Source organism: Ixodes scapularis, unplaced genomic scaffold (genome assembly GCF_016920785.2).
Source record: "Ixodes scapularis isolate PalLabHiFi unplaced genomic scaffold, ASM1692078v2 PGA_scaffold3__209_contigs__length_174095766, whole genome shotgun sequence".
NCBI classification, from domain to species: Eukaryota; Metazoa; Arthropoda; class Arachnida; order Ixodida; family Ixodidae; genus Ixodes; species Ixodes scapularis.
The window spans coordinates 151151429-151295607 of record NW_024609868.1 but is presented as its reverse complement, the minus strand read 5'-3'; the positions used below and the strand labels follow the sequence as shown (position 1 = coordinate 151295607).

General features: G+C 46.8%; 3 protein-coding genes and 1 pseudogene across 3 annotated transcripts in view; 2 read left to right on the top strand and 2 right to left on the bottom strand.

Annotated features, from left to right (window-relative positions):
* Nucleotides 1-46448: 46448 nt before the first annotated feature.
* LOC121837143 (mitochondrial-processing peptidase subunit alpha-like) lies at nucleotides 46449-128222 on the bottom strand. The gene is made up of 13 exons (XM_042292646.1): nucleotides 128134-128222; nucleotides 124393-124634; nucleotides 120600-120679; nucleotides 117558-117640; nucleotides 113638-113740; nucleotides 110428-110520; nucleotides 106981-107153; nucleotides 76491-76599; nucleotides 63288-63499; nucleotides 61574-61664; nucleotides 55912-55974; nucleotides 54824-54968; nucleotides 46449-47057 (listed from the first exon to the last, which is right to left on the bottom strand). Exons 1-13 carry the CDS (start codon nucleotides 128187-128189, stop codon nucleotides 46882-46884), a joined length of 1626 nt encoding a protein of 541 aa, XP_042148580.1. The 5' UTR covers nucleotides 128190-128222; the 3' UTR covers nucleotides 46449-46881.
* Nucleotides 80932-81518, top strand: LOC121837144 (annotated as a pseudogene).
* Nucleotides 128223-135720: 7498 nt separating the features above from the next.
* LOC115327060 lies at nucleotides 135721-142834 on the top strand. The gene is made up of 3 exons (XM_029987967.4): nucleotides 135721-136050; nucleotides 138912-139112; nucleotides 142365-142834. Exons 1-3 carry the CDS (start codon nucleotides 135780-135782, stop codon nucleotides 142769-142771), a joined length of 879 nt encoding a protein of 292 aa, XP_029843827.2. The 5' UTR covers nucleotides 135721-135779; the 3' UTR covers nucleotides 142772-142834.
* The window catches only part of LOC121837328 (putative nuclease HARBI1), a gene marked incomplete at its 5' end in the record, with an annotated part of 3819 nt that continues 1926 nt past the window's right edge, over nucleotides 142287-144179 (bottom strand). The window contains one exon of the mRNA XM_042292925.1: nucleotides 142287-144179. This exon is cut by the window's right edge and continues 272 nt beyond it. Within this exon, the coding sequence (XP_042148859.1) occupies nucleotides 144148-144179 (32 nt within the window).

The window sequence follows — 144179 nt, the reverse complement described above, 5'->3', positions numbered from 1 at the left end:
AGGGCGGCAACAAAAACTTAGGGCTAGGAAGATGTGGTGTGGGGTGTGAACAGTCGAGCACAAAACGTGATGCGGTCGCTGACTTGGGAACAAGTTGTATGGGGGACAAGTACGCGCCTCGCACTGTGGGCTCTAATATGCCGGCCGCGAGCATGGACTGAACTGCGTCCCGCAGGGGCGCTAGCTGGGAGGAGGGAGGCGGGCGAGCATTGAACACAGAGTTAGCACGGGCAAAGAAGTTCAGTGCCGCCGGGTCAAAAGGGGGCGCGTAGCCAAACAAGGTCTGGACTAAGTCCCAGTTCACTTTGGGTGGAGGTTCACTGGGTCGCACTGGCATATGGGGAGGACCGGGCGGGAAAGCCGCCGTGCAACGCAGGAACTGATTACGAACCGTTTTGTCTGGCCCAAAGTCTAGGCCGACGTTCGTCAATGGGTACGTTCCTGTCTTGCCTGCCAACGTTGCAAAGTGCACGAACACCGCTCGGAACGTTTCCACTTCCGTCACTACGTTTTGAGCAGGTGCACGTGGACATCGTCGGACCCTTGCCCCCATCACGCGGTTTCACCTATTTATTGACGTGCGTCGACCGTTTCTCCCGATGACTTGAAGTTTACCCGCTCGAGAACTGTGCTGTCTGTTTCTCGCCTCTTTGTCCCTGTTTTTTGAGCGCTAAAATGTATTCCAAATTCCAAAACCAACTAGCCCAGCAATCGACTCTACTGATAACGGCCGAGACGGTCGCCAGAGCTTTTCTATTTACCTGGGTAAGCCGTTTCGGAGTACCTTCGACGGTGACGACCAGGACGCCAATTTGAGTCCGCTCTATTTCGTCAAATCACGTCCCCTCTCGGCTGCTCCCGTACGCGCACAACAGCTTACCATCCTGCAGCAAATGGCCTCGTTGAAAGCCTCCATAGGCAACTAAAATCAGCACTTCGCACGCAGTCGTCTCCCGATGCCTGGGTCGACAACTTGCCCATTGTGCTGCTTGGGTTGCGTTCAACGCTCAAACCTGACCTAGGGGGTACGGTGGCTAAGCTCGTCTACGGTGCTCCGCTACGCCTACCTGCGGACATGATCGAGCCGCCTACCATATCAGACAGCGTGGATCCCGCATCCTATGTCCACAAGTTAAGGCAACCATTGGCAACGCTTCACCCAGTTCCATCACGCCAACAAACGCAACCGAAGGTTTTCCAACATCCTGCACTGGCTGAGGCTACACGTTTTCGTCAGGAAGGATGCACCGCGGAAGCCTCTGCAAAACCTTTACGATGGACCATTTCCTGTCCTGGAAAAATCACCAAAATACTATACCCTGTTGCTTCGAGGTAAACGCGAAACCGTCACAATTCACAGACTCAAACCGGCTTTCTTCTCCCCCTTCGATTCACCAACGTCCAAGCATCAGGATAACACACCAATACCCGCAGAGCACCAAACAAACTCCACTCAAGTGGCCACAGCCACTTGTCCAAGGGGCGGGGGGGGGGGGGGGGGGGGGGGGGGGGGCGGGCACTTGTGGCCCTGAGCTACAAGGACAACAGGAATAGCGAGAACGGTGTGTTTCGGCGTCACGCGCTTCGTGACGGGTGCCACGAGACACTGAGATTCGGGGTGACGTGGTGCACGGACGTTCTAAGATGGCCGGATTCTGCATGGCAACTAACAACCATTTGTAAATATTGTAAATTTAAATCTAGTTACATAAACCGAACTCGCTATAAATCCAAGTTCTGTACGACCATTATTACATCTTCATAGTAAACCTAAAAAAGTAATACTCTGGTGCGTATCTAAAACTCAGAGGCCCGACTCTGTCCCCGCCTCCTCTCGTGGTCAAGGCGCCGACCTGCCTGAGGCCGAATGGACTACGTGAAGCGCTGAGGACAACTGCAGCGAGTGGGTTCATTGACATCTCCGGGAACCAGACGCTCCAGGCACACAAGAACTGCCGCCGAGCCCATGAACGACGAACCCTCCACCATCCTCTTTCAGCGCCACCCCTCAATGTGATTAGAACAAAACTGTGAGAAAGACAACTCGTAGAATAACATCCTCTAAAATAGCCGCAGTGTAAATATTTGTTTTTTTCTTTCTGATATCTATATGGCAGTAGTGAAATATTCCATGCGCATCATGTGTCTTCCGTATTTTTATTAACACCTTAAACAGACGAACGGTGCCATCAACATCACAATTTGGCGTCCGCGACAGGATGGAAGACACATTGGATCGTTCGGAGATAATTACTACACTATGGGTCTGAAATAAATTATAGAGCTAGGCAAGCGGCTAGGCCTACAAGGTGTTGAGCTTAAAGCATGGAGGAAGAGAAAGTTGCCTACGAACGCGAAGGGAAGGCGCGGGAGAGGGAGGAAAGGGCTGCGGACAGAATCGCAACCCGACAGAAGGCTGAAATAGAAGAACGGACATTACAGTTAAGCATAAGGCTAGCTGAGACAGGAGCGACAACTACTGCCGAGATCACAACAGAGGGGAGCAGTAACGAAAGAAAAAATTCCAGTCACCTCTGTCCCCGGAAATTTATCCCCCCGTTCGATGAAAGGCGAGACGATTTGGACGCCTACTTGAAGCGTTTTGAATGCATTGCTAAGTGGGAAGACTGGCCAGAACCTAAATGGGCTACCGCTCTAAGCATGAGCCTGACGGGAGAGGCGTTGAAAGCCTACGACAGACTATCATCTCGGGATTCTACGAGTTATGAGGCGACCAAACGAGGTCTCCTGGATAGATACGGATTTACAACTGAGGGGTATCGAGAGAAACTCGGAAAATCGAAACTCGAAGAACGGGAGACAGCTAGCCAGGACATCGCCCGGCTTCAATACTACTTTGATAGGTTGATTGAGGCAGGGGAGACACCTTCAACGTACGAAGCGCTGAGAGTTGAGATTCTAGAAGAACACTTCCTGTCTCAGTGCCACACAAAACTTGCCTATTTTTTTTTTTTTAGGCGTTAGGCGCTAGCATGAATGGTTGAGGCCGCCGATCGATTTCTAGAGGCGCAATAACAAAAGAACCTTTTCCTTTAGAGACGGCACAAGAGCCACGTCAACCTATAAAGCTAACCTCGATGCGCCGGTGTTTGCGAAACCTCAATGTTTCTTCTGTGGCAAGCTTCGTCACAAAGCACGAAAGTGCCGAAGTAGTTTCAAGCAAAAAATTCCATCCTGTTCGTTTTTTGTTTTTTTTTTTTTTCAAAGAAAAGGGCGTGATTTAAAATATTGCCCCAACGAAAGAAAAAAATTCGCGAATCCTGTGTATGGTGGAGCCAGAACCAGTAGAAAGCACACAAACTCCGCTTTGAAGCTTTGTAGAGGGATGAGATCTTGTATTCACAAAGGATTGTGAGACAGGTGTAGTGGACGTGGTTCACAAGAAGAACGAGGTATTCGACGTACATAAGATGCCTGTTTTACGGGGGTTGCTCATTTACAACCAGTCAGCGTGCTACGTGACACGGGTAGCAATACAGTGATAGTTCAACGCGACATGGTAAAAGACTCGTGTCTCACGGGAACGACAGACAAGGTTTTTCTCGTAGATGGTACATGCTTGCAGCTGCCCGAGGCAAAAGTAAAGCTGCGCTTTTCATGCTTTGTTGGAGAATTGATCGTAAAGTGCATGGACAAACCTCTGTATGATGTGATTGTTGAGAATATTCAGGGTGCACGAGGTATCGATGAGCCTGACTTCGAATGGAAAAACAAAATGGTGCATTAAAACTTGTGTTTGGGCGAGTTGGTTCATACTGATTTAAAAGGTTAAAAAGCGCAACACAACAAGGACAATAAAGACACGAAGACGACAGGACGGGCGCTAACTCACAACTGATTTTATTAGAAACAACACTGTCACTTTTATACACAAGATCGTATGCCAAACCCACACTGCAAACAATCACCACTCTCACAAGCAGCTATCTAAGAAACATTACTTCTTTCTGAAGCAAAAAGAGAGAAGGCGTGCTAACGCAAAGATAAGACCGAGAGAGAGATTATAGAGGCGTTTTATATAAAAAGAAAGATGAGATGACAAATGCGTTAGCACGCCTTCTCTCTTTTTACTTCAGAAAGAAGTAATGTTTCTAGATAGCTGCTTGTGAGAGTGGTGATTGGTTGCAGTGTGGGTTTGGCATACGATCTTGTGTATAAAAGTGACAGTGTTGTTTCTAATAAAATCAGTTGTGAGTTAGCGCCCGTCCTGTCGTCTTCGTGTCTTTATTGTCCTTGTTGTGTTGCGCTTTTTAACCTTTTAAATCAAAATGGTGCAGCAAGCCTCACAAGAACATGAGAATGAAGATGCCTCGATAGACACTGCAGCAACGACTGACGTGTCAGCGGCAAATCAACTGAAGTCCTCGAAGGAAAAGGGCATCTCTATGGAAGTGAAAAGGGGGGAAATCACCACCGAACTCCTAAAGGAATATCAACGATGCGACGGCACGTTGGAGAACTGTCGAAACAAAAATCGGATAGATACACCGCGCTCAGGATGGATTGACATACAGCTTTTATATGTCCAAGGGTGCTTAAATACTTTACCTTCTTATGTTATGAACAGAAAGAAGGTAAAGTATTTAAGCAAGTAGTGGTTGCAGCCGCCCCGAGAACGTACGTCGTGGAGGTATCACATGACAGTGTAATGGCTGGTCACCAGGGAATGAAACGTACCACTGACAGGGTACTAGAGGAATTATGTTGGCCAAGAGTGCAGGCCGACATTAAAAAATAAGTGAAATCATGTGATGCACGTCAGAGGGCCACTCCTAAGGAGATGGTCAAGAGGGCGCCCTTAAGCCGAACGCCAAATATTGATATTCCATTTGAAAGGGTGGCCATAAACCTGGTAGGTCCCCTTCCTACGAGCTCCGAAAATAAGAACCGCTATATTCTAACTATGGCAGATTTCGCGACGAGATACCCTGATGCGGTTGCGCTGTCATCCTGCGACTCTCACACAGTAGCGGAAGACCTATTGGAGATCTTTTCGCAGGTGTGCCTCCCCAGACAGATTTTGTCTGATCGCGGGACAAGCTTCACATCGCGGATCATGCAGGAGCTCACTCCACTGATGTCCATTTAGCAGCTGCTGACGACTCCGTACCGGTGGAGTGGTACAACGGTGCTTTGAAGCAGATGTTGTGCAAGATGTGCCAGGAGAAGCCCCGATCATGGGATAAGTATCTCGCTCCGCTGCTGTTTCCCAATCGAGAAGTCCCACAAAGCAAGCCTAGGCTTTTCCCCATTTTAATTGATCTATGGGAGACATGTTCGGGGACCATGGACGATACTAAAGAAATTTGGACGAATGAAAAATTAGGACGATATCTAAAAACAACATACTCGTACGTTTTGGACCTACGGGATTGTCTTGAAGAAACCAGTGAACTGGCACATCAAAGCTTGGCAGCCGCCAGCAGGTACCAGAAGAAGACATATGACAAAAAGGCGGGAAGACGACTTTAATAATAATTGGCGTTGTGTGGATATTTAGACAGCGTGTAGTTGGTCAGCCATTTCAAAGTTGCGACGAGTCACTCGCTGCAGATAAGAAATTTAGCCAGGGCAGTACAACCGCTAGCCTGGGGTCTTTAACATGCACCACTAAGTAGTGGTACACGACCGCACGCCTGTACGATGCTCATCCAGATGAAAACGGGCAAGGGTAGGGATTGAACCCAGGATCTAGGGCTCTGTAGTGCAAGCTTTCGCTCCACGTGCTCCGAGGTGGTGTGCGCTAGCCGATCCCCCTGTTCTGTCGTAGTACTACCGCAGGTAGTACCACGACAGAAGACTCCGAGCGTTGTATTACAAACGTTCCGAAGCTGGGTTGTAACCGGCCTGAACCGAGCTTACATCCGCGGCATTATCGACGGAGGGAGCCAAAAGACTTTCATCGGGGAAGACTTGGCTAGGAAGCTTAATTGGAAGGTTGTCGGAGAACGGATCATGCAACTCAACACCTTTGCTTGCAGTGACTCAAACAGGTGTAGGCAGAAGTTCACCGTAGTTAGAATCCGAATTAGGGGCGAATATAAGACAACAGATCATGTCTTAGAAGCAGTGGTCGTGCCTTTCATCTGCCAAACATCATAGAAACTCCAGTAGAGCACACATTTCTCAAGACTATTCCAGGAGACATCGCCGACAAGTTGATGTTTCCATCAACTCAAGTGGAAGCGGGCATAAGCCTTCTAGTTGGAGCGGACCAGATGTGGAAATTGTTGACCGGCGAGACACGCCGCTCATCTTGCAACACCGGGCTAGTAGCCCGGTGTTGCAAGCCTTTGGGCTTGCAACACCGACTTTGGGATGGACCTTTCAGGGTCCGACGAGCATAGTGAGTGTCTTATCAAATAATACCGCAAATTTGATGGTGTGCGTGTTGAATGTGGGAGGAGCTGACGAAGAAGATGATGCAGCGTTAAAACATTTCTGGGAACTAGAGAGCATTGGAATCGTGGATGAACTTATGGATAAGAAAGAAAAGGTGTTTGAGCAATTCAAGGAAGACATCAGACAAAAGAACGGTCGATACGATGTCGCGTTGCCATGGAAGGAGACAAAATTGACCCTTGGAGATAATTACATGATTACCAACACCAGACTCCGAAGTCTAGTACGCCGTCTCACACAAGATGGCTCTATCACCCAGTATGACAAAGCAATACGTAGTTACTTTAAAGATGGACGCTCCGAAGAGATAGAAGAAAATGCATCAATCTACAGGCACGTATATTAAATACTTCATCGAGCAGTGATTCGAGTTAATTTGCAATGGAGTCAACTAGACTTAGAGTAGCATTCGACGCATCTTCCCATGCAGCAAACACCAGATGACTCAATGATCACCTTGAAAAGGGTCCAACGATCAACACGGAGCTTTTACCCGTCCTATTTAGATTTCGAATGCAGAAGGTGGCCATCACAGCAGACATACAGAAAGCGTTTTTACAAATAGTAATCTCGGAGCGTGACAGGGACGCTCTCCGATTTCTTAGGTTTGAAAGTACTCTCAAACCCAACGAAGGAGTGGCGCATGACGAGGGTTTCTTTTGGAACAACTGCCAGTCCCTTCCTACATGGGGCTAGGCTACGATACAGCACCACCTACAAAACGTGAGTGGGCCCAACAATGACATCGCAACTATTTTACTCCTATCCTTTTACGTGGACGACCTGCTAACTGGAGCAGCGAACATTAAGGAGGCGCAGCGACTCGCTGACGGAGCACTGACTTTACTCAGGGAAGCAGGCATGTAACTGCAAAAGTGGAACACCAATTCTTCTCAACTCCAGAAATTCTTTGATCAAAGAGCGGATAACGTCGATCATTCATCCGAGAATAAGCCAACTAAGTCCCCCGAGGTCACCAAGATATTGGGATTGGTGTGAGATAAAAATGCGGATGCCTTCAAGTTTTCTGCTGATCATCTCTTGGAGATACTTTCTACAAATTTGAACACAAAGCACTCCGTACTCAAGGCCTCGTCTAGGATCTTCGATCCCCTCGGTTTCCTATCGCCGTATGTTATAAGAGTAAAAATTTTATTCCAACGTATATGGCGATGCGGACTTGGATGGGATGACGTTCTGACAGAGGCTCTATTGCAAGAATGAAAATCCTGGTGCTCCGATTTAACGGATTTACCACAAATCACGACGCCGAGATATCTGCTGGGTGTCGAAGGTGAAAGCGAGCTGGAGATTCACATCTTCACCGACGCTAGCCCTCTGGCGTATGGTACCTGCGCATATCTCCGTGCAATGAACAGGAAAGGAGAAGTCAGCGTGAATCTGATATTTTCCAAGGCTAGAGTTGCTCCACTGAAGACGCTAACCCTTCCACAACTAGAACCGATGGGAGCGCTATTGGGAGCACGCATTGCTACATATCTTCGTAGCTCATTATTAGGTCACACCGTTACAATGTGGTGCTGAACAGTTCTACGATAACACTAGGCTGGATTAAGGGATTGGCAACCGAGTGGCAACCCTTTGTGTGCAATAAAGTGAGAGAAACACAGGCACTCAGTAATCCGTCTAGTTGGCACCACTGCCCAGGTTACGAAAACCCAGCCGACGCTCTCACTAGAGCGAAGATTGTAGTGCAGCTAGGGACTCAACAAGTTTGGTGATCAGGGCCGGAATGGCTTGCCCTCGAACAGCGAAACTGGCCAGTTAGTACACCCTTAGAGAACCTTGACGACATCGATGGGGAGAGACAGCAGCGAACCGGAAACGCTGCTGACTGTTGTACGTGTGCAAACTGTGCTTTTGACGCTTGAAAAGTTCAGCAGCTACACCAAGATGTTGCGGGTAACTGCTTGGATTAAAAGATTCCTGCACAATTGCCACCAGAAGAATGAGTCAGCTGAACTACCATTGACTACACAAGAGATTACGGATGCGGAACTTTTCATGATTAAACATGCTCAAAAGGAATGCTTCGATAAGGAGATGCAATTAAGAGGTAATACAAAGTGGGAGAATCGCTACAAGATCTAAAATAAGTGATCTACAGCCGTCTCTCGATGAAACCGGAATCATGCACATACAAGGCAGACTTCATCAGGCTACCTTGACGAAAGACGTAAGACGCCCTATCCTTTTATCGGGAGGCCACCCGTACACTAAGCTGCTAGTCACTGCAACACACCTTAGAACAGTACACGAAGGCCTGCAGGCCACATTGACAGAACTACGTGAAAGACTTTGGCTGCCAGGAGCACGAAGAATCGTGAAGTCCTCGCTCAATGCCGGACCTGTCGGCGGTTCAGCGCAAAGCCAGCCACGGCTCCAGTAGCTCCACTACCACGGGACAGGGTGGAAGAGGGACACCCATTTGAGGTTGTAGGAGTCGACTTCGCGGGGCCGTTATTCGCCAGCTCAAAGGGACAATGAGCTAAAACATATATTGCTCTCTTCACTTGTGCGACTACCCGTGCACTACACCTCGAGCTAGTATCCTGTACGACCACTGCATCGTTTCTCTTGGCTTTGAGGAGATTCGTGGCTAGAAGAGGCATTCCGACCACAATTTATAGCGACAACGCATTAACATTTAAAAGAACAACGAAGGATCTGAAAGCCCTTTCGCAGTACCGGATCCCAAGACTTCTGCAGCACCCACCGAATAACCTGGAAGTTCATTGTAGAGCGGGCCGCCTGGTGGGGCGGCTGGTGGGAAAGAATAGGGAGTTTCGTAGACCGCGTTGCCCCCTCCGCTAAGCGTTCCGCAACGAAGAGGTTGCTACTGCACCTGCGCGCCGATAGCCTTGGCTGTGGAGTTCCCGCTATCGTAGCGGGTTGCGAAGGGCCTTGCGGGACGGCGAAAACGATCTACGAAAACTCCCTAATGGTGCGATCGGTGATAACGTGCATGAGGAAAGTTCTTGGAAAACAAAGTTTGTCTTTTGGAGAGTTAACTACCGTACTGACCAACATCGAAGCAGCGATCAACTCCAGAGCTTTGACCAACTTGCACGCAGATAACAGCGAACCAACAGCCTTAACTCCGGCTCACTTACTCATCGGAAGACGATTGACAACAACCCAGTCGTGTCATCGAGAGATACGCTTTCACGACGGTGGCAATATCGACAGAAGCTCATGAACAATTTCTGGGTACGCTGGAAGAAAGAATACCTTCTAGAGCTTCGATCAGCACACCTAGCATCGCCTCTTAACAGCCGACCGCCGAAAATTGGAGACGTGGCACTCCTGCACGACGACATTGCCCCCAGACATCTGTGGACCTTGGTTCGTGTCATTGATGCATTATCTGGAAGAGATGGAAATGTGAGGGCATGTACCATAAAGCTGCCATCCGGTTCCGTAACACGAAGACCAGTACAACTGCTGTGCCCATTGGAAGCCATTTGAACTTCAATGTATTTTCCTCGCGTTGTGGGGGCGGGGAGGATATATGTAAAATAATTCTAACTAAACAGAGACTGACATAAGACTATTGTCGGTATACAAAGAAGAAGAATATGAAAGGGCAGGGGCTCGCGCGAGGGGAGCCATTGAGTCAGTAAAAAGAAGGTTCCCAACCAAGTCGGTGGTCCTGTCTTTCACAAATCGACCTCACAAGGTCACCGGCAAAGTCATCAGTCGACGAATAGAGCGCTTCAACACTCTTAAAAAAAAGGGTACTGTAGTACCCTCCTTGATGGGGTAAAAGGACGAGCACACAGGGCAACCCCTTTTGGAGGTAACGTTACCGCCTGCAACGAGGGTGCAAACTTACCTCCTTGGTTAGGGTGCAACATTGCCTCCTTTTGGAGGTAACCTTAGTTCCTTTTGGTGTTAAAAGTGCATCCTTTCAGGGTCAGCCTTTGCCTCCTTTAGGGGGTAATTTCAACCTTTTTGAGAGGTAAGACGACGTAATTGAGGGCGCTGCTTTTACCTCCTTTTGGGGGGAACTATGATCCACTTTGGGGTTAAATGTACACGACGAGGAAAACTGCTCAGAAAACGCGCACTACGAGGAACAAACACGACAGGACAGTGCTATCCTGTCGTGTTTGTTCTTCGTAGTCCGCGATTTCCGAGCTGTTTTTCCCATCATGTATAACAGCGACCAACTGGCCCAGTTCACCCCCTAATACAGGTTAAATGTACACTTGATGGAATCACTTTTGCCCCCCAGAACAAGGTACTATGGCCCTCTGTGGGGGTGATAGTACATGTTTCAATGGTGGGCGTTACAATAGATGAAGACGGCCTAGTTCTGAAAGTAAATGACAATGTTTTATTGTGGCTGTCACAAACAAAATGGCATAAAAATCAATGGCATGACTATACATCTTATAAAAGTTCTAAGATGAAACCGCTAAGCGCAATAAAGGCATCTGGAACAACACTTTCGGGGCTCTAGTTCGCGACAGTCAATAAAATTATCACAAAAAGTACATAAACAATCGGTGTCTACCCGGAAAATAACAGTGAATGCTTGGAACACTGCTTGGAATAGCGAAGCTTCACTGGGGTAAACTCAAATGACTGAGTCTTGTACAAACCAGAATCAAAATAAACGCACTGTGATATAAAATAGATTCTTTATCACATATATTGGAAACAGCAATACAAACCAATACACGACTAGCAATGACTAGTGCGTTGCAATTCAAGGAGAGCAGTACACTATGCCCGTCCTATCCACAGTAGTGGAAAGAACGCTGGAGTAGAGGAAAGCAGACTCCGGGATTTGCTCTTCCAATGTGGAAGGAAGAAAGGGCTTGTATCTCCTGCTGCTAATGAGCTGTATTTAAACCTTGCAAGCACAAATCAGTGTGAACATGGAACCACAACCCTCGAATGCTTTCAGGCACAAAGTATGAAGTACAGTGAAATAAATTAAGCATGCCAATATTGCACAAAGCAAAAAGCCGTGAGTTCGGAAATTACAAAAATGTGACTCTAAAGCAATATCATTGACCTTCTGTAACTCTCAGAATAAACCATCCTGCCTTATATCAGACAAAAAAAAAAGCATTAAACAAGTGACATAAAAAATTCCTAAACCTGCATAAAAAGGCATTAAAAAAAGAAACTACTTTTTGGCATTTCTTTTAGGTTCGAAAGCAATTCGTTGCACGTGACTCCACATTTGAGTGTTTCAGATCAATCAAGTACTCTAGTGCAATGAATCTGCGCCTGAACTGGTGATGGTACTCGTAGTCAAAGATGAAGTAGAGGCAGAATGCAACTAGGACTGCCTCAGCAGGCGACGCGGTTTCGAGGTCTCCCTCCACTGCCACATCGCTGGGCGCCTCGGGATTACTTAGCCTTGAGCTGACAGCCACCGGGTAGATTGCACTGCCTGCCTGGAACCAAAAAAATGTGGAAATCATGTGATATGAAGTTGAAACATATCATCCCCAATTTAAATAAACTGTGAAGAAATATTAGATTTTTCTAAGACGCATTTGGAGCATTTGATGGGCCACTGATTCTAGCATTACAAAGCATCAACCATACTTACCAGACGTGACTAGTTTAACTGTTGACTAACCACCACTTACTAAAATTATCACATGGCTGGTAATAATCGTAGATTAGTGAGCACTTTGTATTCGCCGGTCATGTTTAAATTTGTCACCCCGATTTACTTAGAAGACTAACAAATCTTAGTCAAAGGGGTACAACTACTGTAGCAGGTTAGTATATACAAGCGCTGATTGTTGGGCGAGTTGGTAGTGTACGTGAAAAAACATGAGTGCACTTTAAGACATGGACAGAGGAAGAACGTTCACCGCAGAGCGCTACACCACATTAGCTACCCAGCACCACAGCAGACCCACATGACCGCCAACCCTAACTGCCGAACTTCGGCAAATATACAAATATTTTTGCCGAAGTGCTCTGCCAGATTAAAATAGAATGTATGTTTTATTTAAACATGAGAAGAACAGTACACAAGGACGAAAATACAGAAAAAGAACATACCCAAAAAGAACACATCAAAAAAGACACACTCAAGCGCCTTGTGTGTCTTACCCTAATTTATTTACTCGAAGTATACCCTCAATTTTCTCTGGAAAATGAACGAACACCACACACACACAAAGAAAATATTAAAATCAAGAACCTCATTTCAAGTGCCCAAATGGGAACAAGAACATCAAAATAATATATCTGACTACGCTTACCTGCAGTTGCGTCCAAGGTAGCAGGCATCCAGTACCCTCGACGAAATCACCCCACAACGTTGACGCAGTAGGAAAGAAATATATTCAATCAATTTCAAATAATGCAAACTTGAGCCATCTGACTCGCCTACTGAATGATCAGATTTTAAAAATGCCTGACCAGACGCAAAAAAGAAAAATGCCAAGACAACAATATACTTGCTAGTCTCTCTGCCGACAATAACTTAATGACCTTATTCAGTAATATACTACTATCAATGTTTGCGAAGCGCACGAATAATTTCTAACTGCCGAATGTTGAACTTCGACAAATATGTAAATTTTGTTGCCGAAGAAATTTGCCAGATTAAAATTTAAAATTGAATGTATGTTTTATTAAGGCATGAGAAGAACAGCACACAAGGACGAAAACACAAAAAAGAACACCGAAAAAGACGCACTCAAGCGCATTGTGTGTCCTACCCTAATTTATTTACTCGAAGTATATACCCTTAATTTTCTCTCGGAAATGAACAAACAGCACACACACAAAATAAACATAAAGATCAAGAGCCCCATTTCAAGTGCACAAATGGGAACAAGAAAATCAAAATAAAATATCGAACTACGCTTACCTGCAGTCAACAGTGTTAAGAACTGTCACGAGATGAGTCCAAGGTAGCAGGCATCCAGTACCCTCGACGAAATCACCCTACAACGTTGCCGCAGGACGAAAGAAATATATTCAATCAACTTCAAATAATGCAAACTTGAGTTATATCTAACTCGCCTACTGAATGATCAGTTTTAGAAATGCCTGATCACACGCAAAGAAAATGCCAAGACAATATAATTGCTAGTCTCGCTGCCGGTAACACCTTCATGACCTCATTCCGTAATATACTACTGTTAATGTTTGTGAAGCGCACGAATAATTAGCTCAGACATTTATATTCGGTATTTCAAGGTAACGTGACATTTTGCCAAACTATTTATTAAACCTCGTTAAATTAAAAACAAACAAAAACGTTACTATTAAAAATCAGTGTTCAACCCTGACTTTTACAAATATCAACGACGTTGAGAAGTAATCGCGCCGGTTGGCCGGTGCCGCCAATGAATGCCTGATCAACTACTGCTCTGCGAAAAAAAAAAAAGACACCAACCACCTTATGAGATTTCAAATATTTGATTAGATCCTCAATTTAACGTCCGACGCGACACACCAACGGCCCCAAAAAGAGAAAACCTCCTACCCCCTCACGCCTTAAACCTAGGCGACCCCCGATTCAAAAGGCGTCTTGTCGCCCGGCTGCCCGGCTCGCCGAACCGCCGCTCTCCCCCTTCCTCCACCCGCACACACATACACCGGGAAAAGCTGCTGGTTACGCCACTGGTTAGCGTATGTCAACCTTCTAAATATGCGCTAGTGCAAGCGACAGTCATTCCTGTTCTTGCTCTTTATGAATTTCGATGGTCTAAACCGTGTCTGCGTTAGCGCCACACTAATCTTACCGAACGCTCGACGCCTTCAAACGTGCCAACATGTCCGCCAAGCCTTTGTCTAAGGAAGACGGAGGTCGCCTTCCCGGGCGGTCATAAGCGACGCCAACTGCCGCCCGCGCAGAATATTTCCTTACCTGCATACAGTGCACACGACTTGGATCTTCGACTGAAGTCAATGCAGTGCTCTCAGTGACCTCGTAAGAAGAGAATGAGCCGAACAGAACAATAAAGAACGTTCCTGCGCTGGGACGCCTCCCTCGAACGTTCGAGAAGAAAGACCGTTATGCCGTTATGACCGGGAGCGTCGGCGGGGAAGGCGCCGGCGCTTCAGGTCGGCCGGGCGAGAGCTCTCCCGCGCATGCGCGAAGAATGACGTGCCATACGAGGAGACCAATTAGCGAACTCGTTTGCGCCTTTCCACAGCCAATCGCAGCCCCCAGGCTTTGGCAGTGCTCAAACAAGTGCACCCTCTGGGAGGTAATATTTACCTCCTTGGTGCCCCTTCGAGGCGAACTTCACCTTGTAGCACCGCATTCCTAGTGTCTGCTGCGCTTGAGGAGGTAACAAGCGGAGCGCTTCCCCCCTGGCCGCGAGGAGGGTGGTAAAGGTGGTCTGTTACCGCCTTTTGGTCCCCTTTTTTCTAAGAGTGAATGTACAACAGCCGTCTCCGGTTCCGCGACCCCGTCAACCACACCGGATTCCGAGGCGTCGCCTGATCACGTGCTCGGGCGTCGCCAAATAAAGGCCGGTTCACACATACAGCGAAGCGCTAAGTTAGCGCTACGTGAGCGCTCCAAGGAGCGCTCATGTGGCGCTTCCTAGCGCGTGATGTAGCGCTCTGTTAGCGCTTGAGAAGCGCTTTGTTAGCGCTCTGTTAGCGCTACAGAAGCGCTTTGTTAGCGCTCTCATGCTCCTTGTGCCGTGCTTGCTGCAGAGGAACAGCGCGTGCACGACGATTCCTTTGTTGTTGTTTTCCCTTTGGCATTGAAAGAAGAGCAAGTAAAACAGCCGCTCTCCAAGCAAAGGGTCGCGGACAGGCGATCCAGAGTCATGGACTCTGAGCGACTAATTGATTGGGTACGAGCTCATCACCTTCTATTCGATATGCGTGATTCTGGTTTCAAAGACACGCTGTTAAAAATAATCTCCTTCAAAAAAGCTCTTTGTCTTGCTCCCTCAGCTTGGGAACAAGGTTCGCCGGGTACCCGTCGGTACCTCGGTGGCGAAAGATTTCGCGCACCCAGAAGGCTCTTCTGGGCGTTAAGCCGTCCACACACATATGCACTAATCGCGTACGTAAGAGCATTTGTCGCATTTCTATTTCAGCATCGCACATGTCTGCCATGGTGCTTCTAATGCACACCCAACCACAGGAACCGGAACCGCGGTGCACGCGCTAATCCGCAGCACCGCGGCACAAGAAGCGCTACTGATGCGCTAACACGGCGCACTGAAGCGCTAACAAGGCGCTACTGGAGCGGTAACAAGGCGCTACTGGAGCGCTAACAAAGCGCTACTGGAGCGCTAATAAAGCGCTACAGAAGTGCTAATCGCGCGCTGTGTTAGAACTAAGTCACGCGCCAGGAAGCGCCACATGAGCGCTCCTTGGAGCGCTCACGTGGCGTTAACTTGGCGCTCCGCTGTATGTGTGAACAGGCCTTAAATCGCTCCACCAGGGGAGTATTCGGCGCGGCCGTCATTCCGTCTACTGCAAATTATGAGAGTCCTCTGTTCCCCATAGTAAAGTGTTAGATGGGTGTACATAGAATGAGAGAGCGTTCAACTGAATATGATGATCCCGTTGTTTATGGGCACCATGGTGTAACCAACTTCACCAATGTTGCCTGGTCGCCAAACGAAAATGATCAACATTCGTAAATTGATTCTTGCAATTACCTGAGATCTAAAAAATCGCAAAACTTGGTGCACACTACACATACTAAGTAACCGATGATCATTCTATATAAAAAATAATCTACCTGTTTAATTTTCATGTCCAAACCCCTTTAACTCGGTCGCCAAATATTAGCCGGGACTGTCATTCTGGAACAAAGCAACATGAACTCCGAGGCAGAAAATAATGACATAGCGAGTACAAGCGTCGTGCAATCCTCAATCAGGAAACGGAACTGTTTCTAAAACCCTTATCTGGAAACCAGCTTTCAGCTATCTACAAATGGCTAGAAACTGCAGACGGCTTTCAGATGGGGCGCTGCTCGTGCCCATCATTGCAGCGTTGCATGCCAGGTTCTAAAGTCTCTGTCGTCTTGAAATAAAAGAAAATTTAAGCAATTACCAGGCTCTGAGATGCGAGCCACCCTCCCCATCTCCCTTTTCCCCCCCTTTATTTCAACGGGACAGCGGAATGCCCGAAGGGAACCACAAGTCCTTCGCGGTTCGCAAGACAAAGCGTTGCGGAGGCGCCCTTTGTTAGCCACACAAAGAGAACGCGCCGCATTCTGGACACTCATACAAAAGGGCGACAGGGAAATTGAGTTGGATACTTCTTGCTCCGAATCGGAGCCACCGCCGCGTACGGACGTAATGAAAGCGGTCAAAGAAGCGGCCTCGCGGCTTTGACAGCCAACACGGAGGCTGTTGGGACCGGCAGCGAAAGGGCTTTTTCTGACGCATGACAGCGGCGTTGAAAGGATTCCTCGCCGCCGGTTATGGACGGCCTAATGAGATTGTGGCAGGCGCGGCTACTACGACAGCTTACTTTAAAGGCTTCTTTTTTCTTTTTCTTTTAGCGGCGCCTGGAGGCTTGCCATTCCTGAACTGGACTCATCAACTAACTTCGTAAAAGAAAAAAAAAAAAAAACAGTCTTCTGTAATTAAGGAATGCCTTGCTTTAGGGATGGTTTCATTTGAAATTGAACACGCGTATTTTGATATTGGTATACTGCACTTGAATTTACTTTAAAAAATATATATATATTATAGCCCCCAAATCCGCAACGAGCAAACCCCCTTTCTAATTTATTTTTTTAGAAAAATCATTTTTCTTCGCAAACATTTTGAAGTGAAGCAAGGTGAATGGTTACATTCAGGCTGCTTGATATTTGTACCCAGGTCTGTCGGTGGTTAATCATATGTTCAAACGAAAACACGCACACTACATTTTTTTTATCTAAATCTGCGATGCATGGCCTAATTTTTACTTTAAATTAAATCGCTTTGTCACATTTCATGCCGGAAACAAAAAAGCAAATTACAAACATCGCATTTTTGACGTTTTGGTGACGCATTTGTAGCCTTGTACCTTAGGATTCGTCATAAATTTTTCTCATTAAATACATGCGCATGTAGGTCAATGTCCTATCGACTGGTACCGCTTTAGTTTAATTTATTAGCAAGAAATACTTTATATGAATTTTTATATATCGCCAAAAAGTAAATTTAGCCACAATTTGAACCCGCTTTATTATAAAAGTCCATTTTTTATTTCTTAATTTTTTTCCTATTGTTCCCGATGATGTTAACTTTCTGTGGGCATAGCAAAACTTCCCCCTTTTTTGTTGTATTTTTGTAGAAGTGCACAAACACAGATGCATGCACCTGAGTCGGAAAAAGGGTAGTTTCGAAAGTTGGCTTTACTGCAGGGTTTTTTAGCCTTTAAATGTTGTGTTGGGGGGGACGAGGCGACCGAAAAGAGCGGTGGATGTTGGGAGGGGAGACTGTGTGGCATGCCCCCATTAGACAAATATGTCTGTCCCTACCCTTTCGCTGTTCCAACACCACAAGCGAGGCATGTTTCTTTTTTGTTTGGGGGGGGGGGGGGGGGGGGGGGGATTTTAGTTAGCACACTCGAGCCAGGCTGCATATTTTCCTTTATATCAGTTAGCATAGTACTATTTATTTAACTTTCATCTCCTCTCTATTCATCTGCTGTTAAAAACCATAAGACGAGATCTATAGCCGGCAGTCTTTGCGTTGTATCTGTAGTTCCAGTCCTCTGCTCGAGTTCTTTACATTCGAAGTTGCTTGCGCCCGGTTTTATCAATGGCAGCCATTCACAGATTTTATAAACTCTCCATACGATTGTCGACATAGAAAGAAGATATATCAAAATGAACGCTTTCGCTCTGAAAAAGAGCCTTGACGTGGATCTGCTGAGGTCAGCCTTGCCCCTCTCAGCGCTGCTGCGACGAGGTTGCAAAAGTGCATTGGCCAAAATAGCTTTGTACGCCTTGATAAAAGCTCTGCGTGACGTGCCGTTAAGTTGAGCTCAAGTTTGCATCCAGTGGGCATGGAAACAGCCTGAGGATGCAGTCTTCTAATCCGTTCTGCTTCATTGTACAGATCCTGCTTTGCCTGTGTTCAGCGCCTGTCTGGGCATCGCCGTTCTCTCAAGTCATCGTCACAACAACGCTGGCCACGGAAGGATTTCCAGTTTTTCAAGATAAATCCGACGTACGTTTTGGCGTACTCGCGTACTGGCCGCAGTATGCTTTTACCCGGCACAAGGAAGCTACCCCATCGACATCGACACTAATCAACGAGGCTTCAAAACCGTGGAACGTCGCCAGTTCTGTCAGTGGGCATGGAAACAGCCTGAGGATGCAGTCTTCTAATCCGTTCTGCTTCATTGTACAGATCCTGCTTTGCCTGTGTTCAGCGCCTGTCTGGGCATCGCCGTTCTCTCAAGTCATCGTCACAACAACGCTGGCCACGGAAGGATTTCCAGTTTTTCAAGATAAATCCGACGTACGTTTTGGCGTACTCGCGTACTGGCCGCAGTATGCTTTTACCCGGCACAAGGAAGCTACCCCATCGACATCGACACTAATCAACGAGGCTTCAAAACCGTGGAACGTCGCCAGTTCTGTCAGTGGGCATGGAAACAGCCTGAGGATGCAGTCTTCTAATCCGTTCTGCTTCATTGTACAAATCCTGCTTTGCCTGTGTTCAGCGCCTGTCTGGGCATCGCCGTCCTCTCAAGTCATCGTCACAACAACGCTGGCCACGGAAGGATTTCCAGTTTTTCAAGATAAATCCGACGTACGTTTTGGCGTACTCGCGTACTGGCCGCAGTATGCTTTTACCCGGCACAAGGAAGCTACCCCATCGACATCGACACTAATCAACGAGGCTTCAAAACCGTGGAACGTCGCCAGTTCTGTCAGCGGGCATGGAAACAGCCTGAGGATGCAGTCTTCTAATCCGTTCTGCTTCATTGTACAAGTGGGTTCCTCTCCGTCGTTACATACTAGACGAACGAATAACGTCGTTCTTCTGCTGTTTCCATGCCCAAGTGTTATTTGTGTTACGGTCATTGAGTGTTATGATGTGGTAAAATCGTTACTAGCACTTTCGGGCGACATTGAACTTAATCCCGGCCCCATGAGCGACGTTCAAGCGAAACAATTCGCGGATTTGATGCAGCTGGTGAGGGATATGAATGAACGATCTTTGAAATCTGAAGTTGGGCAGAACAGTTTACTAGACAGTGTGAAAGAAATAAGAGAAAGTCAGAGTTCAATCGAAAGAAAAATTAACGACATCGGTAATCGACTTACGCTTGTCGAGAATAAAGTATCTGCGCTTGAATTGGTTGACCAAGATTTCAACACAGTGAAATGTCTCGCTGAAAAATTAAATTATGACAACGCCACTTTGAATGACCGTCTAAACGACCTTGAAGATCGATCACGTAGGGATAATCTAATTATTTATGGTTTGGCGGATTCTCCGTCCGAAACTTGGTCCGTTACTGAAAGAAAAGTTCTCGAGCTTGCTTCTGGCTCTCTTGAGTTACAGGTGCCCCCAGACTGCATTGAGCGCTCACACCGCATCGGTGCTTTTAGTGCCAATCGTTGTCGACCAACAATAGTGAAATTCTCCTCCAATAAAGTCAAGAATTATGTATTTTCGTCGCGTTTTAAGTTGAAAGGTAGTGACATTTACATCTGTGAAGATTTCTCGCCAGCAACCCGCCAAGCTAGGAAAAAACTGAGTTTGGAAAAGCCTCTAAAAATGTGTTTCAACTACGCTACAATAAACTGTTTATTAACAAGAGGTGTTATATGTATAACTCAGTGTCTGACGAAGTGTTTGATCTCGGTGCTGGTCCTGATAGGAGTGAAGGTGATAACGTCAACAGGCCTCCCCTTAACTTGCATCAAACGCCCTTATCTGATAGGCGCGAAGGAGATAACGTTAACATGCTTCGTAACACACATCAAGCGTCTTCTTCACCATAAAGGCTCGTTCACACTCTTGCAACCGAGTACGACTGAGAGAGACAGAGACCGGTTTTTAATCCTCTTGCGACTTCTTAGGACGGGGCGCGCTGCTGCGGAGCTGGTTCTAAGACGTCGTAAGAGGATTAAAAACCGGTCTGGTCTCTCTCTCTCGTACTCGGTTGCAAGAGTGTGAACGGACCTTAACATGTGGCAAGGGGCGTGGGTGCTATTCCTTTTTCCAAAAATGTGTCAGCACTTTTTAGCAATATAAGGAGTATTTTACGTCATCGTGATGAATTGTGTTCAGTTATTGATTCTTGCAGCGCTGACGTAGTAGCTTTAACCGAAACGTGGCTGTCATCGAATGTTCGGAATTGTGAATTATTTAGTTGTGATAAGCGTTTTAACGTCTACCGTTGTGATAGGGGTGCACGCAATGGAGGTGGCGTTTTATTGGCAGTTGCCGATCACATTGATTCTTTCTGTGTGCGTTTGAATAGTGATTTAGAAATAGTTTGCTGTTGCTTGTGTTTGAACTTCCAAAAAGTTATCTTAGCCGTGTGTTATCGTCCGCCATCAGCTAATCCTTCTTTTGTTTCGAATCTTCATGATGTTTTGAACTCAATAATAGTGCGCTTTCCTTCATCTCCTATACTCCTCCTTGGTGATTTCAATTATCCTCAAATAAAATGGTCTCACCCGCATATTTTCTCTAACCCTTTCTCATCAGATGCGGAAGATTTTATAAAGTTATGTGATGACTTCAGTTTTTCGCAGCTGGTGTCTCTTCCTACTCGAATCACTGCTACAACTGCAAACGTATTAGATCTCATTTTGTCAACTTCACCTGAACTTATTTCTTCTGTTACTTTCATGCCGGCTCTCGGCGACCATTCGCTACTACATTTTTCACTTGATGTGCCAGCCAAAACAGCACAGCGAACTCTTAAAAAAATACGAGACTATAGTAGAGGTGACTATGACTCTATTAACGGTGCCCTTGGCCTTTTTCTTAACGATTACTTAGACCACTTTTCTGACCGTTCTTTAGAATTAAATTGGACATTGTTTAAGACGCAGGTTGAGCTCCTAACCAATAAACATATACCGCTACGTAACATCCCAATTGTTTCGAATTCCCCTTGGTTTAATAACACTCTAAAAAGACTTTCCAATAAAAAGAAGCGCAAATTTCGTGCAGCAAAGTTAACAATTTCGGAGGTTAAATGGCTCGAGTATCATGAGGCTGCCAATGCTTATAAAAGTGCAATGGCGGATGCAAAGTCAGTTTATTTTTCTATCACCCTGCCATCGCTACTAAGCAACAACGTCAAACAGTTTTGGAAGGCGATTAACGGCAATAAAAACACCACACTGTCTCTGTTTACTTTATCAGGTGAACCTGTTTCCACCGATGACTGTGCAAATGTTTTCAATTCTACTTTTGTTGAATAATTTTCAAACTGTATTTCTTCAACTTTACCTCAACTTCAACAACGCGCTTTTCTGCCCATGTATCCCATCTTAATTCAAACAAGTGGAATTATAAAGATAATTGAACAGCTAAAAATATCCTGCTCCGCGGGAGTTGACGGAATTAATTCTAAATTTTTGCTAAGAACAAAAGAGTATTCTTCTATAACACTGTCTAAATTATTTGAGCAATCACTTACTCTAGGCTGTTTACCTGACGATTGGAAGGTGGGTAAAGTGGTGCCCGTGCATAAAACCGGTGATCATCATTCTCCTCTCAATTACCGTCCCATTTCCATAACAAGCATTCCGTGTAAAATTCTTGAGCATATTATTTTTTCTCATCTCGTTCAACACCTAGAATCCAATTCATTCTTTGCTCCTGCACAACATGGCTTCCGTAAATCATTTTCGTGTGAAACTCAGCTACTAACCTTCACTCATGACCTTCACCTTATTCTTGATCATGGTTCCCAGGTGGATTGTATTTTCCTTGATTTCGCCAAAGCTTTCGATAAGGTGTCACATAGTCTACTACTCCATAAGCTTAGCAAACTTAACATTGATCAGGATGTACTTTCATGGATTCGCGCTTTCCTTAATAACCGATCTCAATTTGTGTCTGTGAATAATACCTCTTCAAGTCCAGCTCCCGTGACATCAGGCGTACCTCAAGGCTCAGTGTTAGGTCCCCTGCTCTTTCTTATTTTTATCAACGACTTACCTTCCTGCGTTTCGTCCTCTATTAGCCTATTTGCAGATGATTGCGTTCTTTACCGAGAAATAACTGACACCTCTGATGTTGCTATCCTTCAGTCTGACCTTGATTGTGTTTCTAATTGGTGTAACAAATGGAACATGCAGCTCAACACTAACAAATGTAAAGTAATGACTGTTTCTCGTCTTAACTCGCACTCTAATTTCTACTATCTAAACAGTGTTTTGTTGGAAGGTGTATCATCGTATAAGTACTTCGGGATCCATATTTCATCGAACCTATCTTGGGAGCCTCATATTCGCTATATAACTAACAATGCTAACCGCATGCTTGGCTTTCTCAAACGTAATTTTCCATCTGTCCCTGTGTCTCTCAAGCTACTACTATACAAAACCCTTGTCCGCTCAAAATTGGAATACGCCTCCCCTTTATGGGATCCCGGTACTGACTTACTTAAAACAGCAGTCGAAGCTATTCAAAATAGATCTGTTCGCTTCATTCTTACTAACTATCGCCGTTGTGCAAGCGTAACATCCATGAAAACGTTTTTAAACCTACCTAACCTTTCTTCACGTCGTGAGTTATCCCGTCTTTGTCTGTTTCATAAAATTTATCATCACAATTCTTCCTTGCATCAAAAATTACTAACCCCTCCCTCATATGTCTCGCCACGCGTCGATCATCAACACAAAATCGGTCTACCTGTTTGTAAAACCACTACTTTTTATAATTCATTCATCCCCAAAACAACAATCACGTGGAACCACCTTCCATCGTCAGTTGTGTCTGTAACAGATGCCATCATGTTTAAGCGTTGTTTAACCACTTTTCTAAGTTAAAATTTCTTATGTTCGTGTTTCTATTCTTAGGTTGTCATTTTGTTTTTTAGTGATTTTACTCTGTAACCCACTCCCCTCTGTAATGCCCTCGGGCCCTGAGGGTACAATAAATAAATAAATAAATAAATAAGTGTAGTTTCCAATCATGATATGCTCAGGGACGTTAAAGTCCGTGGCGGCAGACTCAATGCTGGAAAGTACTTCAACTACATTGTACTTAAAGTACTACTTCAAGTAGGTTTAGAAAACTTGTACTTTACTTGAAGTAAATTCTCTGACTATGTACTTGTACTTAAAGTATTTTTTCTGGCACTCTTCGAGGAAAGTACAATTCCCGACTTCAAATTACATTCTCCAAATTTGGTTTTGTTAAATTTTTATCACGAAATGATGCTTTTTCAACTCCGAAGAAATACAGAGATAGTCTACCCCTTACCAGAAACGTGAGCAGACGACGCATTGCCCCATTTGCTCTGGGGGCGGCTTTCCCGCAGCTTTTTTAACTCTCGCTACTTCTCGGTCGGTCAGAGCAAGCGAGGAGATTTAGAATACTTATCAGCTGCAGGAGAGCAAAATTAATCATAATGTAGCACCTGAGACTCTGGTGCGGAAAAATTATACTTTCAGGTCGAGGAAAAAGACAAAAGAGAAGAATGTCACAATGTTTTGAGACATTCTCTTTTGTCAATTGCCTCCGACTTGAAAATTCCTTAATTTTTTCGCGCCCCAATCTCAGGTGTCACATTATGATTAATTAAGACCAGCTTGCTTGCACACTCACTGTTTGTTTCATTAAGGAGAAGACACTCCTTTATGAGAAGATTGCTTGCGGAAGCTACAGGGCTGACGTCATGCTCACTCCTAGTACATTTAACCCCCTTGGGTGCAACAACCCAGTGCAAGTGGCGCTAAATTCAGAAGAGGGACTTCTGAATTTGGCTTCATTCCTAAAAATAACTACTCTGTGGCCACTTGACTTTATCAAGTATTCGCCGCTTTTTTTTTTTTTGGCAATAGGTTATGCACCCCTGATTACCCCTAGGCAATGCATATTAGTTAAAAAAATCAGTTTAGTGGAATGAAAGGGCATCATGAAAGATTCTGTTAAAATACTTGTACTTTACTTTGAAAGTACATTGTATTTATCGTACTTTATTTCAACTACATTGCACCCAGTGTACTTACTACTTTACTTTTTTCAACTAGTACATTGCACCCAGTGCACTTACTACTTTACTTGAAGTACATCATATCTCATTTACTTTGTACTTTAAGTACTTTTTAAATGTACTTTACCGAACACTGGGCAGACTAAACACGACGCCACGGAAATTTCTGTTGGCGTATGACACAAAATTCAAACAGTCAGAGCTGAGAAGAAAGGAAGTCGCATCCCGTTGAAATATTTTTAGGAAATTATCAACTTCCTATTAGACAAAACCAAACAGCTAAGATTTCCGAGCTTCATGCTCCTGCTTCACGTGTGGTGAGTTGTGGCTCAGTGTGCTTTAAGATTTTGTCAAATCGTTGCTCAGTTGGGGGAGATGACAACTTCTGGCACTCACTTCTCTCAGCGTTACGGTAATTCCTGATTAATTCCCGAAGCATATAAATACGTGCTGTGAAATTAGACACAACCGTAAACGCATTTTGGAGCGTGAAAACTGTGACATTTTTTACCATATGGGGAAGGTTAGCGTCTAGGTATTGAAGTTGGCCCATAAGCACTGCACAAGGACGACCTTTCTGTTTTAATTCCAACCATGAAACATGAAAGTAAATGATTGCAAGAAGTCTTAATCAAAATATACGGGGTAAGGTTTGTCTGGGAGACCTACATTATGTTTTTTGAAAGTAAAACGGAGATTAAAGCATTTTATTTACTCCGTGACAAAAACAAAGACAGAAATGGGTACAGCACACGTAGGCACATACGGTTTTGCTTTTACCTGATCTTCATTATTTTAGACGAAGTCTCCGCCTGAAATTAATAAAGATCAATTCAAAGTAATCCGTCCGTGCCTACGTGTGCTGTACCGATTTCTGCCTTTGTTTTCGAATTCACTCAAAGATAAAATTGCGAAACGAGAACTAATCTCCCTGAGCTTTTTGCAAAGCTGACCTCAGCAGAGGCATGTTGAGGTGTTTCATAACGAGAAAGGTTCATTCTGGTATACTTTCTTTTTAGAAATTCAATCAAATCTGTGAACATCAGTCACTACTAAGACCGTACACAAGTTCGAGTGTAAAATGGTGGAGCAGCTAGGAGACTGAAAAACAAGCGACAACACCAGGTCTGTCGTTTGTAGAAATCCCCTTGTTTGAACAGCGTTAGTACTGAGTCGGTGCACCCTTCGGGAGGAAAATAACACGAGAAACCGAAGAACACAGAGGATAAAATTGTATATATTAAACTGAGATAAACACCAATATGCAGCCCGACTCAAATGTCCTAACTTAAAGGGATCGTCCGTTCAAATTTTGTATTCGAGAAAACAATTGAATATCATTGTTAATGCCTCGAGACCCATCGTACGTGCAATATCTAATTTTATATGCCCCTCTGCATGCACGCTGCTTTCGTTGGCAACATTGGAGCTCTGACGTCACACAACACAAAGCGAGCATTTCTGTCTCCTCGTTTACCTGCGAGTGAACGCCTCAGCGTGCTTCGTTTTTGTTGTTGTGCTCTACTTGTTTCGTGGTTCGGTGAGATTTTTGTTGCGCGGTTGGGTGCCACAACCACCGAGCAGCACGTGCGAGCCAAGACATGACGTTCCACACTTGTCCGCGAGACGTGCAGTGACGAGCAAAATGGACCGTCGCCGTGCGTAGGGACTGGGTTCCCGTCAAGATCGAGATCCCGCTTATGCAGCAATCATCTCACAGAAGAGAGCTACGAGCTGAGCTCTAAGCGGACAGAAGGCTCGTAAGCTGAGGTGTGATGCTGTGCCAACGATATTAAACTACGTCCATCATTCCTCGCCCAAATCGGATCAATCAATTTGATTATTCAGCGAAACTGAAACCAGCAGCTCAACCACCTGGAAACGATACCAGTTGTATTTAGCACGCGTGCAGTCAAATTCTGTTTGACCCGTAGTGAAAATAGAGAGTGGCTACGATTCACCAAGCTGTGGCGACATGCAGTTGAACGATTCGCCGTTTGCCTTCACCCCGCGGACATCGCCTCTGAGGGAACGACCCGCAGCCTCATCACCGATCCAGTGGATCCGCACAAGTGCGTACCCAGTTGCCGCTTCGTGTATGTACCTAGTTGCCGCTTCAGAGGCGAAATCTGCATCCTTCGCTTTGCAAGCGCTCCTATTTTGATCGGCGGCCGTCGCAGTTGTGTTTGCGCAAAACGGCATACGTTTGCTCGAAGCTTATGGCTGTTTTCGAGTAATATCCTGCTAAAAGGCGTGACGTTTTTTGCACACGTTTGGGAACTGCATTAAAAGAACCGTATTTCAGTAGGGTACAGCCTAGGAGACTATATAATTCGAAACAAAATACAAGACACCTATCGACCAACGCTTGTTCCCGACCATCCGACAAACCTTTGCGTTTTGTGACGTCACGCAGCAGCTACGGATGTCAGCCATTGACACTGGCGAAATTCGGGGTGCAATTTCGTACATAGGCTCATGAAAGGTTTAAAGGGACACTGACAGGGTATTTATGCTCGCCGAGGTTTTTAGTTGTACGTGACATATGAGAGCTCAACTACCCAGAACAGAATTTGCGGCTCGAAATTCGGTTTCTTTCCGCCCGAAAACCGCCGATCAAGAATTGGCCGGTTCGAGTCTCGCTCACTCTCTTTTTCGCGGTCACGGGCCGTTTTCTAATAGCGAGTTCGTTTCACACGCACTGGCACCGTTCGAGTTCTCTCCCAGAATGCATCGCACTCTCAGAGTGTTGCACGGAAAACTGGACTCAAACGAACTTGCCAAATGCACCGAGTGCAGAAGACTGATGCTGCCGCCATCTATGTTGTAGAAAAGGTACCGACTTCAAACCGAAACTAGCGCCTTTCTCATCGGCGTGATGCGTGGGAATGCGAGAATGCAGTCGCTACCAACGTTTATCTACAAACGTTGGTCGCTGCAACCTGTAGTTTATAGTTGCGATGACTTCAAGCAGCTCGGCTGCCGTAGAGATAGTTACAGACGGCGTAAATTTCCGCAACCAGCTGTCTACAAAGCAGCTGGTTCCGATCTTTCAATTCTTATAACCGTTTACACTGAAGAAAACTGATGATGCTGTCCGAGCACAAGCATGATCCGTTTGAGCATGGTATTATGCGTGAACCTCTGAAAGGGTGCGGCTTAAAACTAGCCTGTTGGAATATCCAGCAAAACTGGGACTTTCGATTTGGATCGTCATTATAGGTGGATCAGATGATCCACCTATAATGCCTCGGTGAGGGCGTCGAGAACGAGAGCATTCTCGAACAAAATACGACGGGGCAAGTTAACTGACGTAGGTAAATGTTAAACATGATGATGTTGCCCAATCCTCGGGTAAAGTTACCATCTTTAGCTTTCTCTGATGCTTATTGGGCAGTCAGAGGTTTCTGCCGAGAGAGTTTTGTCGACAAATGTTAAATTTTTCACCCGCACACGGATGGTGATAGATATCTCGGGGGCCGCTTTTACGTTTGTTCTGAGCATTCCTTTACACATTGGTATATTTCAGCGTCTGTGCGGCAACAGAGCGATTTACCTGCAAATAAATCACGGGTTGTCAATTGCTTCCTTCGGGAAATAGCAGACGCTCACAATTCAAGCTCGCGTTTGATTTCGTGGCCCGTGGGACGCGATTTCTATCAGAAAATCTACTTTTTTTTCCGTTCGGTTCCGCGACACATCGTAGCAGACGAACCCTCGTCGTCTGCTCCCACTCCTCGCCGGCCCCGCCGGAGCGAGGCATGACGGGATTGCATTTTGGCGCACTCCCGATGTTCTCGGTGCAGCGAGTGCATGCACGCGTGGGGTGTCAGCGCTGAAACGAACTCGGAGAGTGCAACCACTCGTGGAGTGCCGGCCGAAACGAACCCGTTCCACGCTGCGAGTGGGCACGCGTGGGCACGAGTGCTGTGAAACGAACTCGCTATAAGGTATCGATGCGACCACCAAATTTAATCAAAGTCGTGGGTCACTGAAGGCACACACTCAATATTAAAAAAAGAAAAAAATATGAAACCCATTTTTTGTGGCTTCTAAAAAGCTGTAATTACGTTGATTGAAAAAAAAAGTTCCACTGACAACCGGAAGCATTCTGTGCGTTCGTCGTTTCGCGTATCGTGGGACTCGGACGGCGATGGCAGCGGACGACGGGCGTGGGACCTCTATTTCAGAACTGTCGTTCGCGGTACCGGCGAATTCTGTTTACCGTTAAAAGAGAAATTTAGGACTGATCAAAAGAATTGGTATTCATCCCGTACGACACGCCCGGCCACCAAGCCGATTTGCACGAAGACGTCGCCGAGCCGTCGCTCCCTTCTCGTGGCTGAAGACAACGCTCGCGCAAACGTCAAGCAGGACGTGTCTACTTCGAGTTGAATATGCACGCGTACGATTTCTTTACTAGGTGCGAATGTCCCCAAAGCGTGGTGCTTCCCGACTTCGACCCGGAAATCGACAGCAAACTTTCCAACTTACAGTTTACTGGCGGAATTATTACTAAGGAAAGAGACCCACCAGAAACGAGATGCCGCCTCAGTGGAGTTCTTCCTGGTCCACTTCTCTTGGGAATACCTACTTGCTGCCAGCCGCAAGACGCTGTACTGGGACACACTCGCCATCGTGCTCCCAGTTCCCCTCTACAGAATGGAGACGGTTCCCCTTTGCGCAGCCGGGCTCTTCAAGCGGGTGCGGAGGTTCCCTGTCCCGGCATCCACTAAGGACTTCTTCGTCCGACTCCACCTCGAGGTGCTGCCTGTGAAGGTGTGGTTGGCCGCGAGGGGTGTTTTCGTCCCCTGGTCAACAAACTGCGACCTGTGTGGCGCGAGTGAGACGATACAGCACGTCTTCGTCGAGTGCTCAAATGCGTATCTCTTCTGGGACGAACTCAGGGTGGCATTTGGGCAGCATTTTGAAATTGAGTGGCCAGTCTTTAAGTATTTGAACCTCGGAGGTACCGACACGTCGGACGTAGCCCCGGCAATTGTCCTGCTGGGTCTGCAGTCCATTTGGTTGGCGCGTACTGCCATGGTGGAATGTCACACCGACGCCAGGCCGACGTGGGACTACTTCACGTCAAGGCTGAGGTGGCTCCTCTCCATTGCCGCGGGGGAGGAATATCACGAAGGAAAGGAATGGCAGCACATAAAAAATAGACTGGAGGCAAAACGACTGAAGGACCAGCGCGCCTGGCAACGGAGGGACAGGAGCGGGGCTAACTAGGGTGCCCACACTTCGTGGCCCGTTCGGGGGCTGACTGCGGCCAGGCAACGAGATTCTTAAAAGGGAAAAAAAAGGGGGAAGGGGAAGGGAAGGGAAAAAACAACTTTTATTTTATTATTAGTCTGTTAACCGGGACTGACTGTTTGACTGACTGTTTTGTGTTATCTTGCGGTCTGTAGACCAGGACTGACTTTTTCCTCCTCTTTTTTTTCCTCTTTATCTTGATAATAGAATGACTAAACATATGAAAGTGTCCACTCATGTTACGTGTAACTGCAATATGTAAATAAACTTGTTTTTGTTGGAAAAAAAAAAAAAAAAAGCCCCAGTAGCTCAGTGGGAAAGACGTCCGCTTCTCACGCGGTAGGACCGGGTTCGATCCCCCGTGAATTTTTTTTTTTTTTTTCAAACATTTTCCGATGTTTACATATCTTTTTCTTTTTTTTACAATCATCACTGAAGAAACGAACAAAAAAATAACAAACAAATGTTGTGGACGATACTTCGCTGAATTAAACGTATGGGATTTCCGTTTTGACACCTGCGAACTCAATGTAATCACTTTCCACAAAATGCAAGGAGCATATAAATCAGGTAGCGTCCGCTTTCCGAGGTGCCCGTAAATGTTCTACAGGAATTGCAGCCAGCCATTGGTCCCGATCCCGTTGATCTTTCGGAAACTGTCGCACAATGCCACTTTTTTTCGGATGCAGGACATGTGAGCCAGCTCTTCACGCAACATTTTGGGTTTATTCTTTTCGGAGCCGATCATGGAAATTCACCACGGGCACTCACTACTCATCTCGAACTCCTCAATGTACAAAACAACTCATCTTGGAGTACAGAACAACGAGCCGAACAAACAAAACTGCAAAAGAATCGCACGGCAAGCAGTTCCCGCACGCCGCATCGCACGCCGCATGTCGTGTCGTCTGCTACCGGAGAGGAGGAAAAAAAAAACAAAAAAACCCGCACGGTCGGGTGTAGCCACGTGACTTCCGCTAGTCGCTCTCTTCTCTCCACTTCGCCGACCTCCGTCGGGTTTCGGTTTCGGTTTCGAGCAGTTGCGTCTTTTGGCTTTATTAAAGAAATACGCTACTCTGTTGCAAAATATTAATTGGGTAGTCCTCCGACACCATAATAAAACGCCCGGCAAAAAATGAAAAAAAATTTTTGGGGGGTGTCAGTGTCTCTTTAATCAATAACGGTAAATCATATATCAAAATAAAAATGACGTTTGTGTACATGAAGGCTCCCTCGACGTAACGAGTGCAAAAACTTAAGTACTTCCGGTTTCAACCGGACAATCCCTTTAAAGGGCCCATGAAACGGCTTTTGGGCTCGTATAAATCACTTTAGATTGGGATTTGACTAAGAGCACATCGTTCAGTGGGCCAAAAGAAAAAAGGTAGAAAGTCAAAAGCCTGACTTTCAGTGTGAAAATCCAAAAACACAGCGGATTTTTTCTGACCTCGTCCCCTTCGTAAGCTCTCTGCCTTTTCACTGTGATACATCCGCGATTCTCAAAGCGCGTCACCGGGTCCAAACGCACGTTCACACGATGCCGGACCTCCCTTATTTCCTTCACCCCTAAGCTGACATTGTGGTGGAAGCTACGCGCTTGCTCGACCAATCAGCCACCTCCCTTTGATCATCTGACCTCATTTTCTGCGCGTGGGTACGCGCGAGAGAGCGTGATCACGTGGCAAAAGTGTGGCTGGCCCAACAAGCACGTAGCTTCCACAGCACTGTCAGCTTCGGGGTGAACGGGGTGGGGAAAGCAACTTCTGTATGAATTTTGAGCGACGGGCCAATCTTCTAGGGGGAGCAAGAGGGGACTCCCGCTGTCCGTCTTCTTGAACTGTTTGGTAGAATGCGCAATTTATGAGTTGAGGAGGAAAGCTAAACAGGAAAAAGTTAGAAAAGCGTTTCATGACCCCGTTAACCACGGCAGTAAGGAGGGGGGGATACGGTACGCGTTCTGATCGACTTCAGCGCTTCTGACCAATACGAGCGTCGCACAGCTGGCGCGGAGCCAGAGACAAGCAGGCACAGCGCCGCTTTGCAGTGCTGCACAGCACAGTTTCCGCTCGGGCGACGGATATGGTTCTTTCCACGAGTGATATGGCTGACCGTATCGAATAGCAACGACTGAAGAAAGCCGATGCCACGCGTCGATGACGTCAGGTGGAGACAGAGGAAGAACGTAAGCGTCATTTGGCTGCTGTCGCAGCGGCAAAGCGACAGAAGCGTGCAGCGGAAAACGAAGAGGAAAGGCATTAATAAACGACAGGTAAGCGGTCATAAACGAATGGCAAAGGGTTCTAAACGAATAGAAAGGAGTGAGAAAGAACCACTGATAACACATTTCCATCGGATGAATCCCTATTTTTTAATGCGTTATAATTAATACCAACCCGACAGAGAAAGCTGACGCCACACGTCTGCGGACAAAACAGTAGAAGGGGAAGCGCGCCGTGTAGAAAGGCGAGTAGTGAAGGACAAAGGCGGAGAGAGAGGCTATGTCACGGGAGGGAAGCCAATGTGCGCGCGAGAAACCGGGGAATGGCGAAAGCAGCGTCACGCAGCGGATGCTGCTGCTGAGTGTGCAAGGTAAGCGAACGAGAGGGAAGAGCGGAAGCAGGGCCTGGCTCGGGCCGGCCGAAATGAGGTGCAAGGAGCGGCAAGGCGACGCGGGTCTGCGTGCGACAGAGGCTGGGGCGAAGCGGGTTCGCAACTTCGGCGGAAAACAAAAATGAAACGAAGATCATTGGTGGATCCTTAGGGAATCCGTTTTCATGACTCTTGGGAAACGCTAACAGTGACCCCGTAACCAAGCCAAAAATAGGCAGCAAAAAATAGAGGAAGCAAAAGACAAAGCCAAAAGGGAACGCCAAAACAGAAAAGTAAATGAATCAGCATTAGCGTTTCCCAAAGGGGGACGTGTGTGGCGTTTCCTCCATTAATTAGAGCTTAAATAGATCCTCGTTTAATTTTTATCAGTCCCTTCGTTCTTACTTACGGTTTGTGCGCGACGTTGTGGGTTACATTTCGCTGGCCTGCCTTCGTTCTAATGAACTAAAATGGAGACTCTCTCATATGCCTGAAAGCTATAGCACCATATGCTACAGGCTTGAAGTGTTCGGCCTGTCTAAACTTCTATCATTTGAAGGAATCTTCCGGAGCTACAAAAAATGCAATGAAGTCGATGACGTCTGAAGCCATTTGTTCATGGTAATGAATACTTGCAAGGCACAATCACAACGACATCCTGGGTCTTCCGAGATGCTTGGGGCGTCACAACTGAACCCCAGGGGGACAGGCTAGACAAGCTGATGGAGCAAAATAAGCCTATGTTTAGATTTATTTTGCTTTTTACGTTTACCCTCCAAGTTCAACTTTTTAGGTTCAACGCTGAAGTTAGAGTCTAAAGGAGTCAGCGCGAGCGTTTCCCTTTGGGAAACGCTCGCGCTGACTCCTAGCTTTTCTCTTTTTATTTTGTTTCCTCTATTTTTTGCTGCCTTCTAGCCTTGTTACGGGGTCATGTTAGCATATCCCAAAGGCGGGCGTGTGTGGCGTTTCCCAAGGGTCATGCTAACGGATTCCCTAAAAATCCGCCAATGGATTTTCCAGTAATTTTTTCACCGCTTTTCTATTGTGAGGACTACGGCCGGGCGTTGGCCAGGCGAGGCGTTGAGGCGAGGGCGGGGCCAAACAATCGAATAAAGGTTTATTAACTGGCAATAATTAAGAAAAGGTACGAGGCGCTGACGCGCCACATGGCTTGGTCGCGCCAAAACAGAGAGCAGGCCGGAACACTTGTTCGGCCAGGCTTGACGGTAAGGGTTAAAAGAGCGGGCCGTGGTAGGTGGCGCTAGTAGCTCGCTCACATCCGGCCCTTCTTTAACAAGACCAAGTCCCTTTGGTCTGCACAGCACAAAAATCTTCACTCTGATAAGTAATAGTCCGCCAGGTAGTCGGGTGGTCGTCTTGCTCGTTCGGGTCTAGAAGGGCCAAGTCCAGGGGATGGAAGCTCGGGGTCAGCACTGGCTGTTGGACAGGCAGGCCCAAGGGCATCTGGAGAACTGGCAGCTTCAGGGACGGAGGCGGTCTGGTCGTTCATGAGGTAGGGTTCGACATATGGAGGGATGTATGGCTTCAGTTGGGAGACATGGACCAACCGTTCACGGATCCGATTGTGGGGCCCCTGTCCTGTGATATGGGACACCACGAATGTCACCGGGGTCTTCTGGTCAATGATCTGGTAGACTCCTTTGAACTTAGGGGCTAGCTTCGTTGTGCCGTCAGTAATGGGCTCCTGGCGTCGAACCCATACGAACTGACCGACGCGGAAGGAATGATGTCTGTGGGCTTGGTCGTAGGCTGCCTTGCGTTTTTCTTGAGCCTCTTCGGTGTTGCTGGCAGCGGTACTGCGGTGCTCTGACAGAGTTAGGAGGCGATCTTGAAGAGTTTTGGCTTCAATGGGACGATGACATTGGCGAGGGAGCTTTGGAACATACCCAAAAAGTAGTTCAAACGGGGAAAAACGAGTGCTTGCACTATAGGTGCAGTTGACAGCAAACGCAGCTTCTTCGAGCTTCTTGTCCCAAGATGACGGGTCCTTTGTGCACAGCTTACGAAGCACTGCAACTAAAGTCCCATTACTTCTTTCAACGAGGCCATTACTGGCTGCTCGGTATGCAACCGAGTAGTGAATCCTCACACCATGTAAATTCATGAACTGTGTGAACTGGTGGGATTCAAAGGCTGAACCATGGTCGCAGAGGCAGTCATCGGGACATCCAAACTTGAGGAACACGGACTGCAAGTGCGTCAGAACGTCCTTGGTTGAGGTCGAAGACACAGCTGCTGGAACAATAAAACGGGTTCCAAAGTCAATCACGTTTAGTAAGTACTTTTTGGTGGGCGTTGCTGGCATCGAGACGTGGTCGATAGCGATCATCGCGAATGGAACATCCGAAATGGGCATCAGTCCCATTTTGCCCACTCCTTTAGACACAGGGCGATTGCTGCTCTGGCAGATCTGGCAGGCTGTCACATAACGGGCTACTGCGGCAGAGAGGTCTGGCCACCAGTACCGTTCTCGTGCTTTGGCCAGTGTTCGAGCGATGTCCATGTGGCCTGCACCGTCGTGAACCAGTTCTAGTACTGCCTGACGCATCTTGGCAGGAACAACGATGGTTCATACTCCTGTGGCCTCGTCGGTATAGAAGAGGACATCATCAATGACCGCAAGGTGTGTGTGCCGCTGTTTTGAAGACGAAAGGCTACGACGCAGAGCTTGGCACTGTGGGTCTTCCGCTTGCATCAATGCCAATGTCTGTGGCTGATTGAGAACTGCTGCAGACAGCCCGGAGAGCATGTCAGCAACCACGTTTTGCCGACCAGGGTGATGCTTTACTGTAAATTCAAACTCGGTGAGATCCATCAACATGGTGGTGAAACGGCGAGAGGGTCGAATGTTTGTGGTGAGGCATGCAACAGTCCAGTTGTCAGTAAGTAGAGAGAATTTCTTCCCAAGTAAATAGTGGCGAAACTTGATGGTGACTGCCCAGTGCACGCCGATACACTCCCAAACGTTGCTGTGCAACTTCTTTTCGTCGGCAGTGAGTGCTCGACTTGCGTACTCAATGACAGTTTCCTTGCCTTGCTGTTTCTGGGAAAGCACAGCACCAACTGCTGTTCCCGATGCATCTGTTGTCACAGTGGTTGGGGCGTCTGGATCGAAGTGACCAAGAAGAGGTGCTTCTGTCAGTGCCTTGCGGATCTTCTCAAAGGCGTCATCACAAGCGTCAGTCCATGTGAACTCTTGAGATCGAATGATACTTTGGAGTGGTGCTGCAATTTTTGAGAAATCCTTGACAAAGCGACGGTAGAAGTTGGCCGTCTGGAGCCAGGACAAAACAGCTTTGCTGTTCGTAGGGCGGGGGATGCCCAGAATCGCATCAACTTTGGCTGGGTCTGGGTACTTTCCATTCTTGCTTAGGATAAAACCAACAAACTTGATGGCTTGCAGGGCAAACCTGCACTTTTCCAGCGACACTTTGAATCCACTGGTGCGAAGGAGGCGAAGGACGTCGTCAAGGAGTTTCAGGAACTCATCAAAAGTGGGAGCGAAGATCAGGACGTCGTCCAGGTAGACTCGCACGCCACACTGTGAGCAATGTGGCTTCAAATCGGACAAGATGAAGTGCATGGCACGTTGAAACGTCGATGGCGCATTCTTAAGTCCGAAAGGCATATGGGTCCACATGAATGTTCCATGATGAGTCACAAAGGCCGTCTTCTCACGATCTTCCGAGCGGACACGAACCTGCCAGTATGCAAACTTCAGGTCAAGACAAGCGAAGTACGAAGAGCCTGCGATATCGTCCATGATATCGTCAGCGTGGGGGAGAGGTTGGATGACACTGATAGTCATCTTGTTGAGGGGCACATAGTTGACACAGAGACGTTTCTTTGTACCTCTGGTGACAACCACAACTGGGAAGGCCCATGGGCCCGTTGCTGGGAGGATGATGCCCTGGCGAAGGAGCGATTTTGTCTGTTCTTCGAGGAAACGACGGTCTTCAGCAGCATAGCGGTACGGAGACCGGCTATAGGGAGCTGCATCTGGAAGCAGATCTATCGCATGTTCCACGCCCTCGTACAAGCCAACATCGTCTTCCCCATGGGCGAACACATCTGCATGCTTGGACAACAAGGTTGAGAGCTTCGTCTTCTGTGGGTCTAACAGATGGCTCCCTACTTGCGCTGCAGGCAGGGCTGGGTCAATGCAGACGTCCACTGTTGGGGGCACTGTGTGCTTAGGCTGTGGCTCGGCTGTCAACGCGGCCCACAAAGGCTGGTCTGGGCCTGGTAAAGGAAGCTGCTGTAGCCCCGCTGGGCTGTGGTGTCCATGGACACAGTGACGGAAAGCTGAAGCTTGCAGCATTACAGCATTTGCCATCCGAGGAAGCAATCGTTCATGGCACTGAATGCTGGTTCCAGTTGGGGCATGGTAAATTTCGGTGGGGCTCGGTGGCTGGAAGATTAACTGTGCTTGGCTGGAGAAAAACCAGTCTTCACCCAAGATCACTGGGAGGGCGTTGTGGTCAAGGGCTGCGGCTTCGACAACTCCAGTGACTGGGCCAACGGAAATTTTCAGACAGATGGCACCAGCTGGGATAACTGACGTTCCTCCAACTACAACAAGGGGTGCTCGAGTCCAAGGTAGAAGGGGCACAGAGCTGACGAGCTCACGGGACACTAGTGTCACCTTGGATCCACTATCAGGGAACGCATCAACTTGGCCAATACCTGCGATGGTGGCAGTCACAAGAGCACATTGCACTTGCAAACCATCAAGCGTCTCAGCAGGGCTGCTATGAAGTGCTGGCGCTTTGGGCAAAGTGGTTGTCGCAGCAGATGACTTGGATGGGCATTTGGACGCGAGATGTCCCTTTTGGCGACAGTGGAAACACACGGCTTCTTCCAAATTCTGCCCAGGACGAAAGGCTGCGACACCATACTTCTGTGATATGGCATCGTATCGAGCATTCTGCTCTTCTGCAGAGAGGGATCTGGAGCGCTGCTGTCTTGATGTATAGTTGGGACGGGGTTGCAGCGGTGCACTCTTCTCGGAGGTTGACGGTGTCGAAGGTGCGCGGGGGCTTTGGTCTGTCTGGAATCCAGGTATCTTGTCTGGTCGAGCTCGCTTGATGTGCAATGCAGCGTTGTCTAGGTCGGTAGCGATTGCGATAAACTCGTCGACCGTTGCGGGTCTCTGGGCGGCGATGGCGGAGACGAGGTGATCGTCACGAAGTCCTTGTAGAAGGTATTCAATCCGTTGCTTGTCTGTCAGTTGGACGGGACTTCGAGCAAGGATTTGCAGTTTGGCGAATGTATACGCATGCAGAGTCTGGTTCTTTGACTGTAGACACTCGCTCAGCTTCACTTGCCATTCGATGAGCGTTAGGTCGTCGTTGAACTGTCTCAGAAATGCTGCACGCCATGACGGCCATGTAGGGAAAGCGTCGCCGCATGCGAGGTGCCAGTTTTTGGGGGTTCCGCGCAGTTTACCTTGGGCGATAGCGCGCAGGGCGTCGTCGTTCCAGGATGCGAGCTTTTGGGCTCGCTCCAATTCCTCAATCCAACGACGTGAGGACAGCTGTTTTGAGTCGTCAAACACTGGGAGGGTTTGCGACAAGTCGGGTAGCGTTGTCAATTGGGTCGGTCTCAGGGCGAAGGACTCTTGCATTCGAGCCAAAATCCTAGTGTTCTGCTCAAGGCAGGTTGCCAAGGTCGCAACAAGATCGCTGGGGACTTGTGACGGAGGAGATGTAGCTTGCTGCGCAACTTGTAAGGTGCCAATGTCGTCGGCAGATAGAACAACTTCGGGTTCCTTCGGACTTTCGCGGACGCGGATGTCCAGGATGATTCGATCAATTAACTCGGACTTGGTTCCAGAGGCGTCCAAGCCTCGGCGTTCGGCCTCGGAGCGTAAAAACGTACTTGTAAACGTCTCCAGGTCCTCTGGCGTCGCTTGCTCCCATGAGATGAGCGGCATGGCGGTTTCGATGAGGTAATGGCGGAGGCAGGCTTGAGGTTCCAGGCGGGCAGGTAGCGACGTCGACTGCGCCAATTGTGAGGACTACGGCCGGGCGTTGGCCAGGCGAGGCGTTGAGGCGAGGGCGGGGCCAAACAATCGAATAAAGGTTTATTAACTGGCAATAATTAAGAAAAGGTACGAGGCGCTGACGCGCCACATGGCTTGGTCGCGCCAAAACAGAGAGCAGGCCGGGAACACTTGTTCGGCCAGGCTTGACGGTAAGGGTTAAAAGAGCGGGCCGTGGTAGGTGGCGCTAGTAGCTCGCTCACACCAGAGCCGTGTATTGGGAGAGTTTGGCCAATAGGCGGAGCAAAGGCCGCCGCCAGCGCCGAATATTCCCCCCGCGCTTAGAGCGTAAACTAAATTTGTGACACAGCGTCGACCAATCAGGAGACCGCGACGTCACAATATTGCAAACGGCATTCAAAGCGTGAAATAGAGGCGTTCAATCTCGGCCTCTCTGCTTTATCTCACAAATGTCGGCAGTGAAGACAAAGGTACAGGCGCGTGAACCTAGCTCAGCAAAACGCTTTTGTTTGTACGAGAACTCGTGCATAGGAGCCACTTTCCAAAGCCACGCGCTCGTGCTCATGCCTTTCTCTGCACTGCTGATGTTGGCTTGTTAGAACAGCGTCCTGTGACTGGCGGAAGGAAAACAGCGCGAAGGGTGGGGAGCGCGAGCGTCTCGAGACGCGGAGTCCCGCTCGGCTCGTGCGCTGGCTTTGGCAGTGCTTTCTTTCACCGTCTCAGCTGAGACGCTGTTTCTAGCAAGTTGGTCCTGGTTTGGAGCGCACGTTCGTTTATTCTACACTTGAATATTGGCGTGACGAAAACCTCGCACGCACAAGTTTTCAGTCACTGAGAGTTACACCTTTTAACTCTAGAGACGCTAAAACGGCTTGAATTAGTCGTGTCACAAATTTAGAACTCACGACCACCGCTAGGGGCTGTTTCGCGGCCTGTGGTTGGCCCCGAGATGCTCGCCTATTCAAACCAATGTATGGCCAAACTCTCTCGATAAACGGCTCTGGCTCACACTATACTCTGCCTGTCGGAGTACGTCGACGCCCTTGGATACGGTCATCCATATCACTCGTGGTATCACATCTATACCACTCGTGAAAGGAATCGCATCCATATTACTCGCGGAGGAAACCGCATCTATTGTTCTAACTACACACGGAAACCCAGAGAGAACAACCGGCGACGGCAGAGCGGCAGCCGAGCACGCCCGCATTCCACCGCGCCGCGGCGCAACACCTCCTCATAACAAAACCGCAGTGCTCAATGAGATGGCGTCATCGGAGAAGGCCAACGCTGGGCAGAGATTGGACACGATTGCGTCAACGTTCGGCTCAAACTTGACTCAAACCCGAGCGCTGACGCAGCACACGTTTCCTGTGTCCAGCATTGGCCTTCTCTGATGACGCCATACCATTCAGCAGTATAGGCTTTGTTATCTAGGAGGTGCTGCGCGGCGCCTCCTCCTTTCTTTGGCTCCGCGCTAGCTGTGCGCGTGGCTTTGCCGAAAACGAAAGGGCTCGCTTTGACAAAAACCCGGCGGTGTCTCTCAGTTTGTCAGCGCCGAGGAGAGAGATAGAGGTTGACGGGTGCCGACGTCAGCGCTCCGGACAAAAGGAAGCGTCGTACGCGTCACTTTCTCCCTCCCTCCCCGGCGCTGAGAAAACGAATGACACCGCAGGGTTTTCGTCAAAACGATCATTCTAACGCTAACGCATTAAAACCTGTTTTATCTATGCACAGGGGGGGGGGGGGGGGGGGAGGGGGGGGGGAGGCAAAAACCATCTGGTTGACGCAAGGGTTGGACAGTATCGCGATTGTATTTTAGAAATATTGCCGCGCGCCAAGTAGGCAGCGCGGGCGTAGCCTAACGGTTATCGCGCTTGCTTCCCACGCGAAGGGCCAGGGTTCGATTCCTGGCCGCGACTACGCATTTTTGTTTACACTGTGATGTGATGTTCTGGTTTAAAGTAATCAGTTAAATCAGTTAAAACTGATTTAGGTCCCTGGAATTTGGTCTCAGAAGGATAAGAACTGCCGGAACAAAACAGCGCTCGAGCCATAATTAAATAATAGTTTGCTGCCCTATACTTCGCAAAATGCAATATGTTAATGCTCCAATAAATTTAATTCAAGCAAAAAAAAAAGAAAAGAACGTGAACATACAAATTTAGGTTCAATCTTACAAAAAGTACTCATTCGCTAGTTAAAAAAAAAAGATTTCGTATCCTAGGTCATGCTTCTTGTTCATCGTACACACTATGTGTATCAGTGTTTGCCTTTCTGCCCCACCAGAATGTATTCCTGTATTTGTATTTTCAAATACTTTTTTACTTTTCAAAGGTGTAGATCTTTATGCCGTGGCACATTCTTGTAAATTTAAATTAGTAGTATCAGTATTTTATGTTTTCGTGATGTATTCCAGTATTTGTTTTTTCACATACTTTTGAGAGCAGGAGTGGAACTCGTGAAATGTACTTGGGAGCAGCCACGGGAGCGGCTGAAACAGCTGTTTAGGAGCAGGTTGGGAGCAGCTAAAACTACATTCTGGAGCAGGCTAGGAGCAGCTCAGATCAGTTTTCATTGCACTTCAGCTTGTGTCTTAGACAAGCACGGAAGCAATTTCGATTATGCTTAGCAGCACAGACGAACATGAGCGGTTAGGGACCTAGGTAGATGGGAAAACAGTGTAACAGATGCGAAAACTAGAAACTTTGTGAGCTGACACACCCCAACATTTATTTTTTCCGAGGCGATTCATTATAATGCCAGAAGACTACCTAAGCAATGTTTTGCTACAGCGTCACGTATATTTCTAATAAAGTAAAAAAGAAAAACGCAACTGCTCGAAACCTTAACTGAACTGGGGAGGTGAGATGGCGGAAGTCACGTGGCTGTGATACTTTTTCCCCCCAAACAACACATCTACAGTCTTTTAGAAGCCACAATAAATGGATATCATATTTCTTTTCTATTTTTAATATTGTGTTCGTCCCTTCTATGACCTACGACTTTGATTATATTTTGTGGTTGTGTCTAACTAAACCATAAAAAAACTGCACGTGGCCAGGAGAAGAGGGTGAGCACGACTCAAACCGGACAGTTCTCGATTGGCTGCTTTCGGAAAGACAGATTTCAAGCCGTGAATTGTTTTGTGGGTTGTAGGAAATCGCGTACCGCCGCCGATTCGCCATTTCCCACGTGGTCCGTCAACAACCCGAGTCCAGCCTGGTTCTTTCACGGGAGCGGGATTCCGCTCCCAGTTTATTGGTACAATAACACACAACGCTACAAAACACTCAATATAAACTACAAATACAAGCTACATTACACAAATATTTACAAACGCACGTTAAGCCCAACCCTAAACACAAAGAAGGCCCTTAGGCCTCGCTTCCCGCGATATCCTAGATCCGGTCGCCACCCACTTGCCTGCCTGCGTCTCGTCCGGAGTTCCTAAGAGGCCTCTCGCCCCCAAAAAATTGGCTTGCTCTTTATGTTTATACAGCCTTGATGGAGATGCGCCTCAACGGGTAATCGGTCTCTTAGCTGTAGATGAGAAATTTAGCCAGTGCGGTACAACCGCTAACCTGGGATTTTTAACGTGCATCACGCAGTAGTGATCACACGAACGCGTGCCGGTACGAAACTCATCCAGATCGAAACGGGCGGGGGCGGCGGGGATCGAACCCAGGAGGTTCCCAGCGCAAGCTTTCGCTCCACGCTCCGAGCTGAGACGCGTTAGCCCACTCGGCCACTTCCTCCCCCCGCCTCTCGCCCCCTGCCCCACCGAGTATCAGAGGTCGGCATTTTAGGTCGCCCTCACTCACCCTCACCCTCACAGCCACTCATTTAAGCCCCTCACTCACCCTCACCCTCACAGCTACACTCACCTTCAGCCCCTCACTCACCCTCACACTCACTCTCACCTTCAGCCCTTCACTCACCCTCATTGAACCTCACGGCCCTCATGCCACTCACCGCCCTCACGCCACTCACCGCCCTCACGCCACTCACGGCCCTCACAGCCCTCACGGCCCTCACGCACTCATAGCCCTCACGCCACTCACCGCCCTCACGCCACTCACCGCCCTCACGCCCCTCACCGCCCTCACGGCCCTCACGCCACTCACCGCCCTCACGCCACTCACCGCCCTCACGCCACTCACCGCCCTCACGGCCCTCACGCCACTCACCGCCCTCACGCCACTCACCGCCCTCACGCCACTCACCGCCCTCACGCCCCTCACCGCCTTTGCGGCCCTCACACGTACCCCTCATGACCCTCACGCAGCAACCAATTGCTGCAATTTGCCACCGTCATCATAAAATTTTATTTTTCTTGCACTATTTAGACACAATTACGAGTTATAAACGTGTTTTTATGCATTTAAACCTCGTTAAGAATGCTAATGCACCTTTCTGAAACAGTTTATTTCCAAAAAACGATCGATTTCAAACCAGAACCAAGTCTTTCGGTGTCATAATCACCGGCACGAGGTATCACGTGAAAATTTTGCGTCCCTGATTGGATGCAGCCGCTTCAAACGTATTCGAATTGCTCCGAGTTGCTTGCTTATTTTGAGCCGGTCCCGATCTCAGCAATTCGTGTCGATCTAGGGAAAGCTGGAGAACAACCCGCCATCAACACCAAAATTGCTGAGAAAGATGCTCGATCTGAAGGGGGCCTCACGCACTCACCGCCCTCATGGCCCTCATTGCCCTCACCGCCCTCACGGCCTTCACCGCCCTCACCGCCCTCACGGCCCTCACGCACTCATAGCCCTCACGCCACTCACGGCCCTCACGGCCCTCACAGCCCTCACGGCCCTCACTCACCCTCACACTCATGAATTTTCCTGGTTCAGAAACTCACTCACCCTCACCTCACCTGTGAGGATGAGGGTGAGTGAGGGCCCTCATGAGTGAGGTTTGCCGAGGTATGCCGAGTATATATCCATCGATGGGCGAGGTTTCTCGTCATTCGCCGCGGGGGCGCCTGTAGCGCCCTCCAGTGGCTAGGAGAGAAAGCGGCGCGTCGGGAGCCTAACTCGAGATCCCGATCGACCCCACGGCGACACGACCATGTGATCGTGTCTGAGGCAAGGCAGCTACGCAGCTACCTGGCGGCCAGAGATTGGCGAATGGTTTGATGGGCGCCCTCGTGAATTCATGTGTAATATAAAAAGAAAAGCCTTGGCGAGCATAAATACCGCCAGTGTCTCTCTAATGAGAACTGGATGAGTTTCGTACCGGCACGCGTTCGTGTGATCACTACTGCGTGATGCACGTTAAAAATCCCAGGTTAGCGGTTGTACCGCACCGGCTAAATTTCTCATCTACAGAGAGACCGATTACCCGTTGAGGCACATCTCCATCAAGGCTGTATAAACATAAAGAGCAAGCCAATTTTTTTCTAATGAGAACCAAAAAGCAAGTACCATATGTTTCTAAAGATAGTGTCCTTGATATTTTCTGACAGGCTTTCAGCTGCTCAAAATGCAAACCAGCACTGCTTAGCTCACAACCCACACGTGCTCAACATAGTAATTATGTGTGCGAACGACATGACGTGCGCAAGCAATGGACGTGCAGTTGCGTGGAGGAACAGGGACACAAATTTCGAGTTTATCCTATTGTGCAACTCAATATCGAAGCAGCAGACTACGATTAACGGAGTTATTGTATTCGAAGCGATAAGCAGGAGCCAGGTTAAAAGTACGCCGAGCAGATCTACCACTCGCATATGAGAGCTGCTGGCCGGCAAGGTTTCGGATCGGACCGCGTTTCAGTTCTATCAAATTACGATTTATCTTGCGGAAATGCGGTTCCAACTTCTAACATTGAAGTACTAAAAGGAATCTTTTGCTCATTTGTTTTCAACTGGCTGACATCCCGATCCCGGGCCGCAGAGCCTCAGGCAATCCTTACATAAACGGTTAAGCAAGTCGGCCGAGGTATACCTCGGCCGACTTGCTTAACCATTTATGGTTGAAGAATAACGATCTAGTCGCAGGTGGTGTAGCATTTGGAATCCGACCCCAGAGTTTTTTCGAACGCCTCCGACTCGGGATACACAGGGAGATTAAACAGAACAAAGGATTGCAATGCCGACCAAGCTAAACGCGCTCCTTGTTGCCAATCGAGTCGATAGAAACCGAAACCAAGACAAAATAAAATTTTTTCGGCGCACGCTTTGCGATTTGGAGCATAAAGGTGCGAGGTATTGGCTGTGGCGCAGTTTCCTCAACATGGCGCACGATTGCGCAGACAAATGCGTCTGGCGCAAAATGACGCAAATGGCGCAGTCGTTCCACCCCTGTGAGTATTTCTGCCCAACCCTAGTTGATGCTGCTACTTATCGATAATATCACACGCGCTCAGATCTGCTTTCGAATATTCCTCTCAAAGAAGCTTTCAAAATTTTCCTTTTACACTGAACCATCTGAGGAGCAGCGCCAACCAGCTGGTTTTTGCCGTGTCCCTCCCTTTGCATAGGAAAGATCAATCTTTACAGGCCTAAATTATTTTCCTACCCATAAAGCTCGAGTATATAAATGCACCAGCTAAAGACATCTTTGTGAAAAGTTTCACTGCACTGAATTCATTGGTTTATTAATAAAACTGTTTTTACCGCATGGATGGCACTCGAGAACACCCTGTGGTACTACAGTACCTATAAACTCACTAAAACAGGCCTTGACAGCAATGAAAATTTTGGTTTGCAGTAAAAGGAGCGTATGCAAAATGCAGATACTCCTAGACGTGGGTTATGACTGGAGTCCATTCTAACCAGTGATACTGGCAAAATGTGAATGGATATTGCTAATTTTTCTTTATCGAGCTGTACTGATCACCACTGCACCGTTTTGGTCGTGTAAGGTGCCACGTGCGACGACAGCGGTTCCCAAAATTGATGCCAGTGCTACTGAACCAAAGCTGCACAGTGCCCAAATAATGACTGCCGTCAAATAGTGGAATGATAATGGAATGATGCACTACTTACAAACTCCTTAATAGAGCCTATTATATCCAAATGTTATAGCAGAATCTGTAACAAGCGGAGTTGGAATCGGTATGTTACAAACGAATGTCTGCTGTAACCAGACCTGTTGTAACGAAGTGATACTATAATGGGCATGCATACCTACATCTAAATTGTGCGCTGCAAAGAAACATTGCGCTAAATCTCTTTTAGGGGCATGTGTCCTCTCAAGGCACTTAAGTGTTTTTTTTTGTTTTGGGGAGGAGGGGGGTTTCATTTCCGTTTCCCCTGCACCCATGTAATGGTGGTCAGGTCACCTGAAAACTGGTTTTGTTTTGTTCATAGACAAATTTCGGTGCTTGCCACTTGGATGGGACTAGGTCAGGGGCTCTCAAATGGGAATCCGTGGACCTTTTCGGGCCCCAGATGATTTTCTGCGGGACCTTGAAGGCTATCTAGGGGTAAACGAAGGCCTTCTAGGTGTTTCTGAAGGCCGTCTAGAGATCCCCAAAGCTACGAGCAATAAATCTTTTATTGATGCTGGCCGTTTCACAAAGTCAAGTAGACCAATCCATGTGTACCGAGTCAGTATGGTTAATTATTCTCAGTTTTGGAGCTTCAAAGTTGGCTTATATGTATTTAGTAGTTTTCCTAATTCACCCATTTGTCACTGTGCCAAGCCGCATTTTTTTGCCATTTTTCTACCTCACCCATTTGTCAAACACAAAGCCTGCAATCCGGTGTGAAGCGCATTTCCAGCCTCATCTGCGAAGACACCTGCGGCGGCCTCAAGGTATATCTGGAGAATGTCATTCGCGATGCTGTCACCTACACCGAGCGTGCCAAGAGGAAGGCTGTGACTGCCATGGATGTGGTGTACGTGCTCCAGGGGTTTCGGTCGTTAACAGCTGTCCGGGCATCCTTAAACATCCGTGGTTGAGAACCACTGGACTAGGTTATTGCGAAGTAAATCGGCTCGAATCCTTAATTTGTTCCAGTTCTTTTCTAACATCATCTTTCAATCAAAACAATGAACAGAGCTCAGAGAAAACCATTAAGTGACTTTATTCCATAGCTCCTCCAAAACAAAAAGAAAAAAAGACAAAAGAAATGCTGGAAAATATTTTTACATACACACTATTATTTTAAAATCTCTCGAATTACTAGCCCCTTCATTCCCCGCATCACTCCACCAACCCCATCAAGGGGGCGGGGGGGGGGGGGGGGGGGGGGGGGGGGGAGAAGGGGGGGGGAACATCTTATATCAGCACGAGTCATCACTATCAACTTTATTCTTTAATCCCGACCTTAAGGCTCGGTCGTCTGGTTCCGGTGCAATGGCTGCCAACATGGTCTCGAGACTCCACCCCTCCGTCATACGGTCGAGGTCACCGGATCACCGGAGAGGGTAGAGGACGACGCGCTCTTTGGGGTCACCGCCAGGCTTGTGCAAAAAGGGAATGGTCTGGCGTCGTCACTGCCTGAAGATGGAGAAGCGCTTGGTGGGGAGCATGCCCTCCTTACTCAGCAGCCCCGTCTCTATGTCCTCCAGGGGGGGCAGGCCGGACAGGTTGCCTAACGCTGCCACCGAGGCTCGGCCGCGGAGCATCCGCTGCACCACTCGGTGGATGTCCTCCTCCTTGATCTTGCCTGGGGAGAGGAATGCACACCTCAGCCACTGCTTCACCACTCCAAGGGGATTCAACACACCCTTAAGGGGAAACACTGGTCTTGGAGCTTTTATTCTTATTTTAAGACCAAACTCAATGAAACTGCATAAGCTTGTTCAGCTTTTTGTGCTGATTTCATATATCTGGTAATTTCCTCAGTCAGTAGAATTGTCCTGAAGATAATTAAAACTTGCCTGCCTTTGTTTGGAGGAATGATAGCGAAAAAACTGCTTAACAAAATATCATTTTTAGTACGTGGCCAGATACTACGAAGTGTAAAGGATACAATGTTGGAAACACTTTTAAGATAAACCCATTATTAGTGATTTTACAACATATTGTAGTTCAGTGCTCAATGCATTGCTAACAAGTAATAAAACAAAAGATCAAATAAAACAATTTCTAGACTTGTATTAAAAAATCTGCCCTCAACATTGTATGTTTCACACATTTAGCTACACATTTCAGGGAAGGTTATATTTCTGACTGCTGTAGATCCTGAGATATCCCTCCCGCAAATTTTCAACGAGTCCAAAAATTGTGTTATGTGAAAACAATGTTTTAGAGTCAACTTTAATGCACATTCAGCCCGCATAGACATCATAAACTGATTTATAGCTCAAATATTCATCCACGAAATTAGAAGCCTGGTAGATTCAGAAGAACAACTGCCATCATCGTTTTCAAAAGAATGCAGTTTTAGGAAGTCGTTGGCTGCAAAGACCCATGTCCCCCCTTAAGGTCACTTCACAGATGCATCTCAGCCCTGAGATAATGCTAATCCAGACTGCGTCAGTGCTACTATCAGCATGACTCAGCACCACATTACTGCTGTGTTGTGTGTGTAAGGAAGGAAAGGCAGGGTACATGCATTGGATTGGATCTGATATATTGCAAAGTCAGCAATTTGTCCACAGCGCTGAGTAATGCTGCCGTATATGTTTGAACAGGCTTTTGACCCTTTCATGCACAACGGCGATTACACATGTGAAAGTTCCTGTCTAAACGCTAAACTATGTGCTCCCTGGCAGGTGCTGTGATTGCAGAATGTCTAGCAAATTATTCTTTTGAAATTCTCTGACTTTTCCAGGTTTCTCCTGACAATCTCAGGTCAAATTCCCTCACCACTGTAGAGGTGGTTAAGTATATAAGACCATTACAACACAAGCCATTGAGCATTGAGCACTGTGAGGATCATTTTGCACAAGTTTAATCTAACTTGCATATTCCAAAATATTTGGGTTCGTCCACCACGGAGAAACGAACCCTTTCTTACCGCCGACATCGTCAGCAAAGAGGCCACTTCCGGAAACACGATGAAAACACGACGTTCAACCATACATGTCGATAACCGAATGGCAGCATGGCCGCGTGGCCGCCAGATGCACACTTTTGGCTTAAGGTTTGGATTAAATCATGGTCTGCGACTTTCCCGTTTGTTACTAATCTAGTAGCTCTAACTGAATCTAGCCTAGTGTCGCGCCCTCAATCCAATTCAATCCAATCCAAGGCTTCGACTGGATTTTATCGGCTCTTCCCTTTGCATCGGGTACCATGCTCTACATCGGGTGAGCAGTACCCGCGCACCACTCTAAGCAGAATTTATTGCCTATTTTTCTGCCCCCAAGTCGTCGAGCCTTTGCTCAGGGCACTTGATGGCGTCTCCGGCTCATTTTCCCTGACAGGGGTCACTTTTTGACAATATCCCTGGCAATTCCCTGATTTTTCCCGGTAATTAAAATTTCTCTGACAATTCCCGGTTTTCCCGGTCGCTAGACACCCTGGATTGTAATGTGTTCGGAGAAATAAGGATGCTGTATTTGCACCCAGTTCACCTTGCTGGGGCTATTTATAGTCTTAAAATAAACTCTGTGCGCACCGGATAAATGAGAGGGTCGGTTTGAGTGTCAGCTGCTCTTGAAGTGGTGGGCAGTGGGCTGGTGGCAATCAGAGCACGGGCTCATTGTTCAAAAGAGAGGCTCTATAGAGTGTCTCTGGTTCAACGCAGGAAATGGCCTTGTGCCAAAATTAAACCGAATGAAAAAAAGGCGAAAACTTTTAGCCCTCAATATTTTCATTGGATGCTTCTCAAGCTGGACAGCTTGCAAGCGCTGTACATGCTCCTGTTGTATAATAAAAACAGAAGACAAATGTGCCTTGCCATATTCTCTGCACTGTCCCTTTTTAAAAGAACAGACAGCTAAAGCATATCGTTACAGGGTAAAACAAACTCTCTGCTACTTTCTTGGGTTTCCAAAATGAAATAAATATTTACCCGGATTCTAAAATGTTTGGCAAGGTCGGGCCGTCGGGTCCTGACGTTTTTAACCAGGCCCGACCTGAGCCCGACGCAGTTTTGGGATAAATCGGCCCGAACCCAGCCCGACCGGTGCTCTCGTATACTATTCACTCGAGCCCGACCCGACTGTCGGGAAGGGCTTTTAGGCTAGCCCGAGCCCACGCAGATCCCTAGGCCCCACCACAATCAAACGAAGCTCATGGACTACAGTAGATATGGGCATGCGTCAACGGTCGACTTGAAATTGGGTAATGTCTGATACGTCGGAGAATACGGCAGGACCTCATCAACACAATTGTCCCGAAAACCGAAAAAAAAAAAAAGCATCGTACGGAAATCGTATTAGTACCCAAAACGGGCTCCAAAAGGTAATAAAATATGTGTTCATATTTGGTAAGAAACTCGCGAGGACCCCGGAAACAGTGGAATACTGGCAGTCTGGCACTGCCTTTGGGATCAGCTCACTCTTTCTAATTATTCAAAAGCTAACTAAAGTTGTTTTTTTTTTTTGTTTTTTTTTTGCGTTAGTTTTTAAAATTAGGCGTCAAATTACAGATTGCGGCGGCTGGCTGCGGTAGTCGCAACCCACCGTGGCGTGACCACCACGACCGCGCGACGGGTCATTCGTGGATTATTGGAATGTGATTTCCACTACAAGCTCTATCACGTTTGAATAAGTTTCACTTGACGAGAGACTCTAGTGGGATTCCAACGTTTCAGGCCCTACTCTAAACATTTCATGCAGCTTGCAAAAGCTATCGGGAATGCGAGTGGAATATAGAGGCATCACGAAACAAAATCTGTGGTATTCTGAGGATCCGAAGCAGTTATTTGCAACAGCATTGATTTTCTTATTTTTTTCATTTTGCTATTCTTTTAAAACCTTTGGCCCTCCGTGTTCAACCCAAGTAAGCCCGACTTCAACGGATTGTTTGTCGGCAAGAGATACTCCTTTCCTCGTTTGCTTTGAAAAGGAGCAGGATCGTGCGGGTGGGAGCATAACGCAAAGTTAAGGATGAAAAGGAATGCAAGCCCCATAAACCTGCTTCCCGCAAGGACTAGCACGCATAACCAAACACCGACTCGTGCCTCGCGCTTTGTAGATGTAAGGCAGTGGTTCCCAAATAAAGGTCCGCGGACCCTTTGGGGTCCGCGAAGCCCTGCCAGAGCAGTCGATCCCGGCAATAAAAGTTGTCTTTTTTTCAGATCGAGAAAGAATTTTTCCATTTCCGGGCGAGTTTTTTCGTGTGTATGTCAATAAGAGAACTTTACTTCACATTAGCCTTTAGTTAAATCCATTTATTATACTCTTAATATATTTAACCTATACCTTCCCTCTCCCCTCACCATGAACAGGGTCCTCCATCATCTCTACCGATCCACAAGGGGTCTGCGAAACGTTGATGGTTGAGAACCACTGATGTAAGGCATTAAATCCGAGAGCTAGAGTATGTAAACTACAACGCTTTGAACCCACTTTAGATGTTTCTAAAAAATCGGTTTCTCAACGTACTGCGCCACAATTTACCACAGAGCTGCAGCTAGGGGGGGAAGGGGAGATTGCGGTCAAAATGTTGACAAATAAAATTACCACATTACAAAAAAAAAAAAAAAGGAAAAACCTGTTTTGGGCACTCTGTGGTGGCATTCGCTGACAATGTCACGACAGTGCTCGCCAAGTCATGTGTGCCGCCGACAGCTGTTGAAAGTGTCAAGGGCGTGCCAACGCCGAGTCTAGCGAACGATTTTCAGAAACTTTTCACTATGCCAGTGCGTGTCTCTCTGATGCAGAATTCTGAAAAGGCTATACAGTAGACTCCCGTTAAGGCGAACTCGTTTAAGCGGAATTCTCGGATATGCCGAACAAAGTAAGAACATTTGGTTGGTTTCCCATAGACGCAATGCAAAAACAAATCGTCTACCACGAACCGCTTTGCGCACGCATTTTGGTTAACTCGAACTTCCATAGGACCCCTTCACGATGGCACTGCACCGACGGCGATGGCGACGCCGCGCATTGCGCCGGCTAAGGTGCATGTCAGATGTACCGTAAAAACCCGCAGATAATACAAGGTTTTTTTTTCTACAAATTTTAAGCTTCGATGAGGCGCAATCTAACGCTGTTTGACATAGTTTCGGTTTCGAAGCAATATGGCGCTCAAAACAGCTATCATCATCATTAAAATCGCAACGTCCGAGGTGCCACCATTCGTATACAGTCAGGCTCGGCAATGGCGTCGGTGCGAAAACAATCATAGGTCGCCTACAAAAGAAAAGTTATTTTGGTTGCGGAAGACATTGGTAACAATGCTGCCGGACGACAATTTGCCGTAAATGAGGGCAGCATCCGCAGATGGAGACGACAAGAGCAAGCTCTGTTTGCAGGCCACGGAACGAGAAGAAGTTTTAGAGGCCCAAAGAATGACGTGTTCTCCGACGTTGAGGCAAGTCTCCGCGACCTTGTAAAAGTGCAACATGAACGGAACCTCGCCGAAACTTTGCAAAAAAGCAGCATGAACGGCACCTCGCCGTAAACATCGAGCTGCTGCATGAGAACTTTGGCGAGCCGACATTGGCTTACTCGCCTTATGCGTCGCGCTGGGTTTTCACTGCGCCGGCGCACGCACGTCACTCGCTCTTTCAAGAAGTGTGGGATTTCAAATGCGCTTGACGGCACTGAAGACGACTGCCTTTGGGAGGAGGCGTCGGACAAGGAGTCTGATGGACGTGATGACAGTGATTAAGGTTCAATTATGACATGTGGCCCATGTTTTCTCAGGAACATGGGTCACATGTCGTCTTTCATCGCTAGACACCGATTTGCACAGGAGGAGGCAATCAAAAATCAAAGGGATCGATTCCCCCACCAGTGGTGTGTGAAACATTATTATTTTTTTTCTTTTTTTGGCATGGTAAGCCAAATAAATGTCCCTTTTTAAGTATCTCTTCATTGTAGGCCTTTTCATTCTGTGTTTATTGGTCAACAGCAATTTAGACATGCCCAGCATGATAATTAGGGCACTTCTGTTAAGGCAAACATCTGATAAGTCGAACAAATTTTCAGGGTTTGTGCGTGTTCGCCTTAAAGGGAGTCTAGTGTAATTCATTCACTTTTACAAAAATAAATTGTATAAGAAATCGGAATGCTAAATCCTTCCATTTTGGTACAGCAATAATCGGTTTAGGTGCCACGTAGTGTGTGTCTTACGTTGGGCCATCTTTTGGCAGCACATACAACTACCATATTTATTCCAATGTAAGTCAACATTATTTTTTTTTTCTCTTCGGAAATTTTTACCGCACTCGGGGGGCATAGCAGAAGTGAAAAGGCGATGGAAATCAAAAATGTCGATTTCCATTGCCTTTTGGAAATTGACTGGACTCATCCTCGCTGCTCAGCTACTTCCGTTTGCAATCCACCTGGCGACTTCGCAGATATGCAGCCGCACAACTCCGCTTGTCTGGTAGTTCCTTTTTCTTGGACATGAGCTCCTCAGCCGGCTCACAAGCTAAGCGTTGCAGGAAGCAGAAGTACCAACACACAAGCACCAGACCAGTCTGGAGCAGAAACTAAAAAATGCGCCTGCAGAAAAATGATTGCTGGACCCCATACAGTCAAGCCCGGTTATATCATACCCCAGTATTTCGAATTATTGTTTACATCGAACAGTCCAAACATCCCCTTGAAAATCACATGTAATAGTATAGGAGCGTTGTTTTTCTGTGTAGAACTCCCATGGGGAGGATACTGGATATATCGAACTAAGCACGCACGGCCGCCCCTCCCTTCTCCCCAGGTCGGAGTGCACTGGCCTCGAGCACATAGCTCGGGTTGCAAGGCTGGCAGACCGTTAAGCCTGCATAAGCGCACGGGGATACACAGCAAAAAAGCAATTGTAAAAAAAAAAAAAAAAAAGTATTAATAAAGAGAAAAGAATGTAGAGGCTGGTAAAAGCAAGGGGACAGGCATGGGCTGCGCAGGGATGGCAGGGAGTGCCCTCTGTTGGGGTTGGAACGGTAGCATGCACTTTTTCTCCGAACGCTGCTGTGGCTGTGTTAGCTCCAAAATAAAATAAGCAAAAAAAACGTCTTCCTCAAGTAGAGTGTGTCCACAACAACTGTTGAGCAATCGCACCTTGAACCACTTATCTTTGCTTCTCTTTGTTTACCTTTTTCTTTCGCCGTTTTTGCTTTGCCCAGTTTTTTCTTTTTTTGATGCCTGAATTTAATGGTTTCTTTTTTTGTTGCTTGCTTAAAAAAACTTCATTCTATGGGTCTATAGTTCTTTTTGTTTTAATAAGGCTCGTTTTTTTTTTTTTTTTTCATTTTTTTAAAAAAATTATTTTCGTGTGTTGTTGCCGGCGCTGTGTTGAGGTCGTGGCCAGGTGTAGATAAACGCAAACACCGTGGTGTAAATGCGGCGGTGTTTGTGATCTACAAGTGTTTGTGATCTTCACCAACTAAGCTCTACTGTTAGAGAGAGGCTCTATTTGGTAAGGTCCCGTTTGTTGCGGTCTTCGGTATTAGAAGAGACGCGCGGAAATTTGAACTAGAGCTTAAGTTAACATATTTTTGTATATCAAATTATTGATATATCGAACTAGTTTACGATCCCCTTTGAATTCGATATATCCGGGTTTGACTGTACACGATCACTAATCCTTGTACTGGTCCCTCCGCATAAACAAACACCTTGTATTGCACGATTGCGTGAACACAGTCGGTGGTCTTGGCTTGGCTTGTGTTAACTTCACTTGGCCCGGCTTGACTTGGCTTCAATTGCCCAGTGCCCGTTTTCCCGCGTGGTGCGCTGCATTTCTGCTGCGTGCTTGTGGTTTTCGGGGTGCATTGTACAAACACAAAAACGAATGCTTTTTATGTTTTCTATTCCCCCCTTCACATGGCCCAATAGCTAATAAATTCCCTCCCACACCCCCACTTCTTTTCCCACCCGACCTCCTGCATTGAGCCGGAGTCATGGCGTTCTGCGCGCCTTGTGGCTGAACTTGATTCCGAATGTAACGCGAGGTGAGTTTTGGAGCATGTAATTTCGAACAAAAACTCACATTATATTCGCGCAAATACAATACATTCGTGGTCGACTCATATTCGAGAAAATACGGTAGGTGAGCACGGTCACGAAAGCGTCTGCGAATGCTGCAGCAGACAGCCTGAAATAAGTTATTTTTCTTTTTTGAAGAAGTTCCTTGGGTGAGGTTCATCCGCCAACATTTTCACTACAAGCCTCCACCACAAAGTCGCACCTCCGTAGTAAATCGCAGCGCGAAAACTTTAAGAAAACAATTTTTGCGAACCGTCCGAAGTGGATTTGAAGCGTCAGAGTACATGTTGTAGTTAGCCCAAGGGTAAAAATCGTTTCAGGGTCCCTTCCATAGAACATACAACAACCCCAGAGGGTTACCGATGGAAACGAAACGAAGGCTCACCAATCTCCGAGATGTAGTAGCTGGCGTCCTTGCGGTGCCCGCTGGCCAGGACCTGACGCCCAATGTCCTCGAACATGACCGGCCTTGCCTCCAGGTTCATGAGCAGCATCGACTGCAGCTGGGTCTTGGCACGCTCCAGCTCCATCTGGGGACCACGACACAGACTATAAAGCTCTGTCAGACAAGGTCGGCTCCAGTGTCAGCACAAGCTGAGGCCAGCGAGCGGACAACACCGATTCCACGTGCTGCGCAATGTTGGTGGGGGCAGTCGCCGCCGGTTTTGATAGAATAGACCAACAAAACGAACGGCTTATTGAAAGAGCTCGCGAGAGAGCAAACTCGTCCAGTCGGATTCCCGGACATCGGATTTAAAACGCAGAGTTAAAGTTGAGCACTTAAAAAACTCGCATACCATGTTAGTACCATGATTACCGTCTCAATTCTCCTAATTTTCTAGGCCCACCTTGGCCATTCGATCAAAACTACCCAATTGAACTAGAAAAAAATAAAAGGTCTTAGGCTATCAATATATATTTATGGCTTTGTTGGCTGGAATAAATCTCCAAAAATCCTGTTTGCAGTTTCCGGTAGCGATTATCGAATTGTTATCACTAACGAAGACCCCGAAAAGGCAGAAGTTACCACCTTTAGTTAAAAATGGGCTGGGTGCTGGCATAATGGCCTATGGAGAAGACTGAATTTGGTGATAGTGAAAACAACTGAGCTAAAGGTGTGGCTTGTACATAGCTGCGACAATTCCATGCATATGTAGGCTAAAATTATCAGACTTAAAAAAATTCTAATACTTGTAAGGACAGAAGCACTCTGCAAGTCTAATCATACACCAAACACTAGAAGTTTGGATTTGCACTTTTGACTACTCGCACATCTCCACTCAGTGATATAACCATTAGCACCAAGTTGCTTTCCTGGCCTCCAGGACACATGCAGCAAAGAAAGCACGTAGTTGTGCAACATTCTTTCTTGGAGAGCTTGAGTCTGAGAGTGCTAGTGATTTCAGGTTTTGTCTCTTGGCAGACATCCCGATGCAATAATTGTCGTCAAGAATAGGAAGTCGAGGCACTTACTTCAGCAACTCTTCCTGCCATGATGGCGAATTCTCTCACAATGACGTTCACCACCTCACGCAGCTAAATGGGAGAAATAAAAAATGTATGCAAAAATGAGAAGGCCTTGACAATTGAAATCCTGCGGGTGCATTGCAACTGGCCATTGAATGATTTCAGTAGATTCAGGAACGGCCTCACACATGATAACTCAACTAACTTGCCAAATGTTGTTTAAACGTTAAATACAGGTTAACCCACACAAGGTCACATCAAAGCTAGGCAAAATATAACAATGTGACCACGCATAATAGACCAGTAATCCTCACTTTACATAGCAAATGTCACCGTCCTTCTGACTTACGTCAATCAACGGGCAGACAAGTAAATAAACAAACAGAATAGTGGAAAACAAAACAGACTGAATTGCCTTTCAAATCAAGGAATCTGTACTATTTTTGCAGTGTACAATACTGCACAAAGTCTTACAGAAAATTTGCAAGTCTCCTTTAACTCTATTTTCAAACGATTAGACACAATCTTGCATTAGAAAATACAGTCGAACCTCGATATAACGAACCTCAAGGTAACAAAATCCTCGGTTTAAAGAAGTACTCACTTTTTAAAACTTCCTCTTCATAGAACCCCATGTACTTTTAATCTGAATATAACAAAGACTGTTTTGCTGCTATTTCAATATAACGAAGCGCCATTGCCATAGAAGGCAACAAATAAATAGCCTCTAAAAGACTTCTTCAAAATAAAAATTCCAGATTAAAATAACAAAATTCTACACAAACGCAAGTGCTGGAGAGAAGTTACTTCACGGGGAAAGGGCGTCCCAACATATCCCGCTGGGAGGACAGAAAATTCCGAGCAAAAAGTTACCACGGCATAACAGCAGCACCACTGACATTCGCTGATCATTAGCGCGGCACCGACAGCATCGGCGATGCTACGTCAGCCGATGCGCCCGAAGCTGCCGCTTGGGTTGAAAAGGAACTGCCAGGAACCATGATGCGGTACAAACCAGCTGACATTCACAATGTAGATGAGACTGTTTTTTTTTTTGTTTTTTATCAGATGCTCCCAAATAGGACACTGGCCCTAAAAGTAGGTCAATGCCACAGAGGAAAACTGAGCAAGGTGTGAGTCACGATTCCTCTCTGTGCGAACATGGATGCGAGTGACAAGTGGATGCTGTTCACATTTGGAAAAAGCAAGAAGCCGCAATGCCTCAAAGGTGCTCGGGACCTTGAAATCGAATGCACGTACAACAAAAAGGTGTGGATGACCCACGATATCTTCCGCGGATGGCTCGACGACTTCGACAAGGTGATGAAGAATGACGGCCGCAGAGGGTGTCTACTGCTGGACAACTGTTCCGCGCACCACATACCAGATCTCGAGCTAACAAACGTGGGGCTGCAATTCTTCCCAGCCAACTGTATGTCCTCAATTCAGCCGCTCGACCAGGGTGTCATCAACAGTGTGAACTGCGTGTACCGTCAACGGCCGATCAATAAGCTTCCGCTTAACCTTCGCTCATACGTTCAACGAACGTGTGCATCTTTCAAGCACCGGAGATGCTCTCCGCATCTTGGAAAGTCGGAATGAACAAAACCACCCAGAACTGTTTCTGGAATGCTGGGTCTGAAATGGAGCACCTGCAGCAACAACAGCCAGCACTCTCGGGGAAGCAGGCGGAAGTGCTTCCACAGTTTCATCCATTCCGAGTGAAGATGAGACGGACCAAGATGCTCTTCTGGGAGCGTGGCAGTCCCTTTGTAGCAACAGCGTTGTCCCCGACGATGTGGAGGACTACCACTGTGGGCACTTGTGCGTCGTCATGACAAAAGTGGTTACAGACGCTTCCATTGAGCAGGATCTGGTCGGGAACTCGACGGAGGATGACAATGATTCTGAGGCTGATGCTGAAGAAATTTCCGAGATCCCGAGCACTTGCAAAGTGCTCGACGCAACTGACGAACTATGGCGGTACGTAGGATCGCACGGGCAGCAAAATGCTGTGCAAGCGCTCTGGGCGCTCCAACGTCGTAAAAGACGCGCTGTACTGATGCCGCGGTTGCGGAGCCATCGTTGGTGTACACTGGGTAAGTTGAGAGTTGAGATAGCCGAGAAGCGCAACTGCCGCACTACACAACGAGCGTGCGTGCGACTGATCGCAACGACAATATGACAAGGAAAACGTGCCTCAACCGTGCTTTCCTTTATCTCGGCGCCTAGGTACAAATCCCTACGTTCCCCCCGCGGAGTTCTCGACTCAGTTTCTCGGGCAATGATGAACACTTTTTTTTTATCAGTATAATATTTCTATGCTCTTCAAACATATCAATAAATGTTAAAATTAGTTTCTACTCCTGAAATAAAGTCACCCAGGCATTAGCTAACAATACCAAACTGACCCTTCACGCAAGGAAAGGTCCCTAGGTCCTTAGATCTCTACAACCTGTCATTCGGCTCAAGAATGAGTGCGGACTCACATGTACGTAGGTCAACTTCGCTATGAGTCGACCCCTCTAATTTGAGACACCAATTTTTTTTAAAAAAAAAAAAGGTAGACTTATACAAGCTTGTTGAGCTGACCCAGATGCTCCCTCCACGTCAGCTGCCATTCCTAGCACGCCGGTACAAAGCGGTGAAGTTCGGAGTGTTCTGGGCTGGGCAGTGTGTGATTACAAACTCTCAACTCCACGTGGAATGAAACTGGCAAAATCAGGGGAACGGAGCGCAATAGAAGCACTCGTGTGCGTCCCATAAAGGAATGAAAGGAAGAATGGGCGATTGTGAAAGCTCGAATCAAGACTATTCTGGTAAGAGGCACCACACACAAAGGCAAAGAGACGGGGGTAACGGAGTAAAAGGAAGAGGGTGGCCATTGTTGCACACTGCATTGCTTTGGCTGTCGCACAGTAGTTTTTGAACGGAAAAAAACGGGCAGCAAATTGCAACAAATGTGAAATTGATATGCATATCCCTACGGGAGCTCAATGGGAACAGAATTTGTAAGTGTATAAAATTAGAACACATCCATGAGTTTCTACCGTATTTGGCCATGTCGGCTGAAATTCGAAACTCTAGTCAGCGAGGTAAACTAATGATGGTGGATCTATAATTTTTCGAGAAGACAGTGCAAAAGGCTAAATATGGGTTAGTAAATTTTTTTTTTTTTTTTTCAATTTTTTGTATGATTAATAACTAAAAGACATGCTTCTGCTGCACAGGTGCAGGGATGGGCAGTATTTCAAATACAAGTATTTGAAATACGTATTTCAAATACTTTGTGTATTTTGCATTTGTATTTAATTACAAATTGGGTAATGTATTTGATGTGTGTATTTAAATACTAAAACGTGGGTATTTCAAATACAATTATAATTAAATACAATTTTGTGGACGAAAATACATCCCTCAAATTTATTGTCACTGTCCAGAGCAGTAAGAAAACTACGCTCTGCACCGAATGCAGTGTCTCTCAATCAAGCACAAGTGTTTAGTGACTTTGTGATTACGGTGCTATAGTCAGTTACAGGTTAAGAAGGTAGCGGCAAATGCTCCTCAAAGGGAATCGGATATCCCTCCGCCACCTCCGCATCCAATAGCGTCCCACCGTTTCCGTGACGTCGCGGCCAACGCGCGAGGAGGGTCTTGCCTTTCTGTACATATTTGCTTTATTTTTCGACTTTGACTTAGCATTGTGGAAGCCACGAGAGGGAGATTAGAGTTCTCCCCCACCGACGGAAACAAATACGACTTTCGGGGATTAGCTTCCCCCCCGATGGATACAAAGGCTGCTTTCAGGGGCTCGGTTCCCTCCCCGATGAATACAAAGGTCGCTTTCTTAAAAAGTGGGATCGGAGACAAGTGAGAATCCATTGAAGCGGAACAAGGAGCGTTTCCAGTGAACTCTTCTTTCGACTGCGGAGAGATTTGAAACGGGCGCATCACACTTGTGGGAGGAGCTTCTCCTACCTTCTTGACTTGTAACCGACTATAGTCCAGGGCAAGAATAGTGACGAAATCAACGTTCACGGGCAGACTGGGTAAATAAGTGCCTGTGACAACTTGTGATGCTTTCCAGCCTGATTTCCATCCACACTTTTGCCTGGAACATTCTAAATGCGCGGGTCGTCCAGATTTTCGTAACTGATGTGATTTGCAACAATAAAAATTATCTAGCTAGTGCTGCACGTCTTGGTTATTTGTTGGTCTATACCAAAATGTAATCGACAAAAAAAGCTGCTTGAAGCTCTTTACTTTTTTCACCTATTACGTCCAAGCTGATTACATTTTTTTGTGATTATATTTTTATTACGTTACTAGAGCCTCGCACACTTACTCCCGAGTGTGCGATGCAAAATTAAAATGACATACCCAGAAACCCGTTGCAGGTGCCCTGAAGTCGCTGACGCAAATTTTGAGGAATGTATTTGGAAAAGTATTTAAAGGAGACCAGATACATTTGGTTGTATTTGTATCTTGTATTTAAATGCTTTTTTTTAAATGTAATTAGATTTGTAATCAAATACATTTCTGACAAAGTATTTTGTATTTGTATTTCGATACATATTTGCATGTATTTTGCCCATCCCTGCACAGGTGTTTGCTTTCCCTACTGAATGCACTAGAGTTTTATTGCCCTTCGCGAGAATATTTGACAAGCAAAGATATTTGTACTATAAACCATAAATTACCAGGCGTGCACCCGCTTAAAATTTGGAGACAATCGCGAAAAAAAGGGGAATGGGCGCTTGTCTGGGCATCAATTTTACATTAAAATGTATCGTACCGAAGAATACCGCACATAGAGGAAAACCAACCAAATTTCACAAATCGGTATGCTATATCCAAATGTCTTTTGTAACCAGGTCTGTTGTGATGAGCTTAGACTGTATATCTTTGACGGGAATCACATCAATTGTGCAATCTGTGGTATTGGTACTCGTAAGAAGCACGTTTGCGGTGGGTTCCAGTGCATCTTTCACACCGTGAAACGTAAATCTGCTGCATTTGCAAGCAGCAGTATTGGCTCCCACGACACGAAAGTTCGTGGCAAGGTCCCGCATGTTTATTCTGCCACAGAACTCGACTTCACCACATGTGCAATCTGTGAAACTGTAGTGAGTTGCCACTGTTACGATGTGATGTTATCGCTTATCGCTGTCGCAGCAGAACTGCTGAGTCAGGGGGGCGTACCTCTGGTGCTTGCTGCCGATATAAGCGGCATCGCCGGCAAGCTTTGCGCTCTTTTGGTTCCGGCTGCCGAACAATAAACGCTGCCAAATAAACGTCGGTCTCCGGATTCGTCGATTCTCCCGGAGAAACGTAACACCACATGCTGAACGCACCGTGAAAAGCCGATTTTCCGTGTCTGCGATCTGTGGTACCAGTTCCCGTGTCACGTGGCCCATTTTTGACAAAACATTGAGGCCGCATCCACAAGAATGGCCACCCTATATTTTCTCCCCATTTCTCTCGTCACCATGAATGGGCATTTAATCGGAATTTTAAGGTAAGTCCAATACTCCCCTAATGATCATCCAGTCACCCAAACATTTCAGTAGCATAAACTTAAACACAAAGTCGAGCAAAGTCAATCGGAATTCCCAGAAGTTCCAACTCCCAAACATAAAAAAATGTGCAAATAAAAGTACAGTCTCACCTGCGATGGGTCGGCACTGGCATGGATGCAGAAGATGCCTGAATCTCCGTAAGCATGGTTGTATGCTGTGGCATTGTACATCCAGTGATACCTTGAATGGAAGGCGGGACATCCATATAGATGTGTTGCAAACACCCATCAACCAGTCAATCAATCAACTAGGTGGAAATGTAGCATCAATCGTGTTTTAGGATAACATGCCATTCTCCAGATAACCCCATGGGCTCCGAGCCAAAAGTATGTTTCGAAGCAATTAATTATTTAGCTTTCCAAATTTGCTACCACCATGTCTGCGCTCGTCGGCCAAGCAATCACTCGGCAAGGCACCTACCCTAAAAGACAGAGCATCCACACATTCAACAATAACTGCCCACCCCTCGATTTTGCAACATTTGAGAAAATACACGAAGGACATATTTTTATATATTGTTGACGTTATTGTTGACGATATTGTTGCCCATCGCCCCGTTTTGGAGATATGAGGGCTTGAAACGTGCACAGTTCTCGCATTTATGAGGTCCTTTTTTTGCTACCTGCACCGATATACTTGATCATTAAGGATATATGTCATTTGTTTTTAGATAAAAAAACTTTGAAATCACATACATAAAGAACCGAAGATGCCGAAGCTTTGGATTTTAGAAAAAAAAAAGTTTTTTCTTTTCACATTTTTTTTTTGCAATTCGATTCTTGCGTCCCTCCTTAAACGAATTAGCGAATTTCGGAATAGCGAATATTTCAGTTCAACGAACTTGATCAATGGACCCAGGATTATTTTTGCAATCAGTTCAACGAAGTTTTGTGCTCTGCAGTGCTGGCATAGCCAATGCCCGCCGCTGCTGCCTCTGTAGCGGAGGCCTATCATCGCTGGAACTTACAGCACTGCCGAGACAAAGCGGCGATGCGGTAGACGAAAACAAACCCCGTGGCGTGTCTGTTGTTTTTTTTTGCCATCGGTTCCGTTCGGCCATCTTAGTTTTGGCTAACAGCGGCAGGACGGCAGTTGGTGCGTCCACTTTGTAATGAGTACGACGAAACAGAAGCGGTTGTTTCTATCGGACAAGCTCAAGATCCTTTAGCATCTGGACAACTGTCAAAGGCAAGTGGACGTTGCGAAGGACTATGGGATTCCACCGTCGACGTTGTCAACGATAGTGAAGCAAAAGTCGAAGCTTGGAGGAGAAACTGCGTTCAATCCCAACAGGAAATGACTCTGCACGGGGTATTTCCAGCCACTGGAAAATGCCGTAGTGGTATGGCTTCGTCACAGCAAGAAGCTGTGCCAGAGGAAGTGCAAAAAAACATACTCTTTGGACAGCTTTGTTACTTCAAGCGCTTTAAGCGCGCCGATACAAATGGAAATTATATATATATATTTTTTTCAAAATGGGAAAGGCAGCAACGTAACTGTTATGCAGTTTGTATATATCGGTGTATGTGACTCCATAGATTGCATTTCACACCTTTGACTCGATGTATGCTGTGCCCTCTGCTGTTCCACATTCTAGTAAATATATTCGGTTTACTGAACTTTCAGTTAAGCGAACTATTTCCGTGGGTCCCTTGAAGTTTGCTCAATTGAAAGTTTACTGCATTTGCCCAAACAGTGGTGCGGGCAATGACTTAGGGTATTACAATACAGCTACGAAAACATTTGGCTTTTTTCCGCCCCTGTCGTCATTGCCATGAGGGGGAGACGGAGGGGTTTCCTCACCGGTTGAGGACGTTGGTGTAGAGGCGGGTGTACATGCCCTTGCCGGGGCCCCCCGCAGAGAAGGAGCCCCCTCCGCCCATGATCATGTTGAGCACGCAGAACGCAATGAAGTCCGGGTCCTGGTGGGAGCAGCTCTCCAGGCCCAGCACAAAGTGGGCCAGGTCCGGGATGGGTGTCTGGCCGGGGCTCACCTTGGACAGGTCCTTGGGCACCTGGGCACCCAGAAAAGCCCGCGAGCATCTTTTGGAAAATTGTTAAAGCTTCGTCGTGCTCCCCATGACCAGGGGGCCACAGAAAGTGTCCTGGACAAACCACACTCTGTGTATGGTTTGCGCTAAATTTTTCGTTCTTTTTATTTTATATTTTTATTCACTCATTTTTACTTACTACATTTACTATCTTCAATCAAAACGTGCCAATCTCGCCTGAACCTTTGCACTCAAACAAAATCGCTTACCCTTCCAGGGCAGCTGTGTTCGCAGTTCGGTCGCTATTGGCAAGGAGATCAAACTATAGGAGGCACTCTTACACATTTGTTGTCCCCACACCTCGGTGCTTGCCCAACGCAAATGTCTGCGGACATGCGCACAGGCCTTGTGGGCATGTCCACGTCATCTTCTTCAATACAGCATGGGGCACAGTGTAATGTAAAAATACAATCAATAATCGAAGTGATGTTAAGTGCCGGATCTCTCCCGAAAGCTGTCATCAGAGAATGCGAGCTTGACCCACTTGGACTTTTGTGCTGAGCTGGGCATATGCACCGTTCATGCTGCATTGTTCATGCAGAACAGAGTGGTAACAAAAGAGCCCCTCCTCCCCCTCGGGCGACCAGAGAACATGAATACCGGAAGAATGCCGACGCAGCGTCCTGTCCCCATCCGTGTAGTTCTAAAGTTAGCCTCTGGGGGCGCCATGGTCTGATCTCCTCCCCAATAGTATCCGACTGCCACTGCACAGACCCTTGTTCAAGCACCGCTGGGGGCGTCTTTCTTTATGTTGATTTTACGAGGACCTTCGTAAGCTTTATATATACGCATAATGTTGTGTGACGCTCCCAGGGTTTTGTTCCCGAGGCTCATTCGTGATGCTCGTTCGTGACAATTTTCTCACAGAAAACGACCCATAAAACATGTTCTGCGTTAAAAATTTGAGTACAGCTTTTAAGTATGCAAGCCTCTTCAGACAGTATTGTGCGACCGTGTCATGTTGAGACGCAACTACGGGTTACCAAAATCTGTGCTCCATATACTGTACGCTTTGGTTTTCGATGCTTCGAAGTTTGGCGTAGACTCGATAGGCTGAAATTCCCGTTTAATCTACAAAACAACTTTGACAAAAAAAAATTTATTCGCCACCATCCTGCTACAGATTACACCTCTAGGACACAAACGACGCAGCACTGTCCGAGTGTGCAAGCAAGATAAGGTTGTTTAAACTTCCCTCGTTCCCGAGGACGATACACAACTGGAGTTCTCTGCCGAATGACGTCGTAACATTCAAGGGCAACTCCACTTCACTTTTGTTTTTGAAAAAACAATGCAGTCCTCTTCAGTATCACCTAGGAAGACCACACATCAAATATGACGACATAGTTCTCTCCAAATGTTTCTTAAACGGTCCGGCAAACTTTGCAACTCGCCAAGTTGCCGAATTCGGCCTACTCAAGCAGGCGAATTAAGGTGCAGTCGACAGCACAGTCAAGGCTACGTCGTGGGCGTAGCCAACTTTGAACAAATGTCATCAACATCGCCCTCTTTTGCTTGTTTTTACTTCCCCACGCAGGCGCAACGAATGACGTCAGTAACATTCCCTCTTGGCACTCAGCACTGTCCACGTGAATAACTGAATGCGACTGTGCAGCCCGCTTCTTGGGAACCGTCCGACCGCCCCGCCATGGTCTTGTTACCGCCCGTCTCCCGCATCACAACCGTTGTCGTCGTCTCGCCGTTTAGGATCATTGTCTCGCGGAGTTCGTCCACACTATGGACACTATATGCACAGACTTACGCAGCAGTTGTGCAGACGTCGACGAACGTTGTAGACACCAAAATGTGGTAAAGAGTGCGATGCAGACAACACTGGCGCCTAACACATGCCCACCTCAATCCTGCCCGTCGTTGTGTAGAGGATCACATGACATCTCGTACCACGTGATAGCCATGTTCTTGGCGGCACCAGGCAAATGATGCCAGACGGAGCCAAAGTTTCAGTTTTGAATTCTGCTCATGCTTAAAATTAATTTTAAAAATATCTATCCCATTTTTCACAAAGCAAATGACGTAGTGTCTTTTACTAGGGCTTTTAACGCAAATAACTCATGGTCCTGAAATCTTCAGAATTGTGGGGAGTTGCCCTTTAATCGGCTATGCATTACTTTCACACAAACTTCCTCATTGCAATTCACAAACATTTCTCATTGTACCTTTTGCAGATTTAGTCGTGCAAATGTCTATGCCCCCCTATTTCTTTGCAGCAACATAGTGTAACTTATAGGACTCCTTCCTAAAAATGTATAATGGCATTCAGTCTGAGCTGTTTCATACTAGACCTGCTCTAACTGCTATGCGTGGCTATTTTTCTTGTTCCTGATGTTGATTGGCGGTATGGATCATTTTTCCCCCCCCCCTACAAAATCTCCACTAGGAGATGTAGAAGAGTGAAATCCACTTATAATGATGCCACATACCATGTACTACTTATAATGATCAGTTCCTAGTCCAGACACAACGATAATCAGTTATAACAATTGAACTTTTGGGTTTTCTCACTATCTTTATAAGTGGATCGCACTGTAGTATCAATAAATGAATAAGCAACACTTTGAACAGGTTAGTCTGCAGTACTCTGTACAAAGTGTGGATGCACCTCGTGTATGTATATCACTGCAAATCCCCGTAACGCAGAGTAAAATACTGAGTGTGTGCTCGTGTCGCAACATGCACTCGCCAACTCCTTTCGAAACGTATGAAATAAAAGCAAAGGACGTATCAAGCGCTTACTCCGGCAAACTTCCGAGCCCGTTTGGTAAACTGAGGTGTCCTCTACATTGGCTGCATTTTTATTTATTTATTAAGGCGAAAGCCTTATATGTCTCATCGTTCAGTCGACCTTCAAAGTCCTTGAGCGAAAACATGTTGATGACACGAAAAGCATGAAAACCTGTCAGCGACCCGAAAGGTACCAAAACACACGGTTCGCCACTGGGCCACGAGACCTGTGCCAAAACGCAGAGGGAGAGGAGGACACTCTCGCTCGGGCAGCGGTAAAGAGCGGGCATGCAACATGCCGTGGGATTAACGACGCCAAAAGTGAGTCGTCAGAGGGCGCGCTGTCTTCAGAGGTTCGCTATCACCGGGATCGGCGCTTGGGCTTTCGTCTTCGAGTCGTCTTAGGGATAATATAAGAAACTCTGTGAATTTCTTATTTTGGGCACCCTTGGGACTCAGAGACATTACGGGGGTAGGAGGAGCAAGGAACAAAATAATTAAAAAAAAATTTAGGATGGCATCAACACTATGACAAAAAAATGCAGTCAGTCAAAAGATAAAACATTAGAAGGTTTACGTTAACAAATATGGTTGGTCATGGCAGCTCTTACGAATCTACTGAGAATATTAATACTGTTGATGAGGGAAGATGGTTCCGTCCGGACGACGTTCATGGCATAAAAGGGTCCACGTGGGCAGCGGTCTGACAGCAGTGAAGTCCGAGCCCGAACTGACGGTCAATGCGAGAGGAAATGTACGGAGGAGGAAGAAAAAGCTAGTCTTTTAGAAAAGGGTTGGCGTCATAAATTTTATGAAACGGACACAGACGACATGTTTTTAGACACAACGAAAGAAGGGGAAGTGGTAGGTTAGCTTTCATAGACGAGACACTGTTTCTACGCCGACCACTTTGCACCGAAAAGTCAGAACAAAGCGGTGAAGCCCGATATGAGAGTGCCGGTGTAAAGCACGAGTGGGTTGCTTCGGCAGGTGCTCCAGCTGCACAAATGTTTGTCTGGCAAGACATATTGCAAGGGCTTGAACCCTTTCCAAAAGTCAATGTAAAGGTGACACTGGGCCCGAAAGTCTATTCTGCGACGCCATAAAGTTTATGCAGTTCACTTCTGTAGGTAAACCGCACTATTATAGAGTGACCTTCTGGCATCCGTCTTATGGCATCACATTCAAAACTGTCTTAACAATGGCAGCAGGGGATTCGCAGCCGAGTTGTTACCGCCACCTAACCCGTCGTGAAACCTTTCCAGGATCTTTTTCTGCTGCAACGACCGTGTTGCGGTTGCCTGGTATCACGAGTTTCTTCGCTACGTTCACCATCCCTGCTGACTGTGCAGCCGCACACCGCCACGTGAAAGTGATCAATCAGGCCACTTATCACAAGTACTGCATCGGCGACAGTGACGAGGACTTTGCTTCAACCAGCTGACCCCTACATCATCCGCTTCCCTGGACTTCAGCCGCCTACATAAGGAACCACCACCATTCCAACAGCGGGATTTGCAGCCAAGTTGTTACCGCCACCTAACCTGTCGTGAAACCTTTCCAGGTAGGTTTGCGCTGTGGCAATCTTTGTGACCTTTTACGTTCCTTGTTCTTTTCACGGCTGCAAATCCCCTAGAGTCTGAGCATTATGGGTGTTGATGTGTCAACGTACCGAGCTCGTGTTGGCTGCTTTTCGAATAGGTCAAAACAATGATTGCATCACTTGCCACCTGAACGTTTGAACCTCTTTTGTTTTGGCTCGTTGGGATTTTTCAAGTTGTTCGTTGTTGCAACCGTCGTACTTGTATTGCCCTCGACGTCCGGCAACGTTGAGTCAAACCCTGGCCCTCTGGCCGGAGCAGAAAAACTAGACAAGCTACAGCATGCTATCGAGGCGTTAACAACAAGTTCTGCTCGCTACCAACAGGAAAGCTCAGAGAAACTAGATGCAATCAATGCTGGAATTGCCGGTCTCAGGTTGCGGGTGACTAGCCTAGAAGCGAAAATAAACGAAATCACCACTGTAAAGGAAAATGTCGCTCAACTTACACAGGAGTTGAGTGACGTTCAGCGGGAATCTGTTGGTGTGTATCGCCACCTTAATGTGCCCACTGAAACCCTTGATGATATGAACAATCGGATGCGAAGAAATAACCTGATTTTGAAAGGCCTGCCCGAGGGTGAACACGAATCTTGGAGTGACACAGAACAGTTGGTTTCCAATTTCATAAGGGAAAACATCACCCAGAATCTTGGAGACATTGAAAGAGCCCATCGACTTGGTCAAAAGAGGACTGGGTCGACCCGGCCGGTTATTGTCAAGTTCTTAAGTTTTAAAAGTAAAGATGAAGTCTTATGACATGCTTACAAGCTTAAAAATGTGCCATCTCCGAAAGTTTGGATTTCGGAGGACTCCTCACCTAACGTCCAGCTCGCTAGACAAAGGCTGTGGGAATTCGCGTCCCAATTCCACGAACAAAATATCAGGTATAAGCTTTCTTACGATAAGCTGCGTGTCGGAAACCAAACTTACGTGTACAACAATGAAAGCGCTGGTGTTGTACAACTGCAGGCACCGCAGCGGGAGAGTGCGCGCCCCCCAGAGTGACTTGCTCAAAACGAACAATTTCGAGCGGCCCCTTACGTTAGAAATGTACCAACGTTATCCTTTTTTTTAGCAAACTTCCGCAGCTTAGTTTCCAAGCAAGACAAACTCGAGTGCCTCACTTCGTCGTGCGAGCCTGACGTTATTCTCGATACCGAAACTTGGTTGACGTCCAATGTTGAAAATTCCGAATTAAACTTGCATAATAACTACAAAATCTTCCGGAAAGATTGAGTGTCCACGAGAGGCGGAGGCGTGCTCACTGCCATTAAAAATAGTATACATTGTTCCTATGTTAAATGCGATTCCCCCCTGGAAATAATTTGGATTCGGGTAAAGCTAGACTTTCGCCACGCCTTGATTGGTTCCTGTTACCGTCCACCAAACACTAAGCCTTGTGATTTCAACGAGAACTTGTACTACTGCCTCAGTAGAATACGAAGTGCTTACTCCAATGACATTCTCATACTTGCTGGAGACTTTAACTACCCAGGAATAAATTGGGAAACACTCCAGCCACTTCCGAATTCTGTGGGTTCTAGTCACTCAAACGAGTTTCTTTGTCTGTTACAAACGTTTCACCTTTCACAGATGGTTCGAGTTCCAACACGGGACCTCGCAAACTAGATTTATTTTTGGTGTCCAGTGCTGAATATGTGAATTCCACTAACATTATCGACCTTATTAGTGACCATGCCATTGTACATGTTGAGACATCTTTCACCTTAGAACGCTCCGTTAACTGCCGGAAGTATATTCACAATTACGCTCGCGCTAATGTGGACGCTTTAAACGCTGAACTAGCATTGTTTTTTGAGCAATACATGATGACCTGCATGCATCGTTCGGCACAAGAGAACTGGACTCAGATTAAGACCACTCTGCAACGTCTGCTTTCAACCTACATTCCTAAAATCAAAATCGGATCAGATACCCTCTCACCCTGGTTTACGACCACCCTAAAACGTTTACTGAAGAAAAAGAAACGATTGTTTGCAAAAGCTAGAAAGAGTGGTAATAATTCTGACTGGTCTTCTTATCGGTCATTTTCAACCCAGACCAAAGGCGAAGTAAAAAAAGCAAAAAGAGACTTCTTGGCACCAAGTTATTGCACTTACTTCAAACCGACCCTCGCAAGTTCTGGAAGGCAATTAATCCGAGTCATGGCCGTACTGACCCCGTGTTTTTAACAGATGACAATCGCCACATGAACGATGATGAAGCAGCAGACCTACTTAACTTGTTTTTCTCTAGCGTATTTACAGAAGAGAACTTCCCTCTTCCCCCCATTTCTGAGCGTAATGTTATCGCTATGCCCCCCTTAAATTTTGTAGTGAAGGCATTATAAGGATAATAGATAAACTACCCACTAACAGTGCTCCGGGTGAAGATTCCATATCAGGAAAGTTTCTAAAGTTCATAAAAGGTCTCGTATCTCCAATTTTTTCACAATTATTTCAACAGAGCCTAGTTTCGGGACATGTTCCCCCCGATTGGCGTTCTGCAATCGTTAAACCCATTTTCAAATCAGGTGACTCATCAAACCCCTCGAATTATCGTCCTATTTCCCTCATAAGTGTCCCGTGCAAACTAATGAAACATGTTATTTTTACGCACATCATGGCACACTTGGATCAAATCGACTTTTTCTTTCCTAATCAGCACGGTTTCAGGAAAAACTACTCATGTAACACTCAGCTCATTGAATTCGTACATGATTTGCATTTAAATACTCACGCTGGAACACAAACCGATATTACATTCAATGACTTTGCGAAAGCATTTAACACAGTACCCCACAATTGTTTAATTTCAAAACTTTGTCATCTCCCAATTGACCCCCACATTCTTGACTGGATATCGGCTTTTCTCATCGACAGAACTCAGTCAGTAATGGTAAACAATAGTGTCTCTCCACAGGGCCCGTGGTTTCTGGAGTACCTCAAGGAAGTGCTCTCGAACCTTTGCTTTTCTTAGTTTATATCAATGATCTCCCTGCAAATATCGAGTCGACGATCAGACTTTTTGCTGACGATTGTGCTGTCTATCGAAAAGTTCCGCCCCAGTTGATCATGTAATTCTTCAAAACGACCTAAACAAAATTAGCGAGTGGTGTACTACCTAGCAAATGAAAATAAACTCCAGTAAATGTCGCGTATTAACAGTCACAAATAAGAAAAACATATCACATTTCCAATATTCAATTTTGAACCAGGATATTGAAAATGTACCACTATATAAGTACTTAGGTGTCCATTTCACTAACAATTTGTCTTCGAAAACACATATAGAAAACGCAGTCGCCAATGCATCAAGGAAACTGGGTTTCTTGAAACGCCACATTCATTCCGCCCCACAATCGACAAAACTTCTTGCTTACAAAACTATTATCCTTCCGAAGCTAGAATATGCTAGTATAATATGGAATACTCACCAAAACTACTTAACGCTACAATTAGAAGGTCTACAGAATAAAGCTGCGTGCTTTATCAGTCATGAGTATTCGCCCCTAACAAGTGCCACTGGTCTAAAAAGAAATTTGTGTTTATACCCGATAGAAACGCGGCGAAAAATTGCTCGTTTATGTTTTTTTCATCAAATATATTACGACAAAACACTATTTATCAAATTCTTATGTTCACCTGCACAATTCACATCTGCTAGGCTTGATCACTCGTGCAAAGTGGAACCCATTAAGTCACGCACCAACTTGTTCATGTTTTCTCCACTCGCATTATCTATAAAAGACTGGAATATAGTCTTTCTAATGACGTTGTAATGTTATCTGACCCGAATCGATTTAAGCAGAGGTGTGAAGAACTGTTTTGTTAATTTGTTGCTCCCTGATGTCCTTTTGTATTCATAATAATCGCCTTCTATCCCATTGTTATTTTTGTTTTATTTTAGAGTACGGAATTCGCTTATGTTCAACTGTTGGTTTACATTCTGTGTGTATGGCGTTTGCTGTGTTTTCTATGCGAAAACTAGTCCAGGATCATTCTTTACTCATGTAATGTGTATATCGCGACTTTTCCCCAATTTTTGCTATCCTCGCTCATGTAATGCATCGCCAGATGCCTTTGAAGACAATAAATGAAATGAAATTTTACTATTTCATCAAACAGGTCATAATTTGCACTGTTAGAGTTCGTTGTTTCTAACCCGCTGCCCTGTGCAACACTCTCAGGCCCTGAGGGTATTTCAAATAAACAAGCGGTGGAAACACAAAGTCCTAAATTTAGACTGCAAGTTGAAGTTGCATATTTAGAACTCGGCATGAACAGAACACAAACAGTTCTTTATAAAAATTAACCAAATGTGAACATTTTAACAAAATGCTGAAAAAACAACAACGGCAAAACCCCGAGGATATATTCTCAGGCGATAGTCTTCCAGATTGTTATGTACACAAACTCTAGAACTGTTTGCCAAGTTTGCCTTCTGATTATGATTGTTCCTAGTTATGTTTTTATATCTATAGTATTCGTATGCTGAACATTTTCCAGAAATGTAGTTCAATGTACCTGGACAACAGAAAAGACTTTTCCCTATGCCATCCCTTTGTAATCGAGTCCCACGTTCAGTAATTCAAAGTGTTTTGTGGTTCCAGTGTGCTTCAAAATATTTAGAGTTGACTGTACACCCCTGCTCCCCCCCCTCCCCCCTCTCCCTCGCGCTTTCTCCCAGTCTTGGGTAAGTTACTTTTAAAAAGTAATTTGTTACAGTTACTTTCAGGAAAAAAAAAAGTGAAGTTACCGTTACAGTCACCGCAACAAAAGAGTAACTCGTTACACCTACTTTTAAGCAGTAACGACGTTACTTTTCAGCTACTTTTCTATAACACAAAAAATTGAGGAAAAAGTAGAAAACGCCCATCACCAAGTTTTCTTGCATAAAACTAAAAAGTATGCTTTTTACTTCATATTATAAGTTAGCAGAAGTTGCTTCTCGAAATTAGTGTCTGAAAGTTTCCCTTGTTTTTGGTGGCGAACACGTCCCTGCCCTTGCTGAACAGGCCCCGTGCAACCAGAGCAACGAGCAAATCTTGCGCAAACAGCAGTACATTCTGCCTCGACGTGCATTTTGCATTTTGACGTGCATTTCGAGGCATTTTGCCTCAAAATACGAAGCATGAGCAGTGCAGATTAGTAGGGGTGTGCGAATAGTGATTTTTGAAACCGAATCGGATACAAATCGAATAATTGTGGGACCAAATCAAATATGAATCGAATAATTTTCGAATAGTTTCCGCGGATGCTGAACATAAAATCACAGCTCGCTTGAGCCTGGTAGATCCTGAAGCATTGTCCATGATAGGAACTCGACATTATCTTTTTATTCCTTTTTGTAGCAGATGTCCTTGAATTGAGAATCAAGGAATCTGTAAGAGCGTGATGTGCCTGTGCGCCTACGTCCAGGAACCTTATTTTCACTGATCTCAGAAGATTCTGGGAAAACGCATTGTCTTGATCTACTTGCGCCCTCAAAAAGCAACATCTTCACACACTGAACAAGTGGAACAACCATGGAAAGTGTTGGGAAAGACTCGACACAAGCAGCTGTTGTGACTTATTCAATTGATTGCATGGGAGAGGCCGAAAAGTGTGCTTTCTCTTCGAACAACTTCCTGCTTCTACCACTTCTACTTCGCTTACACAGAACGGCGGTACCGTTGCAACCAGTTCTGAAACGTCTCCACCACACGCTTTCCGAAAGAGTGCATGAGCAATCTCGTGCGAAAGTTGTTCCTAAATGCTGAACCGTATGTAAGCGATTTAGCGAGCAACAAGACGAGCGACAGCGACGACGAGGGTCAGCAGCGAGCGACAGAGATTTCTCACTGTTGCTCGTCGCGTCGCTCGGTGTTTGGATTTCTAGAAAACGTCCTCATCGCCTTGGTCACTTGCTCATGCCACTTTCATGCGGCTTGCCTCATCGCGCGACTGATCGAACGACAGCGAAGCGGGTCGACGTCGTCTGTCTCGTCTCTCGGCAAATCGCTTACATGCGGGTTATACTTAACACAGTGCTCCCTAATGGAGGCAACAGCAACGTATGTACGGAGAGGGACGGCTGCTGCCGATGATGCGGGCAGATATTGCAGGCGTGCCGGCGCGTTGTGGGAAGGGAATCTCGGAACGCGACACCGTAACGACTATTCGGAACTTATTCGAAAAATATTCAAAACTTTTGAGAAAAATTATTCGATTCGATTAACGAATTGAAGAGGGTAATATTCGATTCGTTATTCGAAAATGGCGAATATTCGCACACCCCTACAGATTAGTGGTGCTAATGAAAATATGAAACAATCGCAATGCCCTCGGCGTGTATTGTTGTTTCACGGCTCAGAAAAAGAAGAGCGGCAACATTGATAGTGCTTCAAGATACTAAGATGTAAGTGTCCAGTCACAAAGCATAAGCGCGTCCGTAAAGATAACTAGATTTTTTTTTCCATCACATCTACACGTGACTATACTATATGTGAGTCGTGACTCGCGAGAAATAATGTATTTACAAGTTTCTGCAAGGCCAACTTGACACTCGAAACGTTGGAACAGACAATTTGGAAAATGCTAGGAATAGCTAGATTGTACTCGTTCAATGATATTCGCGTCTCCAGCTCGATGCTCGCCCTCCCGCGGCGGAAACGGGACGTGCTCTAGTAAGGGTCCCCTGATTCTCCTGCTCAGCGGGCGTGGTGGAACTGCTCGGGATCATGGCTCGCGAAATGTCGTTTCCGAATGCATACAACACTCTTCACTGTCCCAACGTAGTGCTGCAGCCGGTATGGGATTGTACCTTACTGGAGAATTTTAGTATTGCGCATAGAAGCAAACGCAAGCGGTGTGCGTTTGCGTTAGAGTTGCGTGCCCCACGTTGTGCGTGAGCCTCATCACCATGCGCCATCCAAGACCGCAATTCCGGGCTCCGCGCACGCGCAGTGTGGAACGCGCAAAGCTAACGCAAACACACAGGGCTTGAGTTCGCTCGTATACGCAATATTAAAACTTACTACTGTTTCACCGGCTTCCAACGCCAACGAAACGTGCTGCAGTGAGCAGACGTGCAAGCAGGCAGGCGTTCCTTCGAACTGGAAAGGCTGAGATTGGCAAAACGACGGCGAGCAAATACAAAAGTAAATAAATGTTATGAAAAAACTAGTAATTAAAAAAAAGTTTCTTTTTAAAAACTTTTGGGCATTTGGTCTGGAAGTATATTGGCGGCGACTTTGGACGTTTCGCCGATTGTCAAAAGTTTCGACTTTGATAGCACAATATACTTTACCTACAATTAATGTAATTTTACATGGATTTCTCACATTAGCTAGAATGTTTTCATTGATTTTAGACTTTTTTTATTTTATTTGTAATTAAAATGCAGCAATTGGAACCAGTGATGATAATTAGCACAGTTTTCATTGTCATATTTCTTTGTACGTTTAAAATTAGATCATAAGCAACATATCATATAAGAGCTTGAAGAATTACTTATTCAAATATGTAAATTTAAATATTATTATTATTAATACAAATCGCGGCAATGTATGCCTCCAATTAACGCCAATATCATGAGAATACTCTATTTAACCATAACAGTCTTTCCAGAAAGGTATAATTCTGTTTTCTTTTTAGCATATGAAAAAACTCTGACATAGTTATCAAGATAGACAAACAGTTCAACGCTGGATGTAATATGAAGTCCTACGCGTCACGTGGTGCTATAAAAACATACACACACACTTCAGCTGTCTGACTCGGATTCCGTCTTGGGTTGTTGCTATGAGAGCAGCGTTTATTAGTTTATGGGTTTCGTGGACATATTGTAAAAATTGGAATTATTCTCTTATTCTTGTGCTGGGATAATTGTCATTATTTCCCATGACAATTATCCGAGCGAGAAAAAGGCAGCGAGAACGCACAGATATCAGCACTGATTTTTTCAACAACTACGAATACCAGCCTGGATCGAACAGTATGTCACAAAATAAAGTTTCCGCGAACAACTTTTCTAAGTAAATAATTACGATGTGAGACACATCTTGAGTCATGAAAGAATCGGAAATTAAGACCTCTATCGTGAAATTAAATCCAAAATAGAGGTAAGTTTCGGTTTCACTCCAGAATTAATATGCGCACCCTTCCATAATTAATACGCTAAACATCGTTCTTGTTTTCAGGTTGAAGAGGTGACCTGCGCTTATAAAACATTAGCTTCCTCGTATTACCAAAAATAATTTATGTCGCTCAGTGAAGCCAGCACACTAGACAGGCTCAAGAGCGGCACGCATCTCTGACCCTCACTAAACCCGCCATCTTGGAAAATGAGTGGCGCCACCTACAGTTAGTTGGAGTCGCAAATATTATTCATAAAAACCTAAAAAGTAACGACAAAAGTAACCTCGTTACTTTCATCGTTACCTGAGAAAAAGTAATAGAACTACAGTTACAAATTACATTTTTAAAAAGTAACTCGTTACAGTTACAAGCTACCGAAAAAGTAACGAAATTACAGTAACGCATTACTACCCGAGACTGCTTTCTCCCAGGAAAGTACTCCCCGAGGGTTTGGCCATAAGCGCCAATGGCCAAAGAGGAGGGGCCCCACCTTGACAATACCTCCTGTGTACTGTGCTATGGAGTTGTCAGGCCCCATTTTGTTGTCGAGGATGAGCTCAGGGTTCTCCTTCCAGAGGGGTGCCTTCTCCACAAAGTGCCTGCAATGCAATGGACGAAATGAAACAAAGGACGCACCTTTTGCCACAACCCAACTGAATTGTAAATGCTGTTTGAAAATTGAAGTTCTGAATACTCGCCCACCTCTAGAATGAGCCCACCATCCAAGCCGGGGAATTTCAAACCTCCCGATGTCGAGGATAGGCATGAGTGAGTCGTAGATTTTCAATTCCGATCGAATTCGAAGCGAATAGTGGTTTTGGTTGAGTATTGTCAAACAGAATATTGAATAGCTTCCCCAAGCTTTTCACTACTGCACCATGCCTAAACGAAAACCATCTTAACTCGTAAAGGTTGCTCCCAAACTTCCACTTGTCCATATCTGAGCTAATCTTAAGCTACCGTAAAATACCGCGGAAGCGCCCATTCCCAGACAAGCGCCCACTCTTAACATTACCACAACGTAGAAATCGTGCAAAGTCAAAAGTTAAGCGCCCAACCTTAAAGGGGCGGTGCAACGATATTCAAATGGAATGTTTTTCACTTTACACGAGCTTACTGGCACTAGTGGGACTCAAGGATACTCGCACGCAACGCCACTGACCAAGAAACTCCTTTGTTGCGGTGTAATTTTGAGGACAAAAGCGATAATTTTCGTTCAATCTCTCCTTCGCAAGACCCGATGACGTAGCTGGGCGGTAGCAGTACCGCCCAGTGACGATATTTGAATGGGGCTCATAGATTGGACCCGAACATGGCGTGACACTCGATTTGGGCTCGTGATAATTACTAGCTCGAGCATTCGGGTAGTGGCCCGTGTCCAATCGCTGCAACGACGACAATAGCCGAACCATAACAATGTCTGGAACTCAGCGCGTGTCCAGTGCTTTGCCAACCTCAGCGCGTGGCTATGATCAACATTGGCGGCATATAATCGGCTCCAGATCACGTGGCCGCTTGTTCTGGCTGCGAGTTGAGGGGGTGAACGGTACTCGTTTTTCTTTATTTATTTTCTGCGACTTCGGTTGCGTGTGGTGAAAACCGAACGGGTACTTCACAGGTCATTAACGTCAGGGATCCGTTCTAAGCGGTATTTGCGCAAAATACAAAAATCGTTCCATCGCCCCTTTAAATTACGTAACGTAAGCGACCACCCTTAAATTACAGAACATATAAATCGTGCAAATTACACAATAAGCGCCCATTCTTAAATCTCGGAAACGCCAGCGGCACACGCGGTGACAGCCAGCGGGGCAGGGATGTCCACTTTCTTGCAGTGGAAAGGAGAAAACTATTGGACACGAGTAACTGAACTTTATTATCTAGGTCACCCAGGCACTGTGGGGGGTTCAGTGATGTGATTGGCCTAAGCCATTTTGGAGCACCTTTTGGAGCAGCCAAAAACAGTGTTTTGGAGCAGCAAAAGTGGCCTTTGGAGCAGCGAAAACAGTGTTTTGGAGCAGCACAAACAGTGTTTCGAAGCAGCAAAAGTGGCTTTTGGAGCAGATATTCTTAGAAAAATAAAAATATTTGTTTTAATTGCTGGACAAACGAAGGGCACCTTGTGGCGTGTTGTAACAGAACTCGCTGTTTGTGTTTTACTGCTGAGACATACCACAAGTGTACAGTGTTATAGGCGCTGCCGAGCAATTCCGAAAAGAACGCTTGCCACCGTTTTACTGGTTCCCGACGTGCCAGATTTTTGTCAAAAGTAAGCAAACGCAAAACAATGAATCGCAAGCGTCCCAGCTGGCACCTCTGTCATGCAGTCACGTTCGCATGCACGTGAGGGCAACTTCAGCAGGCTTGCAGTGGCACGTGCTTCATTGCGCGAGCGGAGACAACGGCTGTTCAATCGAAACCGAAACAATGCCACTCCCCTCCGTCGCCAACTGGTTCCCAAAATAGTGTGCAAAATGTAACTGTCCAGCATACAAAAAAAAAAAAGCAATCGAGCGGCCTGCGCTTGCCAGGCCTGCAGGCGATGTGCAAGCTAAACACACAGAAAAAAAGAACCTGAGTGCATCGATGCATGACATCACAAGCCAGAGTCAAAAAGTTCTTGGAGCACTTTGTGCAACGACCAAACTCGAGACAAACAAGCGCGATGTGCGGGTTCAACATGCACAAATTGCCTTCTTTGCTTTAGCTCACTTCTCTCCGCCAACTTTCTTTCGCGGCAGATTTTTCACGTACCGGGGTCCCTTTCGAAAGAAAGCCTAAGAGAAACCTAGGTAATCAATATTTCGACAAGAAGTATACGAGTTAAAGACGGATTTTTGCAGTAGTGTATGATTTAAACAAGGGCAGGAATGTCGATGAACAAGTTTAGAAAGCGCCATATCTGCAACGACGTGGGGACAACAACACCCGACATCGCGCGACCACGGTGACTGTGGTCGCGCGAGTGTTTCAGCTCACAAAGTAACTCTTGCCGCCCAACAACGTGGTTTCGTTGCACGCCATGACGGCATGGCTGGCAACTGGCACACTGGCGTCGGGGCGTTCGCACACGCCCGCATCTATTGTTGAAAAAATTTTAAAGTGACGCGAGACGAGATTTTCGAGACGACAAGGGACAAGGGCACAAGCAACGTTGGGCACAAGGGAGCGAAACGCAAGACGGCGGCAAGGAGGTTAGGACGGCGGGGAAAAAAAACATGAGAGACCGGATGGACTATTGATGCAGGGTACTTTGTGTCGGGTGGCCGCTTGCGCCAACTAGCTGACGCATGTTCAATTAGGTCCTCAGTTTACTTTTGGTTTTGAAAGGCGACCGAAATTGCTCCTTTGGTGCAGGCTTGGCGCAGATTACCTACATTTTGGCAAAATGTAGCAGGATGTAGCAGGGTTAGCCCCTTGGCGCAGTTTGGCACAATTGGCGCAGCAATCACATCACTGGGGGTTTCTACAACACTGGAGATGTTGAACTGATAGCAAAGTCAAAACCAATAGGAGTGCAGATAATGCAGATGGACCTCAAGACAAACCCAGTTAGCCACGGAGCTTTTGTTAGAAAAAGCTTGGATAAACGCTTCCTATTTCGACTCACTGCCGCTGGACCCTCACTCCTCGTGCAGCAAGCAAGTGGATACTTACTATGCATTCATACACAATATCCAGGAAGGTTGAAGTCATCAACTGGCATCGGGCAAGAATGTGAGTCGCACCTCTCGACAGTTCAAAATCAATCGTAAACGCATCCGCGAGTAAGACTCAAAGTATGAGACGCTGAAGCATCTGAATTACGGCAAACAGAAGATGAAGCGGAAGCTGACTGACGGCGGTCCAGTCTTAAGTGAAGAGTTAGACAACACGCTCTTCGAGTACCTGCAGACTGAGCGAGATGCCGGCCATGCCGCGAGTAACTGGCTTATAGCAGAAGAAGCGCTCTGCATTGCTGTAAACCTGAACCTTGGAAACTTCAAAGCGTCTAGTCAATTATCAAGCGTTGGAAAAAGCAGTTTGGGGTAACTATGCGCATGTCGACCCACGATAGTCAGAATGCCCTTGCTGACTGCACAGAAGCCGTCAATGCGTTTCGCGCCAGGTTTACAAGCTTGCGAACGTGCCATGCTTACACGCCTTACAACATTGCCAACATGGATCAAACGATGGTCCGCATGGACAACCCAGCGACGCATACCAACAATGTAGCAGGAGAAAGCAGTATTCGGATTGCAAACACCGGCTGCGCCCGTTGTGGTTTCACGGTGGCCCTGGCAGCCCGAGCATCGGGTTCGAAACTTCCGACGTTTGTCGTCCTGAAGAAACCTACTGGGAGGATTCCTCCACGAGCATACATGGGCCTTCGGATACCAGGTATGAATGTTTAGCTATCATAGTTTGGAGTACTGTTTCATTGTGGTCGTGGGTGGTGCATGATGCTCGCGAGTGCTTAGATAGCTTAGATCAAAGAGAGGGAGCAACTTCAAACCATGGAGAGCGATTGCAATTTAATGGCGGACGCTTCCTGCGCAGATTGGCTGGAAGTTCGCATGCGTCGCGTTGCCGTGTGGCGATGAGAAAAGCGGGCAGAGACACGCTCTTCCGACACCTCGCAGCTCCTATTGCAAACGAGCCCCATAAACGACGCGAACCCGATTGAGCAGTTGGAAGCGCTCTACAATCTAGGCACACTGAGTGCCTCACAGGCGCAGCGACTCTAGCTATCAATTATTAGACCCTGCCCACCCTAGAGTCGTGACGACGATATGACTCGCATTCGTTCGTTCAACAGCAGTTTCAAGCGCTCACTCAATCCGTAACCGTAACGCTCACCACGCAGTGTCCAAACATTCACTCCGCGAGGGGAATCTTTAATTACGTCACTCATTGTTATGCTCATCTTTTTTTTTTTTTTTACAGCGAATGTTCGCTTAACATCATCAAAAAACGAATGCATGGCGACCGAGAAGTGTCTCGAGTGGCTCAACTGTGTCTGGGGTCACCTGACACTGACGATGCTCGCCGTTTGCTGGTGATTGATCAAGCGCCGATCCACAAGACCAAGGCCGTTGTCGACGCAGCTGAAGCGGCTGACACAGACATTGTGTATATTCCAGGAGGGTGCACAGGAATTCTTCAACCCGCAAATGTCTACTGGAACAAGTCCTTCAAGAACTCCCACCGCTCATCGTGGGCGGAGTTTATGAGGAAGGGAGAGAAGACGGCAAAAGACAACCTCAAGAAGCGTTCAAGGCAGGATGTTTTGAACTTTGTGTCGGCAGCATGGGCTGCACTACCTGAAGAGATTATCGCCCGGTCATTCAAGGGATGCGGCATCAGCGGCGCACTCGATGGCAGCAAGGACGGACACCTGCACGATTGCCTTACGGGCATTGGAGACCCTGCGATCGCGATCCCCTTGAGTTGCAACAGCGTCAACGACGAATGCGTCAATCTGCTTTTTTGCAGTGACTCGGAAGAGTCATTCTCTGGATTCAGCGAGGATGAGTAAGAGTCGAGTCAGTGGCCAATTATAGTTCGGAAATAAACAAGTTAGTATAGTTTCTCTGGTTCTGTTTGCATGTATACAACTGCACAGCTCTTTGCGGGCCGTCATCTTGCTTTTTAGCACCTGGACTGCACAAGCGCCCATGTCTAGCTTCAGCCGTTTTTCAGTGAAATCGGGGTGGGCGCTTCGGTATATTACCAGGGTGTCTAGCAAATTATTCTTTTGAAATTCCCTGACTTTTCCAGGTTTTCCCTAACAATTTCAGGCGAAATTCCCTGACCACTCTAGAGGTGGTTAAATAAATAAAACCATTACAACACAAGGCATTGAGAATTGAGCACAATGAGGATTATTTTGCATGGGCGTAATCTAACTTGCATATTCCCAAATATTTGGGTTTGTCCAGTTCGAATTAAACGAGCACTTTCTTGCCGCTGACATCGTCAGTGAAGAAGCCACTTCCGGAAACACGATGAAAACACCACGCTCAACCACACACGTCAATAACCAAATGGCAACATGGCCACCAGATGCACTTTTGGATACTTTCGGCTTAAGGCTTGGATTGGATTGGAGTCTGCGGCTTTCCCATTAATTTGTTACTAAATCTAGTAGCTCTAACTGGATCTAGTTTAGTGTCCCGCTCTCAATGCAATCCAATCCAATCCATGACTTGGACTGGATTTGTCGGTTCTCTTTGCATCGGGTAGCACACTACACCGGGGGAGCAGAGCTCGCGCCTCTCTAAGCAGAATTTATTGCCCATATTTCTGCCCCCAAGTCCTCAAGCCTTTGCTCTGGGCACTCGATGGCGTTTCCGGCTCATTTTCCCTGACTGGGCTCGCTCTTTGACAATATCCCAGACCATTCCCCGATTTTTCCTGGTAATTAAAATTTCCCTGACAATTCCCGGTTTTCCCGGTCGCTAGACACCCGTCTACGGTAGCTATATTTTTTTAACTGTGACCCCAGAAAGTACATTGCCTACATGAAAATGGCAAAGTAAATGATGCATTTGACATGAAATTAAACCTATAGATATGCCCGGCTAAACCTGATCGAGAGGATTTATAAATTTCCTCGTTATATGCGAATATTCTTAATTAAATCTAGAATATGAGAAAATAAAACGACAATCATGAATCATGAACGTAGGTTCTCAGGACATCTCTGCCTAACATATACTCTTGCACAATAGCCAGTTTCATTTTAAAAATTTTACTGTAGTGTAGATATCAACATTCAACAGGTTTCCACGTGCACGTGCACCATCCCACTTTGAAAGTGGGCTTTTCTTTTAAGAATGTTACTATGAACATTATTTCATAGTTTTTTAAGTACTGACCACGGCGGGTTTAGCCCGTTGAGTGTGCTTCTTACCGGGCACCGATGCACTGTGGAGAAGCAACACCCGTAAAGCTCGGCGGGTGTTGCTTCTTCGCAGTGCACTGGTGCTCGGTTAGAAGTGTGCTCAAGGGAGCTAACCCGCCACGATCAACACTTAGAAAAATATGAGTATCAGAGTACGTCTTCAAGTGAATATTAAAAAGCGTATTATTCTGAACTACTATTCGAATATTTGAATATTTCGCACGACACTATACACCATTCACTCTTAAGCTGAGACTGCGGTGGAAGCTACGTCCTTGTTAAGCCAGTTATACGCCTCCCTTTCGTCACGTCGTCCCGCTCCCGCCCAAACCCACGAGCAGAGAGCCGGTTCAGGTGATAAGAAATTGAGGCGGCTGATTGGTCCGGCGGGCACGTGGCTCCCACTGCAGTCTCAGCTTAGGGCTGAACGGGGCATAGTCGAGCAACAATGGTTTCTATTTTCTGACAGCCGAAGAACCCCTCCAGTCTTGGCAATAATGCAGCATAGCATTTTCTTTTTAGCTGCATGTACCGTATTTACTCGCGTAATGCACAAACTCGCATAATGAACGCACCCCCCACAACGAGTACCAATATTTGGACTTTTCTTTTTCACTCATGCAATGAACGCACCTCCAATTTTCGGCTCCGCGAGCCTCGAATTACATTTAACTTAGCTAGCCACCAAGCCCACCAAGCCAATTTTCTTTTGCTGCCAAGTGGCCAGGCCAAGTCAAGCCAAGCCAAGCTGCTCTTGTTATGGCAGCAAGCGCGTAGTTGTGGAAGTGATCAACCGTGAAACTGGGCGGCTCGCACACCTCAGGAAGCTTGGGTCGAGGAACTGCCCAACCCCGGAGATCCTTCGCCTATCGATGTCAACAAACTCGATGCCGTGTGAGATCCAGTTTTGGACAGTGAAGTCGTGAAAATGGTTAGGCCTAAGAACGATCACACTGCTCTCCGTGCTGAGTGAGCTTCGCAGGGTGCTTTTCCTTCGGCAAGAGGCGTGCCAAAAGTGCCCTAAAAACGTTTGCAATTTATGAAGCATGGTTACTGTGGCACGCCCCTGACCAGCAGTGGGTGCGCCTCCGTCAATGGAGACGTGCCCAGTACCTTGCCGTGTCATATTGGCCCCTGATATGACATTTGCACGAAGTGTGTAAATGCAAAAATTTTACCCCGCATAATGAACACACCCCCCAAATATGTGTCAATTCTTCGGGAAAAAAAGTCTGTTCATTATGCGAGTAAACACGGTATTGGGCCTTTTGGTATGGGCCTCTGACCTTTGTAATACGCCCCAAACCTCCATTGTGAAATAAATGATGCCATATCATATATCATGCAGACTTTGTAAAAAAATAGCGCACATACAATAACCCCTTGCTATGACGAAGTCAACGTGACGGCAAAAAAATTTGATAGAAGCGATAATTAATAAAACCAATATAGATCCAAAGAAACAGCACCAGCAGTTTGGATGGTGGACAGGATCAGTGCGGAACACTCCGACCATATATTTGATCAAACAAACCTCGGTTGCGAACACCTCGCGGTAGATGTACTGAATAAAAAAATAATGAAGTGGAGTTCGCAGATAATTTTTTCCAGGCATCAGTTCTCGAACCGCTCCAGTCATCGCAACAACAATGTATCCGCAGTCACCGGCGTTTCCCGAGGTGCCTCTCCGACGTCGCTTCGTGTTTACCCTGACCGCACGCAAGGTCTATGATCGCAGCATCCGTGGCAGGAGCAACAAAGGGAACGTCCGCATCGACAAGCACGAACAATCAAAGTTATCCTCGGTGGCTTTGCCAACATATTTTCACACACTCCTGTAGAGATCGCTGCACCTCTAGGAATCATGTGACGGCTCCAAGCATGCTCGTGAAAGAAAATCCGACGTGCACAAAACAGTTGGCGATTGTTCATCTTAGGGCAGCAGCCACACTTTCTCTTGCCTGAGAAACTTCTCGAACACGTCCAGTATGCCGTGCTTGTTCTGCAAAATGGTGGACAGTGTCGAACAACCGATGCCGGAATGTTGAATTCTTTGGCCATTTCAGACTTGGGCTGGCTACTTTTCTCAACCTCGCAGACCTCAGCGACTTTTGTAAACAGATGCATTGCACATACTGGACGGGGATGCTGCTCCCTGTCCGCATCGGCATCAGAAGCAGCGCTCTGCTGTTCTGCGCACCCACCCTGCCCTCCGTCACCCGTTTGCTCCCTTTTCTCGTCTACCGTTTTCCCAGTTTGCAGTTTTCCTCGGTGGAAAAGAGGGAGGGAACGCGAGGGCCTCCGTGTAGGCTCACGTGCTTTCGGTCCCTCGACCATCATAATAAGTGTGGTTGGCTGCTAATACACTTTGAATATTCCGGTTCAAAATGCATGCCTTCCGTTTGGGACCCCATTAAACGCCTCACGTCGTGTCGTGTCGCGACGTGAAATGTCATGACGCCATCAAAGGCGTCACAAAATTCTATCGAAGCTTCACAGACATCCAGCAGGTGATTTTCGGCTATCATTTATTTCAGTTTAAAATACGTTTTTTATGCGTTTTCCTACAAAATATTGGTGTTTGGGAAGTCCTACTTTAACCCGCTTCGTGTTGAGGGAAAGAAAAGAGCTTTGAATTTTGGTTTACATACCCCTTCAGGAGGAAAGCTCATTTCCAAAGTGGGATGGTGCATGCGTGCGCCGGATGTATTTAAAGGGGCCCTGCAATGACTTTTTGACTGGTTTTTAATCTGCACCGAACCTGAGCGCACTGAACATAGTAACTTAATGAAACTTTTCTTTTCTCGAATTTTGCTTTATTTTAAAAGTTATAGGCAAATTAAAATTACAAAAACAAGCAAAAAATAACCTCCCCCATGACGTCCTTGGTCGTGGCTTGGTGGCCGTGAACTAGAGGAGGGATAGTGAGCTCAGTGAGCGCTCACGGCTGCTGCACTCAGTGTGGACGGCTCGAGAGGGTGCCACAAAAGCATCTGCTGGATTGGCTGTATGAAGCGGGCGGCCAGGGCGGCTCGCATTGCATTTGCTGTGCTATTAAACACTAATTCAGCATGATACTTCATTGGCCATAAACGACAGCAAACGCAGGGTAAAGATCCGTTCAGAACGGGAGCCACTTCGCGCTGCCATACCGCCAAATGGCTAAATCGCAAGCCAAACTGCTCGCCGAAAGCCTTCGGAACGCTCGGAACCGGCCGGATCCTCGAGCCCGTATGCGACTGCAGCGCCACCGCGTACATCCAAGACATTTCTATGCTCGCCGCTTGTCAGTGCCTGATCCCACTACACCTTTCTAGTATGCACCGCCTTTTCCACCACTTGGTGGTGGGTACGTCAACGAGTCATTTCTTGTTTCTATACTTTATAAACTGCATTTGTTTTTGTTTTTTCTGATCTAAAATACTAAACAAAAACAACTTTCATAAAAAATTGAAACAGTTCGCGCCACTTATATTTTGTACTTCGACTAAAAAGAAGCTTTTAGCGGCTCTGACCAGTAGTAAGTCCAGGGCCAAAGATGTCACATATCGCGCGCTTTCGGCACCGCAGGTCGCCTTGTAGGTGGAGGAGGTTTCCGCGTCGTCGGGTTAAAATACGACGCACAGATATTTAGTTACTCTCTCCGTGCCCGCTGGCTTGCCCGAACCCCAAGAGAGGTGGAAACCGCAAAAAAGGTAGACTCTTCAATATGATTGCAGCCCCTTTAAAAAAGAACAACAGAAAGTTCAGAAAGTTGATATCTACATTGTAGTCAAAAAGTAAAATTTTCAAAATTAAACTCGCACGGACATGTACACCGTTAATGAGAAAAGAGTCAAGTACAGGCTAGCTGGTGGAAGTCAACCATTTCGTCGTTTACCCTGAGACTGGGGTTTTTTTTAGAAGAGCAGAAGTAAGAGAAAAAACAGACAGGTCTCAAACTCAGCTACAAGTTTATTTCAACAACCTCCTCTTATCTAGTTCGTTCTCGTCGTCATCAACCAATCACATACGACTTGTCCTCTGCACCGTGACTTTACAGGTTCCACTCTATCACAAAAGAAGCGGACACTCCCAACGTTTCCAAGTGAAAAGGTTCTAGCAGAAGATATGCCTCACAAAGACTTCAAGCAACTCTTTTGCGTCCTCACAATAAACAGGACAACAGCCCACAACAACAACCCCACTCAAAACCGGTCACCTCCAAAATTATAGAAAACGGACAATACCCTCCAATACAAACCAAAGAAGCCTTCCAGGATGACTAAAAAAAAAAAAAAACCACTTAAAACTGTAAAAATTGCTTGCAGCGGTTCCCTATTTGCATGGAAGGTTGACTAATGCAATTTCCCAACGATCTAATTCTAATTGTTTCTCTCACCACCCTTTTAACATCGTTGCTTTCCTTAACAACTACATCCGTTCCAGACCAATCCGTTGTGCAGTTTCTACACTCCTCCAGATGCTTAGCCAACTCCGAATTTGCTGCATTATTTTTAACATTCCTTTTGTGTTGTGTTAAACGATCGTTCAAACACCGAGAGGTCTGGCCTACATACTTAAAACCACACGCCAAAGGAAACTCATACACCACGCCTACGCTACACGGCACCGACTTTTCCCTATGCGCCTTCTGACAGCCCCTCTGAACCGTTTCAAAAGGTGTCAATCTATCTAACCTAAAATCTGTGCTGAATACGACATCCACGCCATATTTTTTTGCACATGCTGCTCTAAGATTGTGGGACACCTCGTGAAAATACGGAACCACAGCGTACCTATTCCTGATTTCTTGCGTCTTCCCCTTTTTCTCCCTGCACTGTAGGGCAATCTACCTTTTGATGTACTCTTCCCCATATCCTGCCATTACCAGTCTTTCCCACTGGTTTTTTGGTGCCTCCGGTCCATAATGCATGCATGATCTCACCAAAGCATTACTAATCAAAGATCTGACTACCCCGGCTTTTACATTTTTCGAGTGACAGCTACTCTTTGACAGAACCGGTTTGGGGTTTTCCTTCCCATACTCCCAACAAAGACCTCGTTCCAAATGTAAACGCAGGTCGAGAAATTGCAGGACCTCGCCCCTTGGGCTCTCTAACGTGAATCTCAACTCTGGCGCCGCTGACCTTACTACTTGTTCCAAAACTTGGTTCAACCCTTCCTGAACAGAGCAAACTAAAATATCATCCACAAATCTTTTCACAAAACACTTTGGAGACACCTCTTCTACCATGTCATACACTTGTTGGTCCACCGTGTTTAAGTATATTTCCGCTAACAAAGGCACTACACAGACGACCCTATACAGACTCCCTCTTTTTGCACAAAATTTCGACCTTTGTATTGCAATACCGTTGACTTTAAATAAAGGTCCAGCACTGAAAGAAAACTATCCACCGCTAATCCTGTTCCTGATTGAAACTTAATAAGGTTCCCTTCCAAGGCAATCCTCACTCTATTCATTAGTCTGTTTTTCTCTAAAGAGTAATATAGGTCCTTGATGTCCATGGAGACTACCGCGCACTTCCTTCCGTGAAACTTTTCCATTACTTCAATCAACTCACTAGAGTTCCTTAAGGCAATTGACTTCTCCAAATTAGCTAACTTCAAACCCCGCTGTAAGAAGCATGAGACCACCCTCTGCCACGTCCCATTCTCGTTAACAACGTTACGTAGGGGCATTTCAATCTTATGATCCTTCAAAAAGAATTTAAGGTTGAGCGTTGAACGCAACGGTTTCAAAACGCTTTTCGCTACCTCTTCCATGCTTTCCTCCTGAAAAACCTTGCAAATGCTCTTCCTCAGCTTCCCCATATTGCCCTTCCATTCATTAAACAATGATCCCAACGCTTCCTCCGACTTCTTCTGAAAGGCCTGTACAGGCAAAACTGCAAACCTTCCTGTTTTATCTGTCTACAACAGTTTTAACGAACTCTTTTCTAACTCTTGTTTCACTGCTTTCACACCCTTCAAATTCCTCCTATCGATGGGCTACGCGTTTCCCATCAATTTTTCCATGCGCCCTACCGCATCTTTGACAAACGCAAGTTTCTCCTCACTATCCACAACCCTGGCGATCGACTGTATGTCAGAAAACACGTTGATTCTAGACGGCTTAACGTTTACACAGTACTTCGGACCTCTACCCAAGAACTCCTCCAATTTCTTTGACATCACTACATTTTCCGGGTTAATTATACAATGCTGTTGTTTACAATTTCCTGTCCCCTGTACACACTTCTTTACCTCTGCCCCCCGAGAATTCCACAACTTGAAACTGTCCGAAACATGCCTTCTTTTCACATACCACGCACGGTCGAAATGTGTCCTCATAACGGCGCTCCACAGATGGTAGTATCCATGCCTCCTGAAGTTCTTTCCGAGAAGAAGATTCCAGAGTCTGTTACAGGCGCTGCGGATGTCTTGAACCCGTTGACCTGTTCCAGACCTGTAGGCTTTGATGACCTTCCTCTTGTCCTTCCACGGTATCCCGGAGGCGGCCAGTTGTTTGAAGAATAGCGGGTCCACATACTTTTTCCGCAGACACGTCCTGAAGAACGCAACGTCGGCTTCCAACTCCGCCATCCGACGTCCCATCTTGTCCAGTGCTACGTAAGTTTTCGTCGTCGCCGTCGTCGCCAACGTTTTCGTCGTCGCCGGCCCTTCTAATTAGCCAAGCGTTCAACGCTCAACCTTAAATTCTTTTTGAAGGATCATAAGATTGAAATGCCCCTTTGTACCGTTGTTAACGAGAATGGGACGTGGCAGAGGGTGGTCTCATGCTTCTTACAGCGGGGTTTGAAGTTAGCTAATTTGGAGAAGTCAATTGCCTTAAGGAACTCTAGTGAGTTGATTGAAGTAATGGAAAAGTTTCACGGAAGGAAGTGCGCGGTATTCTCCATGGACATCAAGGACCTATATTACTCTTTAGAGAAAAACAGACTAATGAATAGAGTGAGGATTGCCTTGGAAGGGAACCTTATTAAGCTTCAATCAGGAACAGGATTAGCGGTGGATAGTTTTCTTTCGGTGCTAGACCTTTATTTAAAGTCAATGGTATTGGAATCCGAAGGTCGAATTTTTGTGCAAAAAGAGGGAGTCTGTATAGGTTCGTCTGTAGCACCTTTGTTAGCGGAAATATACTTAAACACGGTGGACCAACAAGTGTATGACAAGGTAGAAGAGGTGTCTCCAAAGTGTTTTGTGAAAAGATTTTTGGATGATATTTTAGTTTGCTCTGTTCAGGAAGGGTTGGACCAAGTTTTGGAACAAGTAGTAAGGTCAGCGGCGCCAGAGTTGAGATTCACGTTAGAGAGGCCAAGGGGCGAGGTCCTGCAATTTCTCGACCTGCGTTTACATTTGGAACGAGGTCTTTGTTGGGAGTATGGGAAGGAAAACCCCAAACCGGTTCTGTCAAAGAGTAGCTGTCACTCGAAAAATGTAAAAGCCGGGGTAGTCAGATCTTTGATTAGTAATGCTTTGGTGAGATCATGAATGCATTATGGGCCGGAGGCACCAAAAAACCAGTGGGAAAGACTGGTAATGGCAGGCTATGGGGAAGAGTACATCAAAAGGCAGATTGCCCTACAGTGCAGCTAGAAAAAGGGGAAGACGCAAGAAATCAGGAATAGGTACGCTGTGGTTCCGTATTTTCACGAGGTGTCCCACAATCTTAGAGCATGTGCAAAAAAATATGCCGTGGATGTCGTATTCAGCACGGATTTTAGGTTAGATAGATTGACACCTTTTGAAACGGCTCAGAGGGGCTGTCAGAAGGCGCATAGGGAAAAGTCGGTGCCGTGTAGCGTAGGCGTGGTGTATGAGGTTCCTTTGGCGTGTGGTTTTAAGTATGTAGGCCAAACCTCTGGGTGTTTGAACGATCGTTTAACACAACACAAAAGGAATGTTAAAAATAATGCAGCAAATTCGGAGTTGGCTAAGCATCTGGAGGAGTGTAGAAACTGCACAACGGATTGGCCTGGAACGGATGTAGTTGTTAAGGAAAGCAACGATGTTAAAAGGGTGGTGAGAGAAACAATTAGGATCACATCGTTGGGAAATTGCATTAGTCAACCTTCCATGCAAATAGGGAACCGCTGCAAGTAATTTTTACAGTTTTAAGTGGGTTTTTTTTTTTTAGTCATCTTGAAAGGCTTTTTTGGTGTGTATTGTCTGTGGTGTGTATTGGAGGGTATTGTGTGTTTTCTATAATTTTGGAGGTGACCGGTTTTGAGTGGGGTTGTTGTCGTGGACTGTTGTCCTGTTTATTGTGAGGACACAAAAGAGTTGCTTGAAGTCTTTGTGAGGCATATCTTCTGCTAGAACCTTTTCACTTGGAAATGTTGGGAGTGTCCGCTTCTTTTGTGATAGAGTGGAACCTGTAAAGTCACGGTGCAGAGGACAAGTCGTATGTGATTGGTTGATGATGACGAGAACAAACTATATAAGAGGAGGTTGTTGAAATAAACTTGTAGCTGAGTTTGAGACCTGTCTGTTTTTTCTGTTACTTCTGCTCTTATAAAAAACACCCCAGTCGCAGGGTAAACGACGAAATGTATACCGTATTTTCGCAATTCTAAGCACCCCCCAACCCCCCACTTTCAAACATAAACACCTGAAAAAAATTTTGCATGCAAATGTAAGCACCCTTTTCCCAACAAGAAATTTGAGATCGGAGACGCCGGTATCATTGAGCGCCGGAGTCACGAACGGCCGCTGGCGCTTGGTTTCAATGTCAGTTAATAGATGGCAGCACATACCACCATTTTCCACTTTCGCATCCGTGCAGGTTGCGAAAGAGGGTGCGTTGCCGTACCCTCTATCGAATATATTTTGTCTAGGCATGGGCAAATAGTGAATTTTTGGATCCAAATCGAATTCGAAGCGAATAGGGATTTTGGTCGAATAATTTCGAATCGATTAGTCCGAATAGTACAAGCAACAAATACCAGAAGATATGTTTGAACTATAGTTTTATATTTGCCTTTATTTGGTATTAGAAGTACAGTAATTGTTAATTTCAAGTGTATTGAGTTCGGGAGCACGAAATGGTCAAAATGGTAGGAAGCTTGCGCCACCTGGCCGGATATCCGAGCCAGAGTAAGTCAAACCCGTTTATATCGAACTCGCAAGAAATCGTCTACCAGTTCGATATAGCAAGTAATTCAATATAAAAGTTTTAATAAATTTGACTCTGAAAAATCCACTTTCTGCTGAAATAATACGCAATGAAGTACTCTTGCATCTTCTACTGCTTTTTCTTCATCGCATCCGCGATAACAATATTTTTCTGCACTATCGACGGACTCCAAAATGCTGAGGCTGCTGCCTTCTATATTCACGCATTAGCGCTGAACTATGCCGAGAGCACGGAGCACGTTCGAGCGGGAACAGTTTCTCCTGCACAGCGCCATTTTGCTCTGCAAGTTGGCTTTACCCTACAACAAGTGGCTCCGTTGGAGGAAGCCACCTAGCAGAACACGCTGGCTTTTTATTATTTTTTTCAGGACGGCCAAGTCAACCATTTGGAAGAAAAAATAATATTTTCTTCTGCGAGAGAGAGAGAGAGGAAGCACGGAGCACCTCCTCTTCACTCCCTCCGCAAAAGCTATATTTTCTTTTCTTCCCTGCAGTCAATGCAACTGCCCGGGGAAAAAAAAAAAAAAAAAGAAACAGCGTGTTCTGCAAGCTGGCTTTCCCCCAATGCAGCCACAGGCGTTGGGGGAAAGCCAGCTTGCAGAGAAAAACGGCGCTCTTGGCAGTTCGATATATCGGTAGCGACTGCTATTTTTGTTCGATGCAACCATAGTTTTTGCTATATATTATCACTGTAACATTACTGTGCACAAACATTTCTCCGTATAAGGTGTAATTCAATGTAATTGGGTTCGATATAGTCGGGTTTGACTGTATTTAGAAAAGTCGAATAATTCTATTCGCAACTCCAGCGCGCCGCTCGCCCTCCCGCGGACGAACGGAGAACCAGAGGAGCGGGGACGGCAGCGGCGGTGGCGGCGCGGAAATGGTGGCAGGGACTGTCGGCTTTGATGCGTGAAGCCGTTTTAACGTAAAAAGTGAGCGCTTTAAAAAAGGAATTCTTGTGCTCCGCCTTGCAACAGCCTTGCACAAAGGACCGGGAGGTCTAATTTCATTAGGGACTTTTCGTGTATCGCATACGCCGCGGATTTCTGGTCTTGTGCATGGCCGCCAGCTCAATCTGTGCTTAACGTGACGGAAAACGCTCCCGCTAATAATGAAGAACTGTACAGTACGGTCTACGGAAAGTCTATTCTTTGCCATAACTAGGAGAAAACTCGTCGCGCAGCGGTATGTCGACCAATACAAATCGGGAATGGGTTTGCGTTTAAGGCCGTTCCAAGGAACATGACCATTTATTCCAAGCACCTTTAAAAGACAGAATACCCGTACTTGCTTTCAGATAATTACAAAGCAGAAAAAGAAATGTTCGAAGCAGGTTAAGCGCGTCTGTGTTAGCCAGCCGTTTGTGACGGGAGCTTAGATTGCGCAGTTTTGGCCGGGGGACCGCAATGTTGCAAATAACACGGTGCAACAAATGTACGGTATATTAAAATATTTTTTTGACAGAGCAATAAATAAAACCCCTAAACATGCCGATTATGTTAATAGACAGCTTTTGCATAGCGTACGACACCCCTAAACTTCAGTTGGGCGTACAGCGCACTGACGTTCAACCGGCGCTACCAACTTTTACAAGCGGCTTGATAGCCGAGTTGTGCAACTTATTAAAATAGCTTAAGTAGGTGTAAATGACTGTAAAAAAAAGAAAGTAATCGGGGTTTTCTTGGCCCTACTGCAAAACTGCGGTGGTTTTTTGTTTTGTTTTTCCGGACTCTTTGATGCGTACTTTAGCTGTTTAATATCTTATATTGCGCTGTCATCAAGCTTCTTGTAAAAGTTGGGGCCATCAGTTTGACGTCAGTGGGCTGCATGGCGAACTGAAGTTTTGGAGTGTCGTATATGTGACAAGGGGTGTAAGGACTAAAACATTAATTTTTTTCTTTAGAGTGATGAGCACGGCAACGCTTCTGGCGCGCACTGAAAATTGTGCTTCAAAGGCGCAGCGCGAGCTGGTGGTTGTAATGCTACACCGTATGGTAGACTGCGGTAATAAACTTTTTATCAATAACCATAGAGCAGTTTGATTACGTGTTGCAATACACTAAAACCGAACGGCAAGCAGCGATTTGAGAGGCTGTGACGCGAAGACATCAATACTGTGTATTGCTGCTCTTCCAAAGCTTGACGGTCACCTTTCGCAACTCTCTTTTTAGCGCACTAATGGCCAGGCAAAGCGCAAGCATATCTTCATCACCTTCGAAAATATTCTGCCACAAACAGTAACGTGGCCGGTGCCTAAAACGCGCTCGCTCACCACAAAGCTTCGCACTTTGAGGCTTCTGCAACTTTTAAATAACAGCATGCTCGTTTTCTTAACGTGCATCAGCATCTCCGTCACCTGTAATATGATCCCTCCCTAACCGCTTCGCATTTGTAGACAAATAAATCATTTTTAGCACGATGAACAGCGTCAGCGAGCAGGCGCACGGGATATCCTGGAGAATCTATCCCCGTCTCTTCCGCCATCTTGGAACTACCGACCCGCCACCTATGGGCGTTGGAGTTGCGAATATTGCCGAATAATTCTATATTGTCAAATACTTAAAGGGCAACTCCGGTCCATACTTTCAATTTTGGGATTATGACTGTTTTTAGTGCAGTCAGCGTCCCTGAATTGCTAGGTGAAATTTTTTTTCTCGTTATTGTGCGTAGTTTTAAAGATATCGACGTCTCAAAGTTTTGTTTGGGGCGCGGCCAACAAAACCGGAGCTAGCCGCTCGAAGACCCAGCAACATTGGAAATCAATCCGCTATGAGAACGTGACGTCAGGAACATTCTCGTTCAACGAGTACGCAGGCCGAGCAGCACTTACCTCTCTTGCGCTAGCCGTCTAAAGACAGGAGGTAAGCTGATTTTGTTTTAATTCTGTATACGTGGTTGTTCCAGCATATGTAGCAAGAGTTAGTGTGAATACCCAAGAGCTAGCGACTGGAAAACCCGTGAACTCGTACGGTGCCGTACTCGGCGGCCGCCGCCGTAAGTGCGCTATGCCGTACTCGTCGCTTGTATACTTAAAAGTTAGCGGCTGGAAAACGAGTGAACTCGTTTGGTGCCGTACTCGGCAGCTGTCGCCGTGTGCGTGGTCTTCTGTACTCGTCGCTAGGCCTAAATTGTCATCGGGGCTTCGTGGATAAAGCGGCGTTGCTCTATGCCGCGCTGCCAATGACGTACAGTACTAGGGACCCTCTCGCTTCCGCGCTGCCGGTCAGTCCCAGACACGAAGCTTTGAGGCTCTCCGGCGCGGACCGCGGCGCCCGAACACACGTGTGCTGTACACGTCTGTTTTTTCTTCTTTTTTCCTCGGGCAACGTTCGTCAAACAGCGTTCATCCACACCTTCTCCAATTTCCGGTCTGTTGGAAACTTGTGTAAAAGCACCTCCATGTTGCGCAACGGGTTGTTTGAGCAGCCCACAGCACTACAAGTTGCACTCGGCACCTTTCGAGGAACAGCTGGGCAGTCTTGGGTGCACCAAGTTGCTCGCTAAAACGAGTCTTGGAGTCCTCACAAGCAAATAAACAAAAGGCTATACCAAAGCTACACGGGCTACAGACAAAAGCAATGGCTAAACACGCCAATCACAAGCCGAAGTAGCGGTGGTAGCGGCTCAAAGAAGCGCACTCCGCGCAACGCCCGGACCGGAGGAAAAAAAGAGAATGATACTGACGTCACGGCCCAATGTTGCTTTAGCGATCGGAAACTCGCTGGCCGCCCGCTAAGGAGCAGCGGCTCGCGGTGGGCCGCATTTTTATTATCGGCATTACCGTAATATCCCGAGTCATCGCCCACCCCCCTACCGCCTGAAATTCATTAAAAAAGTGGGGTGGGCCATGTCTCGGTGGGTGAGCACAAACACTTAAAAAAAGCAGAAAAAACCGCTTATTTTTCTCTGCGTATCTAGCGCTGATGCACAAGAGATACATCAAACTCAAAACTCGATTTAGTTTCATTGTTTTATAGAAAAGAATGCTCACGAAAGAATATTTTATTATAGCGAAGTCCGTTGCTTGCATACGCGCTAGAAACACCGCCAATCTGCATATAGCGCGAACGTTTGTTCCGTGAAAGAATGTCACCACTATGTTCTCCTAGTTAGTAAAAAAAAAAGAAAAGTCTACAAGAAAATAGAAAAACCGACCAGGCGCAACGAGCGAGTGAGCGAGCGAGCGGACCAAAGAAGCGACCAAGAGCAATCCTGGGAAAGCGGGAAAGCCGCTGTCGCGTTGGCAAATACTTTGGCGTCGGGCCAAGTCGGGCGCCTTGTCAATCGCAACCTCTTGCGCAACTTTCTTGTTTGGTGCGTACATACGTGCGTCCGTGCATGGCGGGCTATCAATGCACGGTTGGGACGCTCTGCAAACGTCTGTGTAGGGCGTTCCAGCAAAGCTTTATTTACGCGTTGGCTTTGCCTAAAATATTGCACAACCGCGGTCGCGACGGGCGGGAAGAAGGAGCGGGTTCGCGGTGTCCTTACTTCGGCGGAGACAGACTTTGACTTAATACTCCGCGGTTACATTAACAAACTCTTGTTTTGTTATCTCCACATTTTCTTTTCGCACGGATACACGACCACTTTGGGGTCGCTCAGGGAGAAAATGCGTAAACAAAAAGAAGTGTCTTTCCCTCCTTCGTTTTACTTTGTCACGGAGGTCCTCCAACTGTAAGGTCCGCGGCCGCGTCATTCGGGTAGGATGAGTGTTCGCGGATCGCAGAGTCCGCGCTGGGGTATTTGAAGGGGTGGGCGATGACTCGGTGTTTTTTCGGAAATCGATATTGGCCCAAAAAATGGGGTGGGCGATGGCTCGGGGATGGGCGATGACTCGGGATATTACTTTAGTTGAGAATGCGGCGTCCCACGGACGTAATATTTTGGCTGGGGTCGTATTGCCGCGCGCGCAGCTGGCCAAGTAGGCAGCACGTGCGTGGCCTAACGGTTATCGCGCTTGCCTCCCACGCAGAAGGCCAGGGTTCGATAACTGGCCGCGACTACACATTTTTGTTGACAGTGTAATTTGATGTTCTAGTGAATTCGAGAACTGTCTTGCTGATTCGAGGTTAGAATGCTCTACACACCGAACCTTCTACGCCGAACGACCCAGAAACCCACGAGGGTACATAAAGGATTCCGCAAGGCGAGCGGAGTCAGTTTTCGCCCCAGCGTTCGACTCTGCTGTTACGCCGACTTCGACGCCCGTGACGCTCTCTTATTATCTTTTGTACCCTTTTATTTTTGGCACAAGTTCGCCACATTACACGTTTATTTATTCCTGTTTATTTGTTGTTTATTGGTCACCACCCGTGACATTTCGGTGGAGGTGCGGGGTACCCGCATGCCCGTGCAGCGCTCCCCTCCGAGTTCCCGCAGTGCAAGTCCGGACCCAGCCACCCGAGGACCGAGCGAAGACCAGATCGAGACCCGATCCAGTCGCCGCACCCAAGGTCTACCCCCGGAACACGGACTTCTGCCACCCCGGACCAGGCAGCCAACGAGGCCGACGATGGACAACCAGTTGTCGCAGAACCCGTCCGCCGCTGCCGTCGTATACCTTCCCGTCGCACCCCGGACTCCGACGCCATTCCACGGGGAGGTCCACGAGGACGTTGAAGATTGGCTGCAACATTACGAACGAGTTGCTCGCCATAACGCATGGACTCCGGAGCAGTGCCTTCAGAACATCTACTTCGCTCTGGAAGGCACGGCACGCACCTGGTTCGAGAACCACGAAGCGTCAATTTCGTTGTGGCAAGACTTGCAGACGGAACTTCGACGCACGTTTGCCAGCCAGCAGCGACGTCAGCGGGCCGAGCAACTTCTTCAAGCAAGAAGCCAAGGGCCAAACGAGAGCGTCACAAGTTTCGTCGAGGACGTTCTCCGCCTCATGAACCGCGCCGACCCAAACGCTCCTGACGAGAAGAAGCTGCGGTTCCTGATGCGAGGGGTGAAAGAGACCATCTTTGGAGGCCTTGTCCGCAACCCCCCAGCCACCGTCGAAGATTTCGTCAAGGAAGCCACACACATCGAACGGGCCCTTCAAGCACGGGCCTCCCATTACCAGCGACTTCCCGGCGTCGCTGCCTTCTCGACTTCCAGCTGCACCGGCCCGGACCTCCGCGACATCATCCGGGACGTCGTGCGGGAGGAAATCAGGAAGCTTCTTCCTGCTGCCACAAGCCCGAATTCGCCCTCAATCGCCGTGATTGTCCGGGAAGAAGTTCAGAAGGCGCTGCAGCCACAAGCTCTTGTCAACGCCGCTCCCGAACAACCGACACTGAGCTACGCCGAAGCGACCCGACGACCACCGCCCCCTGCTCACACGTACACCGCGCCACCCCGACGTGAACCTCCAGCGCCGCAGTTTCCCCGACGCCAGGAAGATCGGGCGCACGCCTACCCAGAACAGGCAGCGCCACGAAAGACCGACGTGTGGAGGACAGCGGATCGACGACCCCTGTGCTATCACTGCGGTGAAGCCGGCCACATTTACCGTCGATGCCCCTACAGACAACTGGGGCTGCGCGGGTTCCACCCGAGCGACCCGCGCCCAAGATACGATGAACGCCCTCGCGACATTGAGGAGTACCTCCGACGCTCGCCCTCCCCAGTGTCGTCTCTCCGCCGTGAAGCCCGCTCCCCATCGCCACGACGTTCAGCGTTGCCAGCGCAACGACCCCGCCGAGAGAGCCTATCTCCCCTGCGTCGCCGGGAAAACTAAGTGCGGCAACGCCTGGAGGTGACGTTGCCGAAAACGACGGAAGCAAACAGCCTCCAAAAATGCCGGAGCGCTCCCACTCTACCGACGCCCAGCATCGTACCGACGTCCCTGCAACGGTGTCCAACAGCCTAAACGTTGTTATTGACGGCCTCGACGCATCGGCACTCGTGGACACCGGAGCTGACTACTCAGTCTTGAGTGCGAGGCTCTCTCGCCGCCTGCGAAAAGTGACGACGCCGTGGGATGGACCTCAAATACTAACCGCCGGAGGGCATCTGATCACACCAGTTGGAAGATGCACCGCTCGCGTCAAGATCCATGGGGAGACGTGCCCTGTGAAATTTGTCATTCTACAAGACTGTGCCAAAGACGTCATTCTCGGCATGGACTTTCTGTCTGAATATGGCGCCGTCATCGACCTTCGTGAAAACAGATTGACGCTGCGAACCCCTGTGCCACCTTTAGAGAAACCCCAAACAGCGTCAGCCGCCATCCGAGTCGCTGCCGACAACATGAACCTGCCACCGCGATCAAGTGTTGTCACACCCGTCGTGGCCGATACAGCTACCTGCGGCGAAGTTGTCCTGGAAGGCAACCTTCAATTGCTCCTGGGAAGAGGAATAGGCGTCGCAAGAGGAGTAGCTGAACTTCAGGATGGGCGGACTGTGGTCCTCGTGACGAACTTCCGAAATGAAACGCAACACCTCACAAAAGGTGCCGCTGTGGGCCACGTCGAGAAACTTCGGAACTCCGCCGAAATCGCCGCGATTGCTGAAGAATCATCACCACCTCAGCAAGGCAGTAAGTCGCCAGCGCAGCTTGACATTGACCCTAAGCTTTCGGGCCCAAAACGACGGCAGCTGATTAACCTCCTCACCGAGTACCGCGACTGCTTTGCGACGTCGTCGAGGGTGCGCCAAACTGCCGTTGCGAAGCACCGAATCGTTACCGAGGACGACGCGCGCCCTGTGCATCGATCGCCGTACAGAGTCTCCGTCAAAGAAAGGGAGGTGATCCAGGAGCAAGTCCAAGAGATGCTGAACGACAACATAATCCAGCCATCAAGCAGTCCTTGGGCTTCTCCAGTCGTACTGGTTAAGAAGAAGGACGGAACGCTTAGGTTCTGCGTGGACTACCGGCAGCTGAACGCGGTGACGAAGAAAGACGTCTACCCACTTCCCCGCATCGACGACACGTTAGACCGGCTGCGCCACTCTCGATACTTCTCATCGATGGACCTGAAGAGCGGCTACTGGCAGATCGAAGTCGACGAACGGGACCGAGAGAAGACAGCTTTCGTCATGCCGGATGGGCTGTACGAGTTCAAGGTGATGCCCTTCGGATTATGCACGGCGCCAGCAACTTTCCAGCGTGTCATGGACACCGTACTGGCAGGAGTGAAGTGGCAGAGCTGTCTCGTCTACCTCGATGACGTCGTAGTGTTTTCCAGCGACTTCGACAAGCACTTGCGACGACTCCGTGCTGTTCTTCAAGCCATACGGACCGCCGGACTCACCCTCAAGCCGTCAAAGTGTCGGTTCGCCTATGACGAACTGAAGTTTCTAGGTCACGTGGTTAGTAACGAAGGCGTTCGCCCCGACCCAGAGAAGACTCGAGCCGTCGCGTCATTTGCAGCGCCGACAGACAAGAAGGCCGTGCGAAGATTCCTTGGACTTTGTGCCTACTATCGTCGCTTTGTTCGGGATTTCGCAAGGATTTCCGCACCACTCACAAACCTCACGAAGGACGCCGAGAGGTTCGAATGGGCCGAGGAACAGCAGCAAGCATTCGACGAGCTGAAGCGACGACTCCAGACGCCTCCGGTTCTTGGACATTTCGATCAGGATGCGGACACCGAGATTCACACTGACGCAAGTAACGCAGGACTTGGCGCGGTACTAGTTCAAGTTAGGGGTGTGCGAATACCGAATAGTAGTTTTCGAATCGAATACCGAATCGAATCAAGAAAAAAAAGCCGAATATCGAATCGAATATCGAATAGTGATTTTATTTGTAGGAATTCTTCAAAGTGTGCTGCGAATGAGATTATTATATGTGCAGTGTATGCACCTGTTGCAGAATATGCATCTTGTGCAGAAAAAAAGCTAAAATGTAAAAAAATTCTGGTGAAAAAAAAAATTAAAGCAGTTGCTGTTGGATGTTGGGCACTAAAGATCCAATTTTATGGCACAAATATAATCTATCTTCCCTAAACGTCTAAAAAAAAACCGAAGTTACAGCCACGCATGCCTTTTTTAAGCCCAACCTAACACCGCGACTTTTTTTTTTTTTTTTTTTATAAATGTTTGCATATTTTAGAAAAGGGGCATTTTGCGATATTTGGTTTTCACTTAAGAAAGAAAAAGGGCACCCGGGATGTTATTTCACGTAAATAAACAGATAGGTGTTAAATCTTAGTAAACAGGCTTAAACAATATAATCTGAAGTAAGAAAAAAAAAAGGCGTGGTTAGGTGGCGCAAGACACCGTCCAACTGCTGGTATGCATCCATTTTTCCGTCTATCTATCCTGTTTTAGAGAGCCTTGATTTAAAAGAGGGAGCAAGCGAAAGTGAAACCACGGAGACTGCTCCAGTGCAGATAGGTCGTAAGTGCGCATGTGTTGTGTTGTCGCGAGGAAAAAGGCGAGCAAACAGAAGGGCAACGATGCCTACTCTCCCTGCCCTGCCTGCCTGCCTGCCTGATCCCGATCGACGCTTTCGTTTTTTCGTCACCTTCTCGCAGTTCGTAATTCAAACGCGGCTATCGAACGGTTGGAAACCCTCTCAAATCTAGGCACACTATTTTCCCGTTCCGTTTCGTTCCGAATCAGAATTTGTGGCTTGAGGTTCCGAAAGAACGACGACGATAACTCGGCTGGTGTTATCGGCGTGTTTAACGTGGTTTTCTTTCTGTGATCGTGCAGTCGCCGATTTCTGTGAGTGCGGCAAGTGTGTTTTACATCGGTGCTTCAATTTGAAACGAGGGGCTTTACTCGTGAAAAGAATTAGGCATGGCGCGGGATTTCGGCCTCCCAACAATTCCTCTCTGGAAGCGGCGCAAACGGGATGTTTCGGTTGTGATTCAAGGGTAGGTTGTATCACGATCTTGAGTAAATCTGCATACTATAAAGTTTGTGGCGTTCGTTACTTTTCTTTTTACTAACCTGTGCGTGTTAGATTTTTGTGGAATGGTAGGACCAAGAGCTGTTTTTCGCATGGTTTGTCTAACAACACGGCGCTTACATCGGGGGGAAAAACGGCTTTTTTTGTCAGCTCCGCGGCGACCGCGCGTCCTTGGCCGAATATATCGAATATTCGAGTGACCAAATACTAGGAATTCGATTCGCGAATCGAATTATTCGGGAACCTTCTATTCGATTCGAATTCGTATATTCGAGTATTCGCACACCCCTAGTTCAAGTACAAGAAGGCACCGAGCGAGTCATCGCCTCCGCAAGTCGGACACTGTCCAAGGCAGAGAGAAACTACTCCACGACTGAGAAAGAATGCCTTGCGGTCGTCTGGGCAATTACGAAGTTTCGTCCGTACTTGTACGGAAGCCCGTTCCGCGTAGTCACGGACCACCACTCGCTCTGCTGGCTTGCGAACCTCAAGGGCCCGTCAGGACGCCTCGCTCGATGGAGCCTCCGGCTACAAGAGTTCAACATGACTGTGGTTTACAAGTCGGGACGCAAGCACAGCGACGCTGACTGCCTGTCGAGGGCCCCTCTCGAAACACCTCCCGGCAGCAGCGACGACGATGACGAGTGCTTCCTAGGGGCAGTGAACACCGATGACATGGCACGACGTCAACGAGACGATCCGGAGCTGCGCACCTTAATGGAGCACCTGGAAGGGCGCGTGAGTACCGTGCACCGTGTTTTCTCACGAGCCCTGCCAACCTTCGCCATTCGACAAGGTGTACTCTACAAACAGAACTTCGGGGACAACAACTCGCCGTGGCTGCTGGTAATCCCGACCGACCTTCGAGAGGAGATCTTTCAAGCATGTCACGACGACCCGACATCCGGACACCTTGGATACAGCAGGACAGTGGCCCGTATTCGTGAAATGTATTACTGGCCCAAGCTCCCCAAAACCGTCCACCACTACACCCGATCCTGCCACGAGTGTCAGCGACGCAAGAAACCGCCAACAAAGCCGGCAGGTCTCCTGCAGCCAATTCCTCCGCCAACTGCACCGTTTCAGCAGATCGGAATGGATCTACTTGGTTTTTTTCCGCCGTCGACCCTGGGAAACCGTTGGATAATCGTCGCCACAGATTATGTCACGCGGTACGCAGAAACGAAAGCCCTTCCTTCGGGGACTGCGGTTGAAGTCGCCAAGTTTTTCCTCGATTCCATTGTCCTCCGGCACGGCGCTCCCGAAGTTCTGATTACAGATCGCGGATCGTCGTTCATGGCACAGCTGACCCAAGAAATTCTCCGGCTCAGTCACACCAGCCACCGTCGTACCACCGCATACCACCCGCAGACCAACGGGCTGACGGAGCGACTCAACAAGACAATCGCCGACATGATCTTTATGTACGTCGACGTTGAGCACAAGACTTGGGACGAGGTGTTGCCCTACGTCACGTTCGCCTACAATACGGCGGTTCAAGAGACCACTGGATTCACACCTTTCCAGCTGGTACATGGTCGGAAGGTAACGACCATGCTGGACGCAATGCTGCCCCATGAGCCATCTGACAATGAAAGCGACGACGCCCAGGCGGTTGCTCAACGCGCAGAAGAAGTCCGCCAGCTCGCCCGACTCATGGTTTAAGACCAGCAACGCGTCGACGCGGGCCGCTACAACCTTCGTCGCAGGGACGTTCACTTCCAGCCCGGAGACAGGGTGTGGGTATGGACGCCCATCCGTCGCCGCGGCCTCAGTGAGAAACTGCTGAAACGGTACTTTGGACCATACAAGGTACTTCGTCGCCTCGGCGAGCTGAACTACGAGGTGATGCCCGACGGAACAAGAACATCGTCACGCCGCCCACCACGACCTGAGGTCGTCCACGTCGTGCGACTGAAGCCGTATTACGCTCGATAGGACTGTGGACCTTATGTGTTCCAAATGACCCTTTAGTTTACCGTTGTTTTATTTGCTTCGTTTTGTTTTTGTGTTGCATCGGGGCGATGCACTTTTTAAAGGGGGGAGTAATGCCGCGCACGCAGCTGGCCAAGTAGGCAGCGCGCGCGTGGCCTAACGGTTATCGCGCTTGCCTCCCACGCAGAAGGCCAGGGTTCGATTCCTGGCCGCGACTACACATTTTTGTTGACAATGTAATTTGATGTTCTAGTGAATTCGAAAACCGTCTTGCTGATTCGAGGTTAGAATGTTCTACACACCGAACCTTCTACGCCGAACGACCCAGAAACCCACGAGGGTACATAAGGGATTCCGCAAGGCGAGCGGAGTCAGTTTTTGCCCCAGCGTTCGACTCTGCTGTTACGCCGACTTCGACGCCCGCAACGCTCTCTTATTATCTTTTGTACCCTTTTATTTTTGGCACAAGTTCGCCACATTAAACGTTTATTTATTCCTGTTTATTTCTTGTTTATTGGTCACCACCCGTGACAGTATTTTGTGTCACTACAGCGGTACAAGTAATTTCTTTCATTTCGAGTTTTGGCCGAGTTGCCTTTAAATTCCATTCGAAGTGAATGCCAAATAGAACAGAATTCGATTGGCTATTCATAAGAACCGAATACTCGCCCATCCCTAGTTTTGTCTGTTTGGTCTCCTAGCGCTTGTAGCAGTCGGTTGTTTAGCCTGTTAAGCCTATTCGTCCGTGTTGGCCTCGCAATCCTATTCCGTTCACTGTGTGCCCGTGGTTCGCGGAAATCGTCCGTCATAAGCGCAAAGAGAACTTCATACACGATGAAGTTCAAGAGAATGGTTATTTCTTACGCGGAAGAAAACAGAAATCACGGCGCTGCTGAACAGTTCTGAGTGAGGCGTTCCACGCAAGCCGAGGCTGGGTGGAGCGGATGATGAAGAGGGACGGTTTCTCTTTGAGACGCGGCACCACTATCTGCCAGAAGCTACCGCTGGACTTCGAGGACAAGCTTGTCAACTTCCACAATATGTGATGAAGCTGCATCGCGAATCTTGCTACGGACTCGGGCAGATCGGCAATGCCAATGAGACCCCTGTGTACATCAACACGCCAAGGATGTGCACCGTGAACGAAGTAGGTGCCCGAGAAGTAAAAGTGCGTACGACTGGCTATGAGAAGCGAAGGGCGACTGCAATGCTGTGCATCACAGCCGAAGGTGAGAAACTTGCACCCTACCTACATCATCCTCAAATGACTAGTCGCGAGAGCGACTAGTCGACCGTGGTGCAAACTGATGGCAAGCGGGCTACTCTCCAGTCTTTATTTCCTTTAGAACATTTATTCTTTCATTTTGATTATAATAAATTCATATTTCTTGTGCAAATTTCGTATTTTTGGGGCATGTTCCGAATCTAAGCACCCCCCCCCTCTTTGAACATTGTGGGTGTAAAAAAAAAGGGCGTGCTTAGAATAGAGTAAATATGGTAGTTTAAGCAGAGATGTCCAGACAACCTGCACTAATCATACATGAATGAAGAAGACATATTTGCATATAGCAAGAATATTATAAATTTCCTCTATTAGGCATAGTTGGGCATCCTGGTAGGTTTAAATTCTATGTCAAATGAGTCTTTACTTGCCATCCCAATGTAGGCCTTGAACATTCGGAGGCCGCAGTCAATAAATATACAGTATAGACCACTTACAACGTAACCACTAATAGTGCAGGATTGGGTATAACGCGGGTTTTTTAAACCACCGATTCGCCTCACATAGAACTCCATGTAATTACATACCGCTTAAAATGCAGGCGCGCGAAGGGAAATACCGGTTATAGTGCTGTTTCTAGAACAGCCTGCCGACCGCGCCTACCAATTGGCGCAGCGAGCATGCTTCCCTGTGCGACACTAGATAACGGCGTCAGCCCAAGACGCTAGCCGCAAGCGGCACTCGCAGGGCAAGGAGGTTGCTCGAAGAAGCGGGGAGAAGCGAAGAGAGAGGCTTCAGTTGCCATAGCGACGGAAGGACGCATGCATGTGTTGTTCACGTGCGTGCGTCCCTCCGCTGCGTTGGAAACAACCGCAACGACAGGCCAATCGCAAGTCGAGGAGAAGTGTTCGCGCGCGTTGCATGCCGATCGCGGGCCGGCTTCTTCTACCGGCAAACATGGCGTTGGTTGTGATCGTCGACGTAGACGGCGTGGTGGAAGCTCATCGTTCCACGTAAAAGCGCTTTCCTTGACTGTGAATTTGCGTTGTGTCGCTATGATAACCCAGCACATACTAGAAGGGAAGATCCACCTACTCGTGCGGCGATGTCGTGGTGGCACTCTCAAGACGGCAGAAACGCCCGTGTCGTTGTGTTTGTTTACTTCGACTACAGTGGTGCTTTCTAAGCATTTGTGTTTTCGAACATCGCCCGGATTTCTTATTTGGAGCATTTCATGCCTGTGCTCAAGTTGAAGGTATTACTGGCGCGTACCGTATAAAGGATGCGAATTTTCACGCGTTTTCATCACCGGAGAAAAGTGATTAGGGTTAGCAATCCTGAGCGCTCACAACGTCCGTCCGCAACCCGCGACGCCGTTAAAAGGCTGCGCCAGGCGAAAGTCGCTCATTTCTTTCAAAATGTGTGACACATTTGAGAGAGAAGTGCACTAGTCTGGTGAAATGAAGACTTTCCTCAAACTAAGCTTTATTTTTCATCTAACATAAAATAAATTATTTTACAAAGGTAAGTTGTCTTATGGCATGTGTTTTGGCCTGAAAAATTTATATTTTGGTTATAGCGCGGTACCGCTTATAGTGCGGATTTTTGCGACTCCCGTGACATACGTTAGTATATGCGGTCTACACTGTAGTTAGACCAAAATTAACCTATCTTAGAAATGGACAAGTGGAGGCTTGGCAACAACCTTCACAAGTTCAGCTGGGTTTTCATTTACGCATGTTACAGTACCAAAAGGTTTAGAGGAACTGTTTCATATTAGATTCAAAAATATTTGGCCAAAACCACCATTCGCTTCGATGTCAAACTCCACTATTAAAGCGTGCCTAGATATTCTACGTCTTTAATGAGATGCAGGGTGAAAGCCTAATTTATGATACGAACGGAGGAACTCTCCAGCTCGCAACTAGAGGGCAACCCACCTGTGCACCATCTCGACGAGGGGCCCGTGCTCCACCCCGACCCCCGCCACCACCATTCTCTGGGGCACGTAGTGGTGGCTCAGGAAGGTGTACAGCACCTCCCTGTTCACCACTCCCAGGTTTTCCCGGGGGCACAGCTTGGGCAGCCCCAGGGTGTTGTCCGTGTATGCCGCCTGCAGGAACGAGGAAGGGAGAGGCACCCTCTCAGCAAGCAATACGAGCTACACGTCCGGGCTTTTCTATGCACCCTCGAGGAAGGTTAAAAAAATCATACAAGCTTCGTTATGCTGACAAAGAAATGGGTTTCACATAAACCATGCTCCTCCATTTGTCATTTGTGCTAGATTTATTTTAATTTTAATTAGTATCTTTTTTTTTTATATTTATTTTATCCTCTTTTTGAAGCATTTTATTTTAGCTGTCTTTTGTTCATTTATTTTTAATAATATATTCAGAAGCGGATGCAGGAATTTCCTGAGGGGGGGGTCAGGTGTTGGTCAGCGTACCATATGTTTAGGAACCCCCTCCCCCACTCCCATGTTTCAAGCGCTAAATTTTACACATGCAAAAATCAAGAGGGGACTCGGGACATGCAGACCCCCTCTCAATCCGCCCCTAAATATATTTATTATTTATTTCATAACATGCCACTCTCGCCGACACATTTTGAATCGTTCACTCTTCAAGAGAAGCTGTGCTACACAGCTCAGTCGATATTGCATGTAACTGCCACTGCACCGACCCAGGCCTTTCCTACGTTGATTTTACGTGGGCCTTTGCAAGTTTTTCATCGCTCCACTCTTTGGAAGCTGGCAAGTGCGAAAATTTTGCACCTACGTACACCAATCATCGCCCTGATCTTTTGCTACGGTTAGTGAACCATCTTCTTCCCCTCCCCCCTTGTAAGAATGTTGGGGCGAAATACATTCATTCGACCTTTTAAGCCCCTAGCCGTTCCAGCGTAGGCTTAGCTCGCCGAGTTAGGCTTAGCCGGGAGCAGGGCTCCCCACCCGTGACGGCGGCAACATGGCCGAACCCCTGAACGCCGCACCCTCAACGGCGGCAGAAAGCAAAGATTTTTAGACGATCGACTCGCCTCTGTGGATGGAGTCTCTACCCACTGGTAACGAAGCTCGAACAACGCCTACGAGGCGTTCGGTCTGCGCAAGGACGACTCTGAATGGTGTACGGTCGGGTACGGGGGAACGACAGCTCACTGGACGTCGAACGAACTGGGCACGGCAAGGCGATAGTGACCCTTTGCCCCATGGGGCAGTGGGCAGTAATCGAAAATCAACAAATACACACTCCTCACACTTGCCTGTACCGCGGCAGCGTCGACCATCAGGCGCCCTTGCGCCAAACTGCCCGGGGGCATCTGCCATTAATATGCAAATGATCTCCGTGGTTGGAGTCACTCCCTCCCTTAAATCAAGGCTGTCTCCGTTGGTACCCTGCCGCTAGCACGAACAATGTATGAATATTCGGGCAAATACCGAATAATCTGCGCGCGGAACATGCCTGAACATTAAGAGCTTCCTTAAAAGCCGCGTTTAGTTGCCCAAAATTACGGGTATTGTAGCCATCTTTCTATAAACCCTCACCGTCTACACTATACAAAGAACTATCGCCTTTGCACGATCCTAAAACGCCCCCCATTCTAACGCGCAGGCAGATTTAACTGCCAGATATTCAAGAAATTGCTGCCGATTCTCCCACACAGGTAAAATAATGAAGGCCGTACACATACCTCAGAACATATTTTATGAAATGCAAGCTAACAGGAAAATAAATACAGTGCACTAGTCACCATTGTTCGAGTCTGACGATGGTTCTTCGAGGCCTACAGAGGTAAAGTCCTTGCCTTCGTCTAAAGCGTTTAAGGGGCCGCGATTCTTGTGATTGTACGAGTGCGCGACTGTCGCCTCTGGGACCGTCGCCTCGTCTTCCAAACAATCCTTTACGAGCTCGTCGGGCCGCTGGGATTGCGAGGCCATGCAGTGCTGCTCTGTTGTTATCTTTCCCGCCAACGTGATGACCTTTAGTCTAAATTTCTTTTGGTTTTCCCTTGGTTTTCCATTCTAAAACGGCAGACAGGAGTTTACAGATGCAAGAGAATGCGCGTGATACGGATACCAAAATGGCGAATGTAAACAAACGGTTATGATGGCGATGGGGTTAGCCACTTTCGGTGTTTGATTTTGATCGTAACACACATGACCTTTGGGGCATCGATTTTGATGAAAAAGCGTGCATTACAATGGTACAAATACAGTACGCGCTAGCTCACAACGAAGGAGCAGTTTTGGTTTTCGTTTTGCCAAGTCTGCATCGTAAGTCACTTTTCTAATGACCTGATATTATCTTGCTACAGGAGTGCTTCTTCGCAGAGAAAAGGAAGTGCTTATGTACAGAACATGTGGAACAATTATTTTCTTGCATGATAATTTGCAATAATAGCATCAGCAGCTGATATCTAACTTGCTGGCTAGTCAAGGGCAATTTCAATTATTTTCTTAAAAAACGGTCATTACCACTTGTTCGTGTGACAACATTAGAGGCTGCATTTTTGCATGCTATCTAAACATGTGCAGTTTTGTACACTTTTAGTTTTGTCAATCTGTATAACTTATCGGTCGCACCTTTCGTCTGCTTTCATGTATAGTTCACAGATGATGACTAGTCAAGGTATAATAGCTGTGTTATCAGCTGCATTGCTTATATGCTGCCTAGTCAGGTAGTTTTATTAACTGGAATTCGTTAACATCTTTTTTGGGTTTGAAGGTAAAAAAGAAAAGTATTTCCATATTTTCTTTTGTCGTTTCTAAATGGTACACACATATTTTAAACATACTGTAAACAACTTATTTTTCACGGGGAAAATTTTTCGCGATTTAGGTCAAACCTGAAGCTTGGGAATATGTAATTCGCAGGTTCCAATTTTCACGACGCGGCGGAATCTCAATATAGATTCAATGTGTTTATATTTCACCGGAATCGTTTGTGGGACCTACTTTTGGCAAATTATAGGCGATTCACAAAACTCGCAAAAATAAAGTTGTTTACAGTATTCAATATTCAAAGCTATTTCTTTCTAATATTCCTATTAGAAAATTTAAATATTCGCACACCCCTAGTTACAACAGTCTTTGTTGTAAACGGGTGCGACAGTACAGTAATAGGTATGCGCATCAGAAAAAATTTGTTATCAACGGAATCGACTGCAGCTCCAAGTCCCATTTTAGTGTCAACAAGAATGCGCCAACTTCCGCTTGTAATGCGTGCTGTCACGACAAAACCCTTTAGATAACGGCATTGGCAAAAGGATTCCTGCGGGGCTCGATTAATCGACTTTGGCTGCTGTTGATGCTACCGCCCAAAAGAATGCTTCGATTAGCGCCCACATCGCATCCCGCTCGGAGTGAACTGGGAAAACTGCCCACTTACGGCATGGATCATTTCAAAGAGGAGCTGCTCCTGATCTGGCTTCATATCGATGTCCTCCAGTTCGAACTGGATCGTCTGCCGTGTCCTCTCCACCTGGGAAGAGAGAGCAAATGCATGTTCGCCAGGGTTCCCTTACTGCGGACAAGCTCCTTATCTATAACGGTTTAAGAAAAGTGCAATCGAAATTACGCAAAACAACGGTTTATACCCTTTCCCAAATTCAGTCTGGCCACTTTGACCACTACCATCATCATCTGAAAAATGGCATATGTGCCGTGCTATAATGGCGGCCTTCTGTTTAATAATGAAGGAACATGTTAGAGATACTCCTAAGCTGAGGCTTCGAGACATTAGCACGATGCGAAGCCGGAATTAAATGCAAGAGCTGCGTAAGCGTTTATTTTTATAACTCGGCCCCAGTCCATCTGTTAGTGGCACAGAATCAACTTCAAAGCCCCTTGATGTTTAGAACTTTATCAAAGTGTCTATCTGGGTTGGCGCTTCGTTCCGACTGACTGCATCTTCGTGGCCATCGACATTGAAAGAGATGATCGAGAAAGAACTGTACAGTGACGAGCACACACTCATTTGCCAATGACTTGCAAATGTGAGAGTGCCCGATAAAATACTGTAGGCTGCAGATTCATTGATGCCATTAGTATGGCAAAAGTTAGACCACCCTTTCAGGCACCAGATGGAACTGAATTTCGGAAGGGGTCTATTGGCAGACACGTCTGGGACAGAGGCTCTTGAAGAACCAACTCCGCCAACTTTCCTCCGAAAAACAAGTGTTTGGGATTTTATGCGGTGTAGCTTGGCAGCATGTGGAATGCAGGCTCACGCTGCAGGTACACCTTAAAATACCGGGCAAGCACGCACTCAAAATTCAGAGATAATCGCGAAAAAATGGGGGATGGGCGCTCGTCCGGGCATTGACTTTACATATCAATGTACTACTCTGCATATTCCCTCAGATCTTACAAATTTGGGAATGGGTGCTTATTGTGGAATGGCTGGATGCGCGGTATTCTATGGTATGTAGACACTGGTCGAATCTTAGTTCTGTCAGTTCCTACATGGATGGGCCACCCTATCAGCATACACTTGTGCAATTACGTGGGACGTGCTGAAGAGGCCGGGCGAGTGGTTATACTTAGGGTGTGTACTTTCCGGTGTTTATTTGTGAGAAAAATCGGCGGATGTTTTTCGGTGTTTATTTATTTTCAAGACACCAGTGTATTTCGGTGGAACGTCTCACGACGAGGCTAAAATCGGTGAATATCGGTGAAAAAAAAAGCGATTGATCACAGAAAGAGAGTTCCAATTTTATTCACATAGTTCATACACTTCTTCTCTAGGAAGCAACTATTTCTAACACTTGGTTATTATAGTAGATGCAAGCATACTTTTATGCTTGCATCTACACGTAAGGAACATGATGCCTTCATGGCACCACGTTCCTTGCGGTTCGCAACCCGCAATTATGAAAACGCACGCTCCTGTACGACACAGACGTTGGCAGTGTCTTCCAGGAACCACAGCAACCTCTGAATACATGGCTTGCACCGACATCACTTGGCCAGACACAATGAGGAAAAGGCACGTGAGAGCCTACCCTCCACTGCGTTAATTTTTCCACAAAAGGGGGCCATGGAGACACAATAGGGGAAAGGCGTATGAGAGCTTAGCTTCCACTGCGTTCACTAGACGCTTTTGACCCCCAGAAAGGAGGGCGGACTGACGCCACCTGCAAGCCATGTATAAGCACTGGAAGAATGCAGGATCCACGAGATAACACGTTTGACGAACCTCTACGGGGAAAGGGTTTCGCTAGGTCGGAAACTAGCAACGACCGGTGTTTTTAGGTTTTAACCAGGGTGAAAATATCCAACCACCGGTGTTTTTCGGTTTTAACCGATTTTATATTTTCGTCACCGACGGTTGTTTATCGGTGTTTTTCGGTTAAAACCGGAAAATGCACACCCTGGTTATACTGCATCGGCCAGATTGTCATCTTCGTTGCTGACGCACGAGATGCAATTTTGAGACTTTCTCATTTCAAGCCATCTAAATATCTACACAGAGCTAAGCTCGGCTGAAAAAGAACTCCGTATAGTTCTGACATTATGTATAAAATCAAAGTGATGTTGATTTGTTTACTGCAGCTTTTGCAATTTAGATCATCGTTATAAGTGCAGTGCCAGCTCCAGTTTGTTAAAAGTGAGCTAAAGTTACTTTGAAGGCATACCAGCGGGAGTGTGTGACAAAAATTGGTTCGTTATATCTAGGGTTCCGTGTTTTCGGAGTTTATTTCCCATGATATTCGGATGTTTTTTGGAGTTTATTTTTTGCTGAAAAATTGGAATTCATCAGAGTTTTTGTTAGATTCCCAATTCTCTAAAATTCAGAGTAAATCTTACCATTTTCCTAATTTTTAACCTTGACGAAGTAAAACGCAAACTCCTTCTACCAGTAGTTTGATTTCAAAGAAAATTAAAGTTTCATTTCCCCTGTACCCTGATCTTGCAATTTTATAAAGTTCATTTCTGAACTTCGTCTTTTTTTTCTTTTTTGTCATTATGGCCTTGAAATTTAGAGTTTTTTGGACAAATCCTAATTGATGAAAAATTTACTGGCGAGTGTTTTTCGGATTTATCCGAAAACACAGAACCCTAGTTATATCCAATTATTTGCCATTCCGGGGTTTGTTACCGCTGGGGGTGAAGGTGAACTTCTTATTGGTCAAAACTGCCACAGCGGTGGTTATTGAGCCACCAGAAACCTCAAATAACCCTCAAGAAAAACCACACAGCAACCAACAGTCTACACACACCCAGCTTAATTCACTCTTTGTAACGGACGAATCCCGACGCTACTGCATTAGGAGGAGAGAAAACTATATCGAAGAAGGAAACCGACACAGGATTTTCAGTCACGCTGACATTTGGTTTTCTACACTCATCTGTGGCGACGACTCGATAGGTCACCATTTAGTTCCTTGGACAGCTTCATTAAAACTGATTAGATTATTTCGCTTTTCACGCTGACCCTCCAAGTTAAACTTTTTTAGGTTCAACGCCGCACGAGTTCAAAGGTAAAAGGACCTTTGGTTGTTTGTGGATACAAAAACAGATGACTATGATGGTGGCGATGACATCCGCGATCCCTTCCGAGTAAACGAAGGCCGATTGAGCTTGGGAGTGATCTTACCTCCTCTTCTTTGAAAAGGGGCCTGAGGACGACGTCCCCCAGGAGCTTGACCACGGGTCCAAGACCCCTCGCATCGGCCGAGGCGGCGTAGATCATCGTGTCTCTGGGCAAAGGAAGGATGCCAACACACAAACAAAGGGTCAAGAAATTACCCGCACCCCATCTTAGTTTGAGTGAGAGCCTGGTAGAAACGAAAAGAGAGAGCTAAGGGCTTTCAGCTTCCCAACCAGGCACACAGACTCGCGTTCGTAACTTCGGCCTTGCTCGCATAAAGAGTGAAACAAAGTGGAGACGCCTCTGGGTGGATGCTAGCAAGCAGCAACAAGGACATTTATACACACCCCCAAACAAACTTCAATATCTCTCCTCCCACACCAAATTTCTTGTATGAAGTACAGAAATCTATTAACACTCCACTCCCCCCCTCACCCCCAAGAGCCCATCCCAGAACTGTACAATAACCCTCCCCATTGACCATTCTGGATAAAGCCCAGGCCACAGAGAGAGAGTGAGAGAGAGAGAGAACCCGAACAGAATGAGAAAGAAACCAGAGAGAAAAGAGCCGCAGAAAGAGTTCCAGGCAATGTTACTCGATTCGCTTTGTTGGCAACCTTCTAAGACGACGCAGATGATGTCTCTTTTAGTGTTGTGCAAATATTCGAAATTTTAAACAGTATAGTTTGTATTTTTGGTATATTTCCGATATTAATATTTTTCCAAGCGTTGATCATGGCGGGTTAGCCCGGTTGAGTGCGTTTCTCACACAGCAAGGGGTCACTGAGGAGAAGTAACACCCGCGGAAGCGAGCTTTGCAGGTGTGGCTTCCCCGCAGTGCACCGATGCTTCCTAAAAAGCGACCTCGACGGGATAACCCGCTGCAATCAACACTTGGAAAAGTATGAATACACTGCAATTCACTTATAACGATAACGAGAAAAGCTAAACAATCGCTACAACTGATTATCGTTGTATCTGGACTATAATCTCGTTTCTAGACAAGAAACTCTAAAAACAGATTATTATAAGCAATACACTATAGACCACTTACAATGTAACCGCTTATAGTGCAGGACCGGGTATAACGCGGTTTTTTTAAACCACCGGTTTACCTCCCATAGAACTCCATGTAATTACATACCGCTTAAAATGCAGGCGCGCGAAGGGAAATACCGGTTATAGTGCGGTTTTTGGCACAGCCCGCCGACCGCGCCGACGACCGGAGCAGCGAGCTCGCTTCCCTGTGCGACACTAGATAACGGCGCTGACGGCGCGAGCCACAAGCTGCACTCGCGGGGCAAGGAAGTTGCTCGAAAACGCGGGGAGAAGCGAAGAGAGAGGCTTCAGTTGCCATAGCGACGGAGGGACGCATGCACGAGTCGTTCACGTGCGTGCGTCTCTCCGCTGCGTTGGAAACAAAGAAACAAACAACCGCAACGACACACCAATCGCAGGTCGAGGAGAAGTGTTCGCGCGCGTTGCATGCCGGTCGCGGACCGGCTGCTTCTATTCCGCAAACATGGCGTCGGTTGTGATCGTCGTCGTAGATGGCGTGCATCTCATCGTTCTGCGTAAAAGCGCTATCCTTGACTGTGAATTTTCGTTGTGTGTCGCTATGATAACCCAGCACGTACTAGAAGGGAAGATCCACCTACTCGTGCGGCGATGTCGTGGCGGCACTCTCAAGATGGCAGAAACGCCCGTGTCGTCGTGTTTGTTTACTTCGACTACAGTGGTGATTTCTAAGCATTTGTGTCCTCGAACATCGCCCGGATTTCTTATTTGGCGCATTTCATGCGTGTACTAAAGTTCAAGGTATTACTGGCGCGTACCGTATGAAGGATGCGAATTTTCACGCGTTTTCATCTCCGGAGAAAATTGATTAGGGTTAGCAATCCTGAACGCTCGCAACGTCTGTCCGCAACCCGCGACGCCGTTAAAAGGCTGCGCCAGGCAAAAGCCGCTCATTTCTTTCAAATGTGTGACACACTTGAGACAGAACTGTACTAGTCTGGTGATATAAAGACTTTCCTCAAACTAAGCTTTATTTTTCATCTAACATAAAATAAAGTCTTTTACAAAGGTAAGTTGTCTCATGGCATGTATTTTGGCCTGAAAAATTGACGTTTTGGTTATAGTGCGGTACCGCTTATAGTGCGGATTTTCGCGACTCCCGAGACATACGTTATATGCGGTCTACACTGTACATGCGTGGTATCAATATAAGTGAATCGCACTATACCACACTGTGTGATTGGAACAAATGCACACTTTCAGAGCGGGTCGGTACATGCGCGCCTAGTGTATTTCGAAGGAAAAAAACTTTGCTTTAATGTTGATATCTAGATTGCCGTAAAAATTTCTAAATAAAACTGGGGCTGTTATGTGGGACTAGTGTATGTTAGGCAAGAAACTCTACTAGTGTATGTTAGGCGGAGATGCCCTGACAACCTGCATTATTTCTTTTTAATAATTCTTTTTTTTTTTAATTCGTAATTGAAGAAAGAATATTAGCCTATAGCAAGGTTTGCAAATTCACTTAGGTACAGCTGGGTAGTATCTCTATACGTTTTATTTCATGTAAAATCTGTCATGTAAAACCATCCCAAACGACTTTCAGAGGTCACAGTCCGTAAATGTATCTACTTAGATTAATATTAGGTTATAAAAGGAAACGTGGAAGCTTGGGAACAACCTTCACTAGTTTAGCTGGGCTTTCGTATCAGCATAGTGCAACAATAGTGAAAGGCCTGGAGAAACCATTCAACATTCGAATAGAGAATATTCGGCCAAAACCGCTATTCTCTTCGAATCTGCTTCAAACTCAAAATCCACTATTCGCATGCGACAAACATTCTTAGAAGTTTCCCGCATATCTTCGTGTATCGCAGCAACATTTTGTCGCGTTTCTGACGACATGACCTACTGGCCTCTGGGACTATCCTGCACACGTGTGCAGCCTAAAACCCGACGCCAGAAAGTGCTCGTCCGTGAAAACGACAGTTCCATGATCACCGTCGGAATGAGAGGAGCAAGCCGTCTCTTTCGGACACCCAACCTCGAGCGTGCTCTCGTCACCTTCCGACGCACTCTGGCTCCATGTGCTCGCTAGACGCTCTGGAGACGCCCAGGCGTTATTGAAGGCGGGAAGTTCATTCTCCTCTTGTCGGCGACTACAGTTCATAAAAAATAGCGTAAAAAATCACTGGGCAATTGTGTTGCACACGCAAAACGTTTAGCGATACTCCGAGTTTCCAGACGCTGGACGCCTACTTCCGCAGCGCTCTTCCTCGGATAGTTCAATGCGTGCCACATGTACACTCAATAGCTGAGCCTAGAATGAAGCGCCACTAATTAGGCCGATGAACCCGGCGATCTTCCGGGGCCTCTAATACTTGCAAGCTCCCCTGCCTCCGTGCACGGGGGTGATCGAGCTCCTCCTCGCACACTCCTTTCGTCGATTGGTCGACCTCCCCGTCGAAAAATCTATGCCGAGTTTCGCAACCACGCTCTTGTCCGGGCATCTACCTTCTAGGCCGCTGTCACCGTTTTTTTGGCTCCCTCGCTTTTATCGAATTACCAGTTATATCATACTGTTTTAACATTCCGTTAACTTCGTTATAACAAGGGACTACTGTAGTATCAGTGCCCTGGTTTTGATCATAAACTAAGTTTTCATACTTCTGTAAAACAATGTTGACATTTTCTTTTTCCTGAGGGGAGTGGTTGCGTCATATCCAGACTTCTGTGCGCAGTTTTGCATTCGGTTACCTCCGGGCTTGCTTTTCGCCTCCTTTATCGTGCTCTAAGCAGGAAAAACGTGCAAGAACTTGAACTGATTAACCAAATGCACGTCAGAGATTTGAAATATTCGTACAACCCTCCACCAGGGGAGAAGGAAGAAGAGGGGTTCCACGGCCCACCTGGATCCCTGGCAGTCGCAGATGCCACCCTGTTTTTCCAGTTCCTGCAGCACGGCATCCCGGTCCCGAAACTCTTTGGTGGACTGTGAACAAAGAGCGGGTCATCAGGACTACTTGCATGCGAGGGCCATTACACTCCATTGCAGGTGAAGGTAAGCGGGACAAGCTCGTCCCGCAAAGCCCTTCACTCTTTCCACTTTAGCCGAGCGAACGGCGGAAAGGAAAGGGACTCGTCCCCTCTCTGGCGTTCAACCTGGTAAAAGTGAAAAGAGTTCAAGAAGAGTGGCTGTTCGGGGTAGTTGGTCGGTCATTTCATAAAACTTGTGCGTGCGCAGCAAAAATGAGGACAAGGAGAGGACGAAACGCAAACAAGATGTCTGTGTCCCGCGTCTCGTTTGTGTACCATCTTCCCTTCGTCCTCGTCTTTGCTGCGCACGCGCGAGTTTTATGAACTGAAAAGAGTGGACGGTTTTGCGTGACAAGCTTGTCCCGCTTATCTTGACCTGCAACGGACTACCGTAAAATCCCGTGCGAATGCAGTTCCCTGAGAGATTGCCCATTTAGTTTTCACGGGTGAACATCCTTAACATAAATAAAAATTTCAAAACATCGCCCAGCACCCACCCCCCCCCCCCCCCCCCCCGATTCTCATCGTATATCGTGCAATTCCCAACGGGAATGGGATCAACCGCGCCGTCTTCGGTACCATTACGTGTGACGAGCGAATTCCAAGTGGTACCCTCTTGTTTATTGCGCTGTGACGCACGAATCTGTTGCGTCCGCGATACTTGTTCTCGCGACATGCGAGTATGTAGTGGGTTCTTGCGTTATATGTCTGCGATTTCCACGCACTATATCGGTTCTTGTGGCACCCAAGTTTGTGTCAGTTTTCCGCGCATTTGCTGCACCATGAGGCAGCAACCTGTTGCCTCCGCGACATCCCTTCCCACGACGGTGAAGAAGCACATCTTGCATTAGTTGCTATACAATATGTTTTTATTTCCATTCTACGGTCATAAAGTGTGTGAAAATGAAAAACCTAAAAATAAAACTTTCAGCCTTCCCACTCTGGTGAAGAAGGAAGAGCAGCGGAGCTGTAGCTCCTGTTCTCTGCGGTGGCTTTCCAGGCGAGCGATGGGAGCTCGGCATCGTTCTGAAGTCACCGCATCTCCTGTGCAAGAAGCAGACGACTTGCTCTCCGCATTGCTTGGATGTGTTCTAGCACAACGGTTTAGAATTTACTTGGCTCAGCAGGACATTCCCACTGTTCTCCTCGTCCTCCCGCCGGCTTGCTGTTTCGAGTGCCAGCAGGTGCATTCGCCACGTACGTCATTAACAAGGAACTCTACAGATGATTGAGGCAACCAATTATCGCTTTTATATGTCGAGTTTACGACACGAATGAGGAACGCGGAAGCAGTCTCAGCAAAAGCACCCCAAACACGAAAAAATAAACATATATTACGCCAAATGTTTCTTTTATAGGGTAGTTATTGCTTTCCCCAGAAATTAGATGATAGGTGAACAAATGCCAGCAAGCTCTTATGTACATTTATATGCCATAAGGTCCTGAAAGAATGCCGACCCAAAATGAAAAGGTAAATTCTGTGCGAGTGTGTGCGCACGTGCATGTGCAGGTGTGCGTGCGTGCATCTGTCGGGGGGGGGGGGGAGGGGGGGGGCATTACAAGCTATGTGAAACGGAAACTCTTCAACTTCAAAGTTTCTTAACTTTTCCCTCACCACAGTCTCGAGTTTTAAACATCCTAATTAACTATCACCAGCTCGCCTGCACACTCACTGTCTTTTCGTTACTGATACATATTGCAGACACAGCGAACTCGCGAGTGCAATAAGTATGTGGGAATTCGCTAGGAACTCCCCTGTCACGGGTACGGCAGCAGAACACGGACACAGCGCATTCGTGCTTCACACCCAGCCCCCTCAAACTCGGGTGCCACGGGAACCAATATCACGTGCAAAAATCACAGGCAAAAAAAAAAAGTGCAGGAACGAATTTGGATGCTTCAGATTCGCGTGTCACGGAGCGATAAGCACGAGGGAACCCGAGGCGAGCACGCTTCTCGCGTACCGATACCGCAAATCACGCAATAGATAAAATTAAAAAAAAAAAAAAAACAACGGGATGTGCGATTTTTGGGGGGCGGGCGTTTGTGAGAGATTTTACGCCGATTTAATGCCCGTGAGTGTCGTATTTCAAATACACTCAATTATGCTCAGTGCCACTGTGCAAAAAAGAAAAAAGATTATGTGAATGATGCATTGAAGCATTGTCTCGTTGTTGCCAGAGTTCTAATGAGTACTCTGACAAACAATCTGTGCATGTGCCATTTTCGGAGATGAGGCCTACACGCCGTTGACACAACCACATCGGTATGGTGGTTTCACAACAATAGGGCCTTTTAGCAAACCGTTACCACGTACCACGCACCACTGGAGCGTTTGAAGCATGCTTTTAAGCGCGCGCCCCGCGGTCACTGTATGGCTCAAGTGTGCGCTTAAAAGCGTGCTTCAAAGGCTCCGGTAGTGCGCTGTACGTGGCAAGGGTTTGCTAAAAGTTCCTATTTTTTTTTCAGATTACTTTCAGAATTACCTAGACAAACACAACACGGTAAACCACTGTGGCCAATAAAAAAAAATACTCCAATAAATATAGCCCTAAAAAAAAAAACTTGTTTGGCTAGTTTTGGCCCAACATGTGCGCTTGGGAGCAGGATGGCGCAGCAAAAGTGGATTGGCGCACAATGGCGCAATTGGCGCAGTGCTTCCACCCCTCAATGTCAACAGTAGAGGATGCCAATTCTTTCAACGTTAAAATCGTTGGACAGCTCCTTTAATGACATCAAAGGCACATTTCACGCACAACTAATACCATGCCCAAATTATGAATGCAGCTGAAAAAGAAGCTTCTTTAGAAGAACAAACATTCTACTAGCTAACCACATAGCTTTCACAGCTCCCGCTCTTCGATGCATGCCCCATACAGTGGGCGCGACCTTCGCGGGCGGGCGGTTCAACTTACGTTAAATGCGAGCTTTTCCAGGAAGTGCGAGATGCCGCTGGGGTAGGGGGCCTCGTACCGCGAGCCAGAATCGATCACCACTGCAGCAGAGCAGAGAGGCCAGCAAGAGCATTGAGAAACATCACTGGCTGAACAGGCTGCCTCTTTTAGGCTTAGGCAGCTGAAGATTAGGCCACTGTTGGTTGCCCTATAGCAGGTCGTTATGGCCAGCCGTAGGGGCTACACTGACCTACCAAAATGAAAGTCAAATTTGGGGGTCTTATGTGCAAAACTGACAATGGGCACCTGGCACACCCCAGTGGAGGACCGAGGATTAATCTGACACCTTAGTTTGAGACCTGGAACTTTTCCGATCCTACACTTGGCCGAGCGCATTGCTAGCAAAAACACCACTTTTGATTGGTGAAACAAAAGGAACCGGATATTTAAAGAAATGGCTGACTGGCTAAACGCCGCTTACCTATTGATCCTATGATCCGAATCAGCTATGTATGTATCAAATAGTTTGTATTTGTTGTGATACATTATTCCGTGTGTCTCTCCTTTAGATCAACTCTCAATAAGATGTAGACTCATCCCTATCAAAATTTGCCATATTTTTTTAAATTGTAGTTTGCAAACTACTGTAAACTTCCGAAAGAACGCCCACCTAAAATGAAGAGGTAAATGGTGAAAAACATGGGAAGGGCTATCTTTAAAGACGCCACAGGAAAACTTCATAAAAAATAAATGATGAACACTGGGCACCTGCCACAAACTACATGACGCGGGAACTGATACTCCAGATCGCGGTCACCGCGAATTCGCTTTTCACGATGCGATAAAACACGTGGGAATTCGCTACGAACTCCCGTGTCACAGGAAAGGAAACCGCAGATTTATGCTTTACCGTGCGAAGGACCCGCAAAAACCCGCCGAGAACTCTCATTTCACGGGAACGAATATTGCAAGTCGCGGACACAGCAAATTCAGGTTTTAAGCTGGAATAAACACGCAAGACCCCCTTACAAATCTGCCTGTCACGGGAGCCGATATAGACCACGCAGATCGCGGACGAAAACGCGGGAATCTGCTACAAACTTGTATATTACAGGAACAAATGCTTCCGATTGCGAACGCAGCAGAATCATATTTCACGATGCGATATACAAGCGGGACCACGGGACCAACTCTCGTGGAATCGAGATCACACGCGCAGATCGCGGACAAAGACGCGTGAATTCACTACAAACTTATGTCACGGTAACGGATACCGCAGATTGTAGACACAGCAGATTCGCATTTCACAGTGCAACATACACGTGGGAACAACTCGCGTGTTACGGGAGCCGATAACGAATGCACAGATCACGAACAAAAACGCGGGAACCCGTCTACGAACTCGCTTGTCAGACGTGCCGGTACAGCAAATCGCACATTTAATGCGATTCCCGTCGGACATTGTGTGGTGTCTGACCGGAATCGAGGGATGGGCGATGTTTTCGAATTTTTATGTTACAGATATTTAACCAGAAAAACTTTATGGCCGATCTCTCGGGGGCGAGCATTCTATCAGAACTTTATGGTATGCGTGTATGAAAGTTGATGTTCTATGATTGTCATCAGTGCAGTCGTTGTCCATTGCGGTAGTCAAGATCATGCTCCTTAAAAGCTAAGACTGTCAGTGTGCTTCTTTCACCCAGTTTGGGTGGAGTTACATGTGGATGACGCCAGGGCCGTAACCAGGGGGGGGGTTAGGGGGTTCTGACCCCCCCTGAAATTTTTTTCTGGGTACAGCCCTGGTCGGTGCGCTGGCAGCCAGCCGATTTTAATCTCCACCTCTGCGCACGCGCAGTGGCGCCGGTTGGCTACCGGGTACCAAACCGGGACCGGTTCTCCGGTTTGCTGTAACTCTCCATTATATGCCACCGATGCACATGATTCATAGGCGAAAATAAGACAATAGACATTTTCAAAATGGCCGCCGTTGTCCCCGAAAACCCCCCCCCCCCCCCCCAAAATTTTTTTCTGGGTACGGCCCTGGGTGACGCACATAGTAACTCCACTCAAACTGAACACGGGGTGAAACTAGCTTGATCTTGATGGCATAAACAGCCACTTCTTGCAGTTGCAATATCCTTACTACCGGTAAAAATGTAGCTGCACAGTCTTGCAGGAACGACGGTCACTATGCTTCCAAACTGAAGAGGAACATTCAGGATCCTTATGGTTAGTTCAAAAACTATAATTAATGAAAACCAAAAAAATATGACAAGACAAACATTCGTACATACTGTTTTACTAGTCAGTCTGGAGTGCTAGGAACAAACAGCTTACCAGTTTTAATAGAAGTAAGCTATGAATAAAGTAAACAATTAGTACAGACGACTATCTAAACAAAAACAATTTTTAGACCAAAACTTGCGCTTGCAGACTATACAAAGGGTGCAGGCTATACTTCGGAAAAACACAGTAGTTCCCCATCAGTGTTATTATGAGGAGAATAGCATCAAACACGCAAAAGGCTTCAAGTGAGCTAGTTGGTTTATCGTGCTACTGATGATGCCAGCTCGAACATACCGTAGAATACCACGCATCCGCCCATACCACATTAAGCGCCCATTATCGAATTTCTAAGGTTTGAGAAAATATGCACAGTACATTTATATATGTAAAATTGAAGCGGACAAGCACGCATCCCCCATTTTTTTGTAATTATTTCCAAAATTTGAATGGGCGCTTGCCTGATATTTTACGGTACACACAAGTACATGTAAGAAAGCGGCATGTGCGTTTTTGTTCACATTGGCACCAACACAAGGTATCGAATACCACAAAAAAGAAAATCTTCACTAGCCGTAAAATTCTGTAGGAACATCCTCCTCCGTGAGATTATCCCTCCCGCCTTTCTGGCTGAATATCCTTAACATAAAAATCCCAAAACATTGACCAATGCCCGATTCTCGTCGGATGTCAACTGCATGGTCTACTGCACTGGTACATGTGACGAGCGAGTTCCAGGCGGGTACCCGCGTGCTCGTCGCACCACGAAAGGTGAATCTGCTGTGTCCTGATTTGCGGTATCCATTTCTGTGTCACGCAAGTTTGTAGTGGGCTTTGCGTGTTGTGCTCGCTGTCTGTGTGCACAACATTGGTTTCCGTGAAATGAGTTTGTAGCAGGTTCCCGCGCGTTTATCGCACCCTGAAACACGAATCTGCCACATTTGCGACCTGCGGTATTGGTTCCTGCATCACATTGTTTCTAGCAGGTAGCTCGCTGTTTACCACCAATTTTTGAGATCTTCCACCCCATATTTTTTTACTGTTTACCTTTTCATTTTGGTTGGGCATTCTTACGGGATTACACAACAGATTTAAATGAATGAACATCGGGCCTCATGTAACCCTACGTAACGAGCGCCATAGCAACTAGGTGGTGCCACCAGGTGAACTAAAGATGCTGGATTAATGGGTTGGCGCTCGATTGGGCAAAGCCACATCCTTACGTAACTATGTGCGACCTTTGTACATAGTTATGCATGAAGTATTCGTACATAGTTACGTTTGGAATGTATGAATATTGTTACAATCAAATAGCACAGTGTCACTTCAAAGCCGTAAAAAGAGCCGTTGCGGCGCAGGTCACCCTCGCGATTTCAATGCCATAAATAAGCGAAAAGAACCCTAGCCTCGATGAAGAAGAACTTTAAAATATTGTGGTTGTTCCATGCAATGTGGATGCTACGAACGTTGCAGAACCATTCTGCAAGCCCCCAACGGCTAAAGTGCAGGTGACGACACCACCACCTCTCACCTCCCACGGTGCAGAACTGTCCAAACTTGTTCTGGGAGGCCACCTTGAGCCCGTTTTCAAGGGTGGTCACCTCGGTGGCCTGGTCGTGGGGGGAAGGCACCGCATATACGGGCTGGGGAAAGCCCGGGAGGGGCTCCGACAGCGAGATCTTGGTGATCTCGTCCTTGGGGGGAACCGCACTGGACGTGCACAGGGCGCGCCTGCCCGCGCACCCTGTGTGCTGGCGGGAGAACGTCCGTCGCCTGCAGAGCCGAGAGGAAAAGGTGGCGTGTGTTAATTGGGAGCCGAAGCACTTTGAAAATTTTGCCCCCTTGCACGTGCTACCGTGCAAGAGGAGTGGTAACGCGGTATTGCGCGTTGGTTTGCAGCGACGTTGCATGGACAAACTTGGCGCGCATTTTATGCCTCGACGGCATGATTGTTGTCGCGCGAAGTGTCTCTGAAAGAGAGCCCGGGCAAGGCTGGCGCTAAAGTGGGAGTGGAACGTAGTGTGCGCAGGTATTGCAGTCGCATACCCTGATTTGGATCCCGCTAATTTGCACCCCCTCATTTCCTCTGAAGTAGGTGCTCATTCCCTTCCCTCACTTCCTGTACGTATGTGTAAGCGTGCTTGCTAAATGCCACATCACAAACATTTATGGGACAGACAAAGGCACGGAGGGTGCCTTTGATACACAACTCTAGCACAAACGAGGTGGTCTGCCTAGCTAGGCTCCCGCGTCTGGGTCTAGGTCCACACTCTAGACAATCAAGAGATGGGAATGTAGATGGCCGTGGCAATGAATTTTCACTGTCACATACCAGAGGGCAGTGCAGGTCACAGAATGGACAAGGGTGCTGCGACAGCATTTGGCTAGGCTGCTAAACAGATAACCGGCGTTGGCAGCAGCTGCAAAGAACTATGGGTACTCTCATTTCTGTTTCGTAGCTAGCAGCCGGCGCAGCACTGTGGAGGCTACAAAAGCATGTGCGGGTGTTTAAACCAATCAATTCCAACCACCACCCTCTGCCGCTAGCTGGGAACAATTGCACCTCGGATTTTGTGTACAGTGAATGTAAACTAAATACTTCTGCGTGAAGGGGTGCCTTTACTTGGACCCGAACCGTTTCATCGACCCAAGCTTCATCGACACTGAACATTCATGAGCATGGCCCACCTGTCTGACCCGGCCCACCCATTCACGCCGCTTGGCGGCAAAAGTTTGCAATGGCTCATTACTGAAAAAGCCAATTTGATCTTTCGAGGTAACGAACTATCGATCAGACTGTCTGTCGACGAAACGTCGTGCGATGAACTGATTGCCTGGGAGATCGCATCCCGTGTTCGCGCGGATGCCTTGTACAACAAGCAGTGCTCACCCCTTCGCGGATTAATCGAGAACTTATCCTGGCTGTCAACAAACTTTATTAGAAATCGTTATTTCGAGCGGCCCCTACCCAAAAAAAAAAAAAAAAAGGAACATGCTGTACTGGCCTCCAACAAAAGTGGGCCATGCATAAACGGGCACAGACGCTTGGCTGCGCGACAGGTCACCTCGCTCCGTCGCTCGCTTAACAGCAACGGCCCCTTCGCTGCTTCCGTTCTTGGTTTCACAGAAACCAGAAGATCTCATGCCCTTTATGGCTTGCATTAGAGCAAAGTACCACAGAGCAGTGAACCACTTTCACCGCAAACACAGCCCGGCCACCATGCCTAGAAGGGCTCTCGATGCAGCTGAACGAACCACGAAAGGCACCGGACGAACCGGAAGCGTGAAGTCACGTGGCGCCTCATTTCGTATGACGAAACTTCAAGCTGAAATGCCGGTAACCTATTTAGCGAGGAGGCCCGATGTCACGCGACCTCGACACCAATTCAGTTTCCCCGCTAAATTCAGAGCGAAAAATCACGTTGCACGACTGGATGTAACATCTCTCGGGTCTAAACATATTTACAGCATTGTCATTTTGCCAAATTCTCTTTTGTAAATCCAGCTATTGGTTTTCCCTAATAGTTTTACGACAAAGTAGACAAAGAGGAAGTGTAGCAAGCTCTTACTCTCTCTTAAGTACCAGTCGTCACAACAGTTCACAGACTTTTTGCGTGCCGATGAGCTTCTAGCAATCACGGTGAGTCGTGTTTCAATGACGATGGTGACGTAAGGGAGCGCCACTCGTGACATCAACCAACTAAGATTGTTCTCCTGCCCTTCCACGGTGCTGGTTACCATCATTTCAATACACTGTCAAAAATTCTAATCTCTCTCAAGGTGTAGGACGAGCTTCGATGGAGAGCTCCGGTTAACAAAGACGTACAGTGGCTAGCGATGTGAGCTAGATTGCGCAAACACCGACCAGGCAGTACAAACTGCGCTGTTGCGCGGCTGCCATGCGTGCGTCAGGGGTAGGGAGATTCCGCGAGTGGCGGGTAGGTACACACATTTAAACACCTCCACTCGCTGCCTCCTAGACCGCATGTTCTGTGCTGCCTCGTCACTGTTTGCGCAATCTAGCTCATATCGCTAGCCACTGTACTGGAATTGTCACATTGACCCAATGTATCCGAAAGAATCAGGCGCATTATCAAACTATAGACTTACCTCACACTACACTGCTACACGTTTGTCACTACCATTTTTTTTTTTTTTTATGCCGTGTCTAGAGTGTTTTTGACGGCACTCTTGTGGAGCGTTGAAGTGCTGTGTGACAGCACTTTCGCTTTCAAGTGCCGTCCGAAAATGTTGAGATTAGGCTGCACTTATTCCGGCATGTATTTTATCAGTCACTCACCAACAATATGTTTTAACATAAAGTGTGAGCAAGACAAACGCTACAGGAGCGAGCAGCAGGCTTTCTTATATGTTTACGCTTGCGCTGTTCAGGCGTGCAATTTCTTCAAGTTTGCTGAAATGGCACGCTCTCGAAGGTTGCGAGTGTGACTTAAATTTGAGTCTAAATCTCACATTCTCCAGTTACAACAATAAGGGCACGCAGCATTCAATTTAAATATTTCTGAGACCATGGACTACTAGCCAGGCATGCTAACCATTACGCCATTGAAACGAGCCAGGGGTGTATTTCTTTGGTATTCAGATATTATTTGTTATGAAGAAAGTTTTACGGAATCGGAGTATCATTATAATTATCAATTTTTACACGAAGAAGTGCAGAGGAGGTATGCATTCTAATTTCGACCACAAAGTGCCAGAAGCAAGACATTCATGATTCTTCATTAAAGAACGGCATTTGCTGGTTAGGAGCACCGTAGGTCGGCACTCGGCAGCGGCCGTAAAGTGCCGTCGGACGGCACTTGAACGCTCCGCAAGAGCGCCGTCGTACGGCACTTTAGAAACTGCGTTTCCTTCTTTTTTTTATTATTATTATTATTTATTATTAATCGCATATAGCGTTTTAGAGCTTTCGGTTTGAGAAGGTAGATCAACCGCAGACTCGCGCGGCGGGGACTAGAAAGTAGCAGCGACGTGATAGCGCGGGAGGCTTCGCGCAGGATCCGACAAGTGTCGGATAAACGTACTATTAAAATATATACTAAATACGTGCGGAAACTTGGGATTACGTGCGCTTTCTCGGATAGGAATAAATCATCCTCCCTAGATTTGTCACTTAGGCTGCGTGAACTGCATCGCGGTAAGGGTGAGCGGAATGCTGCAGGGGACAAGTCACTCCAAAATATCCCATAGATAACAAATTAGAAACACGTTAAACGGAAAACGTGTAAATGAAGGGTCCCAGAACACTTACCCCTTTAAAAAATCTCGCACACCTTTCGGCAGCACACGCGAGGAACCAGACGCCATCTTCGTTTCTTGCGCTCCGTGGTGCCCCCTGGCATTGACGACGAGAAAAGCGAACGCATTCGGAAATACCGCAGTAACTTGTGAACTTCTTCTTTTTTTTAACAATAATTTACAATAAAATAATTTATTCAGCATTTATTTGAGTAGTTTAATCACTTTCAACTAGAAATTTAAGATAAATTTGACACTTTTGCATCTTTCTTCACAATAAAAGCAGACAGGATCCGGAAGTCAGAAAATAGGTTTCGGTTTTGTTTGCGCTCGTTTACGCTCACCCATCCGGTAGTCTTTTCGTTAGTTTGTACGCTTGCTGGTGACTAATAGGAATTAGACAGAGGCAATACTCCTAGTCCTAGGACTAGAAATTGTATATTCATCAACTGACGTGTTCCGTGATAACGCAAGCAATCCTAATAAACAACCCGAAAATAAATAAATTAATAAATCAAATCAAGCTTCCTTTTTTTTTTTTTTTTTTTTTTTGAGGGGGGGGGGGGGGGGGGGAGTACTTATTATCATTGGTTTCTACAGTTTCATGTCGGTTGCCTCGAGAGCAAGCGACATGAAAGTGTAGCGAACAGCTCGGGCATTCGGGCAAGTGACGGGCAGCGCTGGCCGGCTCCTTCTCCAACAACGTCCTTCGTAAATAGTGATCTGGTTTGTCATTCGACTGGCCTCCACAAAAGTAGCCATTGGAACAAATTAATGCAAGAGGTAGCGAATCCGTTTCTTCCGGGTTCGCTGTCGTTGCTCTCGCTTTGGTTGCCATGGACGCAACCGACGGAAATGTGTCAAGCAGTCCCCATGCTGGCAGCACTTTAGTCTCTCGGCTTGTTTGGGGGCCACTTATATCGTTTTCTTATTTATTTCCCTCAAAAGTAGAATTTGTCATTAGATGTTTAGACAGCGTGAGATGAGCCTATGGTTGAACCTGATAAAGTCTTGGCGACATTCGTACACGCTGTAGATGAGAAATTGTTTCAGTGCTGTACAGTGATCTTCCAGACTGAAACGGGCGGGGGTGATTGAACCCAGGATTTCTGTGTACGGTGGGCGACTGGCTTCATGCCAGATGTGTCCCTATCACAACAGCTGTGTTAGAACGTATGGGTGGGACCTGAGCGGCTCGCGTGAGGCGCGCTGCGTAGATCGTGACAGGTGTCGACAATAACGCCTCGCTATACTCCGTTCACCCGCTGAGACTCGAAGCTTCATAGTGAACGAAAGATAGCGCAAGAAGACAGAGACCGGAAAAAAACGCTGCTAACAACTGACGTTTTTAATATCTAGGAAGGGGGAAGGACGAATTTTGCAGTATAGATACAAAAGAAAAAAACGAGAAAATATTATACATCAAAATAGGAAAATAATAATTTGTAAGCTTTTATTAAAAGAATGGGCTATGCAGATAAATGCGTATCTTGCTCTCACTAAAGATTAAAAATAAAATTAAAACCAAATGAAAACGTGACAAACAAAAACGTTTCCGTTCAATTTAGCGTAAAAATTTCCCTGGTAAGTTTATCGGGGTAAAAAATTTTCCCCGCTAAATTTAGCGGTAAAAGTACTTCCATAAATCCCTGCATGCAACACGGCGCGCGTTGAACTCTGGGAACTAGTTGGCCTGGAGGAGAGTGGCATGGTTTCGTTTGCGATCGACACGTCGGCAAAAGATTATACACAGAGCGTGGACTATTAACGGCCGTTATTTCATGTTTTCTGGTCCCGAGAGCGTCATTTGTGGTCTCTAAACTAACCTAAATGGCCGGACCTCGAAGCATTGACACAAGCTCGAGACGTATAGCTTGTTGTATTTTTGTACTTGAGACGCTCTGTTAGCGTTTCGAGGTATGTGGACGAGCCAGTGGTGGGAATCTCGACGTTGCGAAGCTCGGGGATCTTGCTTGTGTACGAATCATCGAGCTTGGGCCTTTACATCAGTGTTCTTGATCAGGAATTTTGTTTGTTTCGTGCGTCCAGACGAAATATAACTTTTTGCAATTACCGTTTTTCTCGAGTAAAGCTATACGTACTCCGGAGTGCACCTCGGACGAAATGGCTATACGCACTCCGCGAAGAGCAAATGCCGCTGAGGCCACCCTTTTCGAACGGCGCGTGTATCACATGGGAGCTCGTTAACACAGCCCCCCGCCTGCGTTCACGCCGCTTCGCGGCGACAGTATCGGCTGCTAATTACAATACTTAACCACCCTGCTGGAAATGGCAGGCCTTTTCCAATTGAAATGCACAGCCAAAACCTATGAGCATGAATGTGCAATTAGCGCCGATGAGAAATTCCGATGTTTTGCACATTGGTGCAACTGGAAATGCTGCAGAGAAGCCGCAGCACGGGGGAAGGCAAAAGAATAGGTCGAGGGAAAGTCAACTTTAGGGGGCAAGCGCCATGATGCCAATTGTGTCAATGTGCACGACAATCAATTTGCTCATAGCCGCTCATTGCAGCCAGTGGCGCTATGTGGCAGAGCCATTGTGCGGGAGATAGCAATGAGCCATGCACAGCAGAGAAGCGAACTCGGTGCTGTATGGCAGTGGCAATGCTCGATTGCCAAATTAACACACACTAGCAAAAAGTTTCTATGGGACCGATAGAGATTTTTATGGGATCAATAGGATTTCATCGTACCAATGGGCATTTCTACTGGGCCGATAAAAAGTTATATCGTACCAATGCAGACTTCTCTTGTACCATTAGGAACTTCTGTGGGACACGTAGAAACTTCTATCGGAACAACACGAATGTCTTCCGGTCCAATACAAGGGCATATTGGTCCTTCAATAGGTGCAATAAGAAGTTGTACCGGTTAAACTGAAAGCTTCATTGGTCAAATGAAATGCATTTCAAATCGAGAACTTTTAACGGTCGACTGGGAATTTCTATTGGACCATTTGAGATGAGGATCATGGAGAACTTGAAATCTATCAGGTTAAACAGTATGCTTAGTGGAGAAATTAGAGTTGTTGTATACTAAAGTTTTATGTTTTGAGCACAGGAAAATAATTTTTGCCGCAAATATAGCCGATGGCAGGCACGCAGCCAGGATTTTGATTCGCCCATGACAAAATACTGTATGAGGGGGAGGGGGGAAAGGAGGCCCCACCAAATGAAAGATTTGGAAGGAGGGGGGGGGGGGGGGGGTCCCATGGTTCCCCCCCCCCCCCCCCCCCCGTGCAGATACGTGCGTGCCCGATGGGTTCCTCTCTGTCAAATAAACATTTTTTTTTAGCTATATAGCTTGGGTTGGGCCATGTAGACACTAATTAAATAAAACATTCAGTTAATAAAGTGAATATGAACTCTTTTTTGTCACGTGTTTTAGAATTTCCTGATTACGTACTGTCCTCCTTCGTATTATAAAACATGCGGCTGCCAGTAAAACATAGAGAAAAGACTATGGGGAACGGGAACATTGTGTGTGCACATATAGTATGCACAAGATTCATGAATAATTATATATAGGCAAGCCACGAAATTCAGGTATCATCGGAACTCTGCAGTTTTAGCGGTGTATTCTGTCCTTTTGTTTTCCAGGATGTTTCAGTAACAGTAATAGCGTAAACGATTGCACCAACTGGATTATGTATTCACATTAGACTTTGCTCCGTTTTATTCAGTTTTACCTGGTTTCGGAGCGGAACGTTCTCGTTTTTGTATAAATTTCGCTCCAGAACCGAGCAAATCAGAGTAAAACCGGGTCAAAAACAGAATAACACTGACTCAAAAATCCTGTTATCATCTTTCACGATTGGTCCAAAGCTCTCCGACTTCCGACGTCGGGACTTTAAAACTTTGGCGGAGTTGGCGAAAAAATGCGATACTTCAGGCTTCCATTTTGCCATGTGAACGTATCCTGTTTGAGCCAGAGGCTACGCGCTCGTTCTGGGGCGGCAGATCACGTGCACATTCTATCGTGGGCATGCTTTTTATTAACAGAAAAGAAAAGCCGGTAGTGCCGAATAACATCCGATAATTATTGACACCATAGAAGTCATTAAAAAAAGCACATAAAATGCACACACACACACGCGAAATAAGGATGACCTTCCCGAAATTATGATTGCACCTTGTTTCACGCACAGTAATTGTCAGGCAGCGCTTTCCACTTTGTAGTTGAGCAAGGAAGTTCCTTTTTGAAAGGTATTTTACGCGCTTGTTGGCAGTTTGGGCCTTTAGTTTGGCTTCTGGCTTCCCAATGTTGTAGTTTTCCTTGATGCCGGGAAGAGTGTACACTCCAGCAATGAAGTTTTCTAGATTCAAAAGCCCAATTCATTTTGCGTCCAATTAAAATGAAGGCCAGCCGAAACAGGGTACGTCAGACTCGTTACATTCGTCTTTGGCAGTAGCCTTTTCGGAAACTTGGACAGGAAATTGGTCTTCAAATCTCCCGTCACTTTCACAATTTTATCACTTGTGTCTTCACTAACTGGCCCAGTACTGTGACCGCTTCTGGTTTCATTGGTACTACTTAGTTCACGGGGTGTTTTTGTCTCACCGTGTTCCGAGACAACCGAGCTTACAGAAACTGCTGTCGGCGACGTCGGTTCTGGTCCTTGGCCTGTTGTAGCATTTTTCAGGACACAACCACACAACTTCGTCTCAGGACTGTTGTCCTTGGCAAGCTGGGTATACTTAGTGGCTCTAAGTATATTTTTTTGTTTGGGTTCATGGTCGCACAGCGCGACACCCTACGTGTCTCAAATCCAAATTTTAAAATTCGCACCGATGTCGTCCCGCAGCCATAGAGTTATTATAGGTTGTTTGCACATGACGTCAATTCGCCATTTTGTTGTTAGTTTGTTTTTTCAAACAAATTTATTACATTGAAGGATTACATCGTAACCGATTGAGGTGATGTCAGCGGTGCTCTACGCATTTGAGGGGGCATGGAAATCCTTGGAATGCTCGAGTTTGGCACACCCAGACAGTTCACAACAACAAAATGGTGGACGAAATTACGTCAGTGAAAACACCCTATAATGTACGCTAGAGGTTCAACTGGCGCTAGTACGTGCTGCTGCAAATTGAAGCAGACAGCAACCAGTCAGAAATTGACTTCCGGTAATGTATTTCTATGGGAAAAAGCGACTGTATTTTCTCTCTGCGCTCGATTATAAGAGCAAATATCACGAATAATTTGTATGTACAAGGCACATTGGAACATTTCTCAGTCACGCAGACGAAATAACTGGTCAGTTTCAGCATTTTTATTTGACATTCGTGGCATGAAAAACGGTGTTAAAACCGCTTCGTGCGTGTATTTATGTGCACTGTCGGACACTGTTAGCGCGAACACGGCGTCGGCGCTTTCCAGCGTGGGGGATATACGTGCCAAAACGAACGAATTACACGTGAAAAACCAAGAGAGACGGCAAGAACTACGCAATAACACTGGATAAGTAACTCCTTATGCATGCAGACGATCAAAATAAATTGAAAGCCACGTAATATACTAGTAGTCAGATATGCAATAAATAAGTACTGCTTTATTCTTTCTGCTCGTGAATATGTGCGAAGATGATTGTTCTGGGTTCAAATCATCAACCGAACGCTCCAAATCTTTGCAGATAGGGAGAAGCAGAGAACAGGTGCCTGATTAAAACTGCCCGACATAGGAAATAATGAAAAGACACACCTTTCGTAGCCCACATACTTTATTTTTTTAACAGATCGTCAAGATGCACGACGGAGTCATTTTCATATGGTGAGTGACAGAACGGGCATATTAGCAATATATAAGTGCCACCGGAATGCTAGCGCACCTTGAACGCACTCTACATTCCTTTCGATTGTTATTTTGCTTAGAATCGTCGCTCATTTTTACATACCTGCCATGGAACAGAGGTTTGGGCCTGAAATATAGCGAAGTTTAACACCGTTCAATAGTAAAGAAAAATGCTGTAACTAAAGCAATTACACATTCACCATGTCAATAAAGGTACATACTATCCGGTACAACTGAAATAAGAAAAGTTATTCTTGTTATTTTCCGGCGAAGAGACAAATTTCACGCGCGTTTTCCCATAGGAATGCACAGGAGCACCGCAAAAGTAGACTGGTTGCTGTCTGCTTCAATTTGCCTCCCGGAAGTCGCATAGACACTAGCGCCAGTTGAACCTCTAGCGTACATTATAATAACTCTATGCCCGCAGCAAATGCAATTTTCTAATTAAAATGACAAATAAAAATTACTCCGTTATAATTTTAATATATATTCAATATTTACACTTGACAATTAAGTAATATCATAATTTTTAGAAACGTTTATTATTTTCTTAAGTGCATCAGTCACACTTGCGGGCTTGCTGGAGTCAATAGAGTGAACAGTGGGGTCACCCCGGTCACCCGCATGACATATAAAACCAAAATAAGTTTTCAAAGTGCAATTTATGCAAATTTTTTTGCTAAATTAAGGTCAATAAGTAAATTTTTTAAGTATTCGTTTACTTCAGCAAACAAAAACAAGAGTTAAAATACGAAGTATTATAGTCACATGATACATCCCCTGCGTCAGGAAGTGGTCCGACGTGATAAACCGAACGGTCCGGCCGGAGGACAAGGAAGCATGGAAGAAGAACCGAAGCTGCCGAAGCAACGTTCGCGGGAAGTCTAACCGCTTGAAGCAGGTTGCAGAGTCGAGACCAGTTGAGCGGCCGGAATTTTACGAACGATTATGCAAGCGTACGTCTTGAGGACGACCATGAGCCACATATCATCTCAAATTTCTGCCCGTCAAGCCTTGTGACGAAACAGAATCGGACTTCTTCAAGGCGCGGATCCTAAAGTTGTTTGGTAAGTTCTAGGGTGCTATGTTGCGCTTTTTGCACTCCCAGGAGACTTGGAAGAGGGAAGTGACGTCAACGACACAGCAAACGCAGATTGGATGTTGACAGAAGGAAACGAAATCAACATCCAATCTTCGTTTGCTGTGTCATTGACGTCACTTCCCTCTCCCTAGTCTCCTGGGAGTGCAAAAAGCGCAACATAGCACCCCTAGTCTCCACACGCGTTGTGCCCAGTCTAGTGACCATCTCCTTTAAGTTAAAAATTGCAGCTTTAAGCACAATATGTGGGAGTAACGCCCGAATTCAAGAACGCCACTTCACTTTCCGCCTTTCCTTACCTTACGTAAGGAAAGGAAATGGGAAAAGGAAAGGAAAGGGGCCGTTTCGTGTCAGAAACGCGTCTCGCCCTTTCCTTACGTAAGGAGCAGACCAAAGGCTCCTTCGTCGTCCAAGGATACTATGAGCACGTCTGGGGTCGAGACTGCAGTACATTTTATTGTTAGTACTCTAAAATTCGTGCTGAGAAAAACTACAATATCAAATAATTTGTAGTGTAATGTGTTCTGGGGTTCGATATACGTTAAAATACGATTCTAATAATTTAAAGACTTGAATGTTTAGCGGATTTTGACAATATCGTAGTCTCGTCTGGCAACGCACAGCGCAGCTCGGCGTCGCGTTCTGTATTCTTGCTCGTCGTTCTCTTTTTATCGTTGCTTTTCCTGCTGTTTTGCTTTCCCTTTTTCCAGTCTCGTTTGTGCTCTGATTTTTTAATTTACGTTGAGCGCCATGGCGGAGCCGAAGAAAGTTTTTTTTTCTGAAAATGAGAAGTTTCTTCTCGCGGAGCTGGTGCCGAAATACCCAGTCATCGAGAACCGATGTACAAACAAGTCATCAACAGAGGCAAGGGCGAAGGCGTGGGAGCTCCTCACGATCGAATATAATAGCAACCACGGGGTCCGAGCACGCGATTCAAAACAGCTCAAGAAGTGCTGGGACAATTTAAAAACAAAATGGAAAAAGGAAGTATCGTCCGACAACAGAGACCGCATTGCAACAGGTGAGTTTGCTTTTCATAACTACGTTGAATGAGGAGTCCGTGTGAGCCGGTGTAAGCTTGACGTCATAAACCCTGTATCGAGAGGAAATTGTGTTTAGAGCTTTCTGTTTTAACTTCGCCTCGTGTTCTATTCGTTTCAGGGTTTATTTAACGTGCTGGCAGCTGCATATCGGTAGTGTCCGATTCAGGTATCTAGTGTTACGCGAAAACCTTTGCTATCGAGAACCATAGGTTGTACTAGTGAAATCGGAGAGGCGTCGATCCCGCATTGCAGTGGCGCCGTCGTCTGTGCGTGTGTAAAAAGTGTGTACTCAGTAAAAACTTCCCTTTAAACCCACTTGGAATTCCAAACGGTATTAACTGGAACCAATGTGGTTTAGTTGGTTCCAGCTGGCAACATTCTTCTAATGAAAAAAAAAAAATCAACTTTAACAAAAACTAAGCATTAACATGAGTTCTGATTGTTACTGGTTCCAATTAGTTCCCGATTATTTTCTCCACAGACCCAGCCGGTACCAATAGGATTTTTCAGTTGGGAGTATATGAGGAATAACAGTATCAAGTTAACATTAGGTCTGTTTGATTCCACCAGAAAGTTCCGAACTAGTTCAGTGCGAGTTCAGAAAAGTGTAGTAGCAGTGAAGGAGTCGTGCAGCGGCGATGCAAAGCCAGCCTGGCGGACTTCCAGACAAGGTTTTAAGAAGAGTTCCATGCGTGCAGGCTACGAAACGCAGATTTTCCGAGAGCTGAAGGCAAGGACGTAGCACCCTCTTCAAAAGGGCAGACCTGAATTCACCAGAGTCGGACAGAGTAGCTCAGGTCAGAAAACAGTACCACCCAAGATACCACGTCTACCTCATCAGCCGCACCTTTAAGACTTTTGAAAAGCTAGCCTGGGTTGCTTGCCTCATCGAGGAAGCTATTCATGCCGAGCGGAACTGTGCCGCCGCCACCAGCGATGCACGCGCTCGAACCGGCATGGCGGGGCCCCGAGGCATCTACGCAAGTGGACTGTCCGAACGAGACCTCCCTTCCCCACCACGTCAACCAGGAGGGTTGGTGTGGCCTGCATGGTGTTCTACCGTGCGGGGTAAGCGGATGTTTGTCTTCATCGAGGGGTCCCCTGAGGTCACTGCGGGGCCCATGAAAGTCCCGAGCGGGGTTCGCCACGACAGGTGGGATGTCGTTGGCCGCGCCCTATCGAAGCTGGGGCCCAACGGAGATCACCACCCAAGCGAACCATCTCCATCAGTCTGCTCCTGCAAGTGCTGGGAAAAACTGGCACGCTGCGGTCGAAATCCCGCAGCCATGCAGCATTGACCCCAGCCACAACAGAACAAACCCTCCCCTTGACAGCCGTTCGCAAGCCTAGTGGAGGCCCTCCCATTGTGGTCCTTTACTCGATCACTGAAGGCGGTCGGACGGGCACCTCAGTGCGAGTGGCCTAAGCAGGCAACTGTCGTCGTCGGACTGCTGCTATGAGTGCAAGCAGCCTGGACATCACCAAAACCATTGTCCAAGACTTCTGGACACTACAAACAAGAGGTGGCACGAGACGGCAGCAAAGACCCGGAACCAGAACAACCAGGGAAACTACTACGGCCAGCGGCGCTGAAACCAGACAGCCACTCGCCGACTGCCGTTACAGTCCCTGGGGGCAGCGAGGCCGCAGCACAGATTCCATCAGTATGTTGAATCCAGCCCGAGCCTAACATCATTGAACTGCGCATGACGATTTCGCTGCTTGATGTTCCCGTTGTCGCACTTCTGGATTTGGGGGCCGCTACCTCGTTTATAGGGGATTTCGTTTTTTAAATCTGCGAAGCAAACAAGATAAGCCTCCGGGAATACGAAACCCATTTGCAGGTAGCTTCTGGTACAGCGATGACAGCTGGAGGAGCCGTGACGCTGCAGACTCTGTGTAATGGCAAGAAGTGGCATCAGTGATTTCTTTATCTGCCAGAACTCGTGGTAACCTCTACAGGACGGCCCCGCGGACCCTAACAGCAATGCAGCACAATGGACTCCTGTACCTGGACCTTGCTTGAGGATTGCCCGTCTGTCAGGGAAACGTTGAACAAATTAGGCGAGCGTGACCTCGAACGCGCCATCTCGCTCGTCTAGCGGTGCCGACTGGACCTTCTACGCCAGTCTGCCCAGCAGCGCCATCCACCTCGACGCCCACAACGACGACACTGTCATCGACATGCCAGTGAAGTTTGAGGGGGGGGGGGGGGGGGGGAGCGGCAGCTCCCCAGCCAGTTGCCCGACTACAGGGCACAGGTGGTGAACTTTCCCTCGTGGTGGCGGAGTCAAGCCGGCCATGCACGCATTGCACGCGCCGCCTAGATAAGGCGGATCAGAGGCGGCGCGCAGACAGTCGCTGGCGAAACTCAAGCGCCGCCAGTGCTTGTTGGTTTTCTGGTAGTATTTTTCATTGTCTCGTCCATGTCCAATTGAATGTAGTTTCTTGATGTTCGAATCGTTGGCTCCGTGTTATTCCTCCGGGTCGGGTATGCAGCAAGGCATGCCGAGGATAACTCGTGCTGCACTGAGATGAATCAAACGCGGCCATGCAGGGGCCGTGCAACCTCCGGTTAAATCGAATGCGCCAGTTCCTGCACTGCGCGAACTACTTCAGCCAGTTCAGGCGAATCGAACAGACCTATTGTTATGATAACGGTGTATTGTGCAGCACACAAAACTAGGGCCAGGCGTTGTCTGTGGTGGGCATCCCTTTCCCAAGTTAAATTTGTGTGACTGTACGTTGCGCTTTTACTCTTCACTGTAATATTTGCCGTTTTCCCGAAGTCTGTGGAACCTGCCTACAAAGTGGCGTGTATGGTATTACATCTCTTTAGGAGGAGGACCACCAGGAGCTGGCTTGAGCCAGCTTTCCGTACTTGTGGGGGCTGCAGCCCCACACATGGCCAGGCGGCTGGTCAACGGCGGCGACAGCGACGGCAGGCATGCCGGCCAAGCACTCTTTAGCGTGGCCGACATCCTGGAGCCGATGGTAGTGCAACGGGCTGATGAGGAGCTCTCCTTGGAAGGCTTCTCAGGTAAGGGAAGGAAACCTTCCAGAGTTCTCTGGGGGTCGGCCTCCTGAAGGACGGTAATTCTCAGCTGCCATGTTCTACAAGGTGTTTGTAATTGATTTTACTGGACTGAGAGGCACACGTCCCTCAGTCCAGTAGATACTTCGGAGAAGCATAACGCGAAAGAGATTGAGCAAAAGAGGGAAGAAACAAATCAGACGCAAAGTAAGGCCTATTTACTTGGTCGCATTGCTCCGCATTTATTCCACTGTTTTCGATACAATGCTTTCGCCGGTGGTTTGCGCAAAAGTAAAGCTGACTGAGGCTCGATAACTACTTTGCAAGTGATATTGTACCAACTTATGCATTTATGACCAAGATAACTTGCAATTTTGGCTTTTGGAATATGGAAGGAATGTAAAGTAGAATAACAAGTAGTGAAATGTTTCTATTCCTAAAAAGTCGTCTTACTTAAAACAAAATCAGCACAACTGGTACCAGATATTCATCCCTTACAACACCGTTGCATGTTTCTCTGCCAATATTACTGCCAGCCATATTTGTATAAATGTTAGTGCAACTTCTGAGGTTGTTTTCCGAACGAAATAGCTCGCGTGACCTGTCACACCAAAGGGAATTTTCAATCGCAAGTGCTGTGAAAAAGCACTTTGTCCACTGATCGACATCTGCCAAGCTTTCCCCTACTGTCTACCAGTTTTGCTGGTACAGAATCTTCTGGTGACTACTGTGCGAAATGTTTACATATCGGCATACAAGCTGCAGAAAGCCGACCTTTCACCTGTGTGAAATGGAAGAATGCATGGAAAGTCCATTGAGTAAATATGAATAATCCTACAAAAGTAGTTTTCTGACAGCTTGCAACTGAACACGCCGTAATGGGGTAAAAATGTGAATATCAAGGCCCACACTGTCGCATTGTAGGGCTAACGATGTGCTTGATGAGCAGGTACCTTGGATGAAATGTCAACAATCCGACCATGATGATGCCTGCTTCCTTTTCCTTGTTAGGAGCTCCGTGACGCGGTTTTCGCATTCGGCGAGTAGGTTCATGGCAAAGTTGCCATCATGCGCAGCCACGTAGTTTCCGAGAAGGTCGAACACATCCAGTACACGTGCCATGGATGGCGGAGGCTGCAAGTCCGGCACGTCGTCTTCATCTGACTGCGCCTCGCCGCGGACACTTTGTATAATGTCCTCGTCACTCACTTCTTCATGAGCGATAACATCCATGTCAGCGTTGATGAAATCTTCCAGCGCGACACCGGATGGCGCAGTTCCGGCATTCTGAAGCGCAGCCCAAGAAGTAACTGCCTGTCTCGGCGGACGCACTGTTTCCTTATCCTCAGCAGAGTCGGCGTCTGGGTATTCGAGCTTGAAGCCCGCATGTGTGAAACAGTTGGCGATGACTGAACGTTTGGTTGCAGTCCATGCAGCAGCCATCATCTGCAGCGCGATGTAGAGATCCAACTTGGTGTCTCGACCTGCGTGCACGTTTAGTAGGAGACGCTGCATCACTCGCTGGCGGTAGGCACACCTGAGGCTTCTAATGACACCTTGGTCAAGGGGCTGGATTGCTGAAGTGCAGTTAGTTAGAAAGTACTTAAGCTTCACATTTGTGAGCTTAGCATCCGGAATTCAGTGAGCGGAGCAATTGTCCAGCAACAAGCAAACCCGCCGGCCCTGCCTCCTCATGTCGCAGTCAAACCTTTCGACCCATTCCGAAAAAATTGCCCGCGTCATCCAAGACCGGCTGTTGGCCACATACTTGACGGGAAGACTCCTGTTCCCTTTCAAACAACGGGTCCTTGCACTCTTGCCAATAACCAGCTGTGGACGCTTGTCGGATCCGTCCATGTTGGTGCACAGCAGTATGGTCACGCGCTTTTTACTGTGTTTTCCACCATGGCAGCGCTGACCTTTAATTTCCAGAGTCTTGGACGGCAGCATCTCATAGAAAAGTCCTGTCTCGTCGGCGTTGTAAATGTCAGACATCTCGCAGTCATTCAACAAGGCAAAAACGTTTGTTGACATCCAAGCAGAAGCATTGCCTGTGTCTGCCGATGCCGACTCGCCACTAAGCGTCTTGCCGACAATGTCATGGCGGGCCTTGAACCTGTTGAGCCAGCTGGTGCTAGCTTTGAAGTTGTCGATTCCCACCAGGCAAGCGAAATTTAAGGCCTTCTGCTGCACGACGCTTCCGCTGATGGGTATCTTCTTTGCCCTCGGTTTCACAAACCATGTGTACACAGCCTTGTCGAGCTCTTCGTGCGCCGGCGGTGTCAATTTCTTTCGTTTGGCCGATGTCCCCGATGCAAGAGCCTTTTTGACTGACTGCATCTTTCGACTTTAGGATCGTCGACAACGAACCCTGAGAAATTCTGAACTTTTCGGCGATGACAGCTTTCTTCTGTCCACTTGCAACTTCGGCCAGGATGCGAGCTTTATCTTGTAAGGATAAAAACTTTTGCGTTTTGCTTGGCAGTGCCATCATGCCATGCGCAAAAAGCCCCTGTACCGTTGTTGTCGTCGTACCGTACTGATAAAATGACAACCGACAAAGGAAGAAGAAAAAAAAAAAGACTGAGCTTTGGCTTTAAATAGTCTGCAGCAGGGCGTTATCAAGCCAAGAGCTAGAGAAACATTGGTGCAACAGTGTAGGAAGGCCAGCCTCATCGCCGTCTTTATGAAGTAATGGCGGCCTGCACGCCCGGTCAACGTTGCGCTCGGGTATCGGTTATAGTGGCAGTTTCTGGTGGTTCAACATGCGATTTAAACTTCATAGTAGACATATTTTATGTGCCAAAATGCACCAGTGCTCGAAAGTTTGTTTTTCGTATGGAAAATTAACCATTCAAACTTCGAATTGCTCTGTAAAATTTTGTTCAAGCGGAACAGCACAAGATTTTGTTCGCCGTAGTGAGAATTCTTATGCATTGACTCCTATGGGCCGTTGACGGGGAACCAAAAAATATTCGTTGAACCGGAAATTTCGTTGAAGCGGCGTTCGTTGAAGTGGGGTTCGACTGTAGTGGGTTTCGTGTTAACACAGGAAAAAGGGTATCTTGCACTTCAGTATGTAACCTCCATTAGTCCTGTAAGCCAAATTAGTGTTGAAAAAGGATGTCCAGCGTACCTATAGGGAATAGAGCCTTCAACTTTTTAAATTCCTATAGTTCCTATTTTGTCAGCAGACTTCACATATTAGAGATCTTAATGTGATGTGAATGTATTCTTTGTTTCTCATACTGTGTGCAGATTCTGCTATGGGTGAGCCAGAGAGCCAAGTTTGTGTGGTGCCTAGTGGTGGAGCAGCCCCCATGGCTCGAGTGCCCCTCACAGCTACGGTGCAGCTCACAGCTGCAGCTGGACCATCTGCAGCAGCAAGTGATCGCCAGGGAAGTCCCCACCGGGAGGCGCCTACTCGCGTTGGAGGGCGCTTTGGAGTGCTGGAGCGCACGCTAGGTGCTGAACAAGATGTTCGGCTTGGTCATCTCACGCGGGACCAAGAAAGGAAGGACGAAGAACACGACCTCCGCCTTAAGATCCTAAAAGCCGAGCACGAAATGAGGCGGAGTGAGCATAAGCTTAAAATGAAGAAAATTAGAAACGAAAATAGGCTCGTCCTGCTCAGAATTGCTGAGGCAAAGAAATTAAACAGATAGAGGCCACAAATAGGAGCGTTGTGTGCAACATTGCCTGGCTAAAAAAATAAACAGTTAAAGGCCCTTTGTTTTGAGATCTTTTATTCGTTCCATATTTCTTCAAAAAATGAGATTCCACAAGAGCATCTACGAGTGTTACATAATTAACAATTTATGCCATGGCATGGGTCATTGGAAAAGAGTGTTATCTATGCTCTGTTTACCAGTTACTTCAACCAGGATGAAAGCCTTCGTCATGAGATAAGAAGTTTTGAAGGTGCTTTCTTTCCCTGATTGCTTGTGTTGCCTGATGGCAGCTTTGAGGCACATGACTGCAAACACACTGGCCAAGTTAATAATAATAATAATGCTTTATTTGATTTGTGCCCCAGAAGAACCAATAGGTTATAATGTGGCACATAAAATATAATACAAAAGAAAAATCCATAAAGATGTCTGCCACTGTTACAAAATATGGTGTGGGTCCATAGCCGAAAAGGTATAAATCAAGCTCTCGTTTAAAAACTAAAAAATCTTAAAAAACATCAACATGAGGCGACAATTCATTACCACAAATTTGCATCTGCACCAATTGCGACAATTGCAATTGCGCAGAGGGATAAAATACACTCATTCCTCTAATAGCACGAGCTGGAACATGATATACCAGCAATATCACCAATTCACTATCTATATGGCCGTGAACAAATTTATGTAAAAATAAAACATCACAAGCAGTCAGTCTTTTTAATAAATTGTGCAAAGAAAGTTCTCTAATAATGTACTCATAGTCGTAATAACATCTTCCAAAATACCTATCAACAATTGGAACAAATTGTTTTTCAACCCTTTCAATTCGCTCTGCTTCAACTGCAGTCAGCGAATTCCGTACAGCACTACAAAACTCGGGTCTAACTAGCAACAAGGAGCAAAACAAGCGGACGACACATAAAGAATTTGAAAAGTTACGCGTCACACGTGATATTCCCATCGCTCGAAAAGCTGAAGCAACATTCTGACTAACACGACTTGAAAAGGAAAGATTGCTATGAAAATAAACGCCGAGGTCACATACTTGTTCAACCGATCGAATAGTACAATTGCCAAGTATGTACGAGTAAGAAATGTTTTTGCGTTTTCTACACACAGTGAGTACATTGGTTTTAACTGGGTTAGCAAGTAAAAAATTTTCAGAACACCGTTCAGAAATGCATAATATTTCATCCTGTAAAAAAACACAGTCATCTTGTGATTGAATTTTCGTAAAAAGTTTGATGTCATCCGCATATAAAAGCATCCACATTGTTTACGCACAAGTTTCGATCATTGATAAATACAAGAAAAAGAAGTGGCCATAGGTTTGATCCTTGGAGGACACCGAAAGAGGGTGCAAGAACTTAAGTAAAGTGCCTAGCAATAATTGTGTTTC

What these genes read in the sequence shown, in the direction of transcription:
- LOC121837143 (XM_042292646.1), bottom strand. Translation starts at nt 128,189, where the DNA reads ATGGCGTCTGGTTCCTCGCGTGTGCTGCCGAAAGGTGTGCGAGATTTT. An exon ending in TGCGACTGCCAGGGATCCAG is followed by an intron (nt 113,741 to 117,557) that starts GTGGGCCGTGGA and finishes TCCTTTGCCCAG; the next exon opens with AGACACGATGATCTACGCCG. An exon ending in TCTTTGAAATGATCCATGCC is followed by an intron (nt 107,154 to 110,427) that starts GTAAGTGGGCAG and finishes TCGTTCCTGCAG; the next exon opens with GCGGCATACACGGACAACAC.
- LOC115327060 (XM_029987967.4), top strand. Translation starts at nt 135,780, where the DNA reads ATGGCGGAGCCGAAGAAAGTTTTTTTTTCTGAAAATGAGAAGTTTCTT. An exon ending in CAGAGACCGCATTGCAACAG is followed by an intron (nt 136,051 to 138,911) that starts GTGAGTTTGCTT and finishes ACATCTCTTTAG; the next exon opens with GAGGAGGACCACCAGGAGCT. An exon ending in CTCCTTGGAAGGCTTCTCAG is followed by an intron (nt 139,113 to 142,364) that starts GTAAGGGAAGGA and finishes TACTGTGTGCAG; the next exon opens with ATTCTGCTATGGGTGAGCCA.